Source organism: Talpa occidentalis, unplaced genomic scaffold (genome assembly GCF_014898055.3).
Source record: "Talpa occidentalis isolate TD23 unplaced genomic scaffold, MPIMG_talOcc4v2.1 talOcc4.8, whole genome shotgun sequence".
NCBI lineage: Eukaryota > Metazoa > Chordata > Mammalia > Eulipotyphla > Talpidae > Talpa > Talpa occidentalis.
Window position 1 is genome coordinate 21,225,625 of NW_023605194.1, and position 112,933 is coordinate 21,338,557.

General features: G+C 44.4%; 1 protein-coding gene and 1 pseudogene across 3 annotated transcripts; both read left to right on the top strand.

Moving 5' to 3' along the window:
• The first annotated feature begins 11,985 nt into the window (after nt 1–11,985).
• Nucleotides 11,986–12,635, top strand: LOC119234191 (acidic leucine-rich nuclear phosphoprotein 32 family member E-like; annotated as a pseudogene).
• A 793-nt stretch (nt 12,636–13,428) lies between these two features.
• On the top strand, nt 13,429–100,308 carry DNMBP (dynamin binding protein). 3 transcript variants are annotated; one of them, XM_037498045.2, is made up of 17 exons: nt 13,429–13,472; nt 45,455–45,606; nt 47,590–47,712; nt 54,666–56,657; nt 81,340–81,533; nt 82,366–82,465; nt 87,368–87,515; nt 88,130–88,147; nt 88,502–88,701; nt 90,035–90,165; nt 91,078–91,182; nt 92,621–92,749; nt 94,133–94,465; nt 94,811–94,990; nt 96,452–96,650; nt 97,006–97,553; nt 98,774–100,308. In XM_037498045.2, the coding sequence occupies exons 2-17, from the start codon at nt 45,462–45,464 to the stop codon at nt 98,957–98,959; spliced, it is 4,731 nt and encodes a 1,576-aa protein (XP_037353942.1). In that variant the 5' UTR covers nt 13,429–13,472; nt 45,455–45,461; the 3' UTR covers nt 98,960–100,308. The 3 variants fall into 3 exon arrangements, with proteins under 3 accessions (XP_037353942.1, XP_037353943.1, XP_037353945.1); XM_037498046.2 differs by lacking the exons at nt 13,429–13,472; nt 45,455–45,606; nt 47,590–47,712; nt 54,666–56,657 and adding an exon at nt 66,004–67,475; XM_037498048.2 differs by lacking the exons at nt 13,429–13,472; nt 45,455–45,606; nt 47,590–47,712; nt 54,666–56,657 and adding an exon at nt 80,444–80,610.
• Nucleotides 100,309–112,933: the final 12,625 nt, after the last annotated feature.

Genomic DNA, 112,933 nt, shown 5'->3' on the forward strand with positions numbered 1-112,933 from the left:
TCCCTCCCCAGTTAACTCAGCCCTTTCTTAACATCAGGCAAATTAGCTCCTCTCAACAAGTGTCCCACACCCAGCCGAAACCAGAACCAAGTGATGCTCGGTGACCCCCTGCCCTCTGCAGGAGGCCTTCCAGGATTAGGATGAACACGTGATTTTTTTCTGTTACTTGAGCCATCTCCATCTGTGGTCAGAAGGAAAACAAGAGAAACGTATCTTTTCCCCATTTAGAAAGAGTATTCTCTCCTCAGGTGACTTATCCTTTCTCTACATCTTTCCCTTATTCCCGATTTTAATCCCATGTTCCTTGTTTCCCTTCTTGTTATAAAAGAGCAGCTACTTGGGAGAGCTCTTTTCTTTTCTTTTTAAAGATTTATTTATTTTTGCATACAAGAACTGGGGCACAGGCCAGAGCTGTTGGGGGGAGCGATGAGAGGAGTCACCAGAGACAGAGTGGGGAGCAGAACAGGCAGATTGAAATATACTGCTGAGGGGAGCAGCGGGCAAGTCAGGAGAGGTCTGCTGCGCCATGTGGGTTGCTCCCTGGCCGGGGATTGAACTTGTGCTGCAGAGGCTGCGGGTAGCCTCACAGGTTGCGTCTTAATTCCTTGCGCCACCAGGGAGGCCCCATTGGGAAGGCTCTTTTCACTTCTGAACAGAACTGATTTTGAAAGTAGAGTCTCATTGCCTTCCTTGGCTCAGCCACATACTTTCATTCACTCATTCATTCACTCATGCAGAGGGCGTTTACTGAGTCCTTGCTTTCAATAAATGCAGAGAATACAAATAAGATACAAGCCAGCACTCTCAGGACGACCGGGTCTAGGAGACAATAGGTCATCTTACTGCACTGTGATCATTGCTGATTCAGTAAACTCCGAGGTGGGGTCAGGGAATCTGTGAGAAGGGCCCTCCTATAGTCTTGGGAAGATCTGGAAAGTCACTCCTGAGTGGGAAGTGGGGGAGCAGTAGGCCGAGGAGCTGCAAGTGCAGAGGGTGTGGAGGCTGGAGAGAGGGCAGTATCTGGGAATCAGGAGAAATGCACTGTGGCAGGAGTGAGTGAGCTGGTGGGAGCAAGAGCTCCAGCAGGGTAGAGGACCAGGTCTTGAAGGACCTTTGAACCACATTACAGAGTTTGGACTTTATCCCGGGAAGAACAAGGAGTCATTGAAGGGCTCTCCTGTAGGGAGTGGCTGACCAGATTTAGAAGGCTCTCTCTGGCCGTAGCCTGAGGGTTGGCTGGAGCAAGGGCAAGGCTGAGTCAAGCAGGAGCTGCTGACCGCCAGAGAGAAGGTGGCCTGGACCCAGCAGGGCCACAGCAGTGCAGAAGCACCAAGAGTTCTCTCCTGCTTATCGGGAGAGCTCCCTACCTGGCGCCGGGGCTTCACCACCGTGTCAAGGTGTTCTGTTGAAGACTCTGAGTTCTGCCCAGATCCTCCTGTCATGCTGCAGATTTAAAGGCATTACTGGTTTTTAAACCCTAAAAACTACTCTGAGTAAAAGTCACTCAAGCTGGAATTACACAGTCAGAACACTTATGGAAAACATAGCCTCTGGCCTTAACCCTACGAGACAATTTCTCGGCACATCAAGGAAGGATGTGCTAATAGGGGACAGAGAGGAAGGGGTCACAGACCAAGAAGGGAGGGCTTCTGAGTGGAGTCTACCACTTTCCTGCCGGGCCCCTTACTATTTTATACCTGCATATCGGCTCGCAAAGAGAAAATCTACACAGAACGCCAGCCAAGGTAGATGGTGCTCCCTGAGGAGAGAGAAGGCTGTGGTGAAAGGCATAGGTTTTAGGCTCTGCGCACCTGGACTTTGACTGTAGTTCTGTTTGTTATTTGTTGTGTGACCCTAACCAAGTAACTTAGCTTCTCTGAGTCATTGTTACTCACCTGGAAAAAATGGAGCTAATAACTACTTCTCTTGGAGTCTGTGAGGATTGAAAGTAATACTCATGAGCCAGTAGGGCGGAGACTGGGGCGCTCCTCAGGGGGTTTTCACTCCTGGGGCTGGCTAACTGTAAGCAGGGTCTGACCCAGACACCAGGATTTCGGATTGCAAAGAGGAGTGAGTGAGGCCATTTCCTAATGGGCTGGACTACCCCCACCCTGCATTATTTTATTTTTTTACTCTCATGTGCTAGAAAATCTTTATTAGTTCCTTATCCTTTCTGGCACTTTCAAATTGAAGATTTCATGACATAGTGTGGTGCCAGCCAGCACAAGGCAGACTCTCTGGATCCGGCAGGCGGGTAAAGGAGAGTCCCGGAGCCCTCAGTGGCTTTTTCCAGGCTTTTTATGATCTTTCTACACCATTTGTAGTGTGGCAACCAGGTGCAAGGCAGGCGGAGGGGCTGGGGGCCCCCAGCCAGAGGATCTTGGCTCTTTCTCATTGGGCTCTCTCAGGTGGCCATCATCTGTGGTCTCTTTCTCTCTGTGGTCACTCTTTTCTGGTAGCCCCATGCTGTAGTCTGCCACAGCCATGCTCTTATGTGATGCCACCCGTATAGCCTCAGCCTCCAGGCTCAGGTGCGCCCACTTACGCACGCCCACACCACACTCCTGGGGTCCGCCATCAGGCATGCATGCCCCGTCTATGCTCCAAGTGCCTCCTGCATTTAAGGCCGCAGACGATAGCCACAGAGGCCAGCGGTGTAAAAGTCTAGCAATTTCACTTACCTTATACATAGTAATTCTCCTTCTCTTATGACATAGGAGAATTTCCAATTTTCAAACAGAATGATGATTTTGGACCTGGACTGTTTCCTCCTGCTTTCCCACCCTCCTGAGGTTTCTGCCCTGGTAAGCTGTGATCCTTCTGTCTTTCCATTTTAATCAATGGTATGCCCAGTGCTCCAAACATATATAAGCTCATGTATGTTGGCTGAATGATCGCCAAGATTGCATTCATATTTTTTCCTCCTCTTTTTCATTATGTTCTTCTTTTTCTCTACTCTATATAGCTTTAGCATCTATTTTTTGTTGTTGTTAGCATCTATTTTTTGTTGATAAACCATAGGAGGGGAATTCTGGATTCCTGCAGACCTGGCCCTGGATCACCCCTTCTCTTGCATGTGGCAGAACCTGTGATGGTATCAGTCCCATCATTTGTTCCATTAGATGGCAAAGGGGATTTTGCTGGTGTAATCAAAGTTCCCCATCAGTTGATTCCAAGTTAATCAAAAGGGAGCTTATCCTGGATGGGCCTGGACTAATCAGAAGAGGTCTTTGCCAGCAAAGAGCTTCTCTGGCTGGCTCAGAGGAATAACGCAGACAGGTTGTGAACTGCCTATGAAGAGGAACAGCCCCTAGGAGCAGAGGGGGATCCCAGTGCAACAGCTGGCAAGAAAACAGAGACCATAGTCCTAGTGCCAAGGAAATGAGTGGCGCCCGTGATCTGGATGAGCTCAGGCCATGTCTGAGGGCAGCTTTGTGCGATGGGAGCAGAGGCTTCAGCTTAACCTGAGGGTTCAGACCCTGATCAAAGAAATGATGGCATAATACATTTGTGCTGTTCTGAGTCTCTTAATTTGTGCTGGTTTGTTACACACTCATAGAAAACTTACACATAAGTGACCTCAAATTGTTAATTAGTTAAGATACTAAACAAATGAAACAGAAAAAACCATTCGGTCACCATGATGAGTGATAGAGCTGCTATGTTCTCACCTGAAGCAAATGTATGTAAAACAAAGCTCAGAAACATGTAACTTTTCAAGTGAGAGGCTGCTGTGGTCAACTTCACCCAGTGGGTGACTCTGCCATCTTCTCTTTCTAAAGAGCACATGTCGGGGCCTCCCTGGTTGTGCAAGGGGATAAGTCTCAGACTCTGAAGCTGTCCGCAGCCACTGCAGCAAGAGTTCAATACCTTTGGGAAGGTAACCCAAATGGCCCAGCAGACTTCTCTTGTCTCACCTGCTGCTCCCCTCAGCAGTGTATTTCAGTTAATATTCCTATACTGTTCCCTACTCTGTCTCTGGTGAATCCTTTCACCCCCGCACCTCTCGCCTGTACCCCAGTTCTTATATACATAAATAAATAAATCTTTTTTTAAAAAAAAAAGAACACATGTCTCTGACAGCAGGGATTTCAACCTTTGAATAAGAGTAACAAATTATTACAAATCGTTCCCATCATTTGCATCAAATTGCTTGTTACAAATAGTTCCTGTTATTTGCACCAAATTGCTCATACTGGATTATGGACTTATGCCATTGGCACAAATACTGAGGCAAGAGAAAATGGAAGGACTGTCTAGAGACTCTGCAGGCAGAATACTTCTTCATAAAGGAGCTCCTCTCCCTTTTCCAAAGGATCAAAATCAGTAAACAGTGTGTAACAGCCCAACCTCTTATGTCCAACTTCAGGACACTGAAGGGTAAGTGGGCGCCGGAGACCTCTTAAATAGTCAAATATAGGTTCCCACAGTTTAAGTTTATTCTGAAACAATAAGGTCCCAATACAATGGAGTCAAGTTTTGTTTTCTGTTAAAGCTCCAGGATGTGAATTCAGAGCAGTTAATTTATTGGTTCATTTATCTGACAAATATTTGAATTCATTGAATGAATCAAACCTGCATTAAGATTGGGGGAGACACTGCAAATCAAAGAGACGTGGTTTCTACTTTTTTTGAACTGGAGGGATTTGGAGGGAGAACCAAAGAATAAAATAAGTCAATAAACAAATAGATGAAAAGAATTAGTAGAGAAGTGGTGCTAAGTGAGGAAATGCCAGGGGGATCAATTTGAATTCTTCTCTGAGGAGCTGGTATTTGGACTGAGATGTAAGGGATAAGGAAAAAGAGGGCCTAAAAGACTAGGAATAAAAACTCAGGCAAAAGAAACAGCAAGTCCAAAGATCCTGCAGCAGGGAAGAACAGGACTGGCTTTAGCAGCTACATTTCTTGGGTATAAGGCTGTGTGTGTGTGTGTGTGTGTGTGTGTGTGTGTGTGTTTAGCTTCCCAAACTATGAGCTAACAGACTAGAAGCCTAACCCAGCATAGGTCCAAGACACAGCATAACATTCAAGCCACAGTGAGCCTAGTTATAAGCGAGCCAGTAAGATTCACGTTTTCTATGGCTACAGAAAATGCGCCTGACCTGACCAGCCACCTCAGAGGTAAGGAAGGGGAAGCTGGGACAGCATGGCTTGGGACAAATGTGCCACGTAAAATCTCATCAGTGTTCACGTGCCGGAGGCATCCTCTTCAGAGATGTGGTGCCATGACTTGTCTCCTACACCATTCCCAGCACACACCCTGCACCAATGCCCCATCCTGCCTGCTGCCTGCCTGGAAGGTGACTTCATTCCTACTTTAACACTAACTTCATTCTGGCTGTTAAATCCTGAGTAAACATCCCCTCTGGGCAAATGCCTAAGCAAACATCAATTTTCTCTCTCGCCCCAAAACTTAAATGCCACTATTTATAAGGCCTTCCCTCCCACCCCCACGTTCTCTTATTCCTCTCCTCACCACTTCATGTTCTTCCCCCATTCTTTCCTCTCATGGATCTTTCCTCCTCTGACATTTGTTCTTTTCACTCCCCACATGCTCCTTGTACCTCCTCACATTCGTATCCACCAAACCCTCCCACATGGCTCATAGCATCCCTGGAAATTGGGATGTGGTGCCTCTATGGGGTGGGTGACCAGTGGCCAAGGAGGCACCCTCAGGGGCAGGGCTTGCTTCTGCAGACACACGTTCCTCCTGCAGAATCCCAGGTTGCAGGCAAATAAAAGCATGGCTTGGATCCCGGTCAGCCCACAGGGAAGGAGGAAAGGCCTCTTTTGACTTCCTTTCAGATTGTTCTATGTGAGGGCTTTGGAATGAAGAGTTCATTCTGGGCACTAGATCAAAGGAGAGAGCGAGTTTACTTAAATCCCTTCTGGAATCAGATGAAATATAAATAAACTAAGAAATAAAAGGCTCATCATTTTATTTTATTTGTATATCCAGATAAAACATTTTCCACGCACCATAGATTGTAACAGACTTTTATTTCACAGAGTGAAAAAATTCTTTTCAGTGGCGGGTATAGTGGACTGAAAGTTTGTGTCCCCCCCCGAATTCATATGTTGAGCCCTAATGTGAAGGTATTTGGAGGTGGAGACTTCGGGGTGGGGGTGATAGTGTCACATAGGGGAGCCCACATGATGGAGTTAGTGTCCTTATAAGAACAGGAAGAGAGCTGGCGCCTCTCCCTGCCCTCTGAGGATACAAGACATCTCCAAGCCAGGCAGTTCTCGTTCTTAACGGAACCTGACCATAATAGCATCGTGGCCTCAGACTTTGCAGCCTCCAAAACTGGGGGGAAAACGTGTTTTCTGTCTAAACTACCAGGTCTTCGGTAATTTGTTATAGCAGCCAGAACAGACTAAGAGAGGTAGATAAAAGGACAGATAAAGATCCACTGACTTTCTACTTTGTACTAATTTTCCAATTTTCTACTAAAAACAATTAGCAAAATACAATTGCTGTCTATTATCACCACCAATTCATAAATACTTTAATGCCAAAGTTTAGGAATGATATAATCTCAGAATAAGAAAGTCTTATAAATTATTTCTCTTATTTTGCTAGGGACCATAAGTGATTCTTCTCTGACTGGCACTAAAGATAGGACCTTTAGTGTCTCAAATAAGTAAAAAGTTAAGTGGGGGGAGTTTTGTACACAATTAGATCCAGGTGCCCCAGCTGTGTGGTGTGGAGTCTCTCCACTTCTTGATATCATTGTCTTGAGTGATTTCATTCTCATACAGACCCTCCGCAGGAGGAGAATAGAGGACCAGCAGCTATTCTACCAGCATAGCAGCAAATGCTGATTCTTAGGCTGACTCAATAGTACAAATTGGGTTATGGGCTTGACCCTCAAACTAACACAGGGACTCTGATGGTCACTGTGGGGTCATATGCCCATTCCTAGAAAGCGGGGGTGAGGGGCAGGGTATGGTAGTATGACAGCTGTTCTTTAGGACAATCCAGCGAGGACAGGAGCCAATTATGAGTGATGTTCCTAGTAAGCAATAAGTCACTTAGTGAAAAAATACATCTTGTATTAATTTCTTTAGCTCCATCTGAATATGTCAAGGAGAAAGTTTCTATTTGGCCCTAACTTTTTTTTTTAAAATAAATTTTATTTTTATATTCCCCATACAATTGCAACCGCCTTACTTTGACCCCAATCCCTCCCCTCCCTACCCCCCCCCCATAGAGTGTCTCTGGTTCATATTTTTTTGTTGATTTTGATTTTCACTTTCTTATAGTTATTCATTTTCCCGGTCCCTTATTTAAGTTTTCTAGATTCCTGCTATGAGTGAGACCATCCGGTATTTTTCTTTTTCTTTCTGGCTTATTTTGCTGAGCATGATCCCTTCCAGCGCCATCCATGTTGCTGCAAACTGCATGTGTTTATCTTTTTTGAATGCTGAGTAATATTCCATGGTGTATTTGTACCACATCTTCTTGATCCAGTCATCTATTTTTGGGCATTTGGGTTGTTTCCAAAGCTTAGCTATTGTAAACAGTGCTGCTATAAACATAGGGGTGCAGGTGCTCTTTGGAATTGATGTTTCTGTGTCCTTTGGGTAAATACCTAGGAGTGGAATTGCTGGATCATATGGAAGCTCTATGTTTCGTAGGTCAAGAAATCTCCACACAGCTCTCCATAGTGGTTGGACCAGTTTGCACTCCCACCAACAGTGCAGGAGAGTTCTTTTTTCCCCACATCCTTGCCAACATTTGTTGTTGCTAGTTTTTTTAATATGTGCCATTCTCACTGGTGTAAAATGGTATCTCATGGTAGTTTTGATTTGCATTTCCCTGATTACAAGTGATGTTGAGCATTTTTTTCATATTTGGCCCTAACTTTTTAACACTGGTCTACAGTTTGTTTTGTTTTGTTTTTTAAGTCAAAGCACTATTGTTAAATAAAGAAGGATGAATGGTTATGGACAAAAACAACATAAGAACAGTGCATTTATTAAATTCATGTACCATTTAATTCTTACTGTGACTCAACTCAGATGTTCAGTAGGCACACCTATGTGCCAGGCACTTTTCTAGGCAACAGGCACACAAAGATAAATTCACCAGCCCATCTGTGAGGGCAGCAAGAGGCAGACAACTTTTCAATAATATGTGAAATGATTAAGATCAGCCCTGTCAAAAACCAGAGAATCATAATCTATATTACCATTCAGTTTCCTACTTTGCTTGGCTAATGTAGACCTGACTTGGTATAGTATGGTGTTGGATGACTCGTTTCTATGAAGCACTGCACCCTATTTTTAAACATATATTTGTCATATGGAGGGGAGGTATGGGGGAGCATGAATTTGACCACAGTTCAAGAGGCAGCATGTGGCCCAGCTGCTTAAACAGGTACTGCTTTCCCAGATTGTGCTAGAAAAGCACAGCGTCACATCAAAGAGTACGGTCCCACCAGGGCCCACAGGAGTCAGGTTTTCTCTGCTATACAATTCCTGGCATATCTCCAGGAAGAACATTGAAATTTCCTTATTAAACTTCATGGACGTATCAGGATAAAATATTCCAAAGGAAGGCAAAGCCGATTAACTTGGAGCAAAGTTTCAAAACTAATCTGAGTGGGGAGACCACCATGCACAATAGAAAGACTTTGAAGCTGGCAGAGGATGGTTTGAATCCTAACTTTGTCCTTTACAAGCTCTGTTATCTTGGGCAAATCAGATGTTTCCCTAAATATGAGTACACAATCAAGGGTAGTATTCAAGCTGTTCTTTAGGACAATCCAGGGAGTATAGCAGCCAGTTTTGAGTGATGTTCCTAGTACGCAATGAATCACTTCATGAAAAAAATGAGTCTTGTATTCATTTCTTTTTTTTAAAAAAAAAAAAAGATTTATTTATTTATGCATACAAGAACTGGGGTACAGGCCAGAGGTGCGAAGGTGAGAGGATTCAGAGACAGAGCGGTGAGCAGAACAGGCAGATGGACTGAAAACACTGCTGAGGGGAGCAGCGGGCGAGGCGGGAGAGGTCAGCCACGCCATGTGGGTATCTCCCTAGCCAGCGATCGAACCCACGCTGCAGAGGCTGCAGACCGCTTCACAGTGCTGTGCTCAACTCCCTGCACCACTAGGGAGGCCCCTTGTATTTATTTCTTTAGCTCCATCTGAATATGTCAAGGAGAAAGTTTCTATTTGGCCCGAACTTTTTAACACTGGCTAATTTCATTTTGTAACAAATGGACAGTAGGTTTAAGGCTCAGGCCTAGAATTTAGACACAGTTTTTCTTTTACTGAAGTCTGTTCCTAAGTAGAACTAAATGACCTCTGTTGTCTTTTACTAGGAGTTGGCCTTGCTCTCCCCCAAGTCCACTAACTAGATGCACTCCCTCTGAAATTGTTCTGGATGACTCACTTCTCCAGGAGAGCATGAGATTTCCCTTTTCTTTTAGGTCCTGGGGCATTCTGGCACCATCTTGGTAAAAATTAATAGTATTTCCAAGTAATGTCTCTTCCTTCCCTGACATCTTAGAATACAAGCCTGTGCTGTCTAGATTCTGTCTTTAAGTAGTTGGGCCACATCATTACTAACAGTAATAAGAATAGCATATTTTCTCTGGATTCTCCTCGTTTTAGAGCTGGGCCCCTGGTTCTTCCAAAATTAATGGCTAGATGACTTGTGCCCTGGGTAAGGCCAGCTTCGTTTAGTTTTGGCAGCTTGCTACACTCATCAGCTTGTTATTGCAAACAACAGCTTGTGGCTGTGATGTGACACATTCCAGCCACAGGGGCAAGTGGCTTTGATTTGGAGCTGGTAGAGATGCAGTTCATCGTACAATGATGCATCCTGAGATGTCCTGAAAGGTTGGATTTAGGCTCAGACATGAGATCAAAGGAGATGATACAACCAAATAATTTTGATCAATGATATGAATCAAAATGCACAAGAATTGAACCACTGTGTGTTTTGATTTATTGAGGTTTATGCAGGAAAAAAAAAAATCAAACCTTTTAATTTGAATATTACACATGTGAATGTTACTATTGCTAACAAAGCAGTTCTACTCACATTTATCTCTTGATGTTTTTCATTTCAGTCCCTTCAATGGAGGATATTTTGTAATGTATTAATATATTGACTTAAATGAAATTTCAACTGCTGACCATAGCCCACAAGACCCAGGATGAGCTTCCTCATCTAGTTATTGTCACTTGCCCACACTGACTTGTTTTCTATTTCTGAAATTTGCCAAGTTATTTTCTACTTCAGGACTTTGCACTTTCAGTCTATCTGAAGGACCCTTTCTCAGCTCTGAAATGGCTGGTTTTTTTTTTTTTATCATTTAGGTTTCAAATAAATGTCACATCCCCAGAGACTTCATTGACCACCACTATTTCAAAAAGTTTTCCACGCCTTATTTTGGTCCTTATTAGGTCAGATCTGCCTATAAACTACAAACTACAGAAAATATTTTGATTGCTATTTCACTTCTCACATGAATTGCATATAATACCTTGCACCATTCTTGTTGCAGGGAAGTTAATTGTCAGATAGAATGGATGCCTAAGGCATTAGGGTTTAATTGTCTAGAGATGTAATCTGTTATATCATGTGGTTTGTTTCCCTCACAGCACTCATCACACTCTGTAATTATTTATCCTTTGTTTATTGTTTATCACCCATTGTAAAATGTGAGCATCATGAGGACCAGGAGTTTGTTGTCTGTCTTGGTCAGACTGAATCCTAAATACCTGTCACAATTGGTCTGTCACATCATAAATGTAATCTTTGTTGATGAATGAAAGGATGTTATTCGCCTTGATAATTTAGAATCTTTGTAATGCCCTAGGGACAGGTTTCTTAAACTGTTGTGTAAGGCCAGAGTTGTGGGAGGGGGCGGTGAGAAGATTCACCAGAGACAGAGTGGGGAACAGAACAGGCAGATTGACTGAAATACACTGCTGAGGGGAGTGGTGGGATAATCAGGAGAGGTCTGCTGTGCCATGTGGGTAGCTCCCTGGCCAGGGATCAAACTCGTGCTGCAGTGGCTGCGGATAGCTGAAAGACTTTTTTTGGAGGAAAGGGAAAAAAGTTCAAGGTGAGTTTGAATGTATGTTAAGACATTCAAAGTGGTTTTCTTTTTAAAATGAAATGCTTGATTTTTGTTTTGTCTTGATTTCACATGGCATAGTTGAATTTGTCCAAAAAGAAAGAAAGAAAGAACACCTGCAGAACACAAACAAAATTGTGGTTAATTGAATGATATCTTCAAAAATAGAGAGAACTGATTTGCAATGTTATTTATTATAGAAGGGGGGTGAAGTCACTGTTTACTATCCCCAAATGAAGAATTTGCTAACAATTTTGTCAAAAACCAAGAACACTGATAGTTTACTAGAAAGTTTTCTGCCCACAATGTTCAAATACATCAAAAAGTAAAGGAAGAAAACAGTATGGCTGTTTCTCAGAATATGAAACAGAAGTACCATGTGACCCAGCAATTCCACTTCAGGCATATACCCCAAAAGAATTGAAAGCAGGCATTCAAACAGGTATTTGTATGTCTTCCTTCATAGCTGCACTATTCACAATAGCCAAAAGGTGGAAGCAACCTAAGTGTCCAGGGACAGATGAATAAATAACCAAAATGCCATCATTACAGACCATGGGTGAACCTGCAGGGCATTAGGCTGAGTGAAGTAAGTCCCTGGCAAAGGACAAATACTGCATGACCCCACTTACAAGTGGTTCCTAGAGTAGTCCACTTCACAGGGGCCAAAGCAGGAGGTTGTCCGCGGCTGGGGAGGGAGGCACGAAGAGTTAGTGTTTAATGAATACGGTTTTAGTTGCAGATGAAAAAGTTCTGGAGCTGATGGTGGTGATAGTTGACACACAATGTGAATGTATTTAAATGTTGCTGAACTGTACGCTTAAAAATGGCTAAAATAAATTTTATGTTGTTTATATTTTACCATCGGGGAAAAAAAACGTGCAACTATGGTCGAACAAAGTGTTGGAAATGGAGGTCTATCCCTGTTGTGCCTAGTGATGACAGACTTGTTGCCCGGGAGTGGCCCAGGTCAATCCCAGAAACTGAAGGCTCAGAATTTCAAGCACTGCGACTGTGTGGCCTTCAAGGAACAAAGGGAGTCTGGGGAGGATTCCAGGTCTGGTTGAAAGCAGCCTTTCAGTGCTGCCCCGCTCTTGCCTTCTGCCATTCTTTGCTTTTTTAAGTGCTTGATGATGTCCTGAGAGACTTTCCTCAGTGGAAAAAAGGGGCAAACACATACTTAGATGGATTTGATCAGGAGGATAATGAAGCACCAGACTCGGAAGAGGAGGACAAGGAAGATGGAGATGAAGATGAAGATGATGAAGATGAAAATGAAGCTGGTCCTCCTGAAGGCTACATGGAAGAGGAGGAAGATGAGGATGAGGATGAGGATGAAGAGGAAGCCGGCTAGGAACAGGGGGAGGGCGAAGAGGAGGTGGGCCTCCCATACTCGATGAAAGAAGAAATTCAGGATGAAGACGATGATAATATCTATGTTGAAGAAGGGGAAGAAGAGGAAGATGAGGAAGAAGGTCTTCGAGGGGAAAAGAGGAAAGGAGAGACTGAAGATGATGATGAGGAAGAAGATAACTAGCTCATTCTGAGACCAGACTCCCTCACGTCCTGGGGGTGCAATAGAGTGATCACATCTTCTCTGTTTCTTCATGTAAGATGGCCATCCCTACAGAAGATAACGTGTAACTTTTTATAGGAAAAAGTGTGATTTTACTATGTTTGCCTAATCATTTCAAATAAGATTTACTGATCATATTGTATGTAGAGGACATTTTTCATTGACTTCATTGTGAAATTCTCTAGCAATTTATTTAGAATCTTAACTTTTCTAATTCACGCTAACTATTGGTCATTTTTATCCCATAATTTAAAAAAAATCGCTTTTTTCAAAAAAAAAAAAAAGGGGGGGGGCGCAGCCCTGAGGAAGCCGGTGTGGTGCGCCGTGCCTCAGGAGACTGCCTCGCGGCAGCAGCGAGGGCCGCACTCCCACAGGCGCCGAGGGAACGCGGCGGGTCGTCGAGGCTGGCGGCCGCGCGGGGCTAAGGGCGCCTCAGGGGAGCCAAGAAGCTCGCGGTCAGCAGAGCCGCGCGTAGGCCGCCGGGCCTCAGTTTCCCTCGGCGGCGTGCGCGGGGCGCCGCCCCCTCTGACGTCGCGGGCCGGGCGGGGCCGGGCGGGCCGCCAGGGGGCGCGAGCGCGGGGCGGGCGCCCCGAGGTGGGCGCGCGGGGCCCGAGCGTGGCGCCCCCCGGCTGGCGGGCCGTGCGAGGCGGAAGCCTGGGCTGGCGGCGGGAGGCGGGGCGGCCGCGCTGAGTCACACCGGATTGACCCGCCCGCCGCTTCCAGGGGCGGAGGTGACAGCGGGCCGGGCCGGGCGGCCGCCGCAGCACGCCGAGCCGAGCTCCGCCGGGCGGAGAGCAGGTCAGAGGCCGGGCGGGGCGGGACGGGGAGCCCGGGCGGCGGGCAGAGGGTCCCGCGCCCCCGGAGACGCGCCGCGCGGCCGGGCCTGCGCCGCCCCTGCCCCGCGGCCGCCGCAGCCCCGGCCGGGAGCCCGCGAGGGGCGGCGGGGCCCAGGGCCGCGCTCGGAGCCCGCGGGTCGGCGGTCGGGTCTGGCCCCGCGGGTGCGGGGGATCCCCGCGGAGCGAGGGATGCGGTCGTGGGCTTGTTAGACGGTGTCCAGCCCGGGGCTCTCTGCACTGCACCGCCCTGCCACTCAGGCGACGAGGCGGAATTTGAGAGCTGGAAAAGAATTCAGATTCGCCCGGCCCTCCTGTTTCACAGATGACATTCTGGCGTGCTCGGCAGGAGCGGCGGAGCTGTGTCAGGGAGGCAAGGAGGGATGGTTTCCGAAGCAGGACTAAGACCTGTTAGGCAAGAGATGCGAGTTTGGTTATAGTAGAATTTTGCAGTTGCTCACGACACCTGCGTTCCTCCTGCAGGGACGGATGATGTCCACCAGGCATCAGTTTCTCAAAGCACTTAACCTTGAAGAGGGTGACGATGCCGTCCGTCGAGGAAAGGAATATTGGGGTGCAAGGAGCATCTGAGGAGAATGCTTGGGGTGTAGAGTTAAATGGGGGGAGGGAGGGGCTTTAAACGCTGTCTCATTATTCTTTGTTAACTGTCTCATTTTGCCATAAGGAGGGTAAATATTTTTGGTATTCACATGATTCTATAATATTGTAACTCGCCTTTCGGTCTATTTTGCAGTCATTCTTTTGTATGTGAGCATCTTGTGTAGAAACACTTTCCTTTCATAGTGATACTGTGGTATGTGGCAAGCCAGTGGTAGCACTAATATTTAGAGCCTGAGCATAGTTTAGCTGATTGTTTGCATAACTAACTTACAGGGGGAGAGACATACTGATTAATCCAAAGTTTTGCAAGACTTAAATACCTGATAGCATAGCAGGCTGGTTTCTCAGAGTTAGTGGTGCATTTATTGCTCTCCTCCTGAATAGATACCAGGTGATGCGTGAGTTAGTTTATCCCTCTAGGAAGTTAGTTTCCATATAAATTATTAAAGAGTTTGTAGACCCTCTTCCATCTCTAAAGTTCACTGATTTTACATGTTAATTAGAAACATAAACCACTCATTGTGACAACAATCCCAGTTACTTTATCAGTGTTGGGTTAAAATAAGTGGGAAATGCTTTTTCAAATTATAGATACTTTGGTGTGAAAGTCATAGGTTCTGAGCCTGGGATGGAATGCTTTGTGAATGATGGATAAGAGCTAAAATCTGATTTGAGAGTGGCATCTTAGCCATGCACAGATAACTTTTGCAATAAACCAAGAACATTCTGTTTCAGAAAATGTGATAAGAGGTCTTCTATACAGTATTCATATTCTGTGTATTTTTCACTGAGACATAATAATCATCTTTATAGGCAATCTGTCCAAATATGCATGAGTTATTTATTTTGTTGTGTGGCCCAAAGCAGAGCCTCTCGTCTCTAGTTTCTTCTTTTCTGGCTTCTTTCTTCTGAGGGTCTCTCTTACCTGCAGAGAACCTCTCACATTCTCTTTCATTCACATTGCAAGTCAGAGTCTGCTTCGAGCACTGATTGAACTGACACTACTTTTTCTCTTCAAGGCTATGATAAATAGGAACTCTTGAATCACCATTTAAGATCTCCTAATAACTGAGGGTGAGTATTCATTTTGAGCAGGGTAAGACTTCCCGAGGTTCTAGCTCTGAAAAAGGGTTAAGTGGACGCATTTAGATTGTTGTCTTCTCTGTGCTTGGAGACTGCCAAAGGAAGCCTCCAGAGCCAGGAAGCTCATTAACCTCTGCCTCAGAAGGAAGCTCTTTCTACAAGACGCATAGCAAATTTTCAACTTCTTTATTATTCTCATCCCTCCCCATCCCTTTATCAATGCTGGGCTAAAAAAAAAAGTAAAACGTGATTTTTCAAATTTCAGATACTTTCGTGTTAAATTTAAGGGAACTTTTTAAAGTGACAAAAAACAAAATAGATTGCTAATAGAGTCTTGCATGACTAATGCCAGGTGTAAGGATTGAATTATTTTCTGTGTTGCTTATTTTATTGTTTCTGAAGTCAGACAATGTATTTATGTACGAAATGGCATTATTACAGGATTATCTGCTCTGAAATTCTCAAGTGTGAGTGGTCTTTGCATAAAACATCTTTCAAAGTTCGTAAAGAATACATCTAAGGACTTTCACAACATCTCGTCTCAGAAACTAATATTAGTTTCTTATACTCAGCTCAGGAAAAGATCCAAATATATGAATTTTCAAACTGGGTAATCTTGTTGGTTAGGAGTTATGAGATATCAGTCTTTCACCTGGGAAGGCAGAACAGTCTAAAGTAGCAGCCATAAATTCCCATCACAGAACAGCTCTACTAATGAAAGAGATTAAACAGGCCAAGGTGTCAGCTTTTAATTGGGCAGCCATAGAAAGAAAATGGACATAAAGTAGATAAAATTTATTGTTTTATTTTCAGATTTGTAGGACCTTCAAGGTGAGGGATGTGACTACCAAGAGCTGGGGCAGCCCAGCGAAGCAAGTAGGAGTTGTGCTTGGAGTCTGGTGTCTGAACCAGTCAGGTTTTGGTCCTGACTGATTCAGTCATTCAACAAATACTCACTGAGCACCTATAGTTGTCAGGCAATGTCCTAGATGCTGGGGAGACAGCTGTAAACAAAACAGACAAAGCCTTGCCCTCATGCAGCAGACATTCCAGTGACATGGAGGTAGGCAGAATATAAATGTGTGGGTGGCTATAAGTCACATGATCATAAGTGCTATCGAGAACCCTGAAGCAGTGTAAGTGGGAAAAGAGAGATTTTTTTAAAAAGATTTATTTATTTATGCATACAAGAGCTGTGGTGTAGGCCAGAGGTGCAGGGGAGGGGAGGGGAGAGGATTCACCAGAAACAGAGTGGGGAGCAGAGCAGGCAGATCTTCTGAAGTACACTGCTGAGGGGAGCAGCGGGCGAGACAGGAGAGGTCTGCTGCGCCATGTGGGTCAGCTCCCTGGCCAGGATCGAACTCAACTCTTGCTGCAGTGGCTGCAGACAGCTTCATAGTGCTGAGACTTAACCCCTTGCTCCACTAGGGAGGCCTGAGAATTTTTTTTTTTTTTTTTTTAAATACAGAGTGGCCAGAGATACCTCTTAGCAAAGATCACTTTGATCTAAGATTTGAGGGAATTGAGGGAGTGAGGAGGCAGAGGGGTGAACAACTTCCCAGCCCTGACGCAGGAGCTCATTTGGCATGTGTGAGGCATGGCAAGGTCATGGTGGCCAGGCAGGGCCAGTGTGGGCGATGGGAACGTGGCAGCAGATGAGGGACAGTGGGCGGGCGGGGGGCACATCAGTGTAGGCCATTGTGAGGAGTTTGGCCTTTTCTCTGAGTGAGGGGGAAGAAGCCATGAGAGGGTTTGAACAGAAGACTTATGATCACATGTGCTTTAAAAGGATCATTCCGGCTGCTAGGCAAGAGTAGGCAGGAGAGGGACGAGGCCGAGGCAGGCAGACTGTCCCTTTCATGCTCACTGTGGGACCCTAAACCCTACTTTTTTGGGTCTTTGCTTCCTCATCTGTAGAACATCCAGGTCCCCTCTAGCTCTAGAATTTTAAGAATGTGAGTAATGAGGAGTCGCTTTTAGGAAGCGAGAAGATTGTATACACAGAGGTTCTGAAAGTAAATAGCTTCAGATAACCTGAGAACTTGAAGCCAACTTGCCTTTAGCTCTTTCACTCCAAATCAAGAGTAATCAGGTCTTTTCAGTCAGGTTGTCAGGTCATGAGAACAAAAACACTGTTACGAGAATATTCTCTGCTGATCCCTTTGGTGCTCTGCTGATCCCTGAATTTTCCCTTCCTGCTTAGAAAAGGATGGAAAGCTGTTATTCATCAACAGAGCTGGCAACCAAAATAGCTTTTGTTATTAGGAAAGTTGGAAACGTTGGGAAAGGAAACAGTTCTAATTTCATATTTATCATTGGTCATTTGAATTCTTTTTTCACATGCAACAAGTCTAAAAGATTTCTTTTTTAATTCCTTTATCCCTTCCCCCTTCTCCTTATAGCTCATAGACACTTATTCTAATGTACTTAATTACTTCTTTGTATAATATCGTGCTAAGTGGAAATGTTTGTTTTATATGGATATATTTTCATCTATAAGACTATATTTCTTATAGTCTTTTCTTATAGTCTTTCATTTTGCTTCTTTTTCTCTAAGTACTATTTTTAAGACCTACCCATGTCTCTCTGTTTCTGGATGCTGCGCTTTGCTTGATGCCATGTGAAGAACCACGGCTGTGCTTGTCTTCACCAGTACAGTAGGTTCTCAGGTTGCCCCTTGTCCCTAACACCACCTATTACGCCAGTGGACAGCCTCGTACTGGTGTACTTAGAAACTGTGCAGTATATCTGTGTGGTGTTTAGAAGGGCATTGCTGGGTTACAGGCTTGCGTGTTCTGAATTTGATAAAATAGGAGCAGATTTCACTCCACAGTGGCTGTACGTGTCTCTCTCCCTCCAGAAGGTTTGAGGGCTCCTGTGTCCTCATATCCACCAACATTCATCATTATCTAGTTCACCTCCTTTTCTAATCTCATCGTTTCAAAGTGATTTCTTATCATTTTGTATCTTGCCATTCATGTTTCTCTGACTGCCATCTCTTTGAGTCTCTTCCACATGTACCTTTCTTCTGTAAGTTGCTTATTCATATCTTTGTCCATTTCCTTTGGGAATTTGCTGTCTGTATCGTTACTGTTGACTTGTGGAAGTAATTTGATCCCATAGATATTCACTCATTGTCGTATAGAGACTTTGCAGAGAGCTTCTCATTTGGTATCTGTTCATTTCATCTTTGTTGTCCTTTGATCAAGAAAAAACTCAATTTCAGTGTGATCAAGTAAGTTCTCTGGCTCGTATTTTATGCTTTTGGAGTTTTGCTTAAAAAGCCCCTCCCAGTCCCTAGGTCACAGCTATTGATACATCTTTAATTCATCTGGAGCCCACACTGCACATGGTGTTAGGCCGGGAGCCAGCCCTATTATTCGCTATTGAATGAGCCATTTTTTCCAGTAACATCTCCAAAAATTCTATGCTTTCCTCCATTGAATTGCCGTATCCTCCTCCTCATTTATGATTTCAGTAGATATACTCATCTGTCTCTCAAGCTCTATTCTGTTTCATTAGTTGGTCAATTCTTGCTGTTTGTTTATTGCATGTTTTTACAGTGATCTTTGGAGTATGTCCTCATAACTAACATAGCAAATGCCTTATCTCTGTTCTTCATTTTTAAATTTACTTAGCTACTCCTGGGCCACCTTTTCCATGTAAAACTTGCAATAAGTTTATCAAGTTTCTCAAAAATTTTATTTTTTGAGGAATTTAATTTTATTGGAATTATACTTAATTTATGCATTGTTTGGAAGAGGCTCTTAAGTAATAACTCATTTCTGCCAAGAGCATGTAAAGTGTCTCTCTGTTTATTCAATTCACCTTTTTTTAGGATTTTATTTTATTTGGAACTAAGTTAAAACTAACAAAAGTTCTTAGATCAGTACACAGAGCTCTTGTACACCCTACTACATTCACCAAATATTAGCATTTAGCTATATTTGCTATATTACTACCTCTCTGTATTTCTATGCATATTTTCCCCTGACTCATTTGACTTACAGATATCATGCTACTTTACTCTTAAATATTTCATTAACTCATTTGTTAACATCTTTTATTAGACTGTAATATCTTCTGCATAGACTTCCAGGAGGGTGTTCGTGGTTGTAAAGGAGAAGTTTGGGTTTTTCCTTACTGTGTGCTTCTTCCCTGAGTAGATCCTTTCCCTTCATGGAGAACACCACATCTGGTCATCAAATGTGTGGAGGTCTTTCCTCACACCCACAACAAGCAATTTTCTGGCTTCCAGCTGGGTGTCCTACAAGTCAAATTAATTCTGACACTACCTGGAGACAGGTAGTGTCTCAGTCCCACAGGCTGCCCCCCACTCCTTTTTAGATGCCAGTTCAAGTCACTGGGTCTCCAGATTACCCATGACTTCTGTATGATTTTGCTACCCATCAGAGAGTCTCGTGACCCCTCCTCAAGTTTGATTCCTTTGCTCAAGTGACTCACTTACATTTACCAGTTTATTAAAGGAAGTGATCAGTGACCCACATGAACAGTGAGATGAAGAGATAGAAAGAGTGGGGTTTAGGCTCATAAAGGAAAACAGGAGAAAGCACAAATAAATAGGATCAGAAACGAAAGAGGAGAAATCACAACAGACACAGCAGAAAACAAAAGAATAATCAGAAACTACTATGAACAGTTATATGCAAAGAAGTTCAACAATCTAGAAGAGATGGACAAATTTCTACAACTTTGCAATCACCCAAAGCTAGATAAAGAAGAAATAGAACACCTAAACAGACCAATTACAAGCAGTGAAATTGAAATGGTAATCAAAACCCTCCCCAAAAACAAAAGTCCAGGACCCATTGGATTTACAAATGAACATTCTTCTAAACATTCAGAAATGAACTAGTGCATATCCTTCACAAACTCTTTCAAAAAATTGAGGATGGAATAATACCAAACATATTCTATGAAGCCAACATCACACATACCAAAACCAAACAAGGATAACATACAAAAAGAAAACTACAGGCCAGTCTCGCTAATGAACACTGATGCAAAAATCCTCAATAAAATTTTAGCTAACAGAATACAACAATGTATCCACAAGATTATTCACCACAATCATGTAGGATTTATTCCAGGGATACAAGGATGGTTCAACATCTGAAAATCAATCAATGTAATCCAACACATCAACAAAAAGGAATATAAAAAACATATGATAATATCAATAGATGCTGAAAAAGCTTTTGACAAAGTATAACACCCATTTATGATAAAGGCTCTTGAAATTCTCAGGATACAAGGAACATACCTCAACATCATAAAGGCCATATATGACAAGCCCATAGCCAATATCATTCTCAGTGGGGAAAAGTTGAAAGCATTCCCATTAAGATCTGAAACAAGACTAGGATGTCGACTCTCACCACTGCATTTCAATATAATACTGGAAGTCCTAGCCAGAGCAATAAGACAAGAGAAAGACATACAAGGAATCTAAAAAGGGAAGAAAGAAGTAAAACTATCACTATTCACAGATGATATGATAATATACATAGAGAACCCCAAAAACTCCACAGAAAAACTAATCAAACTAATCAACCAGTTTAGTAAAGTAGCAGAGTACAAAATCAAACACACAAAAATCAGTAGCCTTCCTATACACAAACAATAAATCTGAAGAAGAAGAAATCAAGAAAACCACTATGGGGGTGGGGGGTGGGGAAAGGAGGAATTGGGGTCAAAATAAGGGGGTTGTAAATTGTATGGGGAATAAAAAAATAAAATTTAAATAAAAAAAGAATAAACATAAAAAAAAAGAAATCAAGAAAACCATCCCTTTTACTATTGAAACCAAAAAAAAAAAAAAATCAAATACTTGGGAATAAACCTAACAAAAGAGATAAAGGACCTATACAAAGATAGCTATAAAACACTGTTAAAAGAAATAGAAGAAGACACAAAGAAATGGAAAGACATCCCCTGCTCATGGATTGGAAGAATTAACATCATCAAAATGGCCATCCTACCAAAAGCAATTTACAGATTCAATGCTATTCCAATAAAAATTTCTGTGACATTCTTCAAAGAAATAGAACAAATATTGATGAAATTCATATGGAGCCAGCAAAAACCCTGAATAACCAAAGCTCTCCTGAAAAAATAAAGAAGGGAATGGGGGTATTACACCCCCAGATGTCAAACTATACTACAAAGCCATAATAATCAAAATTGCATGGTATTGGAACAAGAACCAATGGAACTGAATGGAACTGAATAGAAAATCCAGAAATAAACCAACAGATTTACAGTCAACTAATCTTTGACAAAAGAGCAAAGAATATGCAATGGAGCAAAGAAAATTTATTCAATAAATGGTGCTGGGGAAATTGGGTTGCTACATGCAAAAGAATGGAGCTTGACTACTACCTCACACCATGCACAAAACCCAACTCAAAATGGATTAAAGAGGGCCTCCCCGTGGCACAGTGGTTGAGCGCTGGGTTGCGAAGCTGCCTGCAGCCTCTGCAGCACCGGTTCGATCCCTGGCTGCTCCCCGGCCACCAGAGGAGGGTCCCGCATGGCGCGCAGACCTCTCCTGCCGCCCGCTGCTCCCCTCAGCAGTGTACTTCGGTCCTTCTGTCTGCTCTGCTCCCCGCTCTGGCTCTGGTGAATTCTCTCACCCTCCCGCGCTTCTGACTGTACCCAGTGCTTGTATAAATAAATAAATAAACCTTAAAAAATAAATAAACAAATCTTTAAAAAAAAAAATGGATTAAAGAACTAGGCATAAGACCTGAAACCATAACATATATAGAAGGAAATATAGGTAAAACACTACATGACATACACCTCAGTAACATCTTTAAAGATACATCACCCAAAGCAGTGATAGTGAAGGCAAAGATAAACAGCTGGGACTACATCAAATTAAAGAGCTTCTGCACAGCAAAAGAGACAATAATCAAAATAAAGAGAATCCCACCGACTGGCAGAAAATTTTTGCACACAACACTAATGATAAAGGACTGATCATAAAAATCTGCTAAGAGCTTATGAGACTCAACAAAAACAAAGAAAATAACCCAGTCAAAAAATGGGCGGAAGAGCTAAAAAGAAACTTCTCCAAAGAGGAAATGCAAATGGCCAACAGGCATTTGAAAAAATGTTCAACATCACTTGTAATCAGGGAAATGCAAATCAAAACTACATTGAGATACCATCTCACACCAGTGAGAATGGCACATATTTAAAAACTAGCAGCAACAAATGTTGGCAAGGATGTGGAGAAAAAGGAACTCTCCTGCACTGCTGATGGAAGTGCAAACTGGTCCAACCACTATGGAGAGCTGTGTGGAGATTCCTCAGTCTGCTAAAGATGGAGCTTCCATATGATCCAGCAGTTCCACTCCTAGGTATTTAACCAAAGGACACAGAAACATTAATTCAAAAGGGCACCTGCACCCTATGCTTATAGCAGCACTATTTACAATAGCTAAGCTATGGAAACAACCCAAATGCCCAAAAATAGATGACTGGATCAAGATGTGGTACATATACACAATGGAATATTACTCAGCAATCAAAAAAGATAAACACATGCAGTTTGCAGCAATATGGATGGAGCTAGAAGGGATCATGCTCAGTGAAATAAGCGAGAAAGAAAAAGAAAAATACCAGATGGTCTCACTCATAGCAGGAATTTAGAAAACCTAAATGAGGGACCAGGAAAAATACGAATTATAATAAAGTAAAAATCAAAATCAACAGGCAACTATAAACCAGAGACACACTAGGGTGGGGGTGGGGTTGGGGGGAGAAGGGAATAGGACCAAAACAAGGGGGGTGGGAATTGTATGGGGACTATAACCAAGATGAAAATGCAGACATTGTGCAAAAAGGAATAATGATGTAAAAATATATAAAATAAAATTTTAAAAAATGATGTAAAAAATTTAAAAAATTAATAAAAAGAGTGGGACTTGAGAGAGTCCTGAGCACAGGAACTTTGGTCCTATGTTTCTGGGATACATCGCCCTTCAGTGTGGATGTTTTTGCCAACTTGGAAGCTCCCCACATCCCCTACAATTGGGATTTCATGGAGGCTCCCTCAGATAGACAGGATCAGTTATTAGGTCTATTTCAGCCCCTCTCCTCTCTTTAAAGAAGTGGGAAGACAGTGGAGCTGAAAATCCCAAGCTTCTAACCATGCTTGGTCTTTCAGGGCATCAGCCCACATTCAGGAACCCACCCAGAGTTGCCTCAGTGAAACAAAAGACACTCCTAGTGCTCTTGTCACTTAGGAAATTACAAGGATTTTAGGAACTCTGTGCCAGGAACAAGGGGTGAGTGTGAATGTGTGTGTGTGTGTGTGTATACATACATATATATTCTTTGTTACCTCACATTGTTAAAATTAATTTCTAAATCCTTCATAGTTTGTTGCTGTTGTGACTCATGTCTCATTACTATTATTTTCTGTTTGGTCATTTAAGAGAAAGGGTATTGATTATTATAAACTGATCTCATGTCTGACAGCCTTGCTTCACTGTCTTACTCAAATAGAATTCTGTTGCTCTTTTTTCCCCTGTAGTTAATGTCACCCTTGAAAATAGTAAAAGGTTTGTTGCTTCTTTACTATCCTGTTTTCTTTTTCTTTCCTTACAGCACTGGACAGGACTCCCTGAGCCATCTAGAAATAGTTGCTATGCTAGTGACCATCTTAGCCTTGTTCTCAGTCTTAAAGAGAGTGAATCTAAAGTTTCCCCATTTCATATACTGTTTGTTTTAAATATACCTTTGGCAGATTAAGGTGTTCTCTATTCCTAATTTACTGAGCCTTTTTATTATAATGGTAGTAAGCCTTATCAAATCTTTTTTAAGGATTTGTCTCCAAAGAAAAAGATGGCATCGGACAGACTGCATACCACAACCCCAAGATTATTTCAAGCAAAAGAAGATTAATAAGACTCTTTAGTATATCTGATTCATAAATGTAGATGAGTAGTTAATGGTAAATATCTCATGATTAAAATATAACTTATTTCACCATTAGGTCAGCTTTTCCTTCCTGCTGTTGAGAGTCAGAATTTAAATAGCTGGTGTGAAGAGTGAGAACAGGTCATATTTAGCATCATAAGGGTAGTTGTCAGCATGCTTGTAAATATAAGATATGTGAAACTGTAGTTTCCTTACTCTGCAGCTCAGTCTCTACTACGGGTATAAATCTTACCTTAGTATGTTTCATGAAACATTGAGCTGGCTCAGCAGGTAGTGCCTGAGCACCAGAATATGCTAGAGTGTTGGGAAGTTGGTTCTCATGGCTGTCTCTTCCTTTTGGTAGATGGTAGGAGTGTATTTTTAAAATTGTTTTTTTTCTAACTGTAAAAATTATACCTCTTCATTGTAGAAAATTTGCAATGCAGAAAAGCAAATCCTTAAGCCTGCCTTTTAGTACTAGTCCCTGTTAAAATGTTGGCTTTTTCTTGCTCTGGGTTCTCCCCTCTTTTTAGAGGGGAGAGAATGCAGTTATAAGGACTATATAATTTTGTATTACCCCTCTTTTTTCAGGGTTAGGCCAACAGACTTTCAAGTCTTTGGTCTTGCTTTGATTGATTATCTGAAAAGAAACACTAAGAAAGATATGATTAGATTATAGGAGTGGGGTACTTAATGGCTTGCTGATTTCTTAGAAATTCTCTAACAGGCTATTGTGGGGAAGGCCCCCACAGTAGTTGGTGCTGTGCACCAGCATTCTAATTATCAGAATATGGAGCAGTCAGCCCACATGCCAGCAGACCAGAGACTACCTTTGGGGAGAGGAAGTTTATTTGATGTCATACTGTTTCAGTTCAGTTCTTCAGTGAGCGCCTGACCACATTTGTTTTCATCTTTCAGAAAATAAAGAGTACGGAGAAAAATAGCTGAAACTTGTTTTCTTTTGACTCTGTAATGAACCCCATACAATCACTTGTTTCCTAATCACCTTTTGCTGTTGCAATGAATGGTGAGGGACCTTGATAGTAAACAGCAGAAGGAATAGAGTTGGTAAGTGAACATTTCTATCAGCGGGTAGCTTCAATATCCAGCCTCCTTATTCCCCATCCCTTCATCCTGCTCGACTGTTTTCACTTTGCCATGACTCTTGTGATTTCCTAAAATCTGTTGTCTGCCTTCCCCATCTCTCTAGGAAACAATTCTTGAAGGTCAGGAGTCTTTGTTTTGTTCACTGATCTATCCCAAGCACCCTAAGCCTTGTCTGGTGCATAGTGCACCCTCAATAAATGATCCATACAATGTATCAACCATAAAGAGGCTGTGTTGTGAGACAGAGAAGGGACGTGTCTAAGGGAGGGGTGACAAGTGAAAATTTCCTTAACCTCCTTTAAAGGCAGGTGTTCAATAAGCTAGGAGAAACCCCGCTTCCTCCTTGACATTTTAAGCATAACCACCAACCCAGCCGCAGAGCAAATTTCTCTACATCTGTTTTAGCTGCTCCTGTGGTGTGTATGGTTCTGGAAAGAAGAGTGATTGCTGGTATTGCTGACTAGCACATAGTGGGAGTAGGGCCTCAGAGAGAATACTCAGTGCTGACGTTCTGTTCTAGCCATGGGCCCGCATACACCCTGCATTGTTTCAGGAGGTGATTCTTTTAGGATAAATGATCTTCCCCCATCAGCAGAAAAAGTTGCAGTGAATATTGTGCTGAATGGAATTGTGCTGAACTCCCAGCCTCTGGCCCCATGACCTCACCCTTTCTAGTTTATTCTTTCTTCCCACCCCTACAATGTAGAAACCTTGGGGCTTTTCTGCCATTTCTGTGTCAGGTCCAGGGTGGTTGTGGTGAATGGTCATGTTATTATATTGGTCATGTTATTTTAAAAGCAAGACTTCAGGTCATATTGATAGTTCTACATAAGATGCTAAAAAAGGAAGCTGCCAAAGTACACCATAATATTCTCTTCCACACCAGTGCCACAGATCCAGATGGTCGTGTAGAGACTGTTCTCTGAAATGCTGCTTTCATTCATCACTGCTTGACACTTGTTACCTCCTCCCCCGCCCCAATAAATCTTAAACTCTGCTGCTTAACCCTCAAATCTAATCCAAATCTACCTAATTTTACTGATGTACTTTTGTTTCTCCACTTCCAATTCTAAGACATTTCTCTTTCCTGCAGTAGTAGTGTCAGCAGGACGTGTAAATTATCACTGCTATTCTTTCCCTTTTACTGGATTTCACTAATGGTCTGAATTTGAATGAAAGGAAAGGGATATAAAACAACAGTAATATAATAATGGCAGCTAATGTTTTAGCCAGTAACTATGCATTCTCATTTAATCTTCAAACGTAAAGAAGGTGCTGTTGTAGTCCTTATTTTACTTAAGGAGAAACTAAGATACAAATTGATATGGAGGCATCCTCTAAAGTGATATGCTGTTCGGTGATTGAACTAGAATTCATATTCTTTGTCTTTTATCTCTAAAACTCTGCTCTTAACCTTTGTGCCATGGTAGGTCTCAGGGTGAGCAAGTTCCTGAAGATAAGGCTTCACTATACAAACAAGGGTGATTGAGGTTTTTCCTTTTTTTCCCAGGGAAATCACTAACTCACTGGTGCTCTGTGAGATGTGGAAGGGGTGGAAGGGTTTGCTCAGAAAGCCCCTCTCAAGATCCTGTGCACTGCTTGCTGCAGGCAGGTAGAAACAGGGTGGGGAGGGTGGCACCTCCAGAGGGAAAGGCTCCAGAACTGCCCACCCACGTAGCTTTCTTTGACTTTTCAACCTTTTACCCAATAAAATGTTTAAGATGTACACAAATGATAGAACAAATATCCACAAAGCCAACACTCTATTTAAGATCTGTAAAACTGAGGTGGCTGCTATATTCCATGGCTCTCTGCCCCTTTTGTAGCCCCCTGATTTTAATCATTCCCCTTTTTTAAACATATGACAACAATACCATTATCACCTCCAAATATGTAGAGGTAATGTACTCAAGAATGAGTCAATGTTGACATTTTCTTCATTCATCTAGGTTTTTAAAAATTGTTTTATTTGAATCAGGGTCCGGAAAATCATACACATCCTGCATGTAATATGTTCGTTAAGTGGCTTTTAATGAATCAGTTTCCCTTCCTTTTTCATTTCTGTTTTTTTTTTCTTTCTATTACAGTTTGCTTGTTGAAGAAACGAGCCTTTTGTCCAAAGGTTTCCCACATTCTGTGTGTTTTCTTTTTTAATGACTTTTGACAAAACTTTGCTGACTTACCCTCCCTCTAGTGAGTTAACTTGCTCTTTAATCTGTCGGTGGCTGCGGGAGGTTCCAAGTGATCCAGCTTCCATAAATAGACGGGACTCAACTCGCCCTCTAACTTAGTCCAGCCCCAAGGTCACTTCTGAGGAGTCTTCTGAAACACCCCAGGTGACAGGGAATGACATTCTCAGCAGGGACCATCTCTATTGAAAACATTTTTCCTCGGAAGGAATTTTTCATCTTCTATTTAGCAAAGCAGTTTCACATTCTCCGTTTAGAGGAGAGGACCGAGAAGCTGGTGATGACTCTGGATTTCTTCTTCTAGACAGTTTGTTGCTTTAAGGATTTCTGGGGCTCAGTGCCAGAACTTCCTTGGGATATTATTGACTTACAGCTTAGATCTGCTTATCAGGAAACATCTGAGAATCCCTGGAGGGTAAGAGGAGATTGAACATTAAAACCAGACTTTTGTTAGTGCTTATTGGGGTTGTGTTCTTGAGCAGCTAGCTGGGCTGTGGGGAGTAATCCTGATGCTTATGTTTTCAAACCCTTGGTTTTCATGCCTTGTTCTTTTTCCTGTTGCTGTCTAGATGTTGCTCAGTAACTATATTTGGATCACTGTAGACATGAAGAAATCCAATTTTATTTTATTTTTCTTTTAGTCTAGCTATCTTGACCTACTTATCAACTGTGCTAATTCTACAGGGTAGTGAGTCAATATTAATGTAAGAAAAGAGAAATAAAAGGAAGAAATTGAAGTGTGAAGTTTGTTTGGGTTAACAGTGATTTAAAGGTTGTAAGAACAAAGATTGCAAAGTTGTCAAATTTTAATCATTTTAATAAACCAGAGCTAAAAATCTAACATAGACTGTGAAAAACTATAGTAAATTGACTACAGCCCCACTTAGACTTTTATTATGAGTCTAAGTGGTCATTTTAAATAAGAGTTTTGCTTTGATTAAAGGCATTGATAACAGTAAATAAAGTATTTGTTGAGTTTTACCAGTTTGTTCAAACTTTACTGTATTCCACAAGCAGAAATCAGTCTTGATCAATGTACTCTCCTGGTGACTATGAGTGCTTAAAAGTTAAAATATAATTTCTATTCATAATAAAAGTGTTAAACAGAGATGATTTGCTAATTTATTGGTTGCAGTGGTCAGTTAACAATAAAAATTAGCACTTTCTAGCCATCTCTGATTACTGGAAGCAATAGCACACACATGAGATAATGTGATTGCAAAGGAGCTTGTGGATGTAATTGTGTTGTATTGTCGTAATAGGTGTCGTGAAATGTAGTGCCTTGCAGAGAACTGCCAGTATTTTGGTGAGGCTAGGGCTTAGGGTGTATAGTTGCATGAGAGGCTGAACTTGTGGGTGGGGACCAGATCATCATGAGTTTTCTACCATCTGCAAAGGAGTTTTAGATGCCTCCTGAAAATGATGGATTAAGCAGTAGAGAATTACGACATTTGTATTTTAAAAGATGACCTGGTGGGCCTCCCCTGGTGGCGCAGGCGGTTGAGCGCAGTGCTGTGAAGCTGTCCGCAGCCTCTGCAGCACCGGGTGGATCCCAACCAGCAGGGTCCCACATGGTGCCTGGGACCTTTCCTATCTCACCAGCTGCTTCCCTCAGCAGTGTATTTCCCCAGTCTGTCAGTTCTGTTCCCCGCTCTGTCTCTGGTAAATCCTCTCACCCTCCTGTACGTTTGGCCTGTACCCCGGTTCTTGTATAAATAAATAAATAAATCTTTAAAAAAAAAAAAAAAAAAAGATGACCTGTTGGCAGTATGGAAAAATAGAACAAGAAGATGAAGCTTTAGTCCCAAAGAAAAGATGGTGATAGTGGGAAGTAGGGCAACAACTATCTTAAGTTTGTGAATTCAAGTCCCAGAGAACAATTTTTAAAAGGTCAATGTGTTTGAAGCATTTAATAGTAGTGCCAGTGGTTTTCCTAGAAGTACACGATTTTAGAAGAGTAAATAAATTAATTTCATATCCCTCTTCTATCCCTGGAAGGCATTTGGCAAAGGTTTTTTTGGACCCTTACGCAGGGATCTCTTTGGAGACTGCTGCCAAATCTTTGTGGGTCTGTTGTGAATACTCAGCTCATTTAGAGCTTAGAGTAGAGGGAGATGTCAATTGCTTTGTCCTTGTGACCAGTAACCACAAAGAGTCACATTACACTCCCTGGCTCTCAAGCGCACAGCAAGAGTTTTGAGCAGTTTCTTGCCCAGGAATTTGTTGCCTCATCTTTATGATTTATGTTACAGTCAATCTGAGAGATATTGATAGTTCTCTTCCTCCACTCCTCCTTTGTTATCATCTTTACCATCCTCACAGATGACGTTTACTGAGTGCTTACTCTTCTCCAGGAATTGCATTAAGTGTTTAACCTACATGATCAAACATCATCCTTATAACAGCCTATGAAGTGAATTACTGTTATTATCTTCAATTTAGAGATGAGGAAACTATGGTTCAGAGGAGTTTGGATAACTTGCCTCTAGGTCACATAGCTTGACAAAAGGCAGAACCAGAAATTGAACCTAACTCTCTCTGACTTTAGAGTCTAAACTCTAAAGTATTGTGACTATAGCTGTTAATATAATTTATGTAACAGATATGACTTTTCTCTTCATTTTGTTGATATTTAATTTTACTTAATTTTAGAAATCTAATTGGATTAATCAAAGGAATCATGAATTGGATAGCATCCCATCTAGCTAGAAGGGTGTTACTGATTTTTCTTTTTGAAGTTGCTCTTTTATGTAACCTCATCCAGTGAAAAGTCCACATAATGAAATGCTGTATTTTCTGCTCCCCTACCCCCAGCTCATAACAGGTATAAAACACAAATGTAGGACTTTTTAAAACATGAAATGCAGGAATATCTTTGGGAGTGGGGAAGGAGCAGAGTAAGGAAGGTATTTAAACTTCCAGCTTTTTTCAAGGCAGATATTCATGGATGCTTTCACTGTTTTGCTTAAAGTATAGCAATTTCTAAAACAGGACACACACTCATTTCTAGAAGTTGAGATATAATTAACATAGCACAAAATTCACCTTTTTAAAGGGTAGAGTTGGATGGGTTTTTGAGTATGTTTACACAATTGTGTAACCATCACCAATATTCTAGAACATTTGCATTTCCCTAAAAAGAAACCCCATACTCATTAGTAGTCATCCACAGTTCTCCCTCCTGAGACACTAATATTCAAGTCTGTTAAATGCTAAAACACATCTCACAGCTATCAAAAAGATTTTGAGAATATAATAATCCCTTTTTCTTCAATGCAGATAATGATGGTAATTGACACCTGTATAGTGTTTACTACATGTCAAGCGTTGTTCTAAGTGCTTTACCTCCATGTACTCATTTAAATGTCACTACAACCCTATGAGGTAGGTTTGGTTGTTAAACCCATTTTACAGGTGAAGGCACAGAGAAGTTAAGTAACTTGCCTTAACTCATCTAACTCTAGTAAGGGTCAAGGCTAGGATATAAATCCAGACAGTGTACCTTGGCAGTCTGTGCACTTAATTGTTATATATGTTTTAAGCTGATCACACTATATTTAAAAATGATAAGAAGACCTTGAAAAACATTATGCTAAATGAACGATGCCATCACAAGAGACCACTTATTGAATGATTCCATTTATAGGACTTATCCAGAATAGGCAAATCTGTAAAGCCAGAAAGTAGATTACTGTCTGCTGGGGTCTGGAGATGGGGTGGGGAAACTGTTGTAGAAAGTGGGAAGTGACTGCTAGTGGGAATGGAGTTTCTTTTTGAGATGCTGAAAATGTTCTAGAATAGACAGTGGTGAAGGTTCCATAACTCTGTGAATATACCAGTCCCATTGATTTCTACACCTTAAGTAGATGAATTGTATAGTATGAGTTATAGTTCAATAAACCTACTTCTAAAAAATGATATTAAGAGAAACAACCAGACTGATTTTCCTTAGAATAGCTTTTTCTTCATCTAAAGAAAAAAAATATGTATACATACACACACAACCTCTCCTTTTCCCCTTTTATTTGGGGGTACTCGGTCATTTGCTGCCAGTTCTAATTCTAACCATTGCACTTGTACTCAAAAATCTTAAGGTGTCTCCAAATATCAGTCAAAGCTGGGAGCCTTTCTAGCCTGGAAGTGAGGCCTCTGGGACCCCCTCCAGCTCTGTGGAGAAAAGTAGCTTGTTCATTGAGAATGTGAATATACATTCTTACATAGAACTTAAAGCACTTCATTGTGTTAAATCATTTATTCTATAAACATTTATGGACAGCCTGCTATGTGCCAGCTAGAGCTCAAGCTGCTTTATTTATACTTGTGAATAAAATAGACAAAAAAATTTCCAGCCCTGTGTGGCACACAAGAGATAAGCATAAATTCTTTGAGTATCATTTGAGTTGGATCTTAAAAGGTAATAGTAGTTCACCCAGTTGATGAATGTTATGAGTGTTTTATGGAAGAGTGCAATACTTAGTTGATCCTGTCAAAACAACTAACATGTAGATCATGTCTTTTTTGGCTTTGGCTGTGCAACAGATAATTCACAATTTCAGTGGCTTATCACAGTAGCCATTTACTTTCATTCTCATAGTCTGAACACTGGCTGCTGGGCCAGTGAACACTAAGCTGGGCCTAGTAGAACACTATAGAGGTGTCCATCCAGGTTCAAGTCTTTTTCTCCTTGTTTGGTCCGAGGGATCTAGGGCATGCGCTTCCCATGGTAGAGACAGGCCAAACCATAAGAAATGCTTATGTGATCTGCACTGATGCTGTATTTGTCAAAGCCAGTCACATGGTCAAGTTCAACAAAAATGTAACCGGGAAATATGTTCTGCCCACAGTGAGAGACACCATACAGTTACACAGCAAAGGCTATGGGTATTTAATTCCATATAATTTCTCCTAATTAAGTGAGAAACATCAACCCACAGATCCAAAAAGCCCAGTGAACTTCAAGCAAGGTGAATATAAAAAAAAAAAAAAAAAACTATACCTAAACACATTGTAATCATCTGCTGAAAAAACCAAAGATAAAGAGAAATTTTTAAAAGTAACCAGAGGAAAAAGAGATGCTGTATACAAGGGAAGAAAGATAAGAACAATAGGCTTTTCATTCGAAATAGGCAGAAGACAGGGAAACATCTTTCAAGTTTGAAAGAAGAAAATCAAAACTGTCAATCCAAATTGCAAATAATAAAATATTTTTCAGAAAGAGTGAAATAAAAATATTTTCAAATAAACTAAAGCTGAGGGAATTTGTTAATTTGTTAGAGTTATAATGTTATAGGTCCATTATTTTTAAAAAAGATACACTTTAAATATAAAGGCATAGATGAAATGTTGAAAGTGAAACAAAATAGAGATAGATTTATCTTGCATACAATAAGCATAAAAACTGACATAACTACATTAATGTCAGAGGAAGTAGACTTCAAGGTAAGGAGCATTACCAGAGGGAAACAGGGACATTTTACTACGATAAAAAGTTCAATTCATCAGGATGATGTAAAAATTCTAAATGTGTTTTTACTTAATAACAAAGCTTCAAAATACTTGTGGTAAGAACTGACAGAATTAAAGAGAAAAACAAATCCCAATGAGTTAGCAATTTCGCATCCCATTTTCAGTATTGATCTTGATGAAAAAAAAATCAGCAAGGACATATATGATGTGTTTCAGCAAGGATGGTACCTCAGCAATGGCAGAAAATACATTCTTTTCAAGTGCACCCAGAGCATTCACTAAGATGGGTCCTATGCTCAGCCACATAACATATCAACCAATGTAAAATAATTAATGCAAAGTGTGTTTTTGACCACAGTGGAACTAAACTAGAAATTAATAACAAAGTTCTCTGGATATTTACAGTATTTGGAAAATAGCAGCACATTTCTAAATAACCCGGAGTTAAGAGAAGAAATCATAGGGGAAATTAGAAAATATTTTTAGTTGAGTGAAAGTGAAAGCACTGTACCAGAATCTGTGCGATGCAGCTATTGCGTTGCTTAAGGAGAAATTCATAGCTTTTAGATACCTTTATTAGAAAAGAAGAGTTTAAGTTTTCACAGGAATGAGAAAAAGAACAAATTAAACCTAAAGTCAAAGGAGGGTAATAACAAAGATATGGAAGAAGAAATCAGTGAAATAGAAAAAAGACAGATAGTAGAGAAAGTTAACAAAGCTAAAGCTTGGTTCTTAGAAAAAATATCAACAAAATCGGTAACTCCCTAGCAAGACTAAGACAAAATACACAATTTTCCAACATTATTATAGCTCATAAAGATTTTAAAGGATTAATGAGATATTTCAAACAAATGCCAGCAAATTTGACAGATTGGATTAAATGGACAAATTTCTTGAAAAACACAATTTACCAAAACTGAGACCAGAAGAAATGAAAATTTCGGATGGCCCTATATCTGATAAAGGTATTGACTTTTAAATTAAAAAACCTTTCCTTAAAGTTCTCCAGTTCTAGATTATTTCACTGATGAATTCTATCAAATATTTAAAAATGAAGTATCAGTCTCACACTTTTTTAGAAAATGGAAGAAAGAGGACGGAACACTCCCCAGTCCATTTAATGAGGCTAGTTTAATCCTCATACACAAATCTGACAAGGACATTTAAAGAAAAGATTACATACCAACATCCCTTTGGAACGTAAGTACAGAATCTTCAATGAAATAACAGCAAATCAAATTTGCACTATATGAAAAGAATAACATGTCATAGGCAAGTAGGGTTTATTGATTTAGCATTTGAAAATCAATATAATTTGTCACATTTACTGAAAAACCTTTTGATAAAGTTTAACACCTATTCATGATTTTAAAAAAGAAAAGCAGACTATAGAACTGGAGCAAAATCCTAATTATGCCCTGCATTCCTCTTGGCAGGAGTCCCAATGATGACATCCGCACTGTCTAGATGGCCCGCTGAAAGCATGTGCCGAGGTTATAGTTAATTAATGAGCCTGTGATTTTATGCACTTGCCATTTGTTAAGGAATTATTATTCTAGTTAATATTAACTACCAGACACTACTGTTCATTTCTGTATCAGTTTTGTGATCTTACATTAAAATCTCATTATTCTCTGTCATGGCAGTCTATAATGTAAGTCTTCCACCTGTTTCTCCCTTTATCTCAATTACTCTTACAATATATTGCTGGCAGATTCGCAGCTTCTGTATAGATACACTATTTCCTTTATATATCTTATTGTTGCCCCTCCTCTTCTGTTAGGGATCTCTTTTATGTGGGGTGAATATTTCTACTGTTGAGTTTCAGGTTTGAATATCCTGATTTAGGACATTAAATCCTTCTCATGGACACCACCTAAGGAATCAGTTGTTTACTGGGTTGGCTCTGTCTAAGGAAATGTCTCTGGTTCATCTTGAATAGGAACTAACTACCAGAAGAATCCAAATATGCATTTTCCTTGTAAGTACAGTGGCTCTGGTTTCTATAAATGGCAACTGTTAGTTTTTGTTATAAAGTGTCTAGCCTCTATTTTCCTTGGGCTTGGTGCTGATGTGCCTTAAGATGATCTAAAATCACCCACCCTGAGAATGAGCTCAGTTATTTTTACTCCAGTTATACAGTTTCTCTCCTCCCTGTTTTTCTTACTCAGAATCTTGAGTTTTCTAAATGCTGTCCCCGATTCTTTCTTCCAAAATATCAAGAATGTTTCATACTTTAAAACTGGTTGAAGGGTAGAGAAATTCCTTGTGTCTTTTTTAATCTTCTTTAGCAGAAAAACTAGCTTGTATTTGAAGACAGATAAGAAAAAGACACAAGATGCCCCCATCACAGATCTCTGCAACACTTACCCTCATAGACTGAAGCTCGTGTTAATAAATTTTCTTGGATTCTCCTGGGAACGGCCTTAAAAGCTGCCTGTTTTTACTTGTCTGTGCTCCTTGTTATCTGTGGCCTCACCCTAAAGTTTCACTTTATAGTTTCACATTAGTCTGCACTTCTGCAACTGCTATCATATGTATTATCTGGGCCCTTATTACATTGCACAGCATAGCAGACCTGTTAGTTTTTTTTAAATAATAAATTTTAGGGCCTCCCCGGTGGCGCAGCTGTTGAGCGCTGGGTTGCAAAGCTGCCCTGCAGCCTCTGCAGCACCGGTTCAATCCCCAGCTGCTCCCCGGCCACTGGAGGAGGGTCCCACATGGCGCGCAGACCTCTCCTGCCGCCCGCTGCTCCCCTCAGCAGTGTACTTCGGTCCTTCTGCCTGTTCTGCTCCCTGCTCTGGCTCTGGTGAATTCTCTCACCCTCCCGCACTTCTGACTGTACCCAGTGCTTGTATAAATAAATAAATAAAAATAAATCTTTAAAAAAAATAATAATAAATAAATAATAAATTTTATTTTTATATTCCCCATACAATTTCAACCCCCCTATTCTGACCCCATCCCTCCCCTCCCACCCCCCAACCCCAAAAAGTGTCTCTGGTTCATAGTTTTTTGTTGATTTTGATTTTCACTTTCTTATAGTTATTCATTTTCCTGGTCCCTTATTTAAGTTTTCTAGATTCCTGCTATGAGTGAGACCATCCGATATTTTTCTTTTTCTTTCTTGCTTATTTCGCTGAGCATGATCCCTTCCAGCGCTATCCATGTTGCTGCAAATTGCATGTGTTTATCTTTTTTGAATGCTGAGTAATATTCCATGGTATATATGTACCACATCTTCTTGATCCAGTCATCTATTTTTGGGCATTTGGGCTGTTTCCAAAGCTTAGCTATTGTAAATAGTGCTGCTATAAACATAGGGGTGCAGGTGCTCTTTGGAATTGATGTTCCTGTGTCCTTTGGGTAAATACCTAGGAGTGGAATTGCTGGATCATATGGAAGCTCTATGTTTAGTAGGTCCAGAAATCTCCACACAGCTCTCCATAGTGGTTGGATCAGTTTGCACTCCCACCAACAGTGCAGAAGAGTTCCTTTTTCTCCACACCCTCGCCAACATTTGTTGTTGCTAGTTTTTTAATATGTGCCATTCCCACTGGTGTAAGATGGTATCTCATGGTAGTTTTGATTTGCATTTCCCTGATTACAAGTGATGTTGAACATTTTTCATATGCCTGTTGGCCATTTGCATTTCTAATTCAGAGAAGTTTCTTTTTAGCTCTTCTGCCCATTTTTTGACAGGATTATTTTCTTTGTTGTTGTTGAGTCTCATCAGCTCTGCGCAGATTTTTGTGATCAGTCCTTTATCATTGGTGTTGTGTGCAAAAATGTTCTCCCAGTTGGTGGGGTTTCTCTTTGTTTTTGTTATTGTCTCTTTTGCTGTGCAGAAGCTCTTTAATTTGATGTAGTCCCAGCTGTTTATCTTTGCCTTCACTATCACTGCTTTGGGTGATGTGTCTGTAAAGATGTCTTTGATGTGCAAATCACGTAGTGTTTTGCCTATATTTCCTTCTATGTATTTTATGGTTTCAGGTCTTATGTCTAGTTCTTTAATCCATTTTGAGTTGATTTTTGTGTATGGTGTGAGGTAGTGGTCAAGCTTCATTCTTTTGCATGTGGCGACCCAGTTTTCCCAGCACCATTTATTGAACAAACTTTCTTTGCTCCAATGCATAGTCTTTGCTCCTTTGTCAAAGATTAGTTGACCATAAATCTGTGGGTTTATTTCTGGATTTTCTATTCGATTCCATTGGTCTGTATGTCTGTTCTTGTTCCAATACCATGCAGTTTTGATGATTATGGCTTTGTAGTATAGTTTGAAGTCTGGGAGTGTGATGCCTCCATTCCCTTCTTTTTTTTTCAGGAGAGCTTTGGCTATTCGGGTTTTTTTGTGATTCCATATGAATTTCATCAATAATTGTTCTATTTCTTTGAAGAATGACACTGAGATTTTGATTAGAATAGCATTGAATCTGTAGATTGCTTTTGGTAGGATGGTCATTTTAATAATGTTTATTCTTCCAATCCATGAGCAGGGGATGTCTTTCCATTTCTTTGTGTCTTCTTCTATTTCTTTTAACAGTGTTTTATAGTTTTCTTTGTATAGGTCCTTTACCTCTTTTGTTAGATTTATTCCCAAATATTTGATTTTTTTTTGTTTCAATAATAAAATGGATAGTTTTTTTTATTTCTTCTTCTTCAGATTTATTGTATTTATTCAAGCACAGGGTACAGTCAGAAGCGCGGGAGGGTGAGAGAATTCACCAGAGCCAGAGCAGGGAGCAGAACAGGCAGACTGACGAAATACACTGCTGAGGGGAGGAGCAGGTGGCAGGAGAGGTTTGTGCGCTGTGTGGGACCCTCGCCGGCAGCCGGGGATCGAACCTTGGCTGAAGAGGCTGTGGGCAGCTTTGCAGCCCAGCGCTCAACTGCTGCGCCACCAGGGGAGGCCCAGACCTGTCAGTTTTAATCTGTCACTAATCTACTTAGTGTATTCACTTATGAGTTAATAATTCTTACATTTCCACCCAAAATTGAGATTCACACATGATTAAAGAAATGTGAATCTGAGAGAGTACTTAAAGACTTTTAGGTTGGCCTCTTTGAAAAGTTTACTTAATTTTAGGACCTTTCTTGACCAATGCAATTTTGTCAAAAAGACAAAATTCATATAAGTAGATTTTGAGAATAACTTAGAGAAAAATGTCAGCTTAATGTGGAGGAATGGGGTAGAATTCTTTAAGTTAATTAAAACTGCTATACCAAAGAGTTCTTTGTCCTAGAGCATTTAAATTTAAAATTCTGTCTATTTTTTTGAAGATTATTTCATTTATACATTCAAGAACAGGGGTACAGGCCAGAGATGCAGGGGGTAAGAGGACTCACCAGAGACAGAGTGGGGAACAGAATAGGCGGGTTGACTGAAATACACTGCTGAGCCGCAGGGGAGACAGGAGAGGTCTGCCGCACCATATGGGTAGCTCCCTGGCCGGCAGGAAATTGAGTGCTGCAGTAGCTGGTGGTAGCTTGATAGTGCTGTCTTTAAAAACCCTATGCCACCTGGGAGGCCCCCTTAAATTCTATCTTCTGTTCAAAAAAAAAAAATTATACACACACACACACTCATACACTCATACATGCACGTGCACATATACACAAGGTTTTAGGCATTCTGGATGAGGATTTTTCAGTTTAAATGCTGAAAGAACTTAGGTTCACCTTCTTAACTGGTGGGAACTCTGCCATACATCCTGTTTCTTTTGCTGAGGTGGCTGCCTTGCCATTTGGGAGAAGTTTAAAATAAGCAAATTGGAGTATAAATTGTAGAACAGTTTTTGATAGCAGATTCCCTTCCTTCTCTACCCTTGTTTCTCTGATCATCCCATCTAAGTCAGAATTGGCTTTTCATTTTTTTTCTTGCAGTTCAGCACTCTATAATCTGTTGAAACTATGTCTGCGTTGTGAGTCACTGCTGCCAGCTTCAGGACACTGTAGTGGGAAGGTGCTGTTGAAGGAGCAGAGTGGTCCACCCGGGCCTGAGGGTCATGACCAAGATGGTTCTGCTTTTCCTCTCTGGGTGTTGCCCATTCTCTGAGCAGTCACCTGGCAGTGACCACTGACCTTCTGTCCAAAGTGAGCTCTAGTAACATAAACCAGGGGAGGAAATGCTGTTTCATAGCTTCTCTCATTTCCTTCCTGAAACAGATTTAAAATTCATTTTCTGTTACCTCTTATCCTTTTGCACAAAGACAAGAGACTTTTCTTTTTAGCCCTACATTGTCAAGAATAAGAGAAATATGCAATTGCTTTTGAAGGTCAATCTTCTCATTGCTGGGATTTAAGATTTTTGAAAATGGATTTCCATTCCCAAAAGGTAATATTTTATGGAGAGTTCAGTTCCAGAATATTCAGATATTGCCAGAAGCTCATGCAGGCGGTATTGTCCTGGAGCACCCCAACAGAGAGCCCATCTCCCCTGCACCATCAGGAGACGGAGGTGTGCTGTGTTATTCCTGTACTTCCCTTCCCAGGAGTCAAGGAGAAAGTTGTCTTTTCAGTTAAGAATTTTGTACTGGGATTTGCCCAGAATTTAGGCTTACCCTATGAATTGCACAATATTAGGAAGAATGTGGAAGGCGTCACCAGTGCTTTTTGAAAGAGTGTGGTCAAATTTCAAGACTCACACATTGTGTCCTACTTTCCTAGGAGTAAAATATAAAATAGATTTGCTCAGAATTTGGAGTTGGATTGTACCAAAACCATCCCAAATGGGACTAATTTTGGGGGGAGTATGGGTGAACCCAGACATCATTATTTTTCTAAAAATTTTTAAAAGTCTTCACAAGTTACATCCCTATCTCTCACCTGGATTTAGAATCCTAGACTTAGGAAACTAATTTTATAATTTCTGGAAACTAACCCTTTAGTTTCCTATATCCTCTGTTCCCATCTTTTTTCATGCATCATTATCTTAGAACCTACAAATTTTGGAGGGCAGGTATCCATCAGGGGTACAGCAGAATACAGAAAGGATGCTCCAATTGGATAATTTAAGAAGGTCCTACTGAGAATGGAACAAACAGGTGTAGGGAAAATAACACAAATTGGACTCTTCCCAGGGCTAGAAGGAAAGCAATGCTAGGCCTGAAGGAACAGGGAACTAGGTGTTGCTTGAATCAAGAGAAATGTTTTCAGGGGGTCTTTTGCTGATAGCTGTGCCCTGTAGTAGAACAATCCAACAGCTCATGCCCAGCAGGGAGATAACTGAGAGAGTAAATACCCAACTTCACTGTCTCTCTACTTTTAGATCTCCTGCTGGTGCCAGCAGCTGGCTGAACCCACCTGGAAGCCAGACTCAGCCTCCCAGGGCAGAGTAGGCGGAGGGCATGAAGGACATAGGCAGTGTCATGTTCAGTGTCCTCAGTCTCTACCAGGTTCAACTCTTCTCAGAAGGCTGCACTGGAAATTACTTATTAAGCTGTTTATATCACTGTCTATCAGGGTAAAAGTTTTTAATTTGTGATGTCAGATCTTTTTCAGTAATGTATTTTCAAACTTGTATTTGTGTTACTTATTAAAAACTACTGACATTGCCCAGGTCTTTTACATTCTGTCACATTTTCTGATATATATATATTTAAAAAAGCTTTTTTTATTGTGGCAAATACATGTACTATAACATTCATCAATTTAACCATATTTCAGTGTGCAATTCTATGGCATTTAAATAATTCACATTGTTGTTCAACCACCACTACCATCTGTCTTCAGAAATTTTCATCTTCCCAAACAGACACTCTGTGCTCACCTCCTACTCCAGCCCCTGGCAACTATCATTCTGTTTTCTGATTCTATGAGTTTGACTTCTCTTGCTATGGAAGTGAAATCATTCAGGATTCATCTTTTTGTGACTTGGCATAATGTCCTCAAAGTTTGTCCATGTTCTAGCATGTGTCACAATGTCCTTTTTTAAGGCTAATATTCCATTATATGTATACACATTTTGTTTTTGTATGGATGGACACTTGAGTTGATCAGATACCTTTTTAAATGTTATCTTATTTCTGAATATATTTTCATTAATACATTCATTCTCATGGCTTAAATTTTACATGTCCTACATCTCTACTAGGTGATATAAAAATCAAGGAATCCTGGAGCTGAGACATGAAAGGTGGAGGTAGGCTTGAGTATGTGAGGTGGGAGAGAGTGAGAAGCATTAAATATGTGGAAAAACAGGGGAGCCCATCATGGTTGAAGGAAACAGCATGTCAACAAGGAACAAGTTCTGGACAGAAAGTGTTTCATGGGAGCAGCAAGCTTTCTGGAGAGATGAAGTTTAAAAAAATTCTGAAATATAACTGGAAATAAGTTCTCTGGCCAGACAGATCTAGAAAAGCTGGATTAAAAGGGCTTGGGGTGGACTGTCTCAGTCTTTAACACACTAGTGTTTTTTATGCCCTCCTAAGGAGGAAATATAGTTTTTAGCTTCCCAAGTTTATAATGACCGTGGAATGCTTATATTTTGGAACACAATAATTGGCGTCTTCAGAACATGTTTTGGGAAAATGACTTATCCCCCACGCAACATTTTTGAATGTTTCTTCATATATCATGGGAGTAAAAGTGCATTAAAAGGCAGCTGGCAGGGCCTCCCTGATGGCACAGGGGGTTAAGATGTAGCACAATGAAGCTATGAACTGCAGCATGAGTTCAATCCCTGGCTAGGGAGCTGACTCACATGGTGCATCAGACCTTTTCTGTCTCGCCTGCTGCTCCCCTCAGCAGTGTATTTCAGTCAGTCTACCTGTTCTGTTCCCCACTCTGTCTCTGGTGAATCCTCTCAACCCCCTGCATCCCTGGCCTGTACCCCAGCTCCTGTATGCAAAAATACATAAATATTATTTTTTTTAAAAGGCAGCTGGCAAGGGCCTTAGCCCATAGAAAATGTTGATATAGTCTACTCTTGACACACTGAAAAAAAACCACTGCAGATTTAAGAATCAATGTCTTTCCTCTCCCCACCCCCACTGAGAGACAAACCTGAGCACCCTCTTCTAAGATTAGTGGTGAGTTTGTCTGCAAGGTTTTATTTTTTTCTAAGTAGGATGGATACTTTGGGAAAGGAGTTGAATTGCTTAGGACAATAAAGGAGAATTTAAATAGTACCGTCAGCCACCAACAGGATTAGCGAATAAATGTTTTAAAAATATTGGGTTAAAAGGTCATCGAATGATTAGCCTACCAATACAGTTTTTAGCCTGCACGGGAATTCAGATGATTCTTAGGCTTGATAAATATTTCTTGAATATGTGAATGATTATAGAAAATAGAAGGACCTTGTAAATTCTTAAGCTGCTGAGTAATAAGTAAAACCTAGCAATTTACAGGGGGCCTCCCTGGTGGTGCAGTGGTTGAGTGCTGGGTTGCAAAGCTGCCCGCAGCCTCTGCAGCGCTGGTTCGATCCCGGCGAGGGTCCCACATGGCAAGCAGACGTCTCCTGCCACCCGCTGCAAAGCTGCCCAGCCTCTGCAGCGCTGGTCGATCCCGGCGAGGGTCCCACATGGCAAGCAGACGTCTCCTGCCACCCGCTGCTCCCCTCATCAGTGTACTTTGTCAGTCTGCATGTTTTGTTCCCTGCTCTGGCTCTGGTGAATTCTCTCACTCTCCTGTGCTTCTGACTATACCCAGTGCTTGTATAAATAAATAAATAAATCTTAAAAAAAAATTCATTATTAAAAAAAAATTAGCAATTTACAAAATTAGCCAATTTCACTGACAGAAAAGGAGGAGAAAAGAATTGTATCTAGATCAAGAGAGGCAAATGGTATTCGCCAAAAGCAAAACCCAAAAAGCCCCAAAAAACCTCTAAACATATTTACTCTAGTTAAGATAACTGTATCTGTCTGTCTATAGAAATACTCAGGGGAGGTATGTCTATAGAAATACTCGGGGGAGGAAGAAACTATGGTTTATTTTGGAATGCATCCAAAATAAAACAAAATTAAATATTTACAGTGTATTGAAAGAGGGGGGAAAAAAAAACCATGGACTGTTGAGTGGATAAAGAGATGATATGTGATAAAGTAACTGTGGCAAGATGTTGATGGTAGAATCCAGGTGAGTGTAAAGGTCTTTTAGCTTTGCTATTTGTAAATTTTCATTGTAAAATGTTGGTGAACCAATGAGGAGAAAATGAAATGCTGCAAGATTTTGAAGGAAATTCCAATAAGAAGTGATTTTCATAGAAAGAGGACATGAGCCTGAATTGTGGTTCTGACTTAGCCACTTCTTTACTGGAGAGTTCCGTGTATTGCTCAGGGGTGTTGCAGGGATTTGAACCCTGACTCCAGCCCCTTGCCCCCTGCCTTGCAGTGTGGTGGTGTCTCCAGCTCCTGGCTCAGTGTCTGGCACAGGATAGACTCAAATGGTAGCTGTCACCCTCTGCTTACTCCTGTGGACTGCAGAGGATGAAGTCTGAGAAAATAACGTTTGACCTGAAAGATTTATATGACTCTGTTGTAGAAGCTGGGAGGTAAATCTATTGGTAGTGAGGAGCTGGTTAATTTAGCCTTACATAAGCAGTGATAGAGATTTTGATATGAACAATTTCATGGATTTTCAACAAGTCATTTGCTCACTGAAAACCTGAGAGCATTTTCTGAGCAAAGCATTGCTCTAGACAACCAACACAACAGACAAAAATCCTTTCCCTCAAAGGGTTCTACATTGCAAAAGCATTTGAGGAATTAAGACTATTTACATGTCAAATGAAGAATGACTTCCCAAACTGGAAACACAGGTGTTCACCAGCAAGAGAAGGTGCTGTTTTCACAGCAGACTTTTCTGTTTCCCTCACATCGTGCCATGAAGGCTGTTTTTTCCTCTGTTTTCTCTCTAGCCCATCTGTGGTCTGGTTTCCTCTGCTGTTCTTTTTACTTCCATCTGGAGTTGGTGGAACAGCTTATATAAGCTATTTCTGATTACGTTTCAAAATATATGTCCAAGCTTCTAAAATGACTCAAATGAGAAGAATAATAGTTGCTTTTCATAGTGTGCACAGAACAGAGAAGATTGAGATGAAATCCATGATATTGCACATAATAAAACAGAGGGCTTTAAGATCTCCTTCCTGGCCTCAGCGCATGAATCCTGAAATTTAGCCAGGCTTGACTTCAGCGCTGTCCAGGGTGTGTGTTCCTCAGCGATTACGCACTCATTCCGATAGGGTGGGAGGTCAGTCAGTAAAGCGTTTGTTGAGCCAGACCCTCCTCTGCTTCTGAGTCATTTTCTGGTAGAGCAAGAAGATTCTCAGGGAGAAGCTTTAACTCCTTCAGATCACAAACTCTGTTCCTCAGCGTGACAGGAGAGCTCTGTAACCCTAAGAAGCTTATGCTGATTCTTTACGTGATATTTTAGTTAATGAGCATATATTTGGTCTGATTGTGAAATGGAATTTGAAAAAAGAAAAAAGTCATCCACCTTTTATACATTATGGTAATAATGTATAGATGACTAAGGTTTGTAAAATGTTATGTTTGTTTGAAAAAAAATTTATGACAACATCCTTATGTGGAAATCCGACATCTGGCAACATTAGCTCACTGGAAGATAGCCAGGAATTAAGAAAGGGGCCTCAGAGCACATTAAAAAAAATAATAACTATTGAAAAACTCCAGTATTACCACATGTGCTTACCACCACAGACTTTGTTAGCCTCTCCGATCTTGTTTGGTTTTTATTTGGGAACTTTCAATAACTTTAGTTGTGTGTGTTTGGTCCCTTTCCCCCAGAATATCTTAAACAACAATCTAGAAAGAAGGTAATGAAAGTTGACAGGGGAGATAAATTGGTAACAGAAGAAGGCTGACATCAAAAGAGAAAACCTAAAAATTGTACAACACTGATATTATGTAATACAATGCAGTAAATATATGGTCTTAATAATGAACTTGTGCCCATCAGCCAAAGAGTAAATCATATTTAGTGTCTTCTGTTGAAGAAACCAGGGAGGTATATAATGTGTCTTACAATGTACCATATTTTAAAAGTACCGTGTTGTGTGGTACTTTAAAAATGTTATTTTCCTTACTGCCCCGTTAAAGTTACTGAAAAGCCTATGTTCCCCAACTTGCATCTTCTCTGTCGACCACAGCTACAGGTCTCTTTCTTTTTCTTTAAATTCCTGAATCAATTTGAGAATCACATGAAAAAAATGTATAAGGAAATGATTATTTTTAAAAAGTAAATGAGATAGTATTTTGTTTTTTTATTTTTATTATTTATTATTTATTTATTTTTGTGGAACCTTCGCAGGCGGCTGGGGATCAAACCGGTGCTGCAGAGGCTGCGGGCAGCCTCGCAGCCCAGCGCTCAACCGCTGCGCCACCAGGGGAGGCCCTGTATTTTGTTTTTTTTAAAGTATAAAATACAGACTTCTTTTTTGCTTAGCTTTGACTTCATTATAATTACCTCTGTCTGTTAAGCGGTGTCATTCTCAAGCTAGAGATCTCTATTACAGTGACCCCAGGATTTATGCTTTCTTGTGCCTTTTGACCTTTCTTTGCAGGTTAACCATGGAGGCTGGCTCAGTGGTTCGAGCCATCTTTGACTTCTGCCCCAGTGTATCAGAAGAACTGCCACTCTTTGTGGGAGATATCATTGAGGTGTTGGCAGTGGTGGATGAATTTTGGCTTTTCGGAAAGAAAGACGATGTGACAGGTAAGAGGCTCACAATTCCTTGTGTGCAAAATGGACCATGGGCCCACCCTGCTTTCAGCAGTAAAATAAAGGTTAAGGGCCTCCCTGGTGGCTCAAGGGGTTAAATCTCAGTATTATGAAGCTATCCACAACCACCACAGCATAAATTTGATCCCTAGCCAGGGACCTGACCTACACCACACAGCAGACCTCTCCTGTCTTGCCTGTTGCTCCCCTCAGCAGTGTATTTCATTGGATCCGCCTGTTCTTCTCCCCACTTTGTCTCTGGTGAATCTTCTCACACATACCACCCTCTGGCCTGCACCTCAGCTCTTGTGTGCATAAATAAATAAAATAAATCTTTAAAAAAATTAATAAATAAAGGTTAAATGGGAAGCCCAAGTTAATCCATTTTAGAATCCCTTGTGCTTTCCTTGTGGTCTCTGCCATCCAAGAGAGAATGTCCCTTATCACCCCATCTCTCCTGTTGGTTCTTAAAGTTTTGAAATGGTTAGATGCCAGGTGCCCCCTCCCAAGTTTTTGAATCTGTCCTTCCCTTCCTTTCCCAGGTCTTTATCCTTTGTAGTCAGCACTGTTCTCTTCTGCAAATATACCTTCCACTTTCAGAACTCCCTATAGTTTGCCCTTGTTTCTCATTACCAGTTTTTATCTCTGACTAGTGGAACAAAAGTTGCTCTCTACCTGTGTTTTCTGACTATTTTAACATTTTCTACCTTTTCTTTCATTTGCTTTGAGGGAGCATGGTTCATTCTTTCCTAGATCCATGGTTGGCCTGATTTTATTAAGGTTACCATCTGCGCTAGATGCTACCTACCTCCCACTGTCCACGTATCTGGTTTCCTTTCTTCTGTTCTTTTAAATACATGTTAGCACCAATGTCTTTCATTTAGTGGCTTAGGGTGGAAGTTTTTCACATACTCTCTATACCTTTGATAATCCAATCCTTATCTTACATATATTTATGTAAATCTGGGCTGGAGTATGTTGTTCAGTTCTTAGAACAGAGTCTTCATATGTAACCCACATTTGGGAGATAATAGATTACTTCCCAGGAAAAGTCATGTCTCAGCTGAGATAAAATGATGACTAGGAGTTAGCAAAGCCCAGAAGGTAGGAGGGAGAATTGCTTAATCAGATGCCCAGAAATGAAAGAGAAAGACCTCAGAGGACCTGGGAAGAGTTCAGTATGGCATGAACTAGGCATGGTCGGGGATGAGAAGATGGTGCTGGGTGATGAGCAGAAGCTAGATCCTGGAGGACAGTCTATCAGGGTAAGGAATTAAGGGAGTGAGAAACCACAGTTGTGCTTTACGCACAATCAGCTTTGTATTATAGAGAGTTCACTATGGAAAACTGAAGAATAACAGGCAGGGACAGAATAAAAGGCAGGAGGCAGGATAGGAAGTTCTTGAGCGATCCAGGTGGGAGATGCTGATGGCCCAAGGTGGTGGACCTGGAGGTCAGTGGACAGATGCAGGAGATACTTAGTGGAACCAGTGACAGTTTGTTATGCTTCCCAACTAGCAGGTTCTGTCTGTCTACTACCTATTGTAACCCTACTTCATACTCGAATACTATCTTTTTCACAAAAGTTTTTATGGCTCATTCTCTACCTTCTTTGAACTTCCATAGCAACGTATGTACCTCTGTGAGACGCTTGACTTCAGAATTGAATTTTTGTTCATATCTAAATTAGATTTTGTGTCTGAACTGGATTTTAAGATCTTTTAGGGCCAAGGCCATCTCTCTCGCTTTTCCCTCTGCAGAGTGCATTGCGTGGTGCTACCTAGTACACGCCTGTGCATGGAGTTGTATTCTCTGTGTTCTGCAAGCATCTAATTCCACAAGCATCAACTTTTTCTTAATATGAATTCAGTGAGTTTTCAGTTTAGGGCTTAATAAGTAGGTTCAGAAAAGAAGTTTTTGGTCCTGGTCCACAGAAAGAAAAATCTCAACATTGGAAATGTTCCTTATTATTTTCAGGACAGTTCCCCAGCAGTTTTGTGGAAATTGTGACCATTCCCAGCCTGAAAGAGGGAGAGAGGCTGTTCATCTGCATCTCTGACTTTACATCCCACGAACTAAACAGTCTTCCCCTGCACCGAGGTGAGTGGATCCTCCACAAGAGAGCTTTTTAAAGTCGGGTTGGTGGAGTTGCCTGTGTTGACCGCTAGATCTTATTTTGAATTTTCATAAATGAATTGTTTTAGCTTCTCTGTCCTCTAGAGAGTCTTCAGCTAGAACAGCATTCACTGCTACTGCCTTGTATTTTAGTAGCATTTTATACTTTCCACAGCATTTTCTCACAGATACATTCTCATTTGATCTTCAACACAGACCTGGGAGGTAGCGGGGTGGGGATTGTTAAGTGAATTTTCTAAATAATGAAAATGAAATTCAAAGGTAAGAAGTTTTGGCCTCAGGATGTGAAATCACATTCCCTGATTCTAAGCGGTGCATTCTCTTTCCACTACCCCAAGCTGTAGCCATACTTTAGACTACATTTATCTTTTTTTCCCATAAAAACTGATATGACTTTGCTGACAGCGTTATTGTCAATGCATAATATTAGAGCAGGAATTGTAGTGTGGGAATTAAGAGACACATGCAAAACAGCATCTTTTTGTTGACTAAGAGTTAGGGAAGTTGGGGTTTCTCTTTCTCATCTGTGTACATGTTACTACTTATGTACTACTATACTGTACTACTGTACCTCATGTACTGCTGTACCATTAGAGAAAAGTAATTAAAATTCTCATCAAAACCAGTTTAAGGAAGTGATTGAAAATGGATAGTCATAGCTGTAGCTCAGTGATATTCCATGTATTTCTCATTTCTTCTTTGCTGAGACTTAAGACTTCTATAACAGAAGTCAGCTCATCAATACTGAATTTAGAAAGCACAAACAAGACAGAACTGCATTATACTGAGCCTATACAACTTAGGACAGTATTAGGCACCTTGAATCTAGAATAAGAACAAAATGCAGTATGCATGACAAAAGCAGTTCTAGAGTTCCACTTGTGGCTTCTAGAGATGTCTTAACACTCATACTTAATTAAGTCCATACATTTCTGCATACGCACAGAAACCAGAAGTGTCCTTTTCCCAACTGAGATGACCATTGCAATATCGTGACAACTAAGAACAGTCATCAAAACAGTAGAACTTGCTGAGTATGTTTAACAGCTTTAATCTACCGTATTTTTATTTGCTCTATGAGCATGACACTAGAGGGATAGGCTTGATTTCTCAAACCATGTACACAGATGAGAAAGAGAGAGAAACCCCAACTTCCCTAACTCTTAGTCAACAAAAAGAAAGGGATATTGAATTTTGACCTTAATCCTCAAAATCTATTTTGAGAGTTCCTTGCACTTCACTTTACACTCTGCTTCTCCCTCAGTTCTGTGAACTTCCTTGCTAATGAGTGTGGGGAAGGAAGACAGAACAGCGAAGCTCTTAAAGCGGGAACCTACCTGTGCCTATTCAACAGCTCTCCCAGTGGACAGCTCCAGTCCACGTCACCAGAGGAGAAAGGCCTGGCACCGTGGCTCCTCTGGCTCCTGCAGGGGGTGTGGGTGGACCTGTCCTTCCTACACCTGCTTCCTGGAGCAAATAGAGGGTATAAGAATATACTCGTGGGACTATGAGCTTGTGCCTACATTTGAAGAATTTGAGGGTGTGGCTTCTCCAGAATTAGCTTTATTGCTTCATAATTACTAGTCAAGTCTAAGGCACTAAAAAACAAAAGAAAATTTCTGCTGAATGCCTTCCCTGGCAAGACTGACCTAATGTGTTTTGCACTTGCCTTTGAAGTTAAAACCCATCTCAGGAATGGCAGGACCACATAAGGGATTATCAGAAAGACCCTGCTGTGGGCCTTTCAGGTGTGACTCATGACTGCCAAGACTGACTCAAGATCAGCCTGGGTAATGGGATCTATAGATCATATCTCAACCAGCTTTTAACTAATTGTACCTAATGAGCCTGCAGATGTAAGTGGAGCCCAAGGGAAGTGGAGGCAGGGCAGAGGAGATGAAGGGAAGGGACTAGACAGACCTGCCTTTCTCTCTTCTCAGTTACTCCATTGCCAATAAACACACTCACTGTTCAGCTCTTTTTCCTTCTTTGCTCTTCACATCTCTTCTGATCTGGAAGCTCACATCCCTGAGGATGAGGAAGTTAGCTCTTTCCATAGCTTTTTTCTTTTGTCTTTTTCTGGAAAGTTTAGTATAAGACAGAGAAATGATTCTGATTCCTCTTACACATGATAATCCTGTTAACAGATATTCATTTTCTTATTTGAAGATAAAAATCACTAAGAAATTAAAGTTTTGCTTTATACCACATACAGTTTATAAAACTGGAATGGAGGCTCCCTGATTTTCAAGTGTCGTATTAGGAATTGTCTTTCTACTTAGAGTAAAAATTATTTCCTCCACTATATCATTCTCTCAGCTCATGAGTAATGCACTTGCTTCTATCCCATGTTCTGGTACTGTTAATCCTCTTCTGTGGTTTCTTTATGTTTTCTTAGAACCTTCAGTGCAACAGTGTAGCTTCTCCTTTTCTGTGTCAACAACCCTTTGTCAATTTATACATGTCAGTGGGGGATTTGGGAGCCTTAAGAATGTGTGGGACAATGTTGATATCTGTTGTGCGTCACCATGCTGCTAAATAATTTTTTTAAAGATTTATTTATTTATTTATACAAGCACTGGGTACAGTCAGAAGCGTGGGAGGGTGAGAGAATTCACCAGAGCCAGAGCAGGGAGCAGAGCAGGCAGAAGGAATGAAGTACACTGCTGAGGGGAGCAGCGGGTGGCAGGAGAGGTCTGCGCGCCATGTGGGACCCTCACCCAGTGGCCGAGGAGCAGCCAGGGATCGAACCAGCGCTGCAGAGGCTGCGGGCAGCTTCGCAACCCAGCACTCAACCACTGCGCCACTGGGGAGGCCCCAACTGCTAAATAATTTTTACTTAATTATTTACTTACCTTTCAGAAATATCAATGAATTAATAAGAAAAAACAGATGTATATTTTTAATTATAAAATTATACGTATGTGTATATAGAAATGTTTAGTCTGTATCTATGCATGTGTATACACATGTACACACATGTACATATATGTTTGTGTTTAGGCAGTATAGCTTAGGGGATAAGAATTCTGATAGCACAGTTCCACAACTTAGTAGCTATGACCTTGGGCTAGTGAAATAAATTCTCTCAGCTCAGTTTCCTTATCTACAAATAGAAGATAATAATAGCTACATTAGTATAGTTGTTAGGGTTAAATGAGGCTATACATGTAAAACATCTGGCACAAGGTTAGTACTCAATAAATATCAACTATTTTTGTTATTCTTTTTTTTTATATAAGATTTATTTTATTTATACAAGAACCGGGGTATAGGCCAGATGCGCGGGAGGGTGAGAGGGTTTCACCAGAGACAGAGCCGGGAACAGAATAGGCAGACTGATGAAGTTCACTGCTGAGGGGAGCAGCGGACGAGACAGGAGAGGTCTGCTTGCCATGTGGGTTGCTCCAAGGCCGGCGGGGATCAAACTGGCACTACAGATCTGCGGACAGCTTCACAGCACTGCGCTCAACCGCCTGCGCCACCAGGGGGGCCCTATTTTTGTTATTCTTAACCTAGGATTCCTAGAGTTCATAGATATATTTTGGGGGACCTGGTTCCCCTAGTAATTATGTGAAATTTTGTTTATGCTTATATTGTTCCAGGGAGATTCTCTCTGGGCTGGGAATCACCAGTGGTTCTTCCAGCAGGTGTCACCCTTTTCCTCTTCCCAAAGCTGTCCTGTCATTTTGGTCTGTTCCTTGTATTTTGAGTTAATTTAAAATCAGAAGCAAGACTCTTTTGGAACGATCAGTGTAGGTGACTAGTGTCACTGACTTTCTTTTAAAAATTCCACCTTTATTATATAGAAATAACTAACAAAATGATAACCAGCTGAAATTAGATATGAAAACAGGCCCTATTATATTAAGGTTTCAAAGAAAGCTGTAAAAACAAGGAAAATACTGTAATTCCACAATTTTAAGAAAGCCAGTTTGTTTTAATGTCAACAGAGAGGGAGCAAGCATGCTTTTATTCTTCGTATTCACGAAAAGACCTATTATTATGTCTGAACTATGGCCATGTCTCCAGTGAGTTCCCTCTGTGGCCCTGACAGGATGGCCTGAGAGCTAGTGAGAGAAAAATCACTTGTAATTCTCAGGCCCCCAAGCTCTGATCAATGATTTGAGTCATAAATTAAAGGAATATAGGACCAAAGACCCTATTTTTCAAGAACAGCTAAGCAACACAGTATCAAAGCACAGAAAATTGTACCTATATTAAGTGCAGAGTTTTACATTTGGTACTGTGTAGTTTACCAAAATTAGTGACATAGTCATTTCTTTGGTAGGTTACAGACAGCAAAGATGAAAGTGGGCTTTTAGGGCCTCCCTGGTGACGCAGGGGTTAAAGTCTCAGGGCTATCAAGCTATCACCAGCCACTGTGACATGAGTTCGATCCCCAACCAGGGGATCTACCCACATGGCACAGCAGACCTCTACCCACATGGCACAGCAGACCTCTCCTGTCTCGCCTACTGCTCCCCTCAGCAGTGTATTTCAGTAGGTCTGCCTGTTCTGCTCCCTGCTCTGTCTCTGGTGAATCCTCTCACAGCACCCCCACCCCCCCCCACACACACCTCTGACCTACATCTTAGTTCTTTTTTTGTTTTTAAGATTATTTATGCATTCAAGAACTGGGGTACAGGCCAGAGGTGTGGGGGGTTCTTAATAAATAAATAAATAAAAATAAATCTTTTTTTAAAAGTGGGCTTTTAAGGTTTTTAAGAGAAGCATGCTTAGGTTTCAGGTAGAAAGCCTTGTATGGGAGACAAGGATGATACCTTGTGTGGAAGAGGGTGTCAGAGGTGACACCATATGGGAAGCTGGAGGAGATCCTGGCTGGATATGATTGCCAAGTTGCAATGGGTAAAAGCATCAGAATAGCCTTTGGTAGTTTAACCTCTTTAGAGAGCTTCCAGAGCAAACTTATTTCGTATAATTTCAGGTAATAATAGGATTATTAGAGAAGAATGCTTTGACAGTTTAAAGAAACCTTCATGTCTCATGCTAAAAGTTCGAGCAAGGGAGGGGCCTCCCTGGTGGCTCAAGGGGTTGAGACTGAGATGCAACCTATGAGGCTGTCTGCAGCCACTGCAGCACTAGTTCAATCCCTGGCCAGGGAGCTACCCACATAGTGCAGCAGACCTCTCCTGTCTCGCCCACTGCTCCCCTCAGCAGTATATTTCAGTCAGTCTGCCTGTTCTGTTTCCTACTCTGTCTCTGGTGAATCCTCTCACCCCCACACCTCTGGCCTGTACCCCAGTTCTTATATGCATTAAATAAATCTTTTTTTAAAAAAAAGTTTGAGCACAGGATATGATAAAATTGGCACATTTATCATCTTAACTTGGCAATGTCATTTGGGAAACTAGAAGAGAATTTATGAGGGACAAGGCATGAAAGGGTTAGATAGTTGGAGTTGGACTAGAGTGGTGGCAAATAGGAGTAATACGTGGAATACATATATTAAAAGAAGAAATTGGGGCCTCCCTGGTGGCTTAGGGGTTAAAGACAGTGCTATCAAGCTATTGCCAGCTACTGCAGCAGAAGTTCGATTTCCCCGGCCGTCGAGGGAGGTGGCCCACATGGCGCAGCAGACCTCTCCTGTCTTGCCCATTGTTCCCCTCAGCAGTGTATTTCAGTAGATCTGCCTGCTGTGCTCCCCAATCTGTCTCTGGTGAATCTTCTCACCCCCCACACCTTGGGCCTACACCCCAGTTCTTGTATGCTTAAATACATCTTTTAAAAAAAGAAGAAGTAGAAATTGGAGGTGGTGAAGTTAGCGGCGTAGAGCCAGTTTTGGAGGGAAATTTAATGGATCTATCTGGGAGTTGGAGTTGAATAATCATCATCATTAGCAAATGGACATTGAGTACTTGCTCTACAAAAAGCGTTGTACCAGACTCTTGAAACACCAAAGAGAAGTGATACTTGCCAATAAGGAACTGTAATTCACTTAGTGGGAAGATAGAGCATATTTAATTTAAAAAAAAATCAAAGGTGTATAAGTTGATACCCTAAAAGATAATCCAGTTTTCAAATATACTTGCCTAGAAAGTGAAGCATGATTTTGCTAAGTGCTTCGCTATCTTGTTATGAGTTTATAGAAAATGTGTATTGGTCTTTGCCCTCCCTGGTTCCTGACACAGGACTTCTGGAATCCTTGTGAGCTACTGAATGATAAAAGAATGTTTTGGTGTAATGAGGCAACTCTTGGTAGATTTCTGGGTGGCAGCTGGTCACCAGAAAGATCAGTTTGATTAGAAGCTTGAAATTTGCAGCCCCTCCCCCATTCTCTTGATAAGGGAGTAGGGCAGAAAGTAGAGCTAATGATCAGTCATGCTTGTGTGATAAAGCCCCCATAAAAATCACAGAAGTAGGGGGTTCAGAGAGTTTCTGGGTTGTGATCAGGGGGAGTGTTGGCAAGTGGTACTCTGGTCAGGGCACGGCCACTCAGTGATGTTTTTCTAAGAAAAAATAACTAGATTTAGAAACAAAGAAAAACTTAGTGAGAATAGTGATGTTAGTTCACAGTTTTACAAGTCTCTTTAACAAGGTTTAATAGAGGAAAGCTAGATTCTCACATTTGCGTCTGCATTCACTTTGTTGCAATGTTGTTTTGACGGAAGCATGTGAAGAGGGTATGATATTTTTGACCTTACAGACCTTCTGAAAGGATCTTGGGGGAACACCACTAATCCCCCCTCCAAGGATTCCATGATCATACTTGGAAAACCACTGATTTACCAGAATGTTCACTATATTGGCACTAAATTGTCAAAAGTGTTCATGCCTGAACAGCTCTAAATGAGTATCTTCTTGAACTTGGCAGATGTTACAAGTGTTGAGCTGTGCTGTCGTTGTAGAACCTGGGGTGATGACTAAGCCCGTTTTCTTTGCTTCCCTCTCTTTAGGTGACCTAGTGATCCTCGATGGCTCTCCCACTTCAGGCTGGCTGCAGGGTCGCAGCTGCTGGGGTGCCCGGGGCTTTTTCCCGTCCTCGTGTGTGAATGAGCTCTGCCTCTCCTCCCGAAGCCGGCGGTGGCATTCACAGAGCACCCAGCTCCACATTCCTGACTATTCGATGGGTCAAGCGCGGGCACTGATGGGGCTCTCTGCCCAGCTGGATGAGGAGCTGGACTTCAGAGAAGGGGACGTGATTACCATTATTGGAGTTCCTGAACCAGGCTGGTTTGAAGGGGAGTTAGAGGGCCGAAGAGGAATCTTTCCAGAAGGTTTTGTAGAGCTCTTGGGGCCCCTGAGGACTGTGGATGAGTCCGTAAGTTCCGGAAATCAAGAGGATTGCATTGTTAATGGTGAATTAGATACCCATGCAGAAGAGGAGAGAGGGCCGGAGGAGGGTGGTGAGGAAGCAGGGACCTACGGGATTGCCCTTTACAGATTCCAAGCCCTGGAGCCAAATGAGCTAGACTTTGAAGTAGGCGATAAGATCCAGATCCTGGGGACCCTGGAAGATGGCTGGCTAGAAGGATCACTGAGGGGCAGGACAGGCATTTTTCCTTACCGGTTTGTAAAGCTATGTCCTAAAACAAGGGTGGAAGAAACCGTGGATCTGCCGCAGGAAAGTATCCCTGAAACATCTTTGGATTATTCAGAAAACACCTTAGTAATGGAGGAAAAGAGACATGAATCTCATGAGTATGAGGCAGAAAGGCCTAACTGTGTTATTTCTGAAGCATTCACTTCTTCCCCAGAGCATCTGACTTCTGAATATGAAGTAAATAAAAGCTCTCATCAGGATGGGGGCACCTCAGGAGGGCCCCCCAGAAGCCCAGGTGTGGGGCATGAACAGCCTCATCCCAAAGACTCTTCCATGAAGGTTGCCTCAGAGGCAGTCAATGGTGTTCCCACCCAACCTCAGATACCTCTCCACCCCACACTGCAGAAGCCCCAGTGTTACTCTCCAGCAGGCGGGAGCCTTCCACGCCCACACCAGTACCCTGACCCCACTCCCCGGGAAGCGCAGATGCGAGACTACTTCAGCCTCCCTCCCAGAGGAACATACTCCCTGCCCAGCACCCTCCAGAAGCCCTTGTCTCCTCTTCACAGCGGCTCTTCCCTCTTGCCCTCTGGAGGGATAGTCAGGCCCAACCAGTTGAGTCCTCAGCCCCAGAGTGCGGCAAGGTGTGCTAAAAAGTACCACATACCCAAAGAAAATGCTTCCAGCTTTTACTCAGCATCAGAGAAATCAGAGCTGAAGCCAGGTCCACACGACAGGGTGCCCACAAGGGAAGCACGCTCACTTTCCCAGGGAGATGGCCATGCCGACCTGGATTCTAAGTTGACGCAGCAGCTGCTGGAGTTTGAGAAGAGTGTGTCAGCGCCCGGCACAGAAACCGATGCAACTTCGCGCCACTTTTCATTCATGGACTTTCACTCTGAGAGGGATGTTGTCCAAGGTTCCTCAAAGCTGATTACCCAGCATGAGCTGCCTGGGAGGAGAAAGACTCTGAGGCCACCACCTCCTCGGCCCAGCATGCCAGCATCCCCTTCTCCCCATGGGCTGGGTGACCAGAACCTGAAGCCTGAGCTGCCCTTGGCAGTGCGACCCTCTCGCCCAGCTCCCCTGCCTCCGGCAGCACAGCAGAAGGCGAATGCTGTACCCCCCAAGCTCCTAGCTACTCACCACCCTAGTTGTGAGGCCCTAAGAAAGGAGGGCCCAGAGAATATGGAAAAGAGTTTGGACCAAATTCCTCCGTGCCCCTTAGTATTGGTGAGGATTCAGGAAATGGAGCGGGACCTGGATGTGTATAGCAGGGCTCAGGAAAAGCTAAACTTAATGCTCGAGAAGCAAGTAGACTCATTAAGGACAGAGACCCTAGGAAATCTTGAGTTCTACGAGAGTAACATCGAAAGTTTGAATATGGAACTCCAGCACCTTAGAGGTGAGTGACGAGGAGATAATGCGTACCTGTTTCTTGATGCCCACAAGTTCAGGTAGCAGCCTACCTGTGTTTTGGAATAGGTTACTGTCTTTGATTGACAATTAAAAGAATGGTTTACTTTTTTCATGCCCTCATTTCTATCAGAAGTAGATGGCTCTGTTGCGAGGTAGACTTTGGCCACTATTGCCTTCTGCCTTCATTTGATCTCGAATTTGAGCTCAAACCTCATTGACATTTATGGCTCCCATAAATTGGAAGTCCCTAAATAGAACATTCTTTAACCAGGTTCTTTCAGGGCTAAAGACTTCCAAGCTGAGACTCAGGATAAAACTGCTGCTTCTATTTTTGTGATCCAGGGATAAGGTTTCAGTAATGACAATAATAAATTATATTAACTTGTTAATAAGCATTCGTTACCATCTATCAGTACTTCTACAAAGAGTCTTCACAGCCTTCCTGAAGGTACCTGAGTAACTTTATGGGTGAGAATTAATATTTGTGGAAATTAAGTAACTTGCCAAAGGAGCTGGGATTTGAGCTCTTGTTTTTTAACCACTATAGTTTACACATTCAAAAATTCAAATTCTGTCCCTTCCTTGGGGATGACCAGTCTGGAGATTTCTTTCCTATTCTCCAGATTCATAGGGAAAAGAATTTATAAAGTAGGAAGAGGAAACAAACAAGGCAGCCGCAGTTGTGGAGGGCCCAAGGAGAACATGACCGCTGTTATCTGGGCATTTGTGGCAGAGAACTCTGAACCTAGTGTGTCATCAGGAAAGTAACCAATAAAAAGAAATCTGTGGATCTAGGAGCTGCAGGATATTGATAAGAGATGGAAGCAGAACCGTGGCCTAGACACTCCAGATCAAGATGGCCGACCAGGCACACAGACCTACCTCACCTTCTACTTTAAATTCCTAATAGCGAATGAAAAAATAAAATAAAAAATTCCAACAAGAAACAGTATTAGTGGAAGGACAGAAATTAGTTTTCTGAAACATGGAAAGCAGATGGTTTTATAGAAAGAAAGGAAACCTCTAAAATATACTCAGGTGAGGTTGGCCATGCAAGTGGGCACAGTGCTGAGGGACTCGGACTCAAGGTGCAGCAGGGGGAGAGGGTCCTGGGACCAGTTCAGTTGGCCAGATTAGGGAACAGCTCAGCAGCTGGCCCCTGGCTCACTGGTGCCGAGCTGGGTTGGCGGCAGCATTATTTATTCTGAGGGTAAAGCCCAAGGGGAGTGCTTAGACGTCCTCAAAGAAGTGTTCATTTAATACAAGCGCTTGAACTCTTGGAAGAATGTCAGGTGCCTTGATGACTTCAGTGCCTGAGAAGGAATTCTGAGGGAACCTTGTCCCAGCATTACACCCCAAAGGCACAGTCCATTCCAAGATTCCCTGTCACCTTCCATAGCTGTAAGTTTCTAGATATATTTGTAAACACTTCTTGCATTAGACATACAGAAGCTAGAGCAAAAGTCTCCCAGATAGCAGGAATTTCTCAGTAATGACACTTTTCTGAATTAATAGCGTTCCACAGAATTGTCCTGTCTTCTATGCTTAAGAACACTATGCAGTGTTTTTAAGTGGGTCTGTGGATTAATTGAACTGGTAGTAGGTGACAAAATTGTTCTTTTTTCTTCAACTTATCCTTTTTCTGGACTATTTTAATAATTAGCTAATGTTCTTACTCTGTAAGCCTCTTTGATCAAGATTTAATAATACAACATAGAATCATGTGTCAGAATAGCAAGTTAAGATTTATTTTACTTCTAAAACTTGAGGTTATCACCTATTAATGTTTAAGTAAAATGCACTGTGCAAATAAACTGAACTTATTTCATTTTCAAGAATGACTCACTGTTCACAGCACCTAGGCCACAGACACACACCCTTATAAACACACTTACAGCATAGCAACAGCTCCTGGCAAAACTAACTGATTAGATACTGATTACCTTTCTCCTGTGTATACTTGTCCTGGTCAACCTTAGTCTTTTACTTTGTGTGTCAGTATTTTCTGCTCTTGCTTTCAACTTGACATCAGTGGAATCTTTCAAGCCTGCATTTACTGTTAAGCTTTATTCTCAAAGGAGAATTAGAGTATTTTTCTCCCGTTTTCTGCATTTTTCAGGCAATTTTCCATAGATTGAGAAAAACATATATTTCCCAAGAAAGACTGTGAAGGAATTCCCACGTGGAAACACCATTCTCAGTCTAGGTCCAGTTCTAAGCTTAAGCCATTTCAAGGCTTAAGGCTCCTGGACGATTGTACTTTAGCCCACTATAATCCCGACTGTAATTTTGCAAGAGGACTGGCCCAATTCCAGTTCAGCATCAGGAGTCCTGTGGAATCTTAGCTTATAGGAAAGTTCTCCTCCTCTTGCAGGAGCTCTGGGCTTTGTGTTGTGGGGCCCATCTCCCCAGAGAGCCACTGCAACCAAAGTTCATCTTTCCGATTCTAGCAAACTCCCTGGGTCAGTGCAGTTTCTGTGGTCATTTAGCTCTCAGGATGCCAGCTTTCCCTTGGGTTGTGGCCTGTACTTTACCATCTTGTCAGTCTACTGTAGTTTTAAGAAAATGTTTCTTTTTGGGCCTCCCCAGTAGCGCAGTGGTTGAGCGCTGTGCTGCAAAGCTGCCCGCAGCCTCTGCCACGCAGGCCAGTTTGATCCCCAGCCACGGGGAGGGTCCCACATGGTGCGCAGACCTCTCCTGCCGTGCCCGCTGCTCCCCTCAGCAGTGTACTTCATCGGTCTGCCTGTTCTGCTCCCCGCTCTAGCTCTGGTGAACTCTCTCACCCTCTCGCACTTCTGACTGTACCCAGTGCTTGTATAAATAAATAAATCTTTAAAAGAAAGAAAATGTTTCTCACATTTCTCTAATGTTTTAAGCTTCCCTGCTCACTCCCCCCTCCCTTACCCCCCCCCTTCATCCAAATAACCTAAATTACACATTTTGAAATAGAAAACCCAGTGTTAGTACTTTTACCTGCGCCAGTGTTTGCCTCTGAGAATTAGGAATTTTGAATATGTATTCATGGTGTGGAATTGGGGTAGAATACTGGGAGGAATACCAGAGGCACTTTGGTGGCTGCGTGTTGGGAAAGGTGTGTCGCTTTGCCTGCTTCAGCAAATACCAGCTGAGTTGTGCCCGTGCCAGGTGCTGTGCTATGGGCAGGGTATGTCGTATAACCACAGATGTGCTCTCTACCCTCAAGCAGCACCTGGTCAAGTGGGTAGTTGCTAATTCCTAAGTTAAGGCCCATGTCTAAAACCCAGTACCTATAACTCTGGCAAACAGGTTGACTTCCAAAGTCGTAGGCGCATTTGGGGTTAGTCTACAGACTCCGGCTTCCCTGTGCATGTGACTTCTAGAAGCTCTGACTAGGACTGAGTACTGTAGCCCTGAGAGACTCTCCTTTCAGCATATCATCATCCCTTTCTACCTCTAGGAGAGGTTCACATGTGTGAATCTACAAATAGTTTCAGGGGTGTGCATTCATTTGTTTACTCGGTAAAAATTTCTGGAGCATATAGTATGAGCCAGGCACTGACTGTTCTCTGATTAATAAAAAGGACATAGTCATAGTATCATTCATATTTGTGTATCTTTGACACAAATGGGGACAGACTCACTCTATATTTCTCAACACCGACTGCCTTGCTGCCTTTGAGTCATGGCCTTAGATAATATTGCAGTGTGAGCCTGAACCCCATTGTTCTAATCATCGCAGTCAGTGGTAAACTGGACAGTGAGTCACCCCTTTTCTGCATCAGGAACCTTGCACCTAAGCGCTCTTCCTTTAAAGGAATGCCTAGAGGAAGGTGGGCTAGAGAATCTCAGAGTAACTTAATTTTAAATGACCATGGCAAATCCAAATCAAAATATGTTTTTCAGGAAAGTCATACTTTCAGCAAGATATTGGGTGAGATCTAAGACCCACTAAAGAGCTGCATTAGATTAACAAGCTGGAGAATTATTGGTGTGGTGCAATATCACCTTTTTCCTATAGTGGTGGATTTTAAAATTTGAATGTGAAATTCTTCTAAACACAAACTGTTTTGAAGGCTCCCTAGAATACCTAAGGTATAACAATGCTTTCTCAAACTAGTAAATCCTAATAGCCAAATCATATTGTAGTCTTTCAAGATGATGAAGGAAATAATAATCTTTCTTTCCAAGTTTCAATACATTAAAAAAAAAAAAAAAGCAAGTATCCTCCACTTGTATAACATCTGATCCAGGGTGTTGGCTCAGTAAAAATTAGATCAGTACTTCTCGTGGATTTTTATCTTGGTATAAAACAGTAACCATAATCAGAACTCATGAATAATCTATGTTATTTCTGGACAGAGACTAGTTTTCCTACTAGGATTACATTGTTTTATGTATGTTGAGACAGGAATAGTTTGTTATAACTGACCTGTGCATCACCACCCTTCGTGGTTTGTAGTATGGCTTTGCCAACTTTTTCTGTTCCTCACTCCACGCAAAGGGGTGGAGACACTGGAATGGGCCCAGGGACTTCAAGTATCAGTTTCAGATTTCACTGAGGCTTTGTAGTGCACTGTGAAATGACCTGTCTCCTGTAGCAGTTGCAAGCATGCCAGCCACTGCGCCCTGCTGTGTGCTGCTTCCTGTCATCTTGTGCTTTACAGGTGCACATTCTCCGTCACCCAAAAGAAGAAAAATAAAATGTTTGCTGCTTCATGCTGACAACATCCCCAGGCTGCTCTCTGTTCAAACCCTCACCTAACTCGTGTTAAAACCTTTTAAGTTCATCATAAGGTTTACACTGTAAGGCATCATAATGTTTTTCGCGGACCCATCCCATTTTTTTAAATTTATTTATTTATTTATTTATTTTAAAATTTTTTAGATTTATTTATTTATTTATACAAGCACTGGGTACAGTCAGAAGCGTGGGAGGGTGAGAGAATTCACCAGAGCCAGAGCAGGGAGCAGAGCAGGCAGAAGGACCGAAGTACACTGCTGAGGGGAGCAGCGGGCTGCAGGAGAGGTCTGCACGCCATGCGGGACCCTCCTCTGGTGGCTGGGGAGCAGCTGGGGATCGAACCGGCACTGCAGAGGCTGCAGGCAGCTTCACAACCCAGTGCTCAACCGCTGCGCCACCGGGGAGGCCCAACCCATCCCATTTAGAACACAATACCAGAGTTTTCCCCAGATACCTCTCACTTTCCTATATTGCAGCCTTATTTCTTTCACAATGCTCTCAGACTCTGTTTCTTCCAGTCCGGCGTCTCTTTTTTGTTAGTGTTTAGGTTCCTCCTCTACTGGGGAACTCACCTTTACATCTGAGGTGTTTGCCTCCTCCCTCATTTCCACACCACCAGAGACTTTACCCCTCAGAGCGAGTCTTGACCACCACTCCTTATTAGCTTTTGACTGAGCGGCAGCTGCCCTGAGTGAGCATGGAAATCACATTCCCAGTCATGTCAGTGTTCCTTAAATTCCTGACCTGTGCTAGGTGGAGGGTGTACAGGAGAAGCCCAGTGTGTGAATGTGTGCAGGACAAGGGAGATGAGCTTAGTAGAGGTGAAACAGACAGTCAAGTGACGTTTCAAGAAAGAGAAAGTGAATGTGTCAAAAAAAAAAAAAACTTCTGGAATGGAAAGATCAGTTGGAAATTACATTGGGTTTGGTGACCTTGTAAGAATAGTTTCAGCAAAGTGATGATGAGCCTTAGTGGGGTGGATCGAATGGTGTGAGAGGTGAAGGAGTAGAGGCATTGTGTGTTTAGCTCACTCAAATCTTTCAAAGGGTGTTGCTCTAAAGGAGAGCAGTCACTAGTAGTGGCACAAGGGGACCGTGGGTTGAGGGGCCAACAGAAGTTGTTTGTAAGATGGGGAACATTATGTCGGTGGGCTCACAGGACAGGGCCATTGGGGTGGGCACAATGAAGAAGCAGGAGGGGGAGCCTAAATGCTGGAACAAGGTCTTGGAGGGTTCAGGCAGGAGTAGGATCAATGAGGATCCAGTGAACCTGCAGAGATGGGCCTGTTCGCGGGTCATATGGGTACAGAGCATGTTGGATGGTGGATTTGATAGTGAAAGATGAAGAAACAGTCTTAGGTAGCTTCTTCGTGGTCATACAGCTGTCATAGCAAGATCAGGATTCCAACTCAGGGCTGGCAAAGTCTGCTCTTCTAAACTGCGCTGCCCTTTTCCTGGCACCTAGCAGGTGTTCAATTAACTCAGTAAGCATCTAAGTGCCTACTGTGCACCCTGTGCACAGAGCTCTCTAAATTAGAATATATTAGATGTGTTCCTTGCCCTCAGGGATTTTTCAGCATAGTAAAAGGAGATGGCAGGTATAATAAAGTAACAGGTGAGAGGAGAGAGAGATTTGTGTGGTGCTCTGAAGTTAGCAAGAGCTATTGGGGTCAGAGAATTTCTTGGGGGCAGAGTCTTAGAAAGTTGATCATCAGACTAAAGGAACAGCAGGGGAAGTTACAGAGACATTAACAAAAGTTTAGGAAATTACATGTTCTTGCTAGTTGTTTTTTTTTAGACTCTCTTCTCCCATCCCCACCCCTACCTTCTCTTAGTTTTCTTTTTCCAAACCCTTTGTACAAAGATTTATCATATGACAATAACAATCCATTCACAGTTTTTTTTTAAAGATTTATTTATTTATGCACATAAGAACTGGGGTACAGGCCAGAGGTGCAGGAGAGACAGAATGGAGAGCAGAACAGGCAGATTGACTGAATACACTGCTGAGGGGAGCAGCGGGAGAGTCAGGAGAGGTCTGCTGCACCATGTGGGTAGCTCCCTGGCTGCGGGTCAAACTCATGCTGCAGTGGCTGCGGATAGCTTCCTAGGTTGCATCTTAACCCCTTGCACTTCCAGGAAGGCCCTCCATTTACAGCTTTTGATTAGCTCTGGGCCACAGAAATATCGAGATAAAGCTGAGGTGGTGTGTAGCTACGTGCACAATATATCTTTACTGCCCCAAAGGCAACAGGACTGAGAAAAGGAGAAGGGCATGGTGGGGATGGGAGTAGGGACCCCGCATTGTAATCAGCTGTTCACTCTCCGCTTTCCCAAAGCTCATTTCTCTTAGCTTTCATGTAACGTCTTCTACTGAATCATTTTATAACTAGTAACCTTCTTACCTGTAATATATCCTTTTATCTCTTCCCTTGGTTGATTGACTAGGTGTGTTTCTTATCGTGCTAGTTTTATCAAAGATACTAAGTTTCTAAAGGGAACTTTGTTTTCCATAACCAGGAGAGAATAATCTTTTGTTAGAAATAAATAAGTTCATAGAATTTTTGGTTTAAAGTGGCAGAGAAATCATTAACGTCCTCATTTTACAAATAAGAAAACTAAGGGTCAGAGAGGCTAAGCATAGCTACAAACTGAATTTCCAGAAGCTGGATGTCCTCATCTCTCTCCTCTGTGCTCTCTATTCCGCTGTCACCCTAGATAACTTCTGGCCAAAGCTGTACTCCCAATTCATGAGCCACCCTATTGATTTGGTGAATGAAATCACAATCTTGATTGGATTCAGGCAGTAGGTTTTTATTTTATTTTTTCTTAAGATTTATTTATTTATGCATCCAAGAACTGGGGTACAGGCCAGAGGTCCAGGGGATGAGAGGATTCATCAGAGACAGAATGGGAAACAGAACTAGCAGATCTACTGAAATATACTGCTGAGGAGAGCAGTGGGAAGACATGAGAGGTCTGCTGTGCCATGTGGGTCAGCTCCCTGGCCGGGGATTGAACTTTTGCTGCAGTGGCTGGCAGTAGCTCCATAGTGCTGAGACTTAATCCCTTGCACCAAGAGGAAGGTCCTCGGGAAGCAGTTTTTAGATGAGTTAGCCCATCAGTTGGTACTCCTGGTCTCTCTGCCCTGTGCCTGCCTGGGGACTTGTTGTGCTTGCGGCTGTGCAGGAGGTAGGCCAGAAGTGGTGGGGGAGGGAGGGTCACCCCTGAGGTGGGCTCCCTCTGAATCAGGCCATCATAGAGTCTACTTGTTTGTTTAGTTGGCCTGAGGAGAGTGAAGATTTTGCTATATTTCTGATATACTCCTCTTAGTCTAGTGTTGGGAAATCAGATCAGGGGCCAACTTCCGCTTTTTATAGATGGGTAAGTTGAGTCCCAGCGAGAATAAATGGTTTGTTCAAGAGCAAACATCTAATTATCGACAAAGTATGTAACTCTGGTCTCCTTGGGGGTTCTTTACATTATTTCACAAATAGGGACTAGATAAAGGCCCAAGAATATTTCTTAGACATTTGATCAGGACCAGACAGCTAAGTCATCCTACCAAAGCCTGACTCCTGGCATGGAACTAATTTCTCCTACTCAGGAACTTTTCAAAGCTGCTTCATTATCCATCCGCTTCTGTCCATAAAAAAAAAAAAAAAAAAAAGGCCTTCAAGTCCCTTGAGATCTGCCCCAAGCCCGCCAGCCTTATCTCCAGTTACTTTTCCACACATTACATCTTTGAAACTGTACCCCCTTTTCCAGTTGTCCCTAGGCAGAGTCTGGAATCCCAGCTTATTCTGGAAAGTGCTGTTCAGATGCCACCTCTTCCTTGACGCCTCCAGCTACCCCACGGGAACTTTGCCTGTTGCCCTGCGAGTGTTAGCTACAGCCCTTATCTCGTTCCTCTTACTGGACAGCGCAGTGTTAGTCCCGCGTTGTGATAAACAGAGACTGACTTGCTCGTCTTTTTTCTTCCATACGCCTCCCATATCATAAGTAGCTAATGTTTGCTGCATTCAAATGGCATTTTTATACCCACTATTTGATTTCTAGCCTCATTTTTCCAGTTCCTAAATATGCTGTATGAATTAGCTGGAAAGGAGTTTTAGGAAATGGATGGTTTTGACGCTTCTCTGGCATGATGTGGCAATGAAAGGGTGAAAACAGACAGAACTGTTTTCTGGTGAAGAGTTTTTATACTACAAAATGACTTTACACCAGATCACAATAAAAGAAAGTGCCTTTTCTTCCTTTAGTGGAATGTCTGGGTCGGCAGGCAGGAGCTCGAGCAGCTTCTGATTTGTGTGTACTGCTAATGGGTAGCTTGAATCCCCTGAAAGCAAAGCTCTGAAAGGAGGGAAAATTCTGGCTTTGAGTAGAGAGAAGGGTGACCTCAGGTGTTTCAGATGTCCAGGGAAAGCTGGACCTGGAGGCCTGGACTGAATTCCAGTGGGGGCTGCATGGGGGAGCATTTACATGTCCCCTGGTTGGCTTCTGGAGGCTTAAGGAAGCAGATGAGACTGATAAATGTGCTTACTCACCAGCCTTACTAAAGGGGACTGTTTTTCTTCCTCCTGCTTTTTCTGTAAAACCTTTAGAGCAATAGAATGTTTCTACCTTCAGCACATAAAGCAGCCAAGCCAGTTTGACCAGCGTGAGGGAAACACCAAACAAAGCTGCCAACTGTAATCACATGAACAGTAGTTACTAATTATCTTCAGGCCTGTGTGGGGAAAGATACCACAGCTCACCGATTGGATCCTGAAGTCGAAATAACTCCACATCTCTCCGAGCTCTCAACCGAGTAGCAAGAGGAGCTTGGGAGACATTTTGAGGACGACAGGTACTGCCTGGGGCTAAACTGCACCTGTCCACATTCCGGCCCAGCCCAGCACATGGAATGGAGAAGAAAAACCTGGGTCTTTAAGCACTCTGAATATGTGTGAACCCCACAGGATTAAAAGAGAAAGAGAAACAGAGAAGAAAGAACTCTGGGACTCCAACGGGGAGTATGAAGATTGGAGGAGTAAGTGGGAGAGTGACCTTGCAGTGCTGGATAAACTGTACAGAGAAGATGACTTGGGTTCGAGTCACACAGGGCAAAATTGGCCCCACAGAAAAAGGGATTGTCGATACTGGGATTTTGAGCAGATTGAGCAAAGCTACAAGGCAATGAAGGAGATTTGGGAGGACCACAGAAGCATGACTTCAGGCTGTGATGGTTATAGGAATTCAGAAAATGTAGATTCTGGTAATCTGAGCCCTGGGACTAAGGATGATTGGCTTCCAAGAAGCCCGGACATATCCTGGAAGGCTGGAGGGTATGGAGAGAGGAAGGGCTACCGAGATTATGAAAGTTTGAATTACAACCCCAAGGACTCTAAGGAAACTGAACCATGGTCTGCCTACAGGAGTTCGTATGACTTTTGGGGGGATTTTGAGCAACCTCAAAACAGGCATATGAACCACAGGAATGCTAATTATAATCTTGAGGATTACAAAGAAGTTAATTTTTATTATAGAGACCGCAATGATTTATATCACATTTCTGGGAATTATACTGCTGGCCAGCCTGTGGACTTCTCACGTTTGAATGGTGTCAGTGAAGGCAAGGAATATGTCAAATACTATGAAGGGGACAGGACTTGTTATCAAAATGGCAACATTTCTCCCAAAGGAAAGACTCGTGCCACAGATCACAGTAAGTTTGATACAGAAAATAAAGGCTATGATATTCCACTTGCAAGTCATGCATATAAATATCAGAATTGCACAGAAACAGATTCTCCCTATCAAATGAGGAATTTGGAGTATGATGACATCGACGAACCGGGAATGACAGCACTTAGAAGCAGAGGGACCACCTGCAATGCTCTGTGGGATCAGCGGACTAGGGGAGACCCACAAGGTCATCGTGGCGTTCCTCAGGGCCCTGCGTTAGAGGAGCCCCTCTGGAGCTTACAGGAAGACAGGGAACTCATCGGCTCAGACACTTGGAGAAGGAATAGCTGCTTACGCCGTACAGCACCCAGCACCCTGAGACGCTCAGAATTTGTGCAAAACAGAAAAAGTAGCCAAGGTACGAACATAGCCAACCTTCTTAGAAGGATAAAGCATGAAAACAGATTAAAGGGTGATTATATCAGGTGCCAGAAACACATGTGCACTTAAGGAATCTGGCTCCCAAGATTCTTATTGTGTCTTGTGTGAGAACAACCTTTGAATTTAATTCCTTTGGGGGAAAATGAACTGCTGTGGTGCTACGAATATGTAACAGCTTTCTAAGTCAGATAGTCTTCTCAGGGGAACTTTCTTTTCTTTTCTTTTTAGATTGACTTATTTATTTATACAAGCACTGGGTATAGTCAGAAGTGCGGGAGGGTGAGAGAATTCACCAGAGCCAGAACAGGGAGCAGAACAGGCAGAAGGACCAAAGTACACTGCTGAGGGGAGCAGCGGGCGGCAGGAGAGGTCTGCACGCCATGTGGGATCCTCGCTGGTGGCCGGAGATCAAACCAGCGCTGCAGAGGCTGCAGGCAGCTTTGCAGCCCAGCGCTCAACCGCTGCACCACCAGGGGAGGCCCTTAGGGGAACTTTCACCTTTCTTGTTTTCATCAGTCATCTCTGATCCCAAATATCTTTTCATTCTTTAATATTTTTGATTGTCTTATGGAGACAAGAAGTTCATTATCAGGGCACCAAGCTAAAATTTATTTTCCTGACCTGTTCTTTCTCTGCATCCCTACACTTCATCAAATACTATGGGAAAAGAAGACTTAATTTGTTTAACAGATTGTTCATTCCTTGGCATTCAGGAATCTTACATGAATGCTGAGCACTAACATGCATGTGGAATTCAGAAGATTAATTACGTTCTTCATGGTGCTTTGTAAATGTTAGGGATTCAAGTCACTGCATGACAGAGCCTTCACTAAGTTATCTGTGGAGTGGGCGGATAAAGAGTTTCATCCCATGGAAGTGATCTCTTTCTTGCTGTTTTGCCTTCTCTAATTCCCTGAAACGAACTTTCTTTAGTAAGTTAGTTTGTTGTGGTTTTTACGTTTTGGACTCCCTGTTAAACCCATACACCTATTGTATATGTTATACCCATTCCAGTCTTTCTGGCTCTGGCTGATTTGGGGAAATTCTGGTTATCACCAGAGGGCAAAGGTTAGAGACAAAAATGCGGACAGTCTGAAAAATTCACCTCATGCCTTCCTCCTAAGTCGAGAGCTTCTCCTCTAGATCTCCTTCAGAATGGGCTCACTGGTTAGATTTGTAGCAGTTTGTTTTCAGGTTTATCTAAGACTCAAAAGATAAGACCGTGTGGTGCTGGAAACTGCCAGCAGTTGATCTCTGGAGCCTTCCAACACAGTCTTGACTTAACTTAAATTTCTGGGGCACCATCTTTGACAAAGCAAGCTCCCTTCCTGCATTTGTCAACATAAAACTGAAACCAAACACGACTTTAGTTGGGAAGCTAAGGTATTTAGTTACTAGCTTTCTTTTCCCTAGGTGAAATGATAGGAATTGAATGACTTCTAAATTCCTTCCAGCTCAAAAAAAAAAAAAAAAAAAAAAAAAAGGCTGATTCTGTGGTTCTTTCTGCTGGTTTTTGTCTCGTTTCTATCCCCTGCCCCCACAACTTTTACTTAGGTGAACTTTGGCTTCTGTCTTTAGTTCCTTATTGTATCAGCCTCCTAACTGTAAGTGTGCGCGTGCGTGCGTTTACTCTGATTTGCTGGGAGTCAAGTCCTAGTGTGGTAATGTGCCCTCTGATCTCTGAAACCAGCTCATTTGACCACCATTTCCATTTTTACAACTCTTTGTTTGTATTTGAGAATTTAACTTTTGATGGTATGTTCCTATTTAGTTCGATTGACCCCCCCCATCTGATATCCTCCTTGACCTGTGGTAAAACTTAACCTGTGCTATAAATCTGTTCGCTTTCTAACATTCTTTGCTAGCTGCACTACAGCAAGTGCCACCGCCCTTCAGCTTGTCACACAGTCACAACATGTAATTACAGAGAGGAAACAGACCCGGGAGTAGTTTGAATTCTGCCTTGAATTCAAACCTCAGCTCCAACATATACTAAAATGTAAACCTTAGGCAAATTTCCTTACCTTTGAGCTTTGGAGTCTTTATCAGTAAAGGTAAATAATATCTGTCTCATAGTGAGATAATATAAATAAAACACTTAATCACATGTCTGGAACATAGCAGGTGCTATAAATGATGGCTTCTTCATCTCTTACCAGTCTACTGCCTTCCCCCTGTACAAGTTGCCCTACCAGATCACTACTGCTTGGTCCCCTCTCTTGAGATGCAGGTTGACCTGATCTGGACCTGCCTGCTCTCAGACTGGTAAACACCCCAGGTTTAATTAGCCAAGTGGAATACCCTACCCCTCTCCCACTTTCCCCCACACTATCCCTGTTCCTTCTGAGAAATGCCTGCTTACTGGCTGCCCTCAGCCTGCCTCTGGGGCCAGAAAGCAAGTCCTTCTACCAGAATCTCCCCTTTCCTTTCTTGCCTTATCAGTTCCTTCTCCTGTGCTGGCCTAGATCTTAGATTCTGTTAGGGCAGGTCTATTATGGTTTTGCCCTCAACTTAGGGTGTGCCCCTTAGTCCTGAGAGGGAGGACTTACTCCTAAGGTGTGTAAGGAGACTTCGAGGTTTGAGTAGAAAACTGGAGGTATCTATTGGCCCTCTTCACTTGGAGAGACTCAAATTTCAAACTGTCTTCCCAGGGACATAAAACAGAGAGGGCATACCCTGTCACATGCGGCAGAGATGGAAGAGGGGATTGGGACTGAGGAAAGACCTTTGCATTTGAGGTGGGGTGAAAATGGGAACCACAGAGCAACAAAGTATAGCACAAAAATTCAGGAGGAAAGTGGTGATGAAGATATAAGAGCAAGTCCTTAAAAGTTTGGATAGTGATCACAGTGGAGCAACAGAATCCAAGAAAATCTTCTGTTTTTATTTTTCTCCCTAGAGAAGGAAAACCCACATAGATATGAAGGCACTTTTTTTTTTCTTTTAAGATTTATTTTATTTACACAAGAACCAGGGTACAGGCCAGATGCGTGGGAGGGTGAGAGGATTCACCAGAGACAGAGCCGGGAACAGAACAGGCAGCCTGACGGAAATACACTGCTGAGGGGAGCAGCAGGCAAGACAGGAGAGGTCTGCTGCGCCATGTGGGTTGCTCTGAGGCCAACAGGGATCGAACTGGCACTGCAGAGGCTGCGGACAGCTTCACAGCGCTGCGCTCAACTTCCTGCGCCACCAAGGGAGGCCCTATATGAAGGCACTTTTGCCAGTGTTAGAGACAGTTTAAAATTTACAGGACTCTGATAGTCAAGGTTTCTTTTGATTATACATATGGGAACATGGTATCTCTGGAGCTAGAGTCTATTCAAGCTACTAGAATGAAATATCTGCAGGTCAATCCAAGCCATTCACTTTTTATCTTGGTTGATTTCCTGTGCTGACTACAGGAGTCTCTGTCCCTTCAGAGAGCAGAGGGATAGTCATGGGAATTAATTGAGCAGTAACAAATGGCCAGCAAACAACTTGGAATTTCATGATCAGAAATAAGAGTAGTGGTAGTAGAGCCACTTCAATTTACATGTTTGGCAGTTTTCAGAGCACTTTTGCAGTTTTTATCTGATGTCATTTCATTGCCACACACGCGTTCTTACCCAATAGATATGTATTGAATAGACGATCGGTTAGACAAGGTTCCGTGCTTGAGACCCTGGGCCAGTGGACTGGAACCAGTGGTCCTGTGGCCAGCTGTCTGCTTCCCCTGTCCACTTCTCTCACCTTTCTCTTGACATTTTTGCTTTTCTCTGAACTTCAGCCTTGTTTCCTCTGACTACCAACCCACACTTCCCGTTTACTCGTAGTTTCTACTCCTTCTTCTCTTCATATTATACATAACTAGTTTCCCCAGCATGACCTTGAGACATTCTTACAGGTTCTGCTTCTATTTCTATCTGATTGGCCAGATAACTTCACATACCTGGGGCAGTGAGTGAGCACCAGTGACTCAACTTGATTTTGTACTTAGGTCTCATCATATGGGCTAAACAGTCATTGATTAGGTACACACCACAGTCCAATGTGGGATGGGGTCACCTAGTTTAAATCATAGCTACCCCAGACTACCAGTGGTGCCAGTCAGGTGGGTAGTGGGCTCTGGAGGTCACAAGCATACCAGTGCTTGACCAACCCAGACCAGACCAGACCACCCTTGGCATTTGGCCGAGGGTAGAGGTGTCTTTTGGCTGTCATGGTGGCACAATGCAGGGACTTCTGGAGCTCAAAGCTGGGAATAGAAAACAGCATATAAACAAATCGTTCAAATATGACTTTATAAGTTAGCACTTACCGGGGGGGCTATTAGGAGTTTTCCCCACCTTGGTCCTACTACCTGTGTAGTCTTATGTAAATTAATCTCGCTTGCCATTTTATCAATAAAACTGATACTGTATCTCCATGATATGAAGATTAAATGATTTTTTTAAAGATTTATTTATTTATACAAGAGCTGGGGTAGAGGCCAGAGGTGTGGGAGGGTGAGAGGATGCACCAGAGGCAGAGCAGGGAACAGAACAGGCAGATGGACCAAAAGCACTGCTGAGGGGAGCAGCGGACGAGGCAGGAGAGGTCTGCCATGCCACATGGGATTCTCCCCGGCCAGCCGGGAATCAAACCCGCACTGCAGAGGCTGCGGACAGCTTCACAGCACTGCACTCAATGCTCTGCTCCACCGGGGAGGCCCGATATGAAGATTAAATGATTTTATAGATATACGAGTACCTAGAATAGTGCAGGGAGCCTGGCGCGTAGTGAACGCTACATAGACAGGAGACAGGTGGTTACGTTCATTTTTTTATGTTATTCTTGGTCTCGTGAATTTATGTCTTTCCCTGTTCAACTAGATTTAAATGGGAATAATTTTAAGGACCATCTGGTTGGACCCTGTAATGTGCTTTTCTTACCCCCAGGCAGATGCAATGACTTTCCTCAGCTTGAAGCCAGCTTTGAAGGGTATTTCAACTTCCTGTCCTTTGCCCTGTCTCCCACCTTTGCTTGGTAGCTCTCTGCTCGACAGTCATACTGTTTTTGAAATTAAACTTTTAAGAGGATATTAATTCCAGATAACTGATTTTTTTTTTTTTTCTGGGCGGGAGGTGGGGGTGGTGTGAGGTCCACAATTTTAAAAGATATATAAAATAAAAAAAAAAAGATATATAAAATGTTATGAGAGCAAGTGGAAGGAATAAAGATAAACCACTGAAGAAGTCTGCTTTTATAGAACAAAATAGAAAAATAGCCAGAGGGTTATGTCAATGAGCAAATTTTGAAATATCCCTCTAGTGTTATTATTAAAAATGGCCACCCCCATATTGAGAACACTTGTAACCCAGAATAGGCCTTGACATTCATGGAATGCACTGACTTGGGATGCTAGTTGCAAAGATGCTGCTTTATTAGCTATGTGGTCCCAGGCCAGTCATTTCATTCCCTGATTCCTGTTTCCTCATCTGTAAATGATGAGCAATAATGTTTCTTAAGAGATTTGGTGAAGATAGTATCAGATTTGTGTGTTTGTGCAGAAAAAAGCTTTCAGGTAAAGTTTATTGGCTGACTACAATCAAAATTTGCTTACTGAACAATGATAATTTATTTCTAATTAATAATTTTACACAAACTATCTTTGCCCTCCTGGTTATCTAGCACTTCTGTGACTCTAAAGAGAAAAGATGTTTGCTAATAAAGGGTTAAGCTGCTGTTCCCTAAAAATTAAATAACATTAATAACCTCGTGGTTTTAATCACGGCAGGAGCATATCTCTGTAGTATTTGTGTTTGGTGAGTGTTTAAGAGACAGTGTTTTTTGGGTTTTTTTGTTTGTTTGTTTTTATAAAGATTTATTTATTTATACAAGAAACGGGACACAGGCCAGATGTGTGGGAGGGTGAGAGAATTCACCAGAGACAGAGCAGGAACAGAATAAGCGGATTGACTAAACTACACTGCTGAGGGGAGCAGCGGTGAGACAGGAGAGGTCTGCCGTGCCACGTGGGCATCCCCACTGCCGGCCCGGATCGAACCCACACTGCAGAGGCTGTGGACAGCTTCACAGCGCTGGGCTCAACCGTCTGCACCACCAGGGAGGCTCGTGTTAAACTTGCTCTCTTGGCAGCAGCAGAAGGGACTGACCCTTAGCTTTGTGCAGGTGGCTGCTCTTCTAAGGGCCAGGAGAGGGCCCTGAAAAAAGAAAGGGATGTGGGAGACTCAGGGCTGGGTTTCCCGAGGTGGGAACCCTCCCAGCAGGGATTTTACTTGAGGCTCTTTGCCCAGATAGGCGGGGCAGTCACTGAGCTAAAGCAGCAAGGAGGCCTGCAGAAAAAAGACAATGACCCAGAGCTGAAGGTTTTACACTGAGCAGGATAAACTTTGTCCAAACAGAAGTTCTGTGGGTGCTAAAGGAAAAGAAGAGGGGGCTGGGTGGGCTGGTCAGAGTGATGTGGTAATTCAGAAAACCAGGATGTGAGACTTTTCCAGTTGTGCCTGGTGAGAAGATGAGTTGATTTACAAAGATTGATTCCTCTGAGGGCTTCCAGACAGCTGGCTAAGCAGCTGTTTGTTTTCTTTCTTTTCTTATTGGACTAGCAAATTGTTATTTCAACAGTATTTCATTATCTAGTAAGTAAGGTAAAGGGATTAGGTCAGGAAAGAAACCTCAGGTTATCAAAAGGTGAAGAAAGAATTTGAATAGATTGGTAGGGTAATTGAGAGCTCACTATTAGTGCTGGAATATTCTTGTTTTATAATTAAATTCCCTTCTCCACTGTATTATTTTTTGTCATATCAAGATTACATGTTCACAACAGAAGAACTAAAAATACAATAAGTGAAAAGACAGAAAAAAATCAGAATCTCCATCACCTTTAAGACTTTCTGTTCCAAATATATGCATTTAACATTTTTTCCCTTTTTAGCAGTTATAATTCTTTCATAGATGGCTTTGTAACCTGCTTTTTTCACTTAACAACACACATTAGACACTTTAATGAACACATTAATGAACATAAATCTGTATCTCAATGGCCATCATAATCTATGCAGATATGCTTTGTTTAAACAGACCCTCTTGGGAGAAATTTTGGTTGTTTCTATTTAGGTTGTTAATACTTTTTCCCCTATGGTATTATAGTTCAATTTTATTATTTATTTTTATAGTTTTATTGAGATATAACTGACTTACAGCATTGTATGTATATAGGGCATACACCATACTATTTTGCAAAATGATTGCCACAGTAAGTTGAGTTAACATCCATCACCCCCACACAGTGACCTTTTTTTTCCTTATGATAAAAACTTTTAAGGTTTACTCTCTTAGTAACTTTCAAATATGCACTATGGTACTAACTATAGTCACCATGAGGTACATTATATCCCCAGAACTTATTTATTTATCTTATAACTGTAAGTTTGTACTTAATTCAATTTTAAAAAGAAAAAAAAATGCACAAACAGAATTTCTGTGACCAGTAAGTTTCTAATTTTTTCATACATTGATAAACATTCCTTTGTGTACATCTTTTTACATGTGTCTCCATACACATACACAGTAAAAGGTCTGGCTGGGTTAAAGGGTTTTACTTTTTTTTAAATTTAAGTAGAGCAAATATTCATGGTTTTTACCTATTGCCCTACCTACCCCTTTGGTTGCCAGACCCTTCAGGGTTTCCAGGAGGGAGCTGAAGTTTCCTGAAGGGGGCTCTGCCTTCCCCTTTTTTAAGGTGACCAGCACTTAAAGCAAAAATGAACCATCCAAGGACCTGAGAAAATGGGCCTTTTCCTTCCCTTCACCTAATTTTTGCCATGAATTATCCGGATCACTACTGAATATTTACTGTATATGACCATACTGGATTTGATTCTGTGTGGGCTTATTTACATTATACCTGAGTGGGGATTCATAGCTATAGCGATAAGAACAGATACATATTTGCTTAAATGTGTAATTGTTCTCTTAATGGTGGGCCAGGTGTGTCCCAAAGAGGGTAAGTTATGCTTTAGAATGAAATTGAGAGGCTGGCTTTACCATCAGCCCCCATGTGGCTGCCAGAACCCAGAGTAAATTGCAGGGCACATCTCCCATGCTTGCCTGGCTGGGGAGAGGGCTGCAGCAGAACAGCTGCTGGACCAGGGCATAGACCTGGAGCCAGCATGAGTTCAGCTCTCAGTCTTCCACTTGCTGGGCCAATTACTGATTCCCCTTCACTCCATGTCAGTGAAGTGGGAACATTAGTAGGGACTTGATGAGGATTTAAATAAGCTCCAATCTGAAAAGCACCCAGAACAGTGCTTGATACACATAGTAATAAGTGCCATGTAAAAATCAGTTAAAATAGAATATCTGGCTGAAAGGAGTTCCGCCAGATGAGGGAGGGAAGCATCAACCCTGGACTGACTCACCACCCAGGAAAGCCTCACAGGTTGACGGTGTGATTTCAGAAGCAGTGGGCAGAGGGCTCTTTGCCAAAAGTTGTCCTCTCAGATGGCTTAGAACTCCACCGGTAGTGATGTATCTCAGCATGAGCCTTTGTTGTAAATTACTGGCAAGACATTAATATATTCTTGTGAGATTAAACAGTACTGACTTAGCTCAAGCCTGCATCTGTCCTTCTACCTCCAAATCCCAGTTCCTTCCCCGAGGCACTCTGATGAGTGGGATGTGTGGTCCTTCAAGACCATTTACTGTGTAATTATAGGTCATATATGTATATGGAAATGTATGGAGGTTTTGCAAGTTTTTTCTTTTTTTTTTTACAATGGCATGTCCTGCAACTTCCTTTCGTTGGCTTTTTTTAAAGGATAAGTGTCTGTGAGCTGTGAGCAGAACTCTCAGTCTCTGTGAGTCACTCTGTGACGCTCTCACTGTCCTGGCACCAGCCAGCTGAGATCTGTGCATTCTGATGGCTTTAGGGCAAGGTACCTAAAGTAGGAGGTCTGTTCCCTTAGCAAAGCCCAGGGCGAGCAAGGGCAACTCCTGGCCTGGAGAGAGACTGCAGAAGAGAGGTCTTAGGGCAAAGGAGGTAGAGAGAGGCTACTAGCTGTGGGCTCCACCACAGACGGATGGGCCTTCAGAACACTTTTCCTAAAAAGAGCATCCCAAGAAACAAAGCTTTGACAGGGATAGGAAAATAAGAGGTAGTATGGTAGATTAAAATTTTTTGAAGTATCCTAAGTGAAGGGAGGCAGAAGGAGAAAGATAAAGACAGGATGGTTTCCCTCATGTGTGGAATATGGAGAAACCAAACAAAGGGTCAGAGGGTCAGACAAAAAAATTTTAAATGGATCCTTGAAAACCGACCACAGATCTGAGGTGTGGGGAGGGTGAGGGGGAAGAAAACAGGAGGAGGGAGAGAGGCGGGCACAGTGGGCTGTGGTGGGGGACTGTGGGTGCTTTGGTGGTGGGAAATCTATGGCGACCACCACACCTGAGGAAAGAAATGCTCTAGAGTGAAAAAACAAACAAAAAAAAAAATGTAAAATAATGGTGTGTCACCGGTGGCGCAGCGGTTGAGCGCTGGGTTGCGAAGCTGCCCGCAGCCTCTGCAGCGCTGGTTCGATCCCCGGCTGCTCCCCGGCCACCGGAGGAGGGTCCCGCATGGCGTGCAGACCTCTCCTGACGCCCGCTGCTCCCCTCAGCAGTGTACTTCGGTCCTTCTGCCTGCTCTGCTCCCCGCTCTGGCTCTGGTGAATTCTCTCACCCTCCCGCACTTCTGACTGTACCCAGTGCTTGTATAAATAAATAAATAAAATCTTTAAAAAAAAAAAAATGGTGTGTCATTTAAAATTAAAAATAAATGAATAAATAAAATAGTAAAGCCTCCCCTTCAAGAAAGAAGTGAAAAAAATAAAGGCCCCTGAAGTCAAGTCGCAACTGTTCTGGGACTAGAAAAGGAAAGTTAGTAGGGAAGGCGCCGCCCCCCAGCCAGGCTGGCCGGTCCTGACTGAGGGATTCCAGCTCCATCCTTTAGACCTGGCCCTGCGGTGGTAGCCTGGGGGACTTGGGGTCATTCATATGTAAATATGGGAGAGCTGGGGGTGGGGTGGGGGGGGCAAACGCCGATCCTATTCAAAGGATTTTAGGGGGTTGCTGAACATTCCAGAGCTCTGGGAAGATTCTCTGCCTGCGTCAGCTTCAGACCCACACGTATGCGCCGCAGAATTTTGACTTTGCAAGTTCCACCTGGGGTTGCGGGAGCCTGCGAGGAGGCAGCCAGGACTGACCGGCCTCCTTCCCGCTCAGGTGCAGCTGGGGACGTGGCCCGAGAGGCCAGGATCTCCCCCGCCGCAGACAGAGCCAGTTTGCAGAGGCTGGGGGGCGAGTGAGTGGCCTTCCTCTTTAAATCTCCTTTGAGGTGCGGTGGTTAGAATGGGGGCTGGAGGGGCAGCTGGCGGCGACTGGAACCCCTTACTTCGAGCACTTGGAGGACTTAGCCTGGCAGTAATGCCCTAACCGAGGGGAAGGAGGCATCTTGAGAAAGCGGAATCGGATTTTGGGTGGGGTGGTGGGAAGGGAACAAAAATGAAAAACGAGCTGCCCCTAATTGTTTTATCTCAATTGTGGGAGTAATGTGGTGCGGCCAGCCCCAACTCCTAACCCCCTCCAGGGCGTTAAGGAAGGATGAAGGGGCTGTTTTGCACCTTTTATTGATAGGCTGATGCCAGGCCCCAATTTCCTGCATGGGCTTCCTCATTTTTAATGATTTTGTCATCTTACGGAAAAGTAGAATGTTGTGGTATCTGAACAGAACATTTCCTACTTGGGGCATTTTACCTTGGTTTGGTGCAGGTGGCATTTTTATGGGAATAGGACTAACTTATGTTATTACCTTGTTTAATTCCCTCACCAATTCTGCAAAGTAAGTTTTATTATCCTCATTTTACAGATGAGGAAATTGAGGCCCAGAGGTAAAAATGGACTTTCTGGAACTCAGCCAGATTCAAAGCCTCAGTCTCCACTGCTGGGGGCTGAGGGTGGGGGCTGCCTTCTCACACTTGGTTGTAGCAGATACTGAATGTGTAGATCAGACTTTTTAAAGAATATATTTGGAATAATGGAAAATTAATTTTACATTTGGAGTTAATAATTCAAACCAGTTATCTCTAGTTGGACTTAATCTTTGAATATTAATGTATGTGTGAAACTGAAGGTCCCCTGCAGCCTCAGAAAAACTTTGGATTTTGTTAGAAATTCATATATCAGGGTCCCTAGGAGACTACAGTTTAGCAAAATACATTCTACTGGGTTTTTTGCCTTTTTTTTTTCAATCTGTTTTTTAAAGACTGTTCAAGGGTTTATAAATTCAACTGCCCCCAAAAAGACATGCTGACAGTTTGTAAGAACTGTTATCACATTTTTTGCTCTCTTTAAAAATCTAATTGCTGGCTTGTGATTGATGAGAGCTTGCTGGTGTGCTAAGCTTTGAACTATTACAGTAAAAAAACCCTTGGATTTCCTGCAGAAAATGCCAGTGAAGTTTTAAGATTTGAAACAAATAAACTCCTTACTTTCTAGTTGAGATTCCAGTCTAGTGAGACAAAAATAGCACCAGGATTAAGTGTGTAGGGCTTGGATTTCGATATATTTAGATTCTAATTCCAGAACTGCCTTTTACTCATTTTGTAGTACAAATGGGTCAACTTTTCAAAGCCTATATTTTCTTATCTATTTAATGGAGCAATAATACAACTTCAGAGTTTCGGGGTAAATATTAAATGAGTTCAAGGATATAGTATTTAAAATGTCTGTCTCGTGGTAGGAATTCAGTAATATACTCCTTTCCCAGAACTTTTTAATCCATTATCAAAAATGAGCTGCTTTTGTCATTCATGAAACATATTTGGACTAAGATTCTGTTGCTTTGAAATCATAAAGAAAATTTAAAACAAGGCCAGTGAAAATAAATTTTATATGCACTACGGTTAATTTGTAATTGTAATTTAGCATTTGGATCAGTTATGCTTGAAATGTCAAGTTCAAAGACTTATTTTGAATAATACCCAGTTTATATATAATTGCAAAGGTACAAAGAATGTGCATATATCCTTTATTCAAGTTTACCAGTAGTCAACATTTCACCATTTTTTTAAAGATTTATTTATTTATGTATACAAGAACTAGGGTATAGGCCAGAGGTGTGGGGGGGATGAGAGGATTCACCAAAGACAGAGTGGGGAGCAGAACAGGCAGATTGACTGAAATACACTGCTGATGGGAGCAGTGGGCGTGTCAGGAGAGGTCTGCTGCACCATGTGGTTAGCTCCCTGGCAGGGGATCAAACTCTGTGCTGCAGTGGCTGCTGATAGCTTCATAGGTTGCATCTTACCTGCTTGTGCCACCATGGAGACCCTCACCATGTTTTTGTTTTTGTTCTCTCTCTAGATCTCTTGTCTATATCTAGATATCTGTATATAGTTGTGCCTGAGCTATTTGCATTCATCACTGCAGTTATCATGTCCCTTGGTAAGCATGAGTGTGTATTTTATTTGAATATGGATAGTCTCAGACATGAGCACATAGATTTGTCATTTCAGGAAAATTTTAATTGATTTAATTATTTTTCTAATTTTTAGCCTATTATCCAGTTTCATCAACTGACCCAGTTTTGTCCATTCTGTCATTTCCCCACAGATCAGGATCCAGTTCAGAATCACATAATGCATTTATTTTTGTCTTTTCAGTTATCTTTACCTGGGAACTGTTGCTCAGGCTCTCTTTGTTTTTCATGATATGACATTTTGAGGACTGTAAATCCTGAATTTGGGTTTTTCTGATGTTGGATTTCCTCAAGATTTGCTTCACATTGTTTACTGGGTCGTTACCTTAAGGATATAAGGATATGACATTTGGAAGCATATGATGTCTGTCTGTTTCACATTGATGATAATTTTGATTAGTCAGTGATGGTATTTTCCATTACTCTACTATATAGTGACTGTTTTTCATTTTTGTAATCAGTAAGTAATTTATAATAAATAATTCAAAGCTGAACAACTCATCAAACCTCACTATCCCCAATAGAACTTTCCACTGATGATTTGTGCCTGGACCAGATTTTATTTGATGGTTGCAGAATGATGTAACAGGTGGCTGTAAAAGCTAGTGATAAGGTACAGAATTTGTTTTTATTTTTAGAAATGCAGTGTGGTTCTGTAGAGGTTCTTTTAATTGAAAATATCATGAAAGAACTTTGTTTACAGGACATTTGTATCTGTCTTCCAGAGTAGTTGAAGTAGCAAAACCTACTTGTGATCGTTGATATTTTGATAGGGAGATGCTCAACATTTATGTATATTTCATTATATAGGAATCTTAATCAACATTGACCACATTGTCCATCACAATGACAGTCACCCAGGACTCCCACACATAATTCCCATCTCTTATCTTCCTTGTAAGTGTCATTAATATGTGATCCCAATAATATTCCTCTTACTGTGCCATGTCAGTGTTTGTAACTCCCAACTTGGTATTTCTGCTGCTGAGACAGAAACAAGTGTGATATCTAATTTAGGGAAAGTACTTCTCTTCTTGATAAGAACTTTCAACCTCTTTCCCAAGAAGGTTGTGCACACTGTTTTGTCCTCATACAGTGGGCCAGCTCCTTCTTTTGACAACTTCTAGAAGTGGTATAACACAGATGGGAGAAGTTCTTTCTGCAGGGATAGCTTTTATAAGTTCTTTGTCTGTTCTGGTTGGAACTGACACGTGTGTAGGATTTCCTGTTAGTGGAATTGTGAGACCTTCAGTTCTCAGGGGACATGTTCTTTCCAGGTCCACCATTGAAGAGTCATGCCTTCCCACCCAGAGCTGCTGACCAGTCTTCTTTTTCCCTCCAGAAATGACACTCCTCTCCTCCCAGTCTTCATCACCGATGGCCTCTTCTGGGTCTGTGTCTACTGGTAACCCCGAACAGAGGATGCTGGAAAAGAGATCTAAGGTCATAGAAGAACTTCTTCAGACAGAGAGAGACTACATCCGGGATCTGGAAATGTGCATTGAGCGGATCATGGTACCCCTGCAGCAGGCACAGGTGGGAAATGAGGGAGAAAATTTGCCCTTCCAGGAAGTGGTTCTCTAAGCCTGCTAGGAAATAGGAGCTTTTACCCCAAAGATTTACTAGGTTTGAAATAAAGACTGTGATGGCTGCTGCTGCCCTTAATTCAAAGGTCAACTTAAGCCCTCAACATCCTACCACTTATGTCCACTGTCAACTTACCAGACTTACTACAGTAATTTCCCAGGACTTTTTTATTTCTGTGGCTCCTGTAAACAGTTCCAGGGAATCGGATTGTTACTTTTCTGAGAAGGTTGTGCAGTAATATAATGAAGTTTGGGGGTGCTGGGTTACCTGTTTTGAGCACTTCATTATATATATTATATTAATTCAGGAAACCCTCACTAACTTGTATATGTATAAGGCACTTTTCTAGATGATGAAGACAGGAAAGGTTAACAGTATCTTGAGGATTTACAGTCTTTACTGCTTGTTACCTGACCATCTGGATTATCTTACATTCACACCCTTGGAGCATTTACTTCCAGCTGCTGGAGGAAGTGAGCAGTGCCATCTGACTTTGCAGACAGCTGAGGGGTGAGGGGTAGATTTGTATCACAATATAATTATAAACCCAGTTAGTTCCACAGTCACTTTACTAAGATAATAGATGAAGTGGCAGGTAAGCCGAGGGTAACTGGATCAAGGACAAAGGGTGACATTAAAGATAGTGTTGGATGTTTCGAGTGAGGGAACATGACCTTGAGTGATTTTTGTACCATCTTCGAGGTGTTCCTAATATGAATAATAAGTAATTTGCCATCAGTTTCATTTCCATGTATTTTGACATTTTCTTTCTCATTCTCAGGTACCAAACATTGATTTTGAGGGACTTTTTGGAAATATGCAGATGGTGATTAAGGTCTCAAAGCAATTATTGGCTGATCTGGAAATCTGCGATGCCTTAGGTATGAGCCCCTACCATTTTTTAAACTTCATGGATGGGGGATGGAGGGGGACATCTTGCTGGTACTGGGCAGTTATGCAAGAAAAGTGAAGTTTTAATTACTTGGTTCAGAGGTTAGTTGATCCCTACTTCTTTTTTTTTTTTTTAAAGATTTATTTATATAAGAACCGGAGTATAGGCCAGAGGTGTGGGAGGGTGAAAGGATTCACCAGAGACAGAGTGGGGAACAGAACAGGCAGACTGATGAAATACACTGCTGAGAGGAGCAGTGGGCGAGACAGGAGAGGTCTGCTGTGCCATGTGGATTTCTCCCCGGCTGGCCAGGATCGAACCCGCGCTGCAGAGGCTGCAGACAGCTTCACAGTGTGGTGCTCAACTGCCTGCGCCACCTGGGAGGCCCTGCTTCTCCTTTTATCTCTGGCTTGCTTTGAGGTAATACAGACTCTTAGCATTGAATTTGAGATATTACATAATATGATGTTTTTCAGACCAACAGCCGCGGCCTATTAGTGAGCCATGAGATCAGTTTAGGGGGTCACGCCCAGTATAGTATATTTTCAATAAAGCAAAATAGAGTATAAAAAAGTAAGTAATAGTTTGGCAACAGTTTTGGGAAATTTTCCATTCTACATGATTGAATCATCATTTAAAACGTATTTATATGGTCATTGTACAAAATGTTTGGAAAACCGTCATCTATTTCTCATAAACAAGAGAACTATATGAGTTACTTATGGTTATGAAACACATTATACCAAAACTTAGCAACTTAAAACCAGGCACATGTTATCTCATAGTTTCTGTGGGTGAGGAATCTGGTAGTGGCTTAGCTGGGTGGTTCTGGATCCATCTGTTAGGTGGGGGGTTAGGCCTGGGCTGCTGTTTCCGGGCCTCAAGGATCCATTTCCGAGGGAACTCATCCATCTCTTGCCAGGTGGGCCTCCATAAACTGTCCTCATGACATGGCCACTACTTTTGTGGGACTGAGTGAGTGGTGAGAGAGGAAGCTCAAGATGGGCCCCGTGTTGTCTGTAACCTGCTCTTGGAGATGGCATGCCATCCCCTCTGCCATATTCTGTCAGTCGTAGATTAGCTCTGGTACCAAGCGGGAAGGACATCCTATCACTTAGCTGATTCATTGACATCAAAGTCTCAGAATGCTGCCATAGTTCTGGCCTTCTCGCCGTCCTGTGGCATCAGCCCACAGAGAGGGAAAGTGACCAGTGTCATTGAAGAGTGAATGAACTTGCCTTTCCCAGGACTCCCCCCAGTGTTTCTCTTTAGTTATCATTGGCCAGAACCAGGTCACATGCTCAAGCCTGAAACAATGGCTAAACATGGGAATAGCAGGCAGTATTTACCCGCCCCACCTGAGAGAGGCGAACACAGGAACAGAACCAGGGCTCCACCCTCCTTCGGGGAGATGGTTGTGGGAGGTTAGCTGATAGTGCAACATTGTGAAGAGTTCTTGAGTGTTTATTATGAGTCACACAGCCTACAACCCCACCCCCCGCCACCCCCCATCCCCGTGAGGTTTAGGCACTATTTGTCTTGTCTTAGAGATGAGGAAACAGGCATAGGGAGGACGTCATTTGTTCAAGGTCACATGACTAGGAATTGATGGGACTGACACTCGTGCCATTAACCTCTGTGTAGAATAGCTGTCTGTCTAGCACGCTCTGGAATAAGCTGTAAGCAAAACTGAAGCCCAGGTCCTGGTCTCAGCCTAACTGGTGAGATCAGAGGGGTTGAGGAAAGAGAAACACACATTGATTGACTGGGAGGAAGTCATGGTGAACCTGTTTCAGTACAATGATAAAGCATAAAAGCCAATTTGTAAGATTTTATAAGGCATTTGAAATAAGTATCTGTGGGTCATTTATTTGAATTATGAAATAAATGAGAGTCACTGTTGGCGTTTGGAAAGGTTTAATAATCAGGCAATTAATTATTTTTATTCCAACTTTATTTTTTTACGTATACATTATGACAACACTAAGGAAAATATTTTAAAAATACATAATTCCACCCCCAATATGGTATCAGCTGTGTTTATTTCTTTGTCCCTTCCACTTCTGCACCCAAGACAAGGGATTTGGCATAGACTGAGATGTGTTGCCTGAACTGTGGAGAGTTGAGACTGGAAGCAGATGAAAGGCTCAGGCCTAAGCAGGCACAGGAGCTCTGCACAGGAGTACACACGGGGTGGCTTTCATGTGCACGCATTGAGGTTGAGCTCGTATGAGAAACTAGCTGGGTGGCTTCCGCCTTCGTCAACCAGAAGGCCCAGAAGTATACGCAGCAGAGAAGTAATAAAGGACAAGATTTTGAACATCTGATCTGATAAGAGAAGGTTCTGAGAAGGCAAAATAAAGCTTAGTTGAGCCACTAGCAAAGGACAGCTCACGATGAATTGCATAAGCAAAGTTAATTTATTTTCATGTTTTTAACCTATTTTCACTTTCAAGAGATTCGTAATTACAAAGGTATAAAAAAACTAAGTCTCTCTTATCCAGGTAAGCTGTCTCCTGGAGACAGTTCAGGTCATAACCACCAATTATATATGTATTTCCTTTTCCCCGGTCCTGCATCCCTTTTTAAAAAAAAAAAATCACGAAAGGTAGCATGTTATTCTGAATTGTTCTGCACTAATAAGCCTGTCTCCCTCTCCACAATATGCCTTCCATATATGTTTATGACTCAGGAATAGAAATGGAAAGTGTACAGTGAGGAGGACAAGTCAGCAAAGAGCGAAGGTAACGGAGGGTGCGAGAGAAAGCGACATTGAATTAATAGCTGTGATTGGAGCAGGGCCGTGGTCCAGCCCGGACAGGATCCGGGGGAGGAAAGGACGGTAGACAGTCAGGGCTTGGGTGAATTAGGAGATGAGGACGGTGAGGTGAGAAGGAAGCACCAGGAGACAGAGTCTGCAGTAACATAGCGTAAAGAGATCTGTTTTATGTAATGATCCAGGGTGCATGTTGATGTGTGTGTCTGTGCTTGCTTTATGATGGCTGATATTTTCTGTTTCATTTCATGCTGATCATGACCCAGAAATAAATCTCACAACTCATTTGTAGGTTGTGGCCCACAGCTTGAAAGACACTGGAAATTAAGGTGTGGCTTTGGCTTTGGTAGTTTGTAGTTGATGTCAAATAGTCACAGCCAGGGAGGCTGAAGAACAGTGCCCGGAGGAGGGTGTGACCATCAGTATGAGAGGGAAGGTTCTGGGAATGCCAGGAGGGAAAGGAAATAAAGGAACGGGTGAGAGGAGGAACAGGCTGGTCAAGCCAGAGAGACCCCCCCCAACTACTTCTTAGTAGTTGGATAAGGCTGGGGGATGCCACCGGGATCTGAAGGTGAAGAAGCTGCCCCCCACACTCTGGCACCTGCCGGCTGCAGTGGGCTGGTGGGGCTGTCAGCGAGAGGGACCCACATGGTGCTGTCTATGCAAAAGTCAAGTTACTTCTAGAGAAAGGAGCTGTAATTTAAGAAATCATTTAAATAAAAACAGATGTGTGCAAGAATAGGGAATTCTACCGGCACAACTTAGAGGGCAGAGGTGACTTGTGTAGAGAAGGTGAGGGGTGGGCATCCCTGAGGGAGGGGCTCATGCCCAGAGTGACTGGAAGAAACAGTACAGGGAAGCCCTGGGTAGGATCATATTTTGAGGGGAAAATATTCAGGGGAGGATGTTTTTTAGGGAACAGTACAAGCTGAGGAAGGAAGGACTGAGTATATACGAAGAGAAGGAAAGAAGGGCGAGAGAAAGGGAGGCTTTAGTAAATCAGGGGACGGCGTGTTCAGGCAGCAGCCCCGAGGAGACAGTGGAGTTTGTTGGGGACTGTTCTTTGCCTGGCTGCTTGTGGAGACAAAGGGGTCTGTGGGTAGGTTCTAGGAGTCTGTGAACTTGGTAGAAAAAATAATTTTTTTTAAGACTTATTTATGCATACAAGAATTGGGGTACATGCCAGAGGTGTGGGGGGGTGAGAGGATTCATCAGTGACAGAGTAGGGAACAGAACAGGCAGATTGATGAAAATACACTGCTGAGGGGAGCAGCAGGAGAGACAGGAGAGATCTGCTGTGCCATGTGGGTAACTCCCTGGTCAGGGATCGAACTCATGCTGCAGAGGCTGCAGATTGCTTCATAGGTTGCGTCTTAACCCTTTGTGCCACCAGGGAGGTCCAGCTACTCTTTCTTTTCACTAATTTTAAATTGAAAGTTAGTGTTTATTTACGGTATAAGTATAGGGAACAAACCACATCATATTAGCAGCACCTGGACTGTCATAAGCTGAAGTCACATGTGTGTGTCACATTAGGCTGTGGCAGATGTCCTGGAACCTCGCTGACTTGGTACCAGATGCTGCCAGTTTCTGATGTTGGCCATCCATAGAGAACGGTGGTGATTATTAGGGTCATTGCTACATTTTACTATATCACAGATTTGGGATTTTTCTTTATATTGTAGATATTTCATTATAATAAATGTCAGTCTTATGTGTTTAATTTATGCACAGAGGTTGAAAACTGCTGCTGTAGAAGGGCCGCTTTACCCCTGTGGAGACTTTCCAAGGGCTTGGAAAGTGAGGCCTCCTTACGGGTTCTGATCACATTCCTGTGTGGAGACCACTTGCAAACCCCTTATTCTGCCTGACTGAAAAGGAACTGGAAGAAGAGAGAGAGAGAAGAGAGAGAGAGAGAGAGAGTGTGTGTGTGTGTTCTGGAAAATAAGCATATGGAGGCCATGGTTCTCTTAAGTTTTGCTTTAAATAAGTCCAGTTTTAAGCTTTTCCAAGGGAGTTTCTTCCTCGATGGAGTCTCATTTCTTATTAAAGTGTGGTTATATGCCTTATAAAGAAAGTTACTAAAAACACCCCGTGTTTGTGTGTTTTCCCAAGGACCTGTGTTTCTTGGTCACCGGGATGAGCTTGAGGAAATATACAAGGTTTACTGCCAGAATCACGATGAGGCCATTTCACTGCTGGAAATCTATGAGAAGGATGAAAAGATCCAGAAGCATCTTCAGGACTCCCTGGCAAATCTTAAGTAGGAATTTTGACCACTTCACCCCACCATTACTCTTTAGTCGTGCCTTTTAGAAGTGACTCCGTTGTATTCATGTGGGCAGACATGCTGGAACCACTCCCATGTGTGTCCAGACTCTGGGGACGTTGCTTGCTCTTAAATGTGTGGCGTGATAGGTCCTGTGCCATAACCTCCCTCTTCCCATATAGTATGTCATGGAGATCTTAAGTGGTTTCCAGCTTGTACTTTTATCCATTTAAAAACTAGGTTAGCATTTTCAGGTCAGAAGCAGCCAGGACGATAGTTGGGTCCCAATAAACAATAGCTTAGGTGAGAAGATTCAATTCCGTTATTCCTGACCAGTAAGTAAGGTTCTCCCGGGCTCTGGGCGGCGGGGGGCAGTAAGGCTCTCTGTCTTTGTTGATCGCCTTGAAACTATGGGCTAACTCATTTTTAATAAACCAAATATGCCTCCTTAGACTTTCATAATTTCCCTTTTGTCCTATGTGATTTTTTTCTCTGTCCAACTAAAATAGGCATTAGTTGGAACTGATATGATCTGACAAGAATGTGAAATCTGGGTCAGCATTCTCTCTAATCAGCTGTCTCTTCTTTCCATGCTCATTGTCCTGTAGGAGCCTGTACAACGAATGGTATGTTCCCTTCCTCTTGATGCATTCACTTTTTTATCATCTTTTCTAGACAGAATATTCCCGTATTGCTATATTTTTCTTCACGGCACTTAGACTTACTGGCACTTTATATATATTATGTTTGTTTCTTGCCTGTCTCCTTCCTTCCGCCAGGACAGAGACAAAATCCCCACTGGGGTCACTGCTAATCCCCAGCACCTTGACCGGTACCTGTATTTATTAGGTGCCCAGTAAATATCTGTTGAATGAATGAAATTAAAAAGCGGGTGGAAGGACAGAGTGTATGTAGGAATAGCTAATACTGGCCATGTTGTGTTGGTGGTGGTAACTCAGTCTGGCTCCCTCCTCTTCTAGGGGATGCACAAATTACATTAACCTGGGCTCCTTCCTCATCAAACCAGTGCAGAGAGTCATGCGCTACCCGCTGCTGCTCATGGAGCTGCGGAATTCCACCCCGGACTCCCACCCAGATAAAGTGCCTTTAACCAATGCAGTCCTGGCAGTCAAGGAAATCAACATCAACATTAATGAGTATAAACGTCGAAAGGACCTGGGTAAGGAAGCAGGGAGGGAGGTCTTCCCGGGAGGACCTTTCCTTCTCAGAAGTATTACTTACTTCACCCGAGAGAAGCCAGGCAGGGGGTCGGCCCGAGGGGTGTAATGAAGAAATGATAAAGTTTGGGGGAATTGTGATATTAATTGTGATATTAAAATAAGCAGTAATCATATTAAAAGCACAATCATGGAAAACTGGAAATAAGGCATCTGAGATAAAGCTTATACCATGAGAGGCTTTCCCAAAGATACGAAGACCGGTCAAAGAACATGCAGTCAAAATTGTTCCTTCAAGGGTGGGTAGGGCGCCTTCTTCGCTCGTTTAAGGCCATCTCTTTCAATCCATGCTTACACTGGTTTTCTCTGCATGCCTTGTTGGATATTTTACCACTGCAGCTTACGTTAGAACTTCCTTCTTTCAGAAAACCCCCGTGTGCCCATCCTTCTGGCCCCTCCGTCCTGCCCACTTCAATCACGGGCCCTCCTAGTCTGAGCCCCTCTGCACTATAGTGTAACTTCTTTGCCTCTCTTTCCACTGACTCCCACACTTTATCTAAAGTCATTTTCCTCAAGTGCAGCTGTGTTCCCCACATTGGCTGCTGTGCCTCAGTTGTCCTGTGTTTCCATAAATGGTGATTTGGATTATTGTTGTCTGTTATAAGTACACTGAGAACAAGCACTTGCTCTAGTTTGGGTTGCTAGACTCATTTTGTAGTTTATCCATACTCAGGAAGGTGCTTTTTTTTAAAAATCTAAATTTATTTTCACTATAGTGTGCGTGTTCTTATCCTTCTTTTGGAGATAAAGTAGAACTGAGTAGTTTATGAAAATTCCCAAAGGCATGATTACTCAGGAGTGGGATATGGATAAACCTACCTGACACGGTGGTTCATTAGTTTTCCTGATACATTTTTCTGATATAATATAGTTACCCAGAGCCACACAGGTCAGAAAGGGAAGACATAAGATTAAGCCCAAGTCCTTTAACTCCAAGGAAGTGCTTTTTTTTAAAAAAAACTTTTTCTTTTTAATGATTTATTTATTTTTATACAAGAACTGGGGTACAGGTCAGAGGCACAGGAGGGTGAGAGGATTCACCAGAGGCAGAGCGGGGAGCAGAACAGGCAGACAGACCAAAGTTACTGCTGAGGGGAGCAGCAGGCGAGGCAGGAGAGGTCTGCCACACCATGTGGGAATCTCCCTGGCAGGCTGGGAATCAAACCCGCACTGCAGATTCTGCGGACAGCTTCACAGCACTGCGCTCAACCCGCTGCGCCACCAGGGAGGCCCAGAAAATGCTTTCTTAACTCATCAGTTTTACTCACTCCCCAGTGCTCAAGTACCGGAAGGGTGATGAAGACAGCCTCATGGAGAAAATTTCCAAACTGAACATCCACTCCATCATCAAGAAATCCAACCGAGTCAGCAGTCACCTGAAGCACCTCACAGGCTTTGCTCCACAGGTGAGGTTCCTGCACGTGAGGGTTCAAGTTTCCCGAGGCTTTTCAGGGTTCCTTGGGGCCTACCTGCTTTGCTGATTGTTATCATCCCCTTCTCAGTGCGCCCCCTGGTGTTCACTGGCTGGTGGGTCAGGACCCGTCACCATTGATGTGGATCCACCGACCCTGTATGTGCCTTGGTGAGCTGCTTGCAGCATGTGCAAAGGCAAAGCAGGCCCAGCCCACTCTATGATCACTGTGCTCCTTGACACCAATGGAAGCATATAATCTGTGTGGTGAGATAAAATTAAACTGGAGGCATCTTAAACTAGAAGGTATTTAAGAGATCATCTTAGTTCAATACCACATGTCACATGAGGAAATGTGAAGGATTGAGTGATTGAAAACCAGTTTATCCACAGTGTTGCTAGACCACAATATATATGGTACAATTAGTGGAAAAGACCAAATAGAAAATAACCAGTTGCTGAGTTTTGCAGTTTATTCTGTATAAACTGTTGTATTTTTAAAAATCAGGAGTTCAGTGAATATGAATTGTGGGCAGATTTAACCTTTGAAAAGAAGGGACCAGGTTTGGCCTAGAGAGGGGGAGAGAACACCAGGCAAGACAAAAACACAAGCAGAGGCACTGGGTCCCCAGCACGGCAGGCGCCAGGCATGGTGAAGAGAGCAGCCTGGCAGGGCAGAGGATTGTGCAGCCCACAGGAAGTGAGCTGGGATGGTTGGAGGCCCGTATATATTTTGGAGACCTTCCAAAGCCGTGTGGAGGTGTTTAAATTCAATTCAGTGTGATTCAGGGAAACATGAAAGATTTAACATTTAAACTGAATGTGTTCTTAAGAAAGATATTTTCGTCAGTAAGATGGGTTGAGGGGGAGTCTAAATTTGCTAACAGCACTTGTTTCTCTTGAACAGATAAAAGACGAAGTTTTTGAAGAAACAGAAAAGAACTTCCGAATGCAAGAAAGATTAATCAAATCTTTTATCCGAGACCTGTCTCTCTACCTCCAGCACATCCGGGTGAGTAAAGACCAGGCACTAGTTAGAGCCTCCTCCGGGAGCTTCTGTCCACTTTCCTGTTCATCCAGTGTATGGTTTAGTGAATGTTGCATGATCTGCACTCAGAAGACCATGGTGCAGTGACATCGTTTTTATTGGGATTTTTTAACTAAGCAAAATATTACAAAATTCAGAAGTTAACAAAACGATAAGTGAAAATTATTCCTCCTACCCCTGTCTCCTAGAGTCTTCCACTTGAAAGGAATTAGGAAGATTCCCCAATTTATCTTCTGACAAAACACAGAAAACACAGATTTTCATATGCGCAGATCCTGGATGTAAAGACAATTGGTCTAAAAACATTGTTAAACTATCAGACTGATATATGAAGTACTAATGATGTTTTGGGCTTGAAATGTATTTGTGGAGTTTTTACTGCATTCATATTTTATTTGGGTTAATATCAAAATAAGCATTCCCTAAACTAGAACTAAAGGAGGCGGAGGCCAGCATTGTTCTGAGTAGCCAAAGAAAACCAGCTGGGATTTAAAAGCTGTCCTGGTCTGTCTGTCTGCTTATTTGTTCATTTATTCAGCACATGATAATTAAGTGAGCAAACAGAACAGACCAGAAGCCCTGCCTTCAAGGAGCATACATTTTTTTAAGATTTACTTATTTATTTATACAAGCACTGGGTACAGTCAGAAGTGCGGGAGGGTAGGAGGATTCACCAGAGCCAGAGCGGGGAACAGAACAGGCAGACTGATGAAATACACTGCTGAGGGGAGCAGTGGGCAGCAGGAGAGGTCTGCGTGCCATGGGGGACCCTCGCCCAGCGGCCGGGGATCGAACTGGCACTGCAAAAGCTGCGGGCAGCTTCACAACCCAGCGCTCAACCGCTGTGCCACCAGGGAAGGCCCAAGGAGCTTACATTTTAAGAGGCGTATGTGGGGGAAGGGTAGAGACAGTGAGGAGGCAGGAGTCAACTACATTGTCTGGTAGAGGCATTTTGGGCACTGACAAAGCGTAAAGCAGAATAGTCAGGAGTGTGGGCGCAAGGGTGCTGGGAGCCGGGTTGTAATTATCTGCAGGGTGCTGAGCGCTTGTCTTTGAGAAGGTGACCACGTGAGCCAAGACTTGAAGAGAAAAGGTGATTGTTATCATGGTCCTGCAGGGCTCTTGCCTCTCGTTGGATAATTTACCTCTTGGCGTATTAAGAAACCTTCAAATTAGGGACATCAGAAAGTTCTAGCAATGATAAAAGCCCTCATTAGTATTTCTGTAATTAAAAGCCTTAGACTTTTCTCTGTGCACCACAAATCACACTTCACAAGGGCATGCGTGCTTCAAAGCGGAAGTACTACATCAGAGAGGAGAGCCGAATTACACAGCCCTTGTCCTTGTGGCTCACTGGATGAAAGTTTTGCTTTTTCTCACTTGTGTCCATGGCTGGCTGCAGGAGTCAGCGTGTGCGAAGGTGGTGGTTGCCAAGAGCATGTGGGAAGTGTGCATGGAGAAGGGGCACAGAGACCTGGAGAAGTTCGAGGAGGTGCATCAATACATCAGTGATCGGCTCTTCTTGAAATTTGTGAGTGACAAATTTCATCTGCATCAGCCCCTGTTCATGCGTTGGCCTCCTCCCAGGGTGCTCGCTAACGCCCGGCTCGGGGGAGATGGTTCCATAGACTGCTCCGGGCACCAGCAGCTGCAGCTGACTCGGGTCAGGTTTGACATTCAGAACATGACGTTTGGTTCTTTAAAGGACAGCCAGGACCTGTGTGTTAACAGGGATTTTTTTATAGACTATGAACAACCTCGTTTCAGAGACAAAGGAAAACTAGGAAATTTAACCTTTTGTCTCTACTGGTAGAAGACGGAAAAGAAAACTATTGGAGTAATAATTTAAAAAGGAATATTTAGAAAGACTTCAGAGGGAAACAAATAGATCTCTGATCATGTACAGAGAGATACTAAGGGCCACATTGCTTGGGAAATTCTAAATAGACACATATGGGACTGTTTGATCCTGAGTAGAAGGAAATATGTTTGAGTGTTTCTTAGAAACCTCTAGATGACTGGAGGCTAAAACAAAACCCACATACTTAACAGGTATCCTGCAGGGAACATTGTATTAAAAGTAGTTTACTGAGTACCTTCTTATGTTCTTTTCTTTTTTTTTTTAAAGATTTATTTATTTTTATACAATAGCTGGGGTACAGGCCAGAGGCACGGGAGGGTGAGAGGATTCACCAGAGACAGCGTGGGGAACAGAACAGGCAGACGACAGAAATACACTGCTGAGGGGAGCAGCAGGAGCGACAGGGGAGGTCTGCCGTACCATGTGGGATTCTCGCCGGCTGGCTGGGATCGAACCCACACTGCCGAGGCTGCAGACAGCTTTATAACGTGGCGCTCAACCCTCTGTGCCACCGGGGAGGCCCCCTTCTTATGTTTTTGATGTGACCAGTACCCTGCCCTCACTCCCTGCTCCTCTGCAAAATTTACAGAGAAAAATCTTTGGAAAGTGAAAACAGATATCACCAAGTAGATACAGTTAGAAAAGGTTGATGGGTGGTGAAAGCTTCTCTACCCCAGATTATGTCACTACTGCATCAGAGGTTAAGTTCAGCCCTCCGGAATTGTGCACATACATGGTGCCAGGCACACATCAGCTCGTGCTGCGGTTGTCACATCGTGTGTCTAGTGAGTATCACCTACCTGTTCAGGTGCAGGTGGGTCACTGGCGGCTCGGCCTGTGACCACTGGTGAAGAGCTGGAAGCTGAGACATTCAGGGCATCTGCCTGTGTGTCTGGTTTTGGGGAGTCCAGCACTGTTGGGCTTCATGGTTTGGCTTGCGCACTGGGAGCAAAGCAGGCGTGACAGGACACACCAAAATCAGCCTGAAGAGTGTTTTGAACAACAGATATGGACTGTGGCCAACTTAGCAACCTGCCTTTCTCATCCCTACAGAAGGAGAGGACCGAGCGGCTTGTCATCGCTCCCCTCAATCAGTTACTGAGCATGTTCACGGGGCCGCACAAGCTGGTACAGAAGCGCTTTGACAAGCTTCTGGACTTCTATAACTGTACGGAACGGGCAGAGAAGCTCAAGGACAAGAAGACCCTGGAGGAGCTGCAGTCGGCCCGGAACAACTACGAGGCCCTGAATGCCCAGCTGCTGGATGAGCTGCCCAAGTTCCACCAGTACGCCCAGGGCCTCTTCACCAACTGCGTGCACGGCTACGCAGAAGCCCACTGCGACTTTGTGCGCCAGGCGCTGGAACAGCTGCAGCCGCTGCTGTCGGTGAGTCTCATCTATGCCCACGAGGACTCCTGGTATTTCTCTGTGAAATACCAGAGAAGTTGCTAGATTAAATAAATATGTCAGTAGCTGAAGCCCATTCAGAATCGGGTTTGTAATGGCTCGGAAATCTGTGGCCCTTCAGCAGCTCTCTATCCTGAGCCATTCCAGTCGAGCTGGCAGCGCCACAGAGAGCCTTGTCCCTCATCCCCGGCCTGCTGCGGGTGGGTGCCTTACGCGCAGTGAGCTGCAGCCCACCATGAGTTCCAGTTGGTTTTGGTGAGATCTTGTTAGTTGGGGATCTTTCATGGTATTCTCCTCTTGCCTCGGCTGTCCCATGGACTCCAGTTACTTAAAGTTGCCGGCAGAGAGGGGAACCTGATCGCCATCTTCCATGAGGAGCACAGCAGAGTTCTGCAGCAACTCCAGGTTTTCACCTTCTTCCCAGAGTCCCTTCCAGCTACCAAGAAGCCATTTGAAAGGAAAAGCATGGATCGCCAGTCTGCTCGAAAGTCCCTGCTGGGCCTGGTGAGTAGAGAAGGGGCAGACGTCCCAGTGATTAAGACTGTGAACTCAGGCCTGATGACCTGGTGCAGAGCCCAGCACTAAAACTTAGTGTCCTTGAGCTAGTCTTGTAGCATCTGTGCCCTGGTTCCTTCTCCAAAACAGGTAACTACCCCTCTACCAGTTAATCGTGAGGTTTAAGTGAGTCATACATAAAGCCCTTAGACATGGCCTGGAACATCGCATCGTACAAGTTACCCAACATCACAGTCATTTATTATTAACATTGATGGGCCCTGCTCCATCTCTACAGACTCCAATTTCATTGGCATTTAACTGTATTACATTAAATAGAGCATAAAAGTTACCAAGCTCCTGTCTGTCTTGACTCATTACTGGTACTTAATGGTGACTTCCTGTCATCTCTCATGCTTGGTATGACCCTCAAAATGCCCCCCAAAAAGTGTTCTCAAATCTTAGTCCTAACCAGTGAAAGGAATTAGTGAAGTTTTAATTCAATTTTATTATTTTTTAAAAGATTTATTCATTTATGCATACAAGGGCTGGGTTCAGGCCAGAAGTGTGGGGGTGAGAGGACTCACTAGCAACAGAGTGGGGAGCAGAACAGGCAGATCCACTGAAACTCACTGCTGAGGGGAGCAGCGGGCAAGACAGGAGAGGTCTGCTGTGCCATGTGGGTCACCTCCCCGGCTGGGGATCGAACTCGTGCTGCAGTGTTTGCGGATTGCTTCATAGTGCTGATGCGTAACTCCTTGCGCCACCAGGGAGGCCCCAAAGTTTTAATTTTAATATATTAGTTAATTCAGGTAATGTGTATGTTAATTCTGCTTGGCCCTGCCTATTTTTGATCATGTATTAGAAAAGGAAATTATGGGATACACTGTGGAACAGTCCATGGCTGGCTGCCTTTTTACCTGGAGTCATGTTCTTTCTTAACTTAGTTTTTCCATATATTGAAAAATAGGTATAATTGGCCAATTACATGGGGTCATAATCTAAAAGGCTGTTGGTTTGCCTTTGCTTGTAATATTTTGCCCTACACAATCCTACAAATACTAATATATGTTACCTTGAAAGGAGGAGTCAAGTTTATTATTTACTTTTCCTTTCCCTCGTTTTAATGAAGATTGTTTTCATAGCTGTCAAGACAAGGAAGTCTCATTGTGTGGGTCCATCTAACCGTGGAAGAACTATGATGAATTCTCTGCTATCCTGATGCTCTGGGTGGTGCTGTCATCACATTTTTTGGTCATAGGATAACAGACGTAAAACTGCACGTGTGTTAAATTTTAATTGCTACAGAGGATCCAAACCATGACCTAGGAGCTGATGCGTCTGACCCGGCACGTCGTGGGCTGGCTTAGGCACAAAACACCTGCTGGGCTGTGGGTCCCGAGCAGACTCGGCGTATGTGGGCACCAGTCAGGGAAGATTCCTGCTGACCGTGTCTCTTCTGCTTTCCAGCCCAGTCACATGCTACAGTCAGAGGAACTCCGCGCCTCGCTGCTGGTGAGGTACCCCCCTGAGAAGCTTTTCCAAGTGGAGCGGAACTTCAATGCGGCTCAAGACTTGGACGTCTCCCTTCTGGAAGGCGACCTGGTGGGTGTGATCAAAAAGAAGGACCCCATGGGCAGTCAGAACCGCTGGCTGATTGACAATGGAGGTGAGGATTGGGGACATCAGATTGGGGTGACTCTAAATGAGGAAAGGGTGATTCTGACTGTGCCTCAATCCTGTTAGGCCAGAAAAAAATAGGAGTGACTTTGATTAAAGGGAAATAGAACCTTCCAGGTTTTATCCACCACTAGTGAGTGTAATGCCTAATTTATTACTGACACAAAAGCTGCTTTTGTTTCTGATTTTTTTAAAAATTCTAGAGGAGGTTCCATTTCTCACCTTGCAAGACCTTGTCTGATCCTTGGCCCTCTCAACCTATTCTGAGTAGAACACAAAATAAGCTGCCCTTTTCCTCCTTCCTTCCTTGCACTAAGAGCTGTCTGTGTTCCTCCTTCCCGTAGTGACCAAGGGCTTTGTGTACAGCTCCTTCCTGCGGCCCTACAACGCCCGCCGCAGCCACTCCGACGTCTCCGTGGGCAGCCACTCCTCCACCGAGTCGGAGCACAGCGGCTCCTCCCCCCGAGTCCCGCGGCAGAACAGTAGCAGCACTTTGACCTTCAACCCCTGCAGCGTAGCTGTGCCCTTTAACTCAGGACCTAGCCTGAAACAGCCTCAAGACGCATCTTCAGTGAAGGAACCGGAACAAGGAGCACTCAGCACGTCCTTACCCTCTGGTAACTCCGAGAGCAGCCCTTCCAGGTGCCCTTCAGATGCCGACGCCACCCCCCAGCCCAGGCCCCGGGACACTGCAGACGCTGCTAGAGACACCAACCAGCCTGCCCACTCCTTGAGGAGCCTCCGTAACTCCCAACACCCAGAAATGGTTGGTTACCTCATGCCGGGGCGAAATGGGCAGGGAAAGGACCATGTTAAAGGGTGTGCAAGGACAGCTCAGCCTCTGGAAAGCAAAAAGGAAGAGCCAGGAAGCAGTGAGGCAGAAGGCAACCAGGTAAGGCTCCCCCGTCACCACACAGAGCAGGTGGCAGGTGGGTGGGGTTGCAGAGGCTGCTTTTCTGCAGTGGCCAGTCAGGCTTGCCCGAGGCCTGGGGTATGTATGACCTAGAGACAGGCTCACAGTCAGATCGCACAGAGCTTTGCACTTGGAAACGCACTGCTGTAAGAGCGACAGCCCAGCACCCCAGGCACCTTCTGCAGCTGACTCTTCACTGGCTGTTTCTGGACCCTTCCACTGTGTCACTGGCCACTGCAGGGCTTAGAATGAAGACTTTCCCATGTCCCATTCATTACCCCTCAGTCTGCTGTTCAGCCCATCTATAATCTAGTTTTCTATTCAAATAGCTATGCATTCTTTCTTGAATTTTATTCAGAAATAAAATTCTTGTTGTTTTTCCTCTTTGCAATGGCCTGTTCTGCTTGGGGATTTCCATGTAGCCTTAGGTCTTAAACATTTTAAACGTACATATTTTAAAGCCATTTCAGAATCATAACTGAGGAGCCCCTGGCTCCCCTGCTTGCTGCTGCTCTTGCTCTGGCAGTGGTGAGTTTCCGTGTGTGTCGCCTGTGAGCTCGTCCCCAGCGGAGGTGACTGGTCAGACTCACTCGTGTCCTGGCTTGTGCTGGATGGGTCTCCCCTATCAAGCTCTAGAGTCCCAGAGACCATTTCCACACTAGTTCCTCAGCTCAGACTGTCCAGACCACATTCCTCAGCGCTGCCGAGGGACAGAGCACCTGCGTTCCTGGGATTCTTTTCTACCCACACCAGAGCAGACATCCCAGACCCAGACCAGAGTGGACAGTTTCTAGACATGATGCAGGAGAAAATGGTTTTTTCTTACGGTGTGTGCACGTTTGGGGTACTGAAGGATCCCTCTCTACCGCATCCATCTTCTATGTTGACTGAAGGGTCCTTCTTCCACTCTTTAGGGCAATCTGAAAGAGTAAAAAGATGTGAATTGTGATTTTCGTTGAACCTGCTGTCTGTTGTGGCAGCCACCAGCCATAGGGAGCTCTTTAAAGTTAGTTAAAATTAAATTAAAAATTCAGTTCCTCCAGCTCATTAGCCTCGTTCCAAGCGCACAGTGGCCGCACGGGCCAGGGGCCGCCCTCCGGGATGTGCAGATCCAGCCTCCTTCCTCCCCGCCGGGGGCTCTGTTGGGCGGTGTTGCTCCAAGCAGTTTCCCATTTCCTAACTCGCTGTCTTTCCCACAGGTCTACTTTGCTGTCTATACCTTCACGGCGCGGAACCCTAACGAGCTGAGTGTGTCGGCCAATCAGAGACTCAAGATCCTGGAGTTTAAAGACGTGATGGGGAACACAGAGTGGTGGTTGGCGGAGGTGAATGGGAGGAAGGGCTATGTCCCCTCCAATTACATCCGCAAGGCTGAGTACACCTGAGCACGGCCTGGGCCCGGTCAGCCTCGCTGCCTGCGCTTGCCTTCTGCTGAGGGTTCCGGTGACCCCTGTGAGGGCGCCTGAGACCTGGCCCCCGCCCAGGCACAGGGGGGCACTGGCTACATCTTGTTCTCCCTGGTTGGGTTGTCAGCCTTGAGCTCACTAGATTTTTAGAATTTGAAGTGGACTCTGGGACTTGAAAATAATTCCATGACCATGAGAAGAGAGGCGAGTCCTGGGGTCCCGGCCTTTGGAAATGAGACATTTCCCATCAGACCAGAGTTCTGTGCGTGCTAGAAGCTGTGGTGCAGCGACAGAGGGCGTTGGCTGCACCCTACCAACTGCGGGGTGGCTCCAGGCCCCGGGATCAACTGACTTGGATGGAGAGATGTCTCTGGGAGCCCTTTTTAGGCTGTGCCTCCGCGTGTGGCAAGGAGTTTGTTGATTGTACCAAATCCAGTGTTTTCATGCTTCGGTGTCCAGCCCATCTTCTCTCACACACCCCCCTCAAATTTCTAAAAGTGCTGCAAATACCACCCTCTGTAATCTCTTATTTCACGTGATTCCAGGTCAGTTATGCAAAATTCCCCTGCTTTCTTTCTCTGAAAGTACAGCATCTTTCCTTTCCTCCAGACCTTCACCTGCAGGGTCTCTCCCCTTAGAGGGACTGTCCTCTCCACTGTGCACAGGCTGCGTGCTCCGCCTCCTCACCTCTCCTGTGAAACACCAACCAGTAGGTTCTCCTAGGACAAGACCGGGGGCTCCTGCTCCTTCGTTACAAGCTCAGCTCCCCACTGAGCCCGGGCAGGCCCGCCGATGGAAGCAGGGTGCTGTCTCCTTCAGCCGAGCACACTACTGTCCACGCACAGAGTACACGAGGTCTTACCGGAACTAGGATAGGCCGTCCCGTGGGAGGCTTTTCCTCGACTTGGAAATAAGCATTTCCTGCTTCACCTCCAGCCTCCGTGCTTCTGACTCTGAAGTGAATCTCATTCCAAAGTGCCTGGTCAGTCATACCTCCCTCTGCCTTCAGGAAGATATTTGCTAACCCTTCCATGAAGAATCTCCCTGAAAAGTTCATTTGAGCAGATGGTATTGTTAACATCTGCCCCAGATGCGAAGCTACCTTGAATCAGGAAAGTTTTGTCCTAAGAGGGAATTAAGAGTAACCTGCATCCCTGCCCTCCACGTGCACCTTTGGCCTTAAATCCTGACGCGTCAGGAGACACCTGTGCTTGCCGGTTGGTCAGAGGCTACAATGCAAGTCTCTTGTAAATAGTGTTTATATTTATAGAGTTTTATAAGTAGCTCTTTTATAAATAAAAGCATTTCTAAGGGCCGTGAATGTGTTTTGACTTCCTTCCACATTAACCCTGAACCACCTCAGGTTTCTAGGGCCACCCTTATGGTTCAGGGACGCTCAGGTTCTGGGGGATGAGGAGGCAACTGAATTCACTTTGTCAAATATAATTTCAACAGAATCGCTGTTTACTGACAAGGTGTCCTTACTGCCTCTTTAAGGCATCTCATACTCTAAAATCCTGGCGGACAGAATTTCTGAAACCCCTAAGCTGGAATCCCTAAGGTGTTTTCCTGCTGTGCAGAGGTGGAAATCGGTGCACTGGAGGTGAATTCACAAAGGAGGGGTGGGGAGGGGAAAAGCAGCAGGGCACTGGAGGGGGTGTGGAGGGCTGAGGATAACGTGACAGAGAAGCAGGCAATGCTGTTTAGGAAGAAAAGGCACTAGATAGACACGCGGGGGCAAAGAACCGTAGTCAGCCAGCCCCCGCTTCTCCAGTTTAGGAACTAGGAAAAGGTCCAATAACATCGAGACCGAGGGCCGAGTGAAGTAGGGCAGAGGTTTAGGGGATTTTCATGGTCTGGGGTTCTCGCCCGTGCACTCACAAGACAGCATGGCATCCCTCCAAAGGGAGGCTGGAACTACTGGCACGTCAGGATCCAGGATCCAACTCTCCTGTGGCAGCCGGGGCACGGCTAAGGCCGCACCACAGCAGCGTGGTAGCAATTCAGACACCAGGCTCGTAGTGCCAGACGCCGGACCAGAGGACCATGGCACCCGTGTCTCCAGAGATGCCAGGTATAGGCCGGTGGCACTCCTGATGAATGAAGTTGAAGCAAAAGTCTCCAGCCAGGGCCTCTGCCTGAAGCCTTCCAAGCAGTCTCGAGCCGCACCTGTCTGCTCGTATCTCCTTTCAGGGCACCTGCCTTTCAAACCCGGTTGGTCCGTTTTCCAAACCAGCTGCTTCTCAGACCTAATTGGTGCTGGTGCAAGCTTGCATTTACTTGGTGCCAGTGGGAGCTTGTTTTCAAAACCAGCTTGGGGTTCAAAACTCAAGCCTGGGAGTGCGTCCAACCTGCCCTGCATTTTCTTGTGTGGGGACCGGGCAGGTGAGCTCCGCTGTATCCGTATGGCGCCGGCCAGGTCAAACCTAACCCACATGTCCCCAAAACTGCTACGGTTTTCTTCTTTGTTTCCTTTAAACTCAAGCCCAGCTGTGCCAGCGTCAGCAAGCAAAGCTGGCTGCCGTAGCCTCGCCTGGGATGATGTCGCTCAGCTGGTGGCCCTGGTGCCTTCAGAGAACCAGGAGCCAGGAGGGCTACTCCAACATGAGTCATCAAGGTTTTGATGGCTCCTGAATGAAATTTGAGCCTACGGATTCTGGTTGAGTCCTTATGTCTGGTCCTGAGTCCTTACACCTTGTTCTAGGGCCAGGCTGTCTGGCTTCAGACACTTAAGAGATTCATGACCTGGGCAGCTTGCCTCATCAATACCTTAGTTTCTTTATGTAAAGTAGAGAAATAGGCCTCCCTGGTGGTGCAGGGGGTTAAGACGCAACCTATGAAGCTATCCACAGCCACTGCAGCATGCGTTCAATCCCCAGCCAACCAGGGAGCAACCCACATGGCGCAGCAGACCTCTCCTGACTCACCCGCTGCTCCCCTCATCAGTGTATTTCAGTCAGTCTGCCTGTTCTGCTCCCCACTCTGTCTCTGGTGAATCCTCTCACCACCCCCCCCCACACACACCTCTGGCCTGTACCCCAGCTCTTGTATGCATAAATAAATCTTTAAAAAAAATAAAGTAGAGAAATAATGCTACCTCATGGTAGGACTGAGCTAATGCATGAAGAGAACATGCATAAGCCAAACATTGACTGGCTCACAGTAAACAAATTAAAGAGCCTTGAGGTCCAGCCAAAGAATTTAAGTTTGATGCAGCAGGTAGTATCCACTCCTTGAGTGGAGGGCCTGTTTTAGGAGAGCTAAATGGCAACAGTTGATTTGGAGAAAGAACAGAACAAAGGCAAGAAAATAGGATAAAGTTAGCTGATTTGGGCATAAGATGGCTTGTGAAAGGAGAAAAGCAGCAGCATCCTATAAAGATGACATTAAAGAAATGGAACTGCTGGCAAAGGGAGCTCCTTGGGATGGCAGCAGAAAGACGACCAGCTCTGTCTTAAACACCAGCTGTAGGCCCTGCTCCTCCCGGTGCTGTCCCCCCACCCGCTGCGGTGTCCCGCACTCTGCCTGGGGCTTGCTGGAGCTGCAGCCCCCAGCGCAGCAGCTGAGTTAGGGCCCAGGTGGGGGGTCTGTGCACATTCAGGTATGAGAAGCACCAGCCTAGGCACTTTTTAACTGGACTTTCTACTGTCAGAAAAGTAGAAGTCGCAAAAAGCAAGGAAGGAAAGGGTGTCAGATGTTTCAGACACAACAGGAGGAAATGTTATTGAAGCCAATGTCCAGTTTGCTCGCTTACTTCCCTTCGTGAATTTCCCCCCTCCCTGCCCGGAAGCTGCTCTTCCGTCGTGCTTTCTCCCTAGAGTCCCTACTAAGCCAACAGCGGTGGTGAGAATATGGCATTGGCCAAGTTCTGTGCACGGGGCCCTCTAGAAGGACCTGGACTTAATAAAGGTTGGAGTTTGTGTTGCCCGGTGTTAATTCGCCGTGAAGCTGGGGCTCTTCACATAGGTTTTGTTTCAGGGTCAGGAATGTAAACAGGCTCTGGAACATAGTTGTGCTTTGACTTGTTTCCTCGTGGAAGCTTATGCCAGAGGAAGGGCCCAGAAGCCTTGAGACTGATAAACTTCATTCTAAGTTCTCTCTAGCGGCCACACACAATTTGCAGGCTTTCAGGCGCTCCCACCTGCTCGGTGGCGCGGAGCAGGGATCATCTCCAGCCGGAGCCCCTGCTCGCTTTCCCCCAGCCCACTGCAAGTTTCTTGCAAGTTAGCATTTTGCACGTTGTCAAGAAGGGAGTTTTCCAGAAGTCACACTTAGCAAGCTACAGGGCGCGACCTGCTCCGTGGCGCCACCCAGCGGAGACTCGGGGCACAGGCGGGGACCGAGAGCTCCCAGGGTGGAATCCTGCGCAGAGGCGGCGCGAGGGGCGCGCACCTGGTCAGGGCAGGGCCGCGGCTCACCCGGGATTCAGATTTCGCGAGCAGGCCTGGGCCTGGGTCTGCAGGCTCAGCAGAGCCACGTCGCGAGGCACCCCGCGCCCCTGCACGCCGGGACACCGGGCCGAGCCGGGCTCCAAGCGTTTCGCAGCATCTGCTCGGTCCAGGGTCAGGGAGGCCCAGACGCGCCCTGTCCTGGTCTCCAGTTTACAGGAGCGCAGCCTCTCGTGCTGCCAACCTCGGGGGTGAGTCCGTGACGATCGAGGAATGAGGTCAGTAAACTGGCTTCAGTTAGACAATATTAGCAGTTTTATCAGCGCTGCTTTTCAGTTTCCCATCGCTGGGGTAGCGAATCACCACACCTTCACTGGCCTGAACAACGCATTTCCTGACGGTTCTGAAGGTCAGAAGTTCAGTCTCCGGGGCTGAAGTAAAGGCGTCCCTGGGCTGGACCCTCACGGAGCTCTGGCACAGAATCTCTGCCCTTTGCAGCTCCCAGAGCTGCCAGCGCCACAGCTGGGGACTCCTCCCGCCTCCGGAGCCAGCCCACAGCGTTTTCTGTGTCTGTCATGCCCTCGACTCCACTCCCTGACGCCCCTGACTCTCTCTTAAGGGTCCTGCGGTGACAGGGGCCCACTGGAGAATCTCCCCAACTCCTCCTTCCTTTACCACACCTTCAAAGTCCCCTGGCCGTGGGGCAAACCCTGCTGGGTCCTGAGGACGGGGAGCTGCCCAGCTTTGAGAAGCGTTACTCTCGGCAGGCACAAAGCGGTGCTCTGCGCAGGCCTGACGCTGCGAGACGTGTTTGAGGGAAACTCTCTTTTTTAAAAATCATGTTTTTCTTTTTTGAGATTTATGTATTTGTTTATTTATGCATGGAAGAACAGGGGTGTAGACCAGAGGTGCTCTTACACAAGATCAGCCAGCTTGGTACATCCTCGCTTCTATTTGTCCCCTGGATCAGTGTAGCGTTGCTTCAGCTGCGGCTCCGAATGCTGCAGCTCCGAATATGCTCTTGGCATGTTCTTCCCACTGTATTTTTTAATAAATATTTTTTGACACTCAAACATTAAAAAAAAATTGCATACCTGCTAGCTTCTAAGCACGGGCAGTGCACAACAAAGCAATAAATTATTTCTTTTTCAAGAGCCTGGGGGCTAAGGGAGAGAGGCCCAAACAGAAAATGGTCTGGCAAAGTGATAACACATAGAGATGAGGAGACTTGGGGTGGGGGTGGGGGATCTGGAGATGTAAACAACAGCCTCTAACTCTGATGAGCAGAAAGGAAGTTTTCAAAGGAGAGCAGGTAAGTCACCCAACCTCTGGGAGGGTAAGAAGCCCCCTTTGATGCTTGGAAGCGGAGAATGATGCTGAGGGTCACCATGTGTCACTAGGCCTGCTGCTGGAACAATCCCTCTGGACCAGGCGTCCCCACTGCGGTTCCCCCCGCCCCCCCCCCCCCCTCCACCCCTTGCTCCCCCCCAGGTCCCCTTGCCAGAACAGAGGCCCCTGCCTGTGTCGCCGCAGCAGAACCAACACCTGGCGCTGGCGTGTCCAGTGAGCTGCGCAGTCACGAGCTCGCCCCAGGCTCCCACCAAGAACCTTCAGCCGGGGAAGTCTCGGATCATCGCATCGGGGTTCAGATGCTGAGCTGCCCAGAAGACCGAACCTCTACATGAATGAGACTAACGAGGGGGTGAGAAGAGAGGGAGTCGGGGGAGCCTCTCAGGTGACCCGGAGAAGGAGTCTCAGGGAGTTATTTAGGAGCTGTTGTGTGGGCCGGGGTGTCCAAGCCGAGAGGATAAAATAAGCAAGAGACTAAGGGAAAGGTGGTGTGAGTGTGTGTGCGAGTGTGTGTGCGCGCGTGTGTGTGTGCGTGTGTGCGTGCACGCGCGCACCTGCATGCCCAGTAACGTAAAAGCATTTTCATGTTGCCGGGGCTGAACGTGAGGTGTGGGGCTTGGAGGAAAGGAGGTGGGGCCAGATGTCAGGGCCCCCTGTCGGCCCCGGCGCCCGCCGCTGTCCCGCAGGCCAGGAGCGCGGGCCCGGCGGCGGCGCAGCTGCTCGGGCGCGCCCCCTGGCGGCTGGCGGGAGCGAAGCCACACGCCAAGCAGCGCCCGCGCCCCAGGCGAGGTGGGCGGAGACCTTGAAGTCCAGCGAGGGCGAGGGGCGTGAAGAAAGCAAACTGGAAAGGCCTGCGCCTCATTTGATCTGGAAAGAAAAGGAAAAGGTGGGAGGCTCTCATTTCCAGGGCTGAGCGGACTCGCGGCCCCGGCGGTGGGAAGCGCAGGGAAAGCGCCCTGTGCGTGGGGGGAGCCGAGGCCCGCGCAGGGGCCCCGCTGGGTTGGGCGCCTGGAGGAGCCCGGGCGCTGTCAGCAGGGGCTGAATGTGCGCGTCTCAGCGCGGAGGACGGGAGGGGCTGGAACGGGAAACCCATGGGCGGAAGCTCAGATCCCCCAAGGGTACAAAATCGAATGTGGAGAAAATGGGGGTCAAGCGCCAGGTCACAGGAACGTGTTAATGCTTCAGGCCCCGCGCAAGGGGACCTCGGGAGGGAAAGAGTGATCCTGTTTTCCGGGGTCCGCCGCGGGGCTGGGGGTGCACGGGGCCTGCGCGTGGAAACCCAGGGAAGGTTCGGAGCAGGAGCGCTCCTGCGAGGTTTGATCCAGGCTGGGTCTGGCTCCCGCCCTCTCTGCAGGGCTTGGTCCTCACGCTGGACAGAACACGGCCCTGGCGCCCTCTTCGTCAGCGTCCACGGTTCTGGGCCAACACAAAACTCTTTCTCCAAACAGAAAAAAGAAATAATTGGACGAAATCAGGAGAGTGGTTTCTGGCCCCGGTTCTGCCAGTAACTCTCTTCAGGCTGGCGCTCAGCGGAAACACTCCCAACGTGAACTAGATTAGCCCCAGGGGCTCCGGCAGGTGGGTTAGCCCAGGACCAGGAACCACAGGTTATTTTAACAGAGAATGATGTAAAGAATTGCTAAGTAGGCATTGAGGGAAGCCAAGGGCCTTAGTGCTAGCGACTTGGAGAAGCTACAATCACCGTCATGGGCTGGGGGAGCAAAAGGGAAGCCCAGGCCTCAGGCCATGGTGTCTCACTTCTGCATTTGAAAACAACAAGCCAAGTTAGTGCCAGGGGTGTGAATTGCCACTGCAGCCAGACCTCCAGCCCTCGCTAGGGTGATGCTGATGGAAACAGCCAGGGGGAGAAGAGCCCCTTTCTCCTCCAGGCCGGGGGCTGTGTGTGCCCTCCTCTAGGAAGCTGAGCATTTCACTCAGCAAACAGCAAAAGTGATGAATAAAAATCTATTGAAATTGCACCATGTGGGTAGCTCCCTGGCCGGCCGGGGATGGAACCTGTGCTGCAGAGGCTGCAAATGGCTTCACTGTGCTGTGCTTAACCCCTTGTGCCACCTGTCTCGCCTGCTGCTCCCCTCAGCAGTGTATTTCAGTCAGTCTGCCTGTTCTGTTCCCCACTCTGGCTCTGGAGAATCCTCTTACCACCACCCCCCGCACCTCTGACCTGTACCCCAGCTCTTGTATGCATAAGAAATAAATAAATCTTTTAAAAAATGTATTGTAATTGAATTACTGCAATAGGAGGAAAATGCTGAACCCCCAGATAGTGTGGGAGGACAAAATGCCTTGGGAGGAAAGGACATTTCAAAGCCTAGAGTGACTTCTGAAACCTGGAGACCTGGAACTCCCTTTGTTGCTGACAGTACAGGATAAAGCAAGATGGAGCCTAACAGGGTAAACTAGGTAAATGGGGAATAAACCACCCTGCAGAGGGGTGGGCAAGGCAATTGGTCTCCAAACTGACACTAGGTCAAGGGAAACAATAGTGCTTGAAACCTGTGAACCACAAGGCAGCTCTCGCCCAGGCCTGTGGCCTGAGGTCAGGCTGTGTGGTCTGATACCGTCGGGGGAGTTTAATCGCAGCGCTTCTGGCGCTGCCCCAAGTGACAGGCGGACGCTTTCCCCATCCTGGCCAGGAGACCTCAGCCTCCGTCCTGCGTCAAAGGCCAGCCCGGGGAAATGCTAAGGGGAGTGGGCAGCTGCAGGTTATATGAGGATTGTTCAGGCTCATTGAGCCTCCGGCCTCTGGGGCCATCACCTGCGGCCTTGCTGAGGCGGGGCTGGGGCGCGTGGGGCCGGCTCGCAGGCCGCCGGCGCGCTCCTGGGGGGTGGTGTGGGCGCAAGTGGGCGCGCGGGCACCGAGAGCCTGAGCACCGAAGGGCGGTGTCTCAGAGGCTGGTGGGCGGCCGAGGGCCGCAGGGGGTGCGCTGGAGAGCGCTGCCAGGAGACGGCGAGACAGCCCGAAGAAAGAAAGACTTGGGGGGGCCGGGAGGTCAGCCGGCCCCCTGCCTGCCCTGCCGCCTGCCCTGCCCTGGCTACCTCGCTGCAAGTGGCTTGGAAAGAACATCAGCGCCTGAAAAAGCCACCGAGGGCTCGGGGAGGCGCCTTCGCCCGGCGGCGGATCCCCAGAGAAGCTGCTCCGAGCCTTCCTGCCGCTGCCTTTGGCGAGGGGTGGCAGGATTCGCTGCAGACAGGTGGGGCGCCCTCTGCAGAACCCGGGAGGGACTGAGGGGAGCCCGGCCTCTCTGGGGGCCTCTCTGGGGGCCGGCGCAGGCCGGGGTGGGGGTGAGACTGCGCGCAGCGGGGAGGCCTTGGGCAGACGCGGGGCCGCTCCCCTGCTGCGGGCCGGGGCCGGGGCTTGTGCCCCTCGCAGCTCTGCCAGCCGCGTCAAGGGCAACACCCGAGGCGCCACGGCAGCCAAGCAGGTGGACAAGGTCCGGGAGCTGCGGGGCAAGATCCTGTGTGAGGAGGTGGCCCGAGAGGACCAGCCCGCTCGCCCGGAGCGGCGGCCCCTCGGGGAAGGGAGAGGCCCGCGTTTGCCGCTCGGAGCTCGCCCGGTGCTGTTGGAAAGAAGAACCCGATGGGCCTGGGCTCCGCGTGCCGCCGGCAGGCTGGGAAGGTTGGCAGGTTGATGTGGGGTCTGCGGTCATCGGGGGTGGATGGGGTCATTTGTGCACCCCAGAGGATGAACATCGAGGTGGCGGAAGGGCCTCCGTGGCCCCCAGCAGCCTTGGCCGAGGCTCTCGCAGCCGGGCAGGCGGCGGGGAAAGCCAGCGCGAATCAGGCGAAAGGCCGGCGACGTCAGGAAGCCCCGAGCGGGGGTTCAGCGCGTTCAAGTTCACTGCGTGCTTGAGTTAACCTTCCAGAACGTTAGGGCAGGCGGGTGGGCCTCTCTGTCAGCGGAGGGGGAGGCTCTGAGGGCTTTGGGGGAGGGCGCGGCACTGAGGAGGCGGGCGGGGAGCGGGGCTGTGGAGACCCCAGCCGGGCGGGAGCAGAGACGCGGGGGAGCTGAGCCCGCGGGCCCCGCCCGTGCGCCTGTACCAGGGCCTTGGCCTCGGTGCCGAGCCTGCGTGTGGCAGCGGCGGCCGGGAGAGCCTGCTGGAGCCACAGCCGTGAGCACCCGGCCCCGGGCGATGCCCCCCCGAGAACATGCAGCCGCGGGCGCACAGCGCGCGCCTCCGGGGTGGCTGCGGTCGGTGGCGGGTGGCTGAGTCCACCGCCAGGAGGCCTGAAGCCTGAGGGCCCCTGCGCTGAGGCGGCCTCTGCCAGAAGGGAACGGTGGTTCCCCCGCGGTGCCCGGGCAAAGAGAAGAGCCTTGGCCAACACATTTGATCAACTGCTGATGCCAAGAACTATCTTACCTCCTTAACTACCTTCTCTCCTTTGCCCCTAGGTGGGTGCCAGCCTGGCTTAGCTGTATTTTGCTGTACTGTGTTTAGTTGCATTCCACTTACTCTTGGGGTCACGCCTGCACTGCTCCACCCTGCACACAGAGAACCTCTGTAGATGCATGGGGGACAACCACGAGGGAAGAATGGGAATGTGGGGACTGAGCATGGCTCCAGCTTTTAGGGGTTGGCCTCAGTTCTATCGCCTGTGGCCTAGAGAAAGATGAGCTTGGGATGCGGGCTGGGGGAGTGGGGAAGGCTGATGGGAACCAAGGTTACAGGGTAAGCGCCGGGAAGGGAGAAGGCCTGAGCAGAGACGAGTCTATGGGTGCAGAGAGACCATAAGGCTGAGAGCTCTGAGAAGATGCACGGGAGAAGACTGGCAGGCGCAGAAAGAAGGGACAACAAAAGGTAAGAAACCCTAACAAAACAATTCGAGAGGAGGGAAGGCAGGAGAGGCAGTGCGGAAGGGAGGCGAAGAGGCAGAATGGAAAAGAAACAGGGACATAGACAGGCAAATTGGAAACGAAACAGACAAATAGAGAGGCTCCATGGAACAGAAAATGGACATAGAGAGCCTTGATGGAAAAGAACCAGGGATATACAGAGTTTTGATCGAAAAGAGCCAGGGACATAGAGAGGCTCAAGGGAACAGAAACGGGACATAGAGAGGCTCAATGAAAAAGAAAGGGGATATAAGAAGCTCCATGCAAAAGAACCAGGGACATAGAGAGGCCTGAAGGAAAAGAACCAGGGACTTAAAGAGACTCGCTGGAAGAAACAGGACCATAGAGAGGCTCGATGGAAAAGTAACAGGGACAAAGAGAGTCTTGAAGGAAAAGAAACAGGGACATAGAGAGGCTCGATGGAAATGACCAGGGACATAGAGAGGCTTGATAGAACAGAAAAGGGACATAGGCTCCATGGAAAAGAACCAGGGACAGAGAGGCTCGATGGAAAAGAAACAGGGACATAGAGAGGCTCCATGGAAAATAAAAAGGGACATCGAGAGGCTCCATGGACAAGAACCAGGGACATAGGCTTGATGGACAAGAACCAGGGACAGAGAGAGGCTTGATGGAACAGAAAAGGGACATAGAAAGTCTCGATGGAAAAGAACCAGGGACAGAGAGAGGCTTGATGGAACAGAAAACGGACATAGAGAGGCTCCATGGAAAAGAACGAGGGACATAAAGAGACTCGCTGGAAGAAACAGGGACATAGAGAGGCTCAATGGAAAGGAACCAGGGACATAGAGAGGCTGTATGGACAAGAACTAGGGACACACAGAGGTTCCGTGGACAAGAACCAGGGACATAGAGAGGCTCCACAGAAGAGAACCAGGGACAGAGAGAGGTTCAGTGGAAGAGAAAAGGGACATAGAGAGGCTCCATGGACAAGAACTAGGGATATAGAGAGGCTCGATGGAACAGAACCAGGTACATAGAGAGGCTCGTTGGAAAAGAACCAGGGCCATAGAGAGACCCGATGGAAAAGTAACAGGGACATAGAGTCTTGAAGGAAAAGAAACTGGGACATAGGCTCGATGGAACAGAAAAGGGACATAGAGAGGCTCCATGGAAAAGAACAAGGGACATAAAGAGACTCACTGGAAGAAACAGGGACATAGAGAGACTCAACGGAAGAGAAAAGGGACATAGAGAGGCTCAATGGAAAACAAACAGGGACATAGAGAGGCTGGAAGTAAAAGAAAAAGGGACAGAGAGAGGCTTGATGGAAACAAACTAAGATCATAGAGAGGCTCAATGGAACAGAAAAGGGACACAGAGAGGCTCCATGGAAAAGAACAAGGGACATAACAGGGTCGCTGGAAGAAACAGGGACATAGAGAGGCTCGATGGAAAAGAAACTATCAGAGAGAGGCTCGTGGAAAAGAAGCGGGACATAGAGAGGCTCGATGGAAAAGAAACAGGGACATAGAGAGGCTTGATGGAAAAGAACCAGGGACATAGGCTTGATGGAAATGATCCAGGGACATAGAGAAGCTCGATGGAAAAGAACCAGGGACACAGAGAGGCTCGATGGAACAGAAAAGGGACATAGAGAGTCTCCATGGAAAGGAACAAGGGACATAAAGAGGCTCCCTGGAAGAAACAGGGACATAGAGAGACTTGATGGAAAAGAAACAGGGACAAAGAGAGGCTCTATGGAAAAGAAAAACAGACATAGCCCTGCGGCGCCCTGAGGTTCTGCCGCGCATGGACTCGGGGCCTTTCCTGCCCTGCTAGAAGTGTCACACGCTGTCACACGTGGTGACTCTCTGGTGTCTCCAGGCAGCGTGTGGCGGGCTCTGGCCAGGAGACTCCCGGATCCCGGCAGCTGCCTCCGTCCTCTGTGCTGGACCCCAGCGCCCCTCCCAGCGCCGCTCCAGAGCCCTCGTGCGTCTGTGAGAGCAGCGACAATGGACAAATCTCTGGTCACAACCTCAGGAGATTTTTTAAGTGTGATCTGAAAACACTGCCATCCATGGAGGGCCTGGAAAGATCTTAGAATGTTGGCAGGTAGCATTTTTAATAACGAACGTCATATGTCCTTGGGCAGCTTCTAGGAGCAAGGAAGGCAAACAGAGTGTATACTGATGGGAGAAGAGACGGTGGTTACTAGAAGACACTTACGAGCTAAGAAATATCTGGAGGATATGGAGAGATAAATCACTGCACCTTCCAAGATGATTCTGAACAACCACTCAAACTATTCTTTAATGCCCAGAAATGTATGGCTTCTTCTACTTAATCCATTTCTTCTATACAACATGAAGAAAACAAGTGCAAAGGATAGACTAAGGTCATGGACTACAGGTGCTTTGCTGGCTTCTAGATTCCTGCTATGAGTGGGACCATCCAGTGTTTTTCGTCTTCTTTCTGGCTTATTTCTCTGAGCATGGTCCCTTCCAGCGCCATCCATGTTGCTGCAAATTGCATGTGTTTATCTTTTTTGATGGCTGAGTAATATTCCATGGTGTATGTGGACCACATCTTCTTGATCCAGTCATCTATTTTGGGGCATTTGGGTTGTTTCCCTATCTTGGCTATTGTAAATAGTGCTGCTGTGAACAGGGGTGCAGGTGCCCTTTTGAATTGATGGTTCTGTGTCCTTTGGGTAAATACCTAGGACTGGGGTTGCTGGATCATATGGAAGCTCTATGTTTAGTGGGTCCAGAAATCTCCACACAGCTCTCCATGGTGGCTGGACCAGTTTGCACTCCCACTGGCAGTGCAGGAGAGTTCCTTTTTCTCCACAACCTTGCCAACATTTGTTGTTGCTAGTTTTTTAACATGTGCCATTCTCTCTGGTGTAAGATGGTATCTCATGGTAGTTTTGATTTGCATTTCCCTGATGGCAAGTGATGTTGAGCATTTTTTCATGTGCCTGTTGGCCATTTGCATTTCCTCTTTGGAGAGGTTCCTTTTTGGCTCTTCTGCCCATTTTGTGACTGGGTTATTTACTTTGTTTTTTTGAGTCTCTTCAGCTCGCTAAGAGCATTCATTATTCTATGAGGACATCAGAAGTCTGCATACTTAAATCTCTAGAAACTTCTAAATATTGATTTTACACATGATCATCACCAAAGAAATCTTTCAGGATCAGTACTATCCCGATTACTTTCTGAACTGTGTAGGTTTTTTTTCTGATTCATCAATGAAAAATACTTGTTTTAGAATTGAAAAATCCCCATACTTTGCCCCCTCTTGTCACCGATGAAGACATGGAGGTGCTGCTGAAAGCCATCTTCCCTCGGCGCCCACGGGCCCTAGGAGGAGACAGTGATGATCACTGAGGAAGGGAAG

What these genes read in the sequence shown, in the direction of transcription:
- DNMBP (XM_037498045.2), top strand. Translation starts at nt 45,462, where the DNA reads ATGGAGGCTGGCTCAGTGGTTCGAGCCATCTTTGACTTCTGCCCCAGT. An exon ending in TACCCCTGCAGCAGGCACAG is followed by an intron (nt 81,534 to 82,365) that starts GTGGGAAATGAG and finishes TCTCATTCTCAG; the next exon opens with GTACCAAACATTGATTTTGA. An exon ending in GAAAGTCCCTGCTGGGCCTG is followed by an intron (nt 94,991 to 96,451) that starts GTGAGTAGAGAA and finishes TCTGCTTTCCAG; the next exon opens with CCCAGTCACATGCTACAGTC.